Consider the following 119,730-nt stretch of genomic DNA (forward strand, 5'->3'; position numbering starts at 1 on the left):
AAATATGAATTCAAAACTTCACTTGTTTAAAAAGATTTATCCTTTTTCTTTTTCTTTTTTAACATAGTCTAAAACCTTTTCTCTAGTGCTACTGAAGTACAAATTTTTAAAAAGTGTAGCTGCCCGTAATCCCTTACTGCGATTTAAAATGTTACGAAATTTGAGGTAATCGTTTTGGGATACCTTGGATAAGTCTCCCCCTCCCTACTTTGTAAAACTGTGTTATTAATTTTATCAAAGAGATAGTGTCGCCAAATACTGAGAATTCTAGTGACCATGAAATGATGCTATCCGAAATGTTTCCAAAATAAGTAGTCAAGTCTGGCAATTGTGTTTGAAATTGTGCGCAAACTTGTGCTGTTTATGGATTTGATGAATTTAGTTGGCGAATAATTTTACATGTTTACAAATGATATAAAGAAAGAAATATTAAAGAAATGGCGATATTTTGGTTTCATGGGGAAAACCGAGAAACAGTATTTGCGTAGTTTTTAGCCTCAAAAACAGCGACAATTGAAAAAATTGCCACATGCCTTAGCTATTGAAATGATTCCGTAAAAAAGTTTGGCGAGATTCTTGCTGTTCGATCAAGCACCCAGTCAACAAAAATAAATTAAAAAACACAATAACCCATTAATTGCCTCAAAGTTGCGTAAAACTGGAAAATAATCAGCCAAATCCATGTATTATTGGTCTATCTTGTGCAAAAAATCTTACTTTAAAATTTAACTTGAGAAAAGCCTTGAACAGTCAGACGAAAAGCAAAAATAGTCAACAATGAAACAATTGTCGCTATCGACAGGGAGTTGAGATGATACCCTAAATACTATATTGTGTTGAGGAAAGCCTTCGAACATGAAACTAAAAAGCTCATAACTCGTTTTTTATTCTACTTAGAAATATGGAACAGGTGCCAGCTTCAGCAGAAAAATCAGAGCTTTCGATAGACATATAATGTTAATATGTGCAAGTATTTTTTTTTCCTCATTTTAGAGAATTTATACGAAAACTGGGTTTTATCGCCCCTAGGGGGTTTTGCTCCCCATAACGGGGTGAAAACTACCCTATGTGTTATTCTGATGCATAAACTATATTATTGTAAAGTTTCATTAAAATCCATTCAGTAGTTTTTGCGTGAAAGAGTAACAAACATCCATACATCCATACAGACAAACTTCCGCATATATAATAGTAGTAAGATGACATAAACATTTTGACTACTTATTTGTTGAAAAAAATTTACAGTGTTTTCCTTCCTTTTACAAAAAAGGAAGTATTGTATTCGCGAAAAAAATTTCACTCAAAAATCGACCTTCATTTCCATTTTGCTCGCCCCGAATAAATATTGAGTTTTTTTTTTCAACCCAACCACACGTGGCGATATATCGTCAAGCTTTTTGCGGCCAAGTTCTGTCGCCAACTTTGCAAACAATTTGGCTATTTTGTTTTCTTTTAAATTTTCAAATCTGGTTTTATTTTGACCAATATTGGTGATATTTAAAGAGTTAACCACTGAATCACATTAAAATTGCTAATAATGGGGAAATAAATCTGCGTAAAACGTATTTTTGTTTCGGTTCGCAAGAAACTAGGGGTGAAACTATTTAGTGTTTCCTTGGCACTATCCAAGGCACTGTTATCATTAAATTGGCGTCAAAGGAAGTCATGTGATGCACGCATCAGCTCGTTTTTTAATTAAAAAAAGTTTTATTTTTAGCAATAAACTACCGTTTCCTCAACACTTCTAATGTATTCACTTTTTTATAATTTCCGAAAGTTTTTGTTTACGTCTCTTCGGCTAGGTATTCGAGAGTGATATGACCCTCCAACTCTGAACTCATTAAATTTAAACAGGTTTTATAGGTAAACTAGCTGCGTCGCCCGGCTTTGCACGGTCCACCTCGAAAATAAAAGTTATGTCAAGTGACGCGAGTTCAACACTCAGGCCTGAACCAAAACGAATAAAAAAGTCAGTGAATTTTTGACACAGATTGCGGAAAACCCCCCAAAAAGTAAACTTTTAAATCCCCTGATTACAGGAAAAGCCTCAAAACAAAAACAAGAATTTTACCTGTTCATATTCGAGAAAAAAAAATGGCCACAGATCTTTGATCTTAATTATTTTCTTCACCGCTATACGCTCCTTTTAATAAAAGCGTTGTTGCGGAAAGTGGAGATGAAGCACTGAATAATCATTTGAATGGAGGAAAGCCTTCGAAAAATAGGGATTTTAATGTCGAAATCTAAGTGTCATGATGAATAGTTTTTAACGGATATCTCCGCTACTGATTATCGGAGGATTATGTTAAATAGCCAAACATGAAGACGGGAAGATGACGAATCCATCGATACTCGGTTCGATGGTCAGTTCACTGTCGTTCGGGAGATGAAGCTTGGACATACATAGATACGCTCAGTTTTTAATTATATAAGAGATGTTTGAATAATTCCCCCAAAAAAACGTGCTTTTTGTCCCCTAAGTTGAATTGATCACTATTTCAAAACCGCGTATTGCATGTTCCTTTGACTTAAGCCCCTCCCAGAGATCAGATGCAATTCAGAAATGGCCATAACCCTCTCGACCAAACCAAAGAGAAGGCCTAAAATTGGGTTTTTCGGTCTTTAAGGGGTTACTGTACCTCAAAAATGATGAAAGGATCAAAAAAATTTTTATTGCTTATTTCAAAACTAAAAACTATTCTGAACACAGGGGAAACGTCTCATTGCTTTAGTTCAAATATTTAAAAAGTTATGCGTGGTTTTAGGCCATGCTCCCTATGTGTTCTTACGCAAAAGAAAAACTTGAAACTGCTTTTTCTCGATGATGGTATTTTTGTGTTTTCATGTCATTACAATCCCTAAGGATTTTTTTCTACTAAAGATACAGCTTTAAAGTAATACCTTTTGCAATTGGGAAACATACTTGACAAAATTGTGCATTGGATAAGCATTTTATAAATGACTCAATTGTTTAAAGCATGTTAAACCTTTAAAAACCAAAAATTTTTTTTTTACTTTTATTTTTTACATAATTAATCATAGAAATTTTTTTAATAACTCATAAGCAAATGAATGCACAGATTTTTAGAGATTATTATAGTGATCGTTTAGCAAAAATTTTTAGTGCAAAATTAAAGAAGCCTTAGGGATTTCAAAAAATTGAAATTTTCTTCAATTTTTTGTATTTTTAAAAAAAGTAGTTAATATTTTTAAATTTTGGAAATAAATTATTGATTATGAAACAAGTATGCATGTTATGGTTTCAAAGAAATATAAAATCTACATAAATTCAAAAAAAAATTGCTTGAAAGGTACTGTGACCCCTTAAAACTGTCAGATTTTAATGACTCCAATCTGTAATGAATTCGGTTTCCATGGGGAAAATATCGTGCTAAACCATGGCGAAAATATCTGAGCCCCCCCCCCCCTTAAAACGTCCTCTATTAGGGATTCTAATGACACGAAAACACACACAAAAAAAAAAAACATCATCGAGAAAAATCAATTTAAAGTTTTTCTTTTGCATAAGAATACATTGCGATCATGACCTAAAACCACTCATAACGTTTTAAATATTTGAACTAAAGCAATGAAACTTCTTCCGTGTGTTTGAACTGGTTTTTGGTTGTGAAATAAGCAATAAAATTTTTTTTGATCGTTTGATCATTTTTGACCGCCCTTTCAGAAGAATGACAGGTCGTAAAAGTAAGAAAAAGAAGGTACTTATATTTTTCATTGTTATTTTGTCTACACAAGACAAACCGAATAATTTGAAAAACCACACTCGACGCACAAGTATAATTTTATAAAAACATGCAATCTGCTATATTTTCCCCCAAAAGGCGTTATTGACGGCGAGTGAAAAGTGGTGTAGGTCACAGAACTTTGCGTTTCATATCTCGGTGAATATTGGTCGCAAAAATGTCAGTTTCCGGGAGGACGAAAAATTGCAATCTCATTTTTTGCATGGTCCCTTAAAACTTTGAACTCGAATATCTCCCTGAGTTTTGGTCGCACAAATATCAAGTTTTTTGTGTTGGAATTGTTTTTGAATGAAGATTATTTCCCAAAATATAAGTTAGGGGACATGGGGCCCGTATAAAAAGTTAAATGTTGTATGATTTGACTTATTTTTATTTTTATTTCAAATTTTCAATACTTTGCATTTGATTTTGAACACTTTTGCAATTGGAAGTATAGATCTAGGTCTAACGGTTGCGAAAATGAAGGTATTGCAGGTTAAAACTTAACACCCTGTATATACACACATATTTTCTGTTTTATTTAAAAAAATTAAAAAAAATTAATTAATTTGAATTTTGTCATCTTGAATTCAAATTATGTTTTTCGCAATCACGAGTGTGTGTGTGTATGTAGGCGTGTGTGTTTGTGTGTGTGGGGTTAAGTATGTGTGTTTGTGTGTAGGGGGTATGTGTTTTTGTGTGTAGGGGTATGTGTATGTGTGTGTAGACGTGTGTTTGTGTCTGTGTGCAGGCATGAGTGTTGGTAGTTGTGTGTATGAGTGTTTGTGTGCGTGGGGGCGGGGTATGTGTATGTGTGTGTAGGCATGTGTGTGTGTATGTAGGCGTGTGTGGGGGGAAGTATGTGTGTTTGTGTGTAGGGAGTATGTGTATGTCAACGTGTGTTTGTGTCTGTGTGCAGGCATGAGTGTAGGTAGTTGTGTGTATGAGTGTTTGTGTGCGTGGGGGCGGGGTATGTGTATGTGTGTAGGTATGTATGTGTGTGTATGTAGGCGTGTGTGTTTGTGTGTGGGGGGAGGTATGTGTGTTTGTGTGTAGGGGTATGTGTATGTGTGTGTAGGCATGAGTGTTTGTGTCTGTGTGCAGGCATGAGTGTTGGTAGTTGTGTGTATGAGTGTTTGTGTGCGTGGGGGCGGGGTATGTGTATGTGTCTGTAGGCATATATGTTTGTGTCTGTGTGCAAGCATGAATGTGTGGGTAGTTATGTGTGTATGTGTGTAGGTGTCTGTATGTATGCGTATGTGTATGTGTTTGTGTGTGTGTGTGTGTAGTTGTGTAAGTATGCGTGTAAGTGTAGGATATGGATGCAACCTGGAGACGATTTTGCTAGAGGAGCAGCATCGTGAGGAGCCGGTCGACTGACGGTGATGCTGCAGAGGGTGCTGGCGGGAAAATAAAATGATAGCACATCAAAACTGTCAAATGAAAGCAATAAGCTTCATTTGAATGAAAGCATGATTTTAATAATGAAAGCAAGTGATTGCTCAATAAATGAACGATCGTTGGTGTTGTGTCGGGATTCAGAAAACCACGCAAGAGCACTTCAAACATTCAAAAAATATATTTAATTCATTTACACGCAAATTACAACAGCAGAGATACAATCTGCATGTGATACAAAAATGGTGGAATAGCCTCTTTGGCACCGACTTAAGCGATTAATAGTCATGAAATACACTCGTAAATTTCTACGTAATTCGTTTAGTGCTTTACTAGTCTTCTTTATGCTAAGCCTCCGACCTCCGCCATTTTGGAACCCTGCCCCACAGTCAAACTGTGTATGTTAGCATACATATTTATCAAACAAAAATAACCATCTATTCATTCTCATATATCTCTATAGCTCATGTATCTAATCATTAAGTGTAGACATAAATAATATGCAACATAATCATCTATTCATTTTCATATATCTTTATAGCTCATATATCTAATCATTAAGTGTAGACATAAATAATATGCAACATAATCATCTATTCATTCTCATATATCTCTATAGCTCATATATCTAATCATTAAGTGTTGAGATAAATATTATGCAACATAATCATCTATTCATTCTCATATATCTCTATAGCTCATATATCTAATGATTAAGTGTAGGCATAAATATTATGCAACATAATCATCTATTCATTTTCATATATCTCTATAGCTCATATATCTAATCATTAAGTGTTGAGATAAATATTATGCAACATAATCATCTGTTCATTCTCATATATCTCTGTACAGTCAAACCTCGTTAACACGAACTCGACGAGCGCGCCAAAATATTTCGTGTTAACCGAATTTCGCGCTGATTTCCACGTTTACCGGATTTTATGCAAGCAGACAATTTTTTTGTTTTTGTGTCTCAGAAAGTATAGGAACCAAAGTACCTTTGTACAAATATGTACACCCAAGCATTTATGTTTATAATTTAAGCAAGAAACACAAGTAATTCAAAACAGAGGCAATGGCTATTCAGACCAATTCTCATCGATAGTGCATTTTCAAATATCTCATTTTCCCTTGATCTCAAGACTGGATTTTCGCTGCAGTGTTGACGGGTAAAAAAAAAAAAAAACACTTCATCGCTTTTAGACCTTAAGGGGGTCCGGGACACATTTTGAAATTTTTTTTATTATGTACTTTAGAGTTTTGAAATTTTTTGAACTGATTCATCATTTATTTAATAAGCAAAATCATAACATAAATATGAAAAAAAATTGTTTTTTTATTTAAATTTAATTTTTTTTTTCAAAAAAATGGGGTTGTTTTAAATTGCTATAACTCAAAATATTGCTGGTCAATTTTCAATTTTTTTTCAAAAAAGTATGCACAAATATCTAAGCTTTAATTTTTATTCGGCGATTTTAAAAATATTGATTCAATAAAAAATAAAAAATATTTGAAGAAAAATTTCGAAAAATTCGAAGATACTTTTTTTTTAAAAATCATAATTTTTGCAGTAAACGTTTTTTTCAAATTCACCGAATAAAAATTAAAGTAAATTGCTTGAAAAAGATATGCTCCAAGTTTCATTACTTTATCTCTATCGGTTCCTGACTTATAAGAGTTTGAATGCAAGAAATCGGGAAAAATTGCATCATGGAGAAAAACGCGATTAAAGTTAAGTACACATTAGTTAGGTGCATGAAACAAAAATAATTATATCTTTCGTTCTATTTAAGATAGAAACAAGATTCAAACGTCCTCTTAAGCAGAAAAAAAACGGAGCAATTTTTCAAATTATAAAAAAAAAATTGCAAAATTTGAAGATTTTTGTTTCCCGGACCCCCTTAACCACTACATGTGCAGAAAAAGTGTCCAGAATTAAACATTTTTTTTTCACGATGAAATTTTACATTTAGGTTTGTCAGCCACTTGTCAAAGATTTCACTGATCATCAAGCTTTTTTACTGTAAGCATAGTCTACAGCTTAAGTTCGTACTTTTTTTTAAAACAACGTGGTTTTCCCGATTTTCCATCCATGTCGCTGCCATCCATGTCGCTTGCATTCAAGTGCAGATCTTTCGACTTTCGAAAGTAATTTCATGTAAAATCATTGGGATTTTCTTTTTTCTTTTCCCTTTTTTCTTCAAGACCTTAAAAGTTTCTTCGTCTTATGCGGGATTTCGTCTAAATCCTCTTCGTGTTAAGCGATTGATTTAACACTAATTTGAAGCTTTATTTGACGGGGAATGGCATTTATTTCGCTCTAAGCGAAAATTCGCATTAAGCGAGTTCGCGTTAACGGGGTTTGACTGTTTAACACTAATTTGAAGCTTTATCTGACGGGGAATGGCATTTATTTCGCTCTAAGCGAAAATTCGCATTAAGCGAGTTCGCGCTAACGGGGTTTGACTGTAGCTCATATATCTAATCATTAAGTGTAGACATAAATATTATGCAACATATTTCTGTCTACACTTTATGAAAAGATGCCGCAACCAACTGTAATGAAAATTTTCGGTGGAAATGTTTACTTTATTAAAAAAATTAATTAATTAATAAAATTCAGCGAACAAAACTTTTGGCTCGAAGTCAGAAACAAAAATATGTCTTACGTCGCCACCATTTTTATCCGTCATGCTTCAATTTTACATTTAAATGTTGTTTAGCATCTTGCTTTGAATATATGACGGTTTTGGAACTTATAAAGGTTTTTGCTATCTTATAATCTGGAAGAATATTTTACATCCTAATGAAACTTTAATTTTATTCAATGAATTTTTGTATTATATTAATCACATTTTTTTATGTATTTGAATTTTTTCTTTATTAATTTTTATTCCATATTTCATTAATTCGATTAATCGGATTGCTCAGGCCCGAGGAACCTTAATGGCATTTTAATCGAGCTGATTGTAACCGAAAAACCTTAATGGAACATTAATCTTATTTAATGGATTTTTATATATTATTGGTTCGACCAATCGAGTTGATCGGGCTCAAAAAGTTCTACTGGTTCGACTAATGGAACAGATCTGGCGCGAGAAAAAATTGTTGGTTCAATTAATCGGATCGATTGGGTCCGAAATAATTGCATTGATTCGATTAATCGAATTGACCGAACTCCAAAAAATTTTATTGGTTCGATTCATCACATTGATCGGGCCCGAAAATCTTTCGTTGATTCGATTCATCGGATTGGGTCCGAAAATTTTTTGTTTATTCCATTAATCGAATGGATCAAACTGGGAAAAATTATATTGGTTTGATTCATCGCGCTGATCGGGCCGAAAAATTTTTTGTTGATTCGATTAGTTAAATTGATCGAACTCGAAAAAATTTTATTGGTTCGATTCATCGTATTGATCGGGCCCGAAAATTTTTTGTTGATTCCATCAATCGAACTGATCGGGCCCCAAAAATTTTTTCTTCATTCGATTAATCGAATTGATCGCACTCGAAAAAAATATGTTGGTTCGATTCATCGCGTTGATCGGGCCGGAAAATTTTTTAATGATTCGATTAATCGAATTGATCGGGCCTGAAGATTTTATGTTGATTCCATCAATCGAACTGATCGGGACCCAAAAATTTTTTGTTGATTCGATTAATCGAATTGATCGCACTCGAAAAAAATTTATTGGTTCGATTCATCGCGTTGATCGGGCCGGAAAATTTTTTGTTGATTCGATTAATCGAATTGATCGGGTCTGAAAATTCCGAGCAAAAGCGGGTACTTAAAAAACTGGCCGTTGGAAAACCGTGGAAACATTAACTCTGGGTTTAAGCATGTGAACAATTACAAAACTATTACTATAACTATAATACAATAGATTTGTTTAATAAGACTCACAAGTAAGAAAATGCAATGCAAATTTAGTCAGACATAATTCAGCTAACTTTTATCTGTATTGCACTGTTGTTGATGCAGTTAACTTTGATTTGTTCTTTAAGATTTAAACTGAAATCTATATATATATAAAAATGAATGTTTGTCTGTATGTCATCCATGAACTCAAAAACTACCCGGCAGATTTGGCTGAAACTTTCACCGTTTGTTATTTTTGGTACTAGGAATGTTTATAGACCAGTTCGAAAAAAATCCGATCTTTTTTATTCCAATTTAAGTCACAATCCATTGGATAAATACGAATAAAATGCAGAAATTAATTCGCGTGAAAGATCTCATTGATAAGAAGTTAGCTGTTGCCATTTTTCTTGAGTTTGAACAAATAAATTCTTTCTTTATTGTTTTATGGCTTTTCATGCAACGGGGGGATTTAAAACTTTTTCTATTTGATATTTTTAGCGATGGATTGATCTTGCAAACTGCGTGAGTACAAAATTTGAGTAGAGTCACTGGATACCTGGACCGATTATTATGAAAAATGCTATATATATGTATTTTTCCACGGAGAAGGTGCATCATATGCTCATTGAAGCCACTCGCCACCAGGTGGCACTGCAGAGTAGCAACTTCTGCCCCGTTCAACCGATTGTCATGAAAATCAGTATAATGATGTATTTTTTTGTTGGCGTAGCAACGCGCGTCGGGTACAGCTAGTACGTTATAAAAGTCAATAATTTTTAGATTCGATTAGCTGTAGAGTTTAATAGCATTAAAAAAAATAGAATAGCTAACACAATGTTACTTTTTTTTTTCTTTTTAATCGGGTTGCGTTGGAGGCTTTACCTTTCGCAGACCTAAGAGCGATCCCACGGTATAACATCCATTTTTCTTATCATGTGGCTCCACAATCGGCGGATACCACTACCACGAGAATGATCACACACAGTTTCTCCGCTAGACGGAGGCACCTGGGCTCTCATCGTTGCGAAACTGAACTAGGAATTTAACCAAAATGGCGGATTGTTCGCACGTTGCGTACGTGGAGCTCAGGACGTAGAGTCGCTTTATTGCTTCGTAAAACCGGGAGCTTGCCAAATCCGTGCTCTTCGTAAAAGAGTTTGATTGCATTCGGCGCTGAGAATGATCACGGGGCTCGAACGTATTCGCAGTCCCTGGGAACCAAAATGGCGGAGAGCTCGGATGTTGCGTAGTTGCTCGGGACGACGCTAGGGAGCACAAAAGCTCAGCATATGTAGGTGTCCTTCATCTCGCTCTGCTCGGCGAACTCCTCCAGGTCCAGTTGGCACGCCTTGCCGAACGTTTTGGCGTTCACTTTGGCGTTCGAATCGGCTGTCTTGGCGGCGTCTGGCGCTTCTTTGGCCTCCTTTTCGGAATGCTCGACAGCCTTCGAAGACCTGAAAGCAAATAGAGGGAGCTGTCATCGCACGGCGCTAAAAACATTTCAAAATCATTGGAGGAAAGTTTTTGGCTCCGAAGATTTTTACGAACATTGTAGTATTTACATAACCATAGACATAGCCCACTTAATGTTTGTGGGAGCCTGCATTCTACGGGAAACCTTCAAACAGAACCTACTGCGTGCCGTAATTCTCGACTATAGATGGCGCTGCGAGCACTTTACGGGCGAAAAATTTGTCAGCTTCCCCAATAGCGTCAAAACTCGCTTGTGCACTACATCTACAATTTACTATCTACACATCTCTACATCCACAAATCACATCATTTCTATGTCTATGAACAAATATAAATACAAAAGCGACGACCAGCAACAGGCTCTGGGCCCAGCTAGACTGGTCCTAGTCCATTTACAATCCCCAGTGAAGATCAATGGCCCTCTTAAAACTATCTACTCCCTTGCTCATATCCACCTCTTCCGGTAAGCTGTTCCGAGGTTCCACTACCCTGCTATAATAATAATTTTTCCTAATATCCATGTTAGCTCGAGATTTAAATAGCTTAAAACAATGACCCCTTGTCCTGTTTTCAGTGCTAAACTTCAGCCCCGTAACATCTTTTATTTTGATAAGTTTAAACAACTGAATCATACATGAAATACACCGCCAGATCAGTCATTTCCCGCCGAGGACTGCAGTTTCGTGCTTATTAGCACTCATCAGCCCGGTATAGAAAAGTGACTGAGCTGGAGATGGAAAACCTCTTAAGGAAGCCAAGAGGGCCAAACAAACTGGTATCTAATATAGAATTAGCACAGACCAGACAAGTGACCGAAGCAATGGTTTGGTTCAACTCGAAAATCTCTTCTTTGCTCAAGACTGTACATTTTTAGCCTTCTAAGCCTGGAATCATTGTCTAAATGAGAAAGTCCGTTTATTAGTCTTGTAGCCCGCCTTTGAACCCTTTCCAATACATTGTCTTTCTTACGGTAAGGAGACCAAAGCTGAACAGCATACTCCAAATGAGGTCTTACCAAACTTCTATATAAGGGCAGAAGAACTTCTTTAGATTAAGATATATTTCTATTAAGATATAGAAAAATCTTATATAGATGAGAGTCAACACGGAAGCTGTGGCATTCCAAGATATATTTACCACAGAAAAAAAAGGGGAGGTCCTCGAATGGGGAGCGTTCTGACTTTGTCCCCAATTGTTGGCAGCATTAGGCATCATTCAGAAGGGAAGGGAAAGTCTCCAGCGGCTCCTGTACCCACGATGACTGCTAGCGACCGACTGCGGGACTTTCGGATCAATGGTACGAGATCCTTCTACGCAATTACTCGAACGATATTGTAACGGATCCGGTGCGACTTTCACTTTCTTGAAAGAACGACTCAGTTCTTGAGAAAAACACCGGAGCTTTATTTACACTATGTACAGGAAAGATCGTCGACAACTGCTAAATGAATCATCAGCAATGAAGCAAATATCAATCGACACCGTAAACTCAACGGTTACACACGTATTTACATCCAAATACGAAAAACAACACAGCGAAGTGCCTCGCAATAAACAGAGCTAATACACTCTCAGTACAAATTCTCAATCGAAACTGACTTTTTATCATGCAGGACCGCTATTTTATAGACATCGAAAGAGAACTCTTAAACATTCCACAAGATTCCCGAAAACCGTAGACCGTTATTTTATTTCTTTCCATTCACTAATTTTATCATTCAGAAATGAGGGGATCGTATACTTCAGCCGAATGTACGGGGGCTGTATATTCATGACAAGAAACTATTTACAAGTCACGTTGCTACAATAATTTTAGATGAAAAATAATTTACAAAAACGCCAAATTTAGCTAGATTACGACATTATAAAAATAATTACTATTTACAAAATTTGTAACAATATTTTACAATCGCTTCAGGTCAATACTTTTAGCAAAAATGACAATCGTTCTCTTCATTTGTCTTTGCACTAAGTTCTTAAGCATTATAGAATACGACTTATTTATAGGATACGACTTATTATAATTTATATCCTATAATATTATTATATTATAGGATACGACTTATACTTTATTATTATATTTATACGACTTATACGACTTTTGTTTTACGACTTATTTATTTTAAGTATTATAGGATACGACTTTTATAAGGCACATTTTCTCAGAGTTCAATGAAGAAATGCAGTCATAAACAGGGTTGCAGCGTGGGGGGAGTTATTCCCTCCCCCCCCGGAGCCCTTGGTTTTAAGTTACATTGGGCCAGGGGGAGTACAAGTGGTGTAACCGGTTATAGAAAATCATATTTTCGAAACTACGGCACATACAGTTGGCTCTTTGTTAACGACGCTCTATTTAACGACATTCTCTTTTTAACGACGGCTTTTCAAGGTCCCACATGGTCCACTACTGTGCTAAAAGCATTCTATTTAAGGACGATTTTTTGTGGTCCCTTGAAAGTCGTTAAACAGAGAGCCAATTGTGTGTATATATATGCAGTTGGCTCTCTGTTTAACAACGTTCTATTTAACGACATTCTCTTTTTAACGACGGCTTTTCACGGTCCCACATGGTCCACTACAGTGTTAAAAGCATTCTATTTAAAGACTCTTTCTATTTAAGGACGATTTTTTGTGGTCCCTTGAAAGTCGTTAAACAGAGAGCCAATTGTGTATATATATATATGCAGTTGGCTCTCTGTTTAACAACGTTCTATTTAACGACATTCTCTTTTTAACGACGGCTTTTCACGGTCCCACATGGTCCACTACAGTGTTAAAAGCATTCTATTTAAAGACTCTTTCTATTTAAGGACGATTTTTTGTGGTCCCCTGAAAGTCGTTAAACAGAGAGCCAATTGTGTATATATATATGCAGTTGGCTCTCTGTTTAACAACGTTCTATTTAACGACATTCTCTTTTTAACGACGGCTTTTCACGGTCCCACATGGTCCACTACAGTGTTAAAAGCATTCTATTTAAAGACTCTTTCTATTTAAGGACGATTTTTTGTGGTCCCCTGAAAGTCGTCAAACAGAGAGCCAATTGTGTATATATATATGCAGTTGGCTCTCTGTTTAACAACGTTCTATTTAACGACATTCTCTTTTTAACGACGGCTTTTCACGGTCCCACATGGTCCACTACAGTGTTAAAAGCATTCTATTTAAAGACTCTTTCTATTTAAGGACGATTTTTTGTGGTCCCTTGAAAGTCGTTAAATAGAGAGCCAATTGTGTATATATATATGCAGTTGGCTCTCTGTTTAACAACGTTCTATTTAACGACATTCTCTTTTTAACGACGGCTTTTCACGGTCCCACATGGTCCACTACAGTGTTAAAAGCATTCTATTTAAAGACTCTTTCTATTTAAGGACGATTTTTTGTGGTCCCCTGAAAGTCGTTAAACAGAGAGCCAATTGTGTATATATATATGCAGTTGGCTCTCTGTTTAACAACGTTCTATTTAACGACATTCTCTTTTTAACGACGGCTTTTCACGGTCCCACATGGTCCACTACAGTGTTAAAAGCATTCTATTTAAAGACTCTTTCTATTTAAGGACGATTTTTTGTGGTCCCTTGAAAGTCGTTAAACAGAGAGCCAATTGTGTATATATATATGCAGTTGGCTCTCTGTTTAACAACGTTCTATTTAACGACATTCTCTTTTTAACGACGGCTTTTCACGGTCCCACATGGTCCACTACAGTGTTAAAAGCATTCTATTTAAAGACTCTTTCTATTTAAGGACGATTTTTTGTGGTCCCTTGAAAGTCGTTAAACAGAGAGCCAATTGTGTATATATATATGCAGTTGGCTCTCTGTTTAACAACGTTCTATTTAACGACATTCTCTTTTTAACGACGGCTTTTCACGGTCCCACATGGTCCACTACAGTGTTAAAAGCATTCTATTTAAAGACTCTTTCTATTTAAGGACGATTTTTTGTGGTCCCTTGAAAGTCGTTAAACAGAGAGCCAATTGTGTATATATATATGCAGTTGGCTCTCTGTTTAACAACGTTCTATTTAACGACATTCTCTTTTTAACGACGGCTTTTCACGGTCCCACATGGTCCACTACAGTGTTAAAAGCAGTCTATTTAAAGACTCTTTCTATTTAAGGACGATTTTTTGTGGTCCCTTGAAAGTCGTTAAACAGAGAGCCAATTGTGTATATATATATGCAGTTGGCTCTCTGTTTAACAACGTTCTATTTAACGACATTCTCTTTTTAACGACGGCTTTTCACGGTCCCACATGGTCCACTACAGTGTTAAAAGCATTCTATTTAAAGACTCTTTCTATTTAAGGACGATTTTTTGTGGTCCCCTGAAAGTCGTTAAACAGAGAGCCAATTGTGTATATATATATGCAGTTGGCTCTCTGTTTAACAACGTTCTATTTAACGACATTCTCTTTTTAACGACGGCTTTTCACGGTCCCACATGGTCCACTACAGTGTTAAAAGCATTCTATTTAAAGACTCTTTCTATTTAAGGACGATTTTTTGTGGTCCCCTGAAAGTCGTTAAACAGAGAGCCAATTGTGTATATATATATGCAGTTGGCTCTCTGTTTAACAACGTTCTATTTAACGACATTCTCTTTTTAACGACGGCTTTTCACGGTCCCACATGGTCCACTACAGTGTTAAAAGCATTCTATTTAAAGACTCTTTCTATTTAAGGACGATTTTTTGTGGTCCCCTGAAAGTCGTTAAACAGAGAGCCAATTGTGTATATATATATGCAGTTGGCTCTCTGTTTAACAACGTTCTATTTAACGACATTCTCTTTTTAACGACGGCTTTCCACGGTCCCACATGGTCCACTACAGTGTTAAAAGCATTCTATTTAAAGACTCTTTCTATTTAAGGACGATTTTTTGTGGTCCCTTGAAAGTCGTTAAACAGAGAGCCAATTGTGTATATATATATGCAGTTGGCTCTCTGTTTAACAACGTTCTATTTAACGACATTCTCTTTTTAACGACGGCTTTCCACGGTCCCACATGGTCCACTACAGTGTTAAAAGCATTCTATTTAAAGACTCTTTCTATTTAAGGACGATTTTTTGTGGTCCCTTGAAAGTCGTTAAACAGAGAGCCAATTGTGTATATATATATGCAGTTGGCTCTCTGTTTAACAACGTTCTATTTAACGACATTCTCTTTTTAACGACGGCTTTTCACGGTCCCACATGGTCCACTACAGTGTTAAAAGCATTCTATTTAAAGACTCTTTCTATTTAAGGACGATTTTTTGTGGTCCCTTGAAAGTCGTTAAACAGAGAGCCAATTGTGTATATATATATGCAGTTGGCTCTCTGTTTAACAACGTTCTATTTAACGACATTCTCTTTTTAACGACGGCTTTTCACGATCCCACATGGTCCACTACAGTGTTAAAAGCATTCTATTTAAAGACTCTTTCTATTTAAGGACGATTTTTTGTGGTCCCCTGAAAGTCGTTAAACAGAGAGCCAATTGTGTATACATATATGCAGTTGGCTCTCTGTTTAACAACGTTCTATTTAACGACATTCTCTTTTTAACGACGGCTTTTCACGGTCCCACATGGTGCACTACAGTGTTAAAAGCATTCTATTTAAAGACTCTTTCTATTTAAGGACGATTTTTTGTGGTCCCTTGAAAGTCGTTAAACAGAGAGCCAATTGTGTATATATATATGCAGTTGGCTCTCTGTTTAACAACGTTCTATTTAACGACATTCTCTTTTTAACGACGGCTTTTCACGGTCCCAGATGGCCCACTACAGTGTTAAAAGCATTCTATTTAAAGACTCTTTCTATTTAAGGACGATTTTTTGTGGTCCCTTGAAAGTCGTTAAACAGAGAGCCAATTGTGTATATATATATGCAGTTGGCTCTCTGTTTAACAACGTTCTATTTAACGACATTCTCTTTTTAACGACGGCTTTTCACGGTCCCACATGGTCCACTACAGTGTTAAAAGCATTCTATTTAAAGACGCTTTCTATTTAAGGACGATTTTTTGTGGTCCCCTGAAAGTCGTTAAACAGAGAGAAAACTGTATTACCTTTTAGGGGGCTTCGTCTCTTGCTCCATTCGCTCGCCAACCCCTGATCGCCAACTGCGGTGGCTCAATGCCGATAGCGGCGGACATTTTTTTGCTTTTATCCAGTCCCTCAAGGTTTAGAGGGGTGAGACAGGGTAGTGACTTTAGAGATAATTTGGAGATAACCAGTACAAATAATAGGGGAACACCCTGTCTGTCATGTTTCAGGAGATACTACTAGTAGCCCTGGTAGGTGATGCTGTACAGCATGATTTAGAATTTTAATGTGATTTAATAGTTTACTCTCGAAATATCACCAACAGTGGCCGAATTGAAATCAGATGTAAAAAAAATCTCCAAATTTGTCGCCAAGTTGGCGACCAAAGGACTGGCGATATATCGCCAAGTGTCCACCAAATTATAACACCACTTGAGTTTGTATCGAAATTAACATTGATTTCCCCCCAAAAAGGGGCAAAAGACCCCCTTTGAAGCATCCAAATGCAACCAAAAAAGAAGGTTTACAACTAGAGCCCACTAAAAGTCTACGTACCGAATTTCAACTCTCTAGGACATACCGTTCTTGAGTTATGCGACATACATACGCGCATCCGCACAAACATACATACGTACATACGGACGTCACGAGAAAACTCGTTGTAATTATTTCGGGAATCGTGTAAATGGATGTTTCGCGTGTCTGCACGTTCTTAGGCACATATCCACGTGTGGTCGAGTCGAAAAAAAAAACTCAACATTCATTCGAGGGTGAGAAAAATGGAAATTAAGGGCGATTTTTGAGTGAAAATTTTTTCGCGAATACAATACTTCTTTTTACTTCTTTTTACGAAAACGGAAGTATTGTATTCGCGAAAAAAATTTTCACTCAAAAATCGGCCTTAATTTCCATTTTTCTCACCCTCGAATGAATGTTGAGTTTTTTTTCGACCGAATCACACGTGGATATGTGCCTAAGAACGTGCAGACACCCGAAATATCCATTTTGACGATCCCCGAGTTAATGACAACGAGTTTTCTCATGACGTCTGTATGTACATGTGCGTATGTGTGTATGTATGTCGCATAACTCACGAACGGAATGTCCAAGAGAGTTGAAATTTGGTACGTAGACTCCCGGTGGAGTCTAGTTGTGCACCTTCTCTTTTGGTTGCATTCGGATGTTCCTAAGGGGGTCTTTTGCCCCTTTTTGCGGGGAAATCATTGTTCATTTCGATGTAAACTCAAGTGGTGTTATCATTTGTCGGGCACTTGGCGATATATCGCCAGTCTTTAGGTCGCCAAGTTTTTTCGCCAACTTGGCGAAAAATTTGGCGATTTTTTTAATTTTAAATTTGGTTTCAATTTGGCCACTGTTGGTGATATTTAGAGAGTAAACTATTGAATCACATTAAAATTGCCCATGATGGGGAAATGACATTTTATTGGAGTAAAAGGAAGTCATGTGATGCACACATCAGCTCGCCATATTTCAGAGGATTGACTGAGTTATTGCTCTTTCGAGATTTTTGCTCATTTTTAAAAGAAAAATATATTCAAAGTTAACGACAACGTGTCCAGCCTGTTTACCTAAAGAAGTATGATATTACTGAAAATTTAAGGCAACTCAGAAAAACCTCGTTAAGTCGTCACTCAAGGGACCAAAAATTTTCGACCACTTATGCGGAGTTACTTATGTGGAGTGGGAAATTAAGGAAGAAAAAAAAAGCCTTACATATATTCATGAATAGCAGTAGAATTCTATAAGAAAAACAATAGCTTATGTAATCAATTATGTACCCAAAATGGGTATTTACCCGGGTATTTATTTTTAGGGGTAAATACCCAGGGTATATATTCTGCAAATACCCAAAATGGGTATTTACCCGGGTATTTATTTCAAAAATGTATATTCAACTAGAATACTTTTCTGTATGTATTCCACTGTGTATAACCAACCACATACAAAACAATAAATTTTTGCTCAAAATTTGTATTTTGATCACATATTTAAAGAATTATTGTGCGAAACAACTTAGCAATCTAATATGATATTCACATTAAATGTATAAATTAGGGGATATTTTAAAAAGGGAAAATACTAATTATAGTTACTTTGTTTTATTTTCTCTTACTTATACATTATGTAATAACAATAACTTTTTTTAATGTAGTTACGGTACATTAAAACAATCTTTCAATGTTGACTGATGAAGTTGTTGCTTACGGAGAAGAATGATCTCTTCTAACGTACATCAATCTTTAAATTTTGTGCTTTTTGTTTCTTGTGAACGGATGTTAAATACTGACAAACTTTCTCCAGGTATTAGATTTCGTATGTCTCGCTGGAAGGAGTCAGATTCATATTCTCGGCACTTGGCAGAGTCACAGCAATGCTTTGAACGACCAGAACCGAGGATCGAGATTTCAAGGAAAATAAATATCAAACAGCCTTTTAACTAAGTCCGATACTATTTTCTAAGATCCGATAAGGAAAAGGAATTTTAGAAAACAACTTTTGAGTGACTAGTTAAGCGGGTGAAATTAAATTTGGTGACCAGTAAAGGAGGATCATTTTACATTACTGTCAATGAGACCTTGTCGGACCAAAGAAAAACGACGACTTAAGCAGAGTGACCACTTAACCGGTCGACTACTTATTGAGTTTTCACTGTATATGTTAAGGCAACTTGCTCATTTGCGGGGCTCTTGCTTTGGGGGGGGGGGTGTCTTCGCTATATTTAGGGGGTGTGCCCTTGCTGTTAGGGGAGGGGGCACCCTTGATTTCACCTATTGTAATATTTGCAGTAGTTTGGAAAATATGATTTTTTTAAAAAAAATTCGCGTCCATCATTTGTGCTTAGTGATGTAAAATACCCGGGTATTTATTTTTAGGGGTAAATACCCAGGGTATATACCCTGGTAAATACCCAAAATGGGTATTTACCCGGGTATTTATTTCAAAATGTATATTCAACTAGAATACTTTTCTGTATGTATTCCACTGTGTATAACCAACCACATACAAAACAATAAATTTTTGCTCAAAAATTGTATTTTGATCACATATTTAAAGAATTATTGTGCGAAACAACTTAGCAATCTAATACGATATTCACATTAAATGTGTTGGATATGCCTATGTTCAATGTTGACAGCCAAGTTTCAGGTATAAAAAGCCATTCTACAAAAAGCAAAAAGCTTAACTGGTTACAAAAAAAGCAAACATCAATTTTTTAAGGTCCTAGTCTTTTATAACCCAGTAATATATCCCTGCATGACATCAAAATGTAACGAAATGTCAATAAAAATAGTTTGAATAAATTTTCACCATGAAGTACCGGGGAGCAAATGCAAATGAGCAAGGCAACAGAAAACAATATTTTGATTTTGATATTTTTTTTGCTTATTAATGTGAAAACTGTTTCTATATTTGCCACGTTATCACTTAAACAGCAATAATATAAATAACATCTCATAGTGTGTCTTAATAACTTCTCAGTTTATTCTTCCAAACATCTCTCATGCTTCCCCCTTTTTTTTTTTTTCGTTTTGGATATGAATAACCTAGATTGTGATTTTGAAATCCTGAAGTTCATGATTGAATTGCTTACACTTCTAAAATTATGACATTGAAAAGAAAGATTCTTTGGTTCAAGATATGTTTCTTTCATAATTTTATCAAGTCTTTCAATAAAAAATATAAACTATGTAGTACATATGTATGTATCAGTTTTACCAATTATTACATATTTAGATTTAAAAAAAAAATCCCATTCACTTTTTGCATTTTTTTGTAAAATACCCAGTTTTTGGGTATTTACCCAGGCCTTGGGTAAATACCCAAAATTATTTACCCACCCGCTGGGTATTTACCCGATCCACATCACTATTTGTGCTCTCTTACATGGTTTGCCTTGAAATCAAGGGGAAGTTTTATGGAACAAGCCCAGGAGAAAATTCTGACTGTGGTTGTGTCAGATACAAGAAAGGAGAACGGGAGAGAGTTTTAAAAAATTCCGAGAGTAGCAAACGTTTGGAGACTCTGCATCAGCAATGGTGTGGGGGGGAAGGGGGGTGTGAGGGTTCCGTAAAAAGCAACTCACTTTCTCTTGTCGTTGGGGCGGTAGAGTCCCTCCTTCAGAACTTGCAGGAACTGCACCCAGAGGTCGTCCATGTGGAGGCCCGCCTTGTTCTGCACTTTCTGGAGGATCCTGGGAAAAGAGCACAGAATTGGTAACTGTCGGACGTCCTTTTTAACCTCTAAAAAACATCTGCGCTTTTTTTACGATCATTTATGAGTTTCGTTCAAGTGAAAAATTTCCATTATATTTATTTAACAATAAAAATGAAAAAAAAGGTCAAATTCTTCTCTAAACTATCTTTAATTTACAACGATTTGATTTTCTATTTTAATTTATTCCTGCATTTATGAATAGAATTTTATCAATGAATTAATATTAAAAAAAAAAACTACATTAATATCAAATGTCATCCCTTACAAGTTTGAAATATGCATTTGAACTGGAGTGGTTGAATAAAAAGTCTTTTATGATCATTTATGAGTCTCGTTCAAGTGAAAAATTTCCATTGTATTTATTTAACAATAACAATGAAAAAAAAGGTCAAATCCTTCTCTAAACTATCTTTAATTTACAACGATTTGATTTTCTACTTTAATTTATTCCTGCATTTATAAATTGAATTTTATCAATGAATTAATATTTGAAAAAAAAAAAACTACATTGACATCAAATGTCATCCCCTACAAGCTTAAAATATGTATTTGAACTTTAGTGGGTGAATAAAAAGTTTTTTATTAACAATTGAAAATTTGAACAACAAACGACAAAGAAAAAAGTTAGACAACAAATCGAAGGAATTAAAAAAAAACATGTATATATACTAGCTGCGTCGCCCGGCTTTGCACGGTCAACCTCGAAAATAAAAGTTATGTCAAGTGGCGCGTGCTCAACAATCAGGCTTGAAAAAAAAAAAAAAAAAAACAGTAAAATTTTACCGCAGCTTGCGGAAAAATAACCAAAAAGGAAATATTTTAAATTTCTCCATTACAGGAAAAGCCTCAAAACAAAAACCAGAATTTTATTTATTCATATTTGAGCAAAAAATGGCAACAGATCTTTATTTTCAATGATTTTCTTCATGCTACAAATTTTTAATAAAAACATTGTTACGGAAAGTTCGGATGAAGTACTGAATAATCATTTGAATGGAGGAAAGGATTCGAAAATTAGGGATTTTCTGTCGAAATACAAGTATTATAATTAAATAGTTTTTAATTGATGTCTCCGCTTATGATTATCGGAGGATGATGTTAAATAGCCAAACATGAAGACGAGAACATTACGAATCTATCGATACCTGGTTCGATGGTCAGTTCACTGCCGTTCGGGAGAAGTGACTCGGACATACATACATAGATACATACGCTCAGTTTTTAATAGTATAATACTACAGTTGGGGAAAAGCTAACCATTATGAAGGCAACGCTGACCCTAATCGCGGCTTTACGACGCTGCCAGCCCCCGCTATAGATAAATACAAAGCTCTCCAGGGAGAGTAAAGCAACATCGTTTCATATGTCTAACCGAAATCTGCAAAATGCCTTTTTTTTTTAAATTTATTTTGACAGCGCATTTTCCATGATTTTACAATGTGTATTCCTTATTTAGTTGCGCGTTTACGTATGACATTTTCTACAACCGCAAAAATTATTATCTTTTTTTTTTTTTTTTGAGCAATCACGATTGCTTATTGTTCTCGCTCGACTGTTTTGATGTGCTATCATTTTATTTTCCCGCCAGCACCCCCGTCGGCCTGCTCTTCACGATGCTGCTCCTCTAGCGAAAACCGTCTCCAGGTTGCATCCATGTGCTACACACACGCGCATACATACACACACCTACACACACATATATATACATACATACACCTACACACATACACAAACACATACACACACGCAGACATACAGATATCTACACAAACACACACACACCTACCCACAAGTACCCACACACTCATGCCTGCACACAGACACAAACACATATGCCTACGCAGAAACACTCATACCCCCCCCCCCCCCCACACAACACACACACGCCTACATACATACACACACATACATAAACACATACACACACGCATACATACAGATATCTACACAAACACACACACCTACCCACAACTACCCACACACTCATGCCTGCACACAGACACAAACATATATGCCTACACAGAAACACTCATACCCCCCCCCCACACAACACACACCCGCCTACATACATACACACACATACATAAACACATACACACACGCATACATACAGATATCTACACAAACACACACACACCTACCCACAACTACCCACACACACACTCATGCCTGCACACAGACACAAACACATATGCCTACGCAGAAACACTCATACCCCCCCCACACAACACACACACGCCTACATACATACACACACATACACAAACACATACACACACGCATACATACAGATATCTACACAAACACACACACACCTACCCACAACTACCCACGCACTCATGCCTGCACACAGACACAAACACATATGCCTACACAGAAACACTCATACCCCCCCACACAACAAACACACGCCTACATACATACACACACATACACAAACACATACACAAACACATACACACACGCATACATACAGACATCTACACAAACACACACACACCTACCCACAACTACCCACACACTCATGCCTGCACACAGACACAAACACATATCCCTACACAGAAACACTCAACCCCCCCCCCACACAACACACACACGCCTACATACATACATACATACACACATACACAAACACATACACACACAAACACATACACACACGCCTACATACATACATACATACTCACACACACACGCCTACATACATACATACATACTCACACACACACGCCTACATACATACATACATACTCACACACACATACACAAACACACACACACCTACCCATAACTACCCACGCACTCATGCCTGCACACAGACACAAACACATATGCCTACGCAGAAACACTCATACCCCCCCCACACAACACACACACGCCTACATACATACACACACATACACAAACACATACACACACGCATACATACAGATATCTACACAAACACACACACACCTACCCACAACTACCCACGCACTCATGCCTGCACACAGACACAAACACATATGCCTACACAGAAACACTCATACCCCCCCACACAACAAACACACGCCTACATACATACACACACATACACAAACACATACACAAACACATACACACACGCATACATACAGATATCTACACAAACACACACACACCTACCCACAACTACCCACACACTCATGCCTGCACACAGACACAAACACATATCCCTACACAGAAACACTCAACCCCCCCCCCCACCACACAACACACACACGCCTACATACATACATACATACACACATACACAAACACATACACACACAAACACATACACACACGCCTACATACATACATACATACTCACACACACACGCCTACATACATACATACATACTCACACACACACGCCTACATACATACATACATACTCACACACACATACACAAACACACACACACCTACCCATAACTACCCACGCACTCATGCCTGCACACAGACACAAACACATATGCCTACACAGAAACACTCATACCCCCCCCCCCCCCACACAACACACACACGCCTACATACATATACACACACACACACACACACACCCACACACTCGTCATTGCGAAAAACATAATTTGAATTCAAGATGACAAAATTCAATTTTTTTTTTTTTTAAATTTTTTTTTTTTTTGAGATGTGGAAGGGCGGATTCTTAATTTCCCGGACGAAACACAGAGTTTTGTAACGAACGATAAAATACGAGTACGATGCCTACCAACCTACATCTGATAAGGGGCCGTCTACAAATGATGTCATGCTGTGAGGGGAGAGGGACCTCGAGAAATTGTGACAGTCCGACAAGACAGAGGCAGCAATAAGTTTGACATCACACACTTTTTTCAGAAAAGTAATATGCTTATGAAAAACCATGCAAAGGAATTCACCAACTAAATCTTTCCACGCTGCTAAAAAAATAAAATCGCGATCACTCGTTAATTTCAAACTTTGGAAAGGTTTAAAATTAACGAGGACTTGACTTTTGGAAGTGCCCCCCCCCCTTCCTCCCATCTTAGCCGCTTATAATATGCGCGTAATTCCTGTCAATTTTCGATTTGTAAAACGACGGGGATCAATACACCCCCCCTCCCCCTCCTTATTAAATTTTCGCCTCCCAAATGACGGACATGTTCTTAAACAAATTTTAGTACAGGGGTGACTGTGAGTTCATCAAAAAATGCCTGAAAGTTTCAAAGCGAGACCGGGGGGGGGGGGGGGTAATCTTTGGCCCCTATTACTTAAGTGCACCTTTGCCATAGTATTAAATAGTTCTGAGTCAAAATATTGTGTGTACATGTGATTAAGTTTTTAATGGATTACAAAGTTTACTTTTGAGCTGGTGTTATACAAATTATCTTGACATTTGACCTTCTTAAGGGATAGTTGTCCATCTTAAGGCTCTTTAAGGTATATTTGATGAGTATCATATAATTTACAAAAATTGCGGAGGTAGGGAGACAAAAGCATAACAAAAAAAAACATAATTCCGGTATTTTCGGACATAAAAATACCGGAAATACGTCCGAAAATACCGAAAATTCGGTAAAATACCGGAAACCACAATTACCCCCTGATTTTAGTGCTCATTCGGCTTGAAGTAAAATTGCTTATTGTGTTTAATATGATCTCCTAGATGGCAGCACTAATGATAAAGGCTAAGTTTTTCGTGCGCACTCATTTTTTAAAAACTTTTGCATTTTTTACATTTTTTCTCCGTAGCAAACAAATCAATTTAATTTCTTTGCTTTCAAATTATTGATATGAATTTGTTTTGCTACTAATAATGATAAAAATTACGCGTGTAAGCAAATGATCGAATGCGCAATTATTGTTCAAGAGGAAGAAGCAAATAGTGTAGCATACTGTCAATAGATGGCAGCACCACTAGAATGAAAAAAGTCTCTCTTTCTTAAGAATATTGCACAGTGAAAATTTTAAGAAAATAAAATATCCATTCTCTACACGAATATCGATCTTCGTCACAATTAATAAACAGAATAAAATAAATTAAGGGGTTACAGTATTTCAAAAATGATGAAACAATCAAAAAAATTTTAATTGCTTATTTCAAAACTAAAAACTATTCTGGACACAGGGGAAAAGTTTCAATGCTTTAGTTCAAATATTTTAAAAGTTATGAGTGGTTTTAGGACATGCTCTCTATGTGTTCTTACGCAAAAGAAAAACTTTTAACTGCTTTTTCTCGATGATGGTATTTTTGTGTTTTCATGTCATTACAATCCCTAAGGATTTTTTTCTATTAGAGATACAGCTTTAAAGTAATACTTTTTGCAATTGGGATAACATATTTGACAAAACTGTGCATTGGATAAGCATTTTATAAATGACTCAAATGTTTAGTGCATGTTAAACCTTTAAAAACCAAATTTTTTTTAAAAAAAACTTTGATTTTTTACATAATTAATCACAGAAAAGTTTCTAATAAACTCATAAGCAAATGAATGCACAGATTTTTAGAGATGATTATAGTGATCGTTTAGCAAAAAACTTTTTTTTAATGAGTGCAAAAATAAAAAAGCCTTAGGAATTTTTAAAAAATTGAAATTTTCCTCAATTTTTTGAATTCAAAAAAAAGTAGGCAATATTTTTTAATTTTGAAAATAAATTATTGATAACGAAACAATTATGCATGTCATGGTTTCAAAGAAATATAAAATATACTTAAATTTAAAAAAAACTGCTGTATATTAAAATTGCTGTATTAAAACTGCCCTTAATTACGAATGAAAATCATACAACAGAAATCAGATTTGCGTTTGGTTTCAACATTAAAATGTTCACATCACGTTTCCGTTTCTTCGCGAATGTTTCGAATAAATAAATGATACGATCGATACGGTGCGACAAATGACTATAGGTGCTTTTCTCACTAAAACTATTATGTGATTACAGGACAGAATTAGTACGTCAATATTAGCAATGAGTGGACAAGTCCAAGTAAAAGTTTATTTATATCTAATACGTATGTACAGTAGGCGCCGCTTAATGTGATCACTTTGGGACAAATATAATTTGATAACAATAACCGACTGATAACAATAACCGAAAAGAATCCAGGAGACACAAAATAATGATTTTTTTCCAATTAAGGTGCATTTATTTTGGCAACCTCAAATTAAAATCACAATGACTCAACTAAACGCAGTTTTAAATTATAAATTATTTAAATTAACAGAATGGAAATATCTGAGTTATAAAACGTTAAAGCTAAGTTATGCAATATTTAATCACATAGTAATAGATGTAATAAAATATGACCGTTTTCCCTGACATTCGTAAACCAGTTTCAAAGCAACGTTCAGCTTTTCTATCTTTTCCAGCATGGTTTTGCTTGTTGTTTAAATTTTAATTTAACTTCGCTTTGTTTTCAATCTCGACGCAATTCTTTAATAGTTTACAAAGCAAGGGCAACAATGGAGGTCCTACATCAATGGCTGCAACATGTCCAGTGACTGAATTTTTTTAGATGCAAAAGAAATTTTTCTTAGGGGGAGTCTGTGGTCACTGGGGGCGAACTTTCTGTAGCTTCATTCCTAGAAAAATTTTGAGTTGCTATTGAAAACCACAAAACGCTGCACAGAAAGTTTGTCTCGTCAGGGTGTGTCTATGTATTTCTGTTAATTGAGGAATTAAAACGGGGAAAAATGGAAAGTTTATGAAAAAGTGATAACAATAAACGAAGACGCTGACTACAATATCCGACTTTTTTAATGTGTATTAACATACAAGTGTTCCGGGACTTCGAGATTCTGATAAGATTAAGTGAATGATAACATTAACCGTGATCACATTGAACGGCGCCTACTGTATAACTATTATGTTATTACAGGACAAAATTAGTACATCAATATTAGCAATGAGTGGACAAGTCCAAGTAAAAGTTTATTTATATCTAATATGTATGTATATATATACACATAAAATTTCATAAATCAACTTTCTGTTTATAATTTCGTAAGTTACAAAAAAGGGGGGGGGGGGCGATTTGAGGTCAAAATATTTTATTGAACTATTAAAAATATTAATATTTTATTGAATTATTAAAATATTAATATTTTATTGAACTAAAAATATTTTATTGAACTAAAAAGGGTGGGGGGCGATTTCCGTCAAAATATTTATTGAACATACCCAGTGTTGCCTGGGTCAGTAATGATATTGAGAAACAATTTATACTTTCCCTTATTTACTTTTAGCTGCGCCCAGAGCCTGATTACCGCAGGGGCCAGCGGGGCACAGGCCCCTCCTCCTAGGTTTCAGGGAGGTCCAAAATCCCTTTAATTTATCATGCTAATTAAAAAAAATAATGATTTCTGTGACATATTGAAGTTGTAAATGGCAACAGTTGGAGTTGTCAAATCTTAAGAATAAAGATGCTCGTGATGATTATTCAGTTGTATTTTTACTTGCTTATAAAACTGAACTTTTACTGTATTTAAAAAAATAAAAAACTGTTTTATTCAAGATGAAATACTAAGATGTACAAAATGAATGATTAATGGAAGGGAAAGACATAAAATAAAACAACAGGGTATGCACAGTATGTAGCAATAATAAAATGTTAAACTATAATAGTATGGTCTGCTAATTCTATATTGGCTACCAGTTTGTTTGGCACTCTTGGCTTCCTTAAGAGGTTTTCTATCTCCAGCTCGGTCACTTTCCTATGCCGGGCTGATGAGTGCTAATAAGCACGAAACTGCAGTTCTCGGCTGGAAATGACTGAGCTGGCGGTGTATTTCACGTATAATAGTACTGTGCATTATACAGTAACATATTTATTAGTACGCATGGAAGATTCACTCATATTTATTGTAGCGCTACCGTCGACGTTTTGTAGTTGTTCAAGCATCTCGAGAATGTTAGCTCAATCCCCCCCCCCCCTTTTTTTTAATCAGAAGCTTTCTTTTTCTTTCCATTTTCACAAAGTTTAGGTGAAGGTGCCACTAAGGTACCATTACATTTCATCAACTTAAATATTTCAAATGAAAAAACTTAAATAAATGAATGATGCTGAGTGACTAACAACGCGATGCGTAGACTAGTATGATGTGGAAACTTTCGCTGTAAGTGATGCCTAAAGGGATGTAATAGTATTCACGAATTAGTGCCTAATACCAGAGCCGATACTTCCTTCTAAAAAATTCGTATTATAGACCAAAAATTCGAGTTAGCTATAAAATTCGTAACTCGTGAAAAAATCGCGTTATACCGATTTCGCATGAGTCGTATCGCGTTGTAGCGGGAGTCGACTGTATATCATCATATATATTGGCGAATCCTGCTTTTAGTTAGTCGTGCCTTGGTCCCATTCGGACTTTTGATTACTAAGTTTGTATCAAGTTTTTTTTTTTTTTGCAACACACAATTTGAGCCCCTTACAAGTTGGGGGCCCTGAGCTCCACAACACTACTGTCTGGCCATCGATTACATGGAAACGCTAATATCCGGTTTATAGACGGACATGGACGTATCTATTACTTTATAGGGGTGTTAGTTGGTTTCTTTCATGCACTTTTGCCTCTCTATTATTTAGCCTAAGTTTTGTAAAAATGAAAATTTGCTCACAGCAACATTTTTTAAATCTAACGTACATTCGATCCATATTCTCGCGGCAAAAATGAACTGATTTATTTATTCACAACAAAGTTTTGAGCTTTTTGAGCAGTTTGCTGTTACGTTCCTGAACGAAATGAAAATAGTTTCTTTTCTTTTTGTTGTTTCCATGGTAACTATTTTTGTCTCCCCTCATTTTATTTTAGAGAATGCAATAAATGAACAAGGCACTAGTGACATCATAAAACGCGTGTATCAAAACCCCATCGTTATTTTCCCTTCTCCCCTGCTAGATTCATTCAGATGGAATCGTCTTTACTTGGCAGATTGCCAAACTGCATACAATCCATGGTCAAACAGTATGTTCAAGAAACCAACTTTCAGGATGTCAAGGTCTTCAGGAATAGTGGAGGAGCCGACGCATCCGCCATTTTGGAGCAAACATTGATCCAGTGCTTTCTATAGCGATAGCATTGCTGCTGATGTTTGCATCTCTTTAGCACGTGTTAATTGGAGTCAAATGGGTGGTTGTTCGACTGTTCATTGTGCAAACAGCTCAAAAAAAAAATAATTTGAATTTTGACCTCTTGAATTCAAATTATGTTTTTCGCTATCACGAGTGTGTGTGTGTGTGTGTGTTTGTGTGTAGGGGGTATGTGTATGTGTGTAGGGGTATGTGTATGTGTGTGTAGGCATGTGTGTTTGTGTCAGTGTGCAGGTATGAGTGTGTGGGAAGTTGTATGTATAAGAGTTTGTGTGTGGTGGGGAATGTGTATGTGTGTGTAGGCATATGTGTTTGTGTCTGTGTGCAGGCATGAGTGTGATGAGTGTGTGGGTAGTTGTGTGTAGGTGTATGTGTAGGTGTCTGTATGTATGCATGTGTGTATGTATGTGTTTGAGTGTGCGTTTTTGTGTGTATGTGTTTGTGTATGTGTGTAGGTGTATGTATTTGTGTGTGCGCGCGCGCGTGTGTGTGTGTAGCTGTGTATGTATGCGCGTGTGTGTAGAATATTGACGCAACCTGGAGACGGTTTTCGCTAGAGGAGCAGCATCGTGAGGAGCCGTTCGACGGTGATGCTGCAGAGGGTGCTGGCGGGAAAATAAAATGATAGCACGCCAAAAACAGTCAAGTGAGAACAATAAGCAATCGTGATTGCTCAAAAAAAAGAGAGGATTTTAGCTTTTCAGATTTCCAGCAGATGATGGATAAATAATAGCCCGCGAAGTGACTGGCAGCCTGGAAACGACGCCAACTGTTTCCGAAATGTTCGGTGAATGATCGCCAATAAAGGTAGCTTTCCCTGTTGAGCGCTTGCTCCAAAATGGCGGACGCGTCGGTTCCTCCACTACAGGGGCCTTAAGCATTGGTTTCCTAGGCGCGAATCGCCGACCTTCGAGCGACGCCGAGAGGAAAAGTTGATTCTTCTGCGCATGCGCGCCCGAGCTAAATCGACGTCGTGAGTGGCCACCCCGGAATCACTTGACTTTGATTTCAGCGTTACGCCGAGTAGCGACGCCAAAGCTCGGTGATTTCGCTCCTAGGAAACCAGGACTCTAGGAAAAGTATACTCACGCCGAGATGAAGACGTAGGCCACCTTGGCCGTCACGATGCTGGGCATGTTGACGTAGTAGAGCACCTTCATGGAGCGGTACTGGAACAGGCGGTAGCCCAGGCGCTGCCGGAAGTCGCCGATGGCCGACTCGATCTCTGCGGGAAACAGTTTCACTTCTGATTATTTTTCTCCAAAATAGGGTTACATTTTTTTAAAAACGAGCTTATGTGTGCATCACATGACTTCCTTTTACTCCAATTTAATGTCATTTCCTCATTATTGGCAGTTTTAATGTGATTCAATAGTTCACTCTCTAAATATCACCAACAGTGGCCAAATTGAAACCAGATTTCAATTAAAAAAAAAAAAATCGCCAAATGTTTCGCCAAGTTGGCAACAAAACTTGGCGACCAAAAACACTGGCTATATATCGCCAAGTGTTCGCCAAATTATAACACCACTTGAGTTTACATCGAAATTAACAATGATTTCCCCTCAAAAAGGGGGCAAAAGACCCCCTTTGGAGCATCCAAATGCAACCAAAAAAGAAGGTTCACAACTAGAGTCCACTAGGAGTCTACGTACCAAATTTCAACTTTCTAGGACATTCCGTTCTTGAGTTATGCGACATAAATACACGCACACGCACATACTCACATACATACGTACATACAGACGTCACGAGAAATCTCGCTGTAATCAACTCGGGGATCGTCAAAAAGGATATTTCGGGTGTCTGTACGTTCCTAGGCACATATCCACGTGTGGTCGAGTTGAAAAAAAAAACTCAACATTCATTCGGGGGTGAGCAAAATTTAAATTAAGGCGGATTTTTGAGTGAAATTTTTTTCGCGAATACAGTACTTCCTTTTTTGTAAAAGGAAGTAAAAATGACACACTATTAGCCTTGAAACGGAATTTACACGTTTTTGTTCGAAATGTCGGCAACCTTGGCGACATTTCGAACAAAAAGTGTAAATTCCGTTTCACATTTAGCAGTTTATAGTTTAGCAGTTACCGTCAACATTTAGCAGTTTATTGCAAAATTTGGCACCAAAAAATGACACCAACTTGGCAATATCTCTTAAATGTCTCGCCAATTCCATCAGCGCAATGTTAAATGGTGAATAGCAAGCAAAGTCAACATACGTGTTTTTGTTCGAAATGTCGCCAGCCTTGGCGACATTTCGAACAAAGGCGAGTAAATTCCGTTTCACATTTAGCAGTTACCGTCAACATTTAGCAGTTTATTGCAAAATTTGGCACCAAAAATGACAACTTGGCGATATCTCTGAAATGTCTCGCCAAGTCCATCCGCGCAATGTTAAATGGTGCATAGCAAGCAATGTCAACATACAGGTAAACCTACGGTAATTTTGAGCGAAAATGAATGGAATCAACGTCAAATTAAAGCAGATTAAAACAAATATAAACATAAAAATAATTACTATTTACAAAATTGGTAACGATATAGTTAATCTATGAGAGGTTGTGTATTTTATTGTTCATAATAATTTCACATAATGTATCCATAATTCATAGTTGTCTTTTAATGAAAAATGAAGTTTCTGAAAGGTTTATGAATTTCGTGTTTTTTATGCAACACTACACTACACCACTACACGTGGTTTAATAACCGTTTGGATGGGGCCCTAAAGAGAGCTCTGTTTTTTTTTTTTTTTTTTGAGCAATCAGGATTGCTTATTGCTTTTATTTGACTGTTTTTGGCGTCCTATCATTTTATTTTTGTATTATTACATAAATACACATACACACACATACACAAAGACATACTCAAACACATAAACACACGCATACACACAGACACCAACACATACGCACAGACACCAACACATACACACACAACTACCCACATACTCATGCCTGCACACAGACACAAACACATATGCCCCCACACACATACACATTCCCCCCCCCACACACACCTACACACATACACACAACTACCCACACACTCATACCTGCACACAAACACACATGCCTACACACATACCCCCCACACACATACACACACACACTCGTGATTGCGAAAAACATAATTTGAATTCAAGATGTCAAAATTCAAATTAATTTTTCTTTTTTATTTATTTATTTATTTATTTATTTTTTTTGAACCGGTCCGGAAGTCGAGCAACCCTTGATCCGGCGCCCCCAGAGGTATTGACTTGGAAGGGGATCGGGGAGGATTCCGTGACTATAAGCATATTTAAAGTGTCCCAGTCACCATTAGTGAACACGAACAATCTTCAATCGGCTAATCATTATAAAAATACTAGAAAGTCGCCCGTCAAGGTATGACGGGTGAAAATTGCTTCTACATTTGAACGAAGCCATTGCCTGTTTGGGGATAGTTTGACAGTTGAAATTGTAACCCTAACTCCAGTGGATGACTTCTAAACTCCGGTAGGTGGCGTTCATTGCTTTCGTTTCTTCATTCCCCTCAAATGAATCTTACCTGTAAAACAGACTTGTGGCACCAGCTAGTGAAGAGTCGGAATCGATCATTTTGCCCGCAAACCGAGTCGGAGTCTGTAATTTTGGGAGTCAAATTGAACGGAGTGGAATTGTTTTGGAAATAGAGAGAAATCATTCAAGAGTCGGAGTCTCATTTTGTTCGCAATTCCAGTGAGGTAATCGGGGTTGGAATCGCGGAGTTAAAGTTGAACCCTTCCAAAATCCAGGAGTCGGATTCGGAGTCAAAGTCTCAGTCATTTTTCCTCCGATTCTCAACTCTGAATGTTGATCCGTATAGCCTTACGCTTGATCAATAGTCGGATATTCGAATAATAAAACTTATCCTATTTTAACAGTTGGGAGATTTCCAAAAATTTTAGATTGGAAAATTTTTATCGGAAAATTTAAACGACCTACTTTTTTTCCGATGAAATGTAGCTCGGTAAATTTTCATCGGAAAATTTGATCGGTACGATCTCTTTTTCCGATGAAATGCAGCTCGGCAAATTTTCATCGGAAAACTTGATCGATACGATCTCTTTTTCCGATGAAATGTAGCTCGGTAAATTTTCATCGGAAAACTTGATCGATACGATCTCTTTTTCCGATGAAATGTAGCTCGGTAAATTTTCATCGGAAAACTTGATCGTTACGATCTCTTTTTCCGATGAAATGCTGCTCGGCAAATTTTCATCGGAAAATTTGATCGTTACGATCTCTTTTTCCGATGAAATGCAGCTCGGTAAATTTTCATCGTAAAATTTGATCGTTACGATCTTTTTTTGTGATGAAATGCAGCTCGGCAAATTTTCATCGGAAAATTTGATCGTACGGATATAGTTTTCCAATAAAAAACAGCTCATCGAAAACCGTTCTCGGATTCTGATCGCGACGATATCAGCGTGCATTACGCGATGAGTTTAGGAGGAGTCGATGATCGGCCGAGCAAAATCCGATGAGTTGATGCGACTTGGGAGTTAAGTGAGCGGATCGAGTTCAGCCTTGTCACGATAAAGCCTTTCCCTGCATGTCAAACATCACCAAAACATATTATCGAATGATCATGCCGTGGCGAGAGTTTTATTGTTGAAACTGGCGGGTTACTCGGTCATCAGCTATTGTGTATAAGAGGATATTTATACGTGCCCAAAATAAAACAAAATAAGTGGCAAATTTTGAAAATGGCTCGTTTTATCATACACCTTGATCGTTTAAGTGCTTAAATTTTTTGATCAGAATCGACTGCATGTTGAAAACAAACCCAGTTGAAAATTTGTCCGACTGTGGCGCTGCAAACTAAAATATTTAGTACCTCACTTTGCTTTATATTCTTCAACACGTATTTTATTATTTAAACAACGACTCCCTAATGCTAAATGCCTATCATCTGCCGGTACGCTATCAACGCCACCTGGCGGCAATACAGGCGTAGCGTTGATATGGCGATGAATTCAAACAATTCAAATCAGATTGCTCATTGGGTCATTTCAAAGTTTAAATTTAGAAATTAACCAATTGTGTTCTCCGCTATCTATTTATAATATTGTTAAAGGTTCCGATGCGATTTCCAACTTTCTTGAAAAGACGACCCAGTTCTTGAGAGAAACACAGGAGCTTTATTTACACTATGTACAGGAAAGATTGTTGACAACTGCTAAATGAATCATCAGCAATCAAGCAAATAACAATCAACACCGTAAACTCAACGGTTACACACGTATTTACAACCAAATACTCAAAACAACACAGCGAAATGCCTCGCAATAAACAGAACTAATACACTCTCAGTACAAATTCTCAATCGAGACTGACTCTTTATCATGCGTAACGGCTTTTTATAACATCGAAAGAGAACTCTCAAATATTCCAGAAAATCGTAGACTGTTCTACCTCTACCTTATTTCTTTCCATTCACAAATTTTATCATTCAGAAATGAGGGGCCCGTATTCTTCAGCCGAATGTATAGGGGCTGTGTATTCATTACAGGAAACTATTTACAGGTTACGTTACTAGAATAATTTTAGATGAAAGATAATTTAATAAACGCTAAATTTAACTAGATTACGACAAATTAATCACAAAAATAATTACTACTTACAGAATTTGTAATAATATCTTTTACTCCGATAGATGGCAGTAGCAAGTGCACCGACATTTACTGTGTCTCTGGCTGTCTGGATCTGTGTGACGCGCATAGCGCCTAGACCGCTCGGCCGATTTACATGAAATTCGCATAGTTAGTTCGTAGCATAGAGTTGAGCACCTCGAAGCGATTTTTCGAAAATTCGATTTTGTTCTTGTTCCATTCCAATTTTAAGAACATTTTCCCGAGCAAAATTATCATAAGATGGACGAGTAAATTACCAAGTTATCATAACGTGGAACCGTAACATATGCGAGCAAATAAACATAGCAAATTGTCGAGAAATTCATCATCCATTATTTGTAAACATACAGGCGAGCCAAATGATCTTTTAATATTTTACTACCGGCAAAGCCGTGCGGGTACCGCTAGTATTTAAATAAAAGGAGTTTTTATAGCACTACCAACACTGCGTAGCTGGTCAAAATATCCGCAGACCGACAGCTGATGGGACCGTTGCCAAACCGTGAATTGAGCCCATTACACTGCCGAAGGTGAGTTTTGGCGAACGGAACGAGCAGGGATCGGATCCCTTTCGTATACATAAAATCTATATATATAAAAATGAATGTTTGTCCGTATGTCATCCATGAACTCAAAAACTACCCGGCAGATTGGGCTGAAAATTTCACCGTTTGTTATTTTTGGTACTGGGAATGTTTATAGACCCGTTGGAAAAAAATCCGATCGATCGTTCCTTTTTTATTCCAATTTAAGTCACAATCCATTGGATAAATACGAATAAAATGCAGAAATTAATTCGCGTGAAAGATCTCATTGATAAGAAGTTAGCATTTTTCTTGAGTTTGAACAAATAAATTCTTTCTTATTGTTTTATGGCTTTTCATGCAACGGGGGGATTTAAAACTTTTTCTATTTGATATTTTTAGCGATGAATTGATCTTGCAAACTGCGTGAGTACAAAATTTGAGTAGAGTCACGGCTTCACTTAATACCTGGACCGATTATTATGAAAATTGCTATATATATGTATTTTTCCACGGAGAAGGTGCATAATAGGCTCATTGAAGCCACCAGGTGGCACTGCAGAGTAGCCACTTCTGCCCCGTTCAACCGATTGTCATGAAAATCAGTACAATGATGTATTTTTTTGTTGGCGTAGCAACGCGCGTCGGGTACAGCTAGTAAATGTATAAAGTGTGAAATGTATGAAAGACTTTAAGAGAAGAATTCGAGTGATTTCGACGTACCTTGGTCCATTTCCGGGGGCAGGAGCACATTCGGAGGGGCACACGTAGAGTGATTCGTGCTACCTCCGCATTCGGAACAAGGGTAGAGGCCTGTAAGGACAGAAACAGTTACGTCACATAGCAGACATTAAGAGAAAGAAAACATATAGAGTGTCCTGAAAAAGACTAAGTGTTTTCAAAAATTTACAACAGGACAACAGTAAATGATAAAAAAATAAATTCTTGCAGAAAATTTATGTGGTGGGCCGTAAATGTTTTCCCGTAGAGTTCCAAATTTTAGTTCAAAAATTTTTCAATAGATGGCGCTGCAGGTAGTAAACCTGTAAGTCAAAAGCAAAGACTTGAAATTCGCCGATTTTTCCTTTGATTACTTCATGTGATTGCAGCCGACGTCATTGCTGTCACGTGATCAGCCGACCGGTCGCTACTGGTCGTGCTCGTCGAACGTAAGCTAAGTGGATGGGGCCACCAAATAAATTTCGTCCCCAGCGCCTTCTAAAATCATAGTCGGGCCCTAGACTTGAGACTCGATATCAAAATATCTTTGCTATAGAATAAGTGGATGGGGCATCAAATAAATTTCGGCTTAGTGCCTTCTAAAATCATAGTCGGGCCCTGGACTTGAGACTCGATATCAAATTATCTTCACTATATAGAATAAGTGGATGGGGCACCAAATAAATTTCGTGCCCAGCGCCTTCTAAAGTCTTAGTCCAGCCCTGGACTTGAGACTCGATATGAAAATATCTTCGATATAGAATAAGTGGATGGGGCACCAAATAAATTTCGTGCCCAGTGCCTTCTAAAATCATAGTCGGGCCCTGGACTTGAGACTAGATAAGAAAATATCTTCGCTATAGAATAAGTGGATGGGGCACCAAATAAATTTCGCGCCCAGTGCCTTCTAAAATCATAGTCGGGCAGTGGACTTGAGACTCGATATCAAATTATCTTCACTATATAGAATAAGTGGATGGGGCACCAAATAAATTTCGCGCCCAGTGCCTTCTAAAATCATAGTCGGGCCCTGGACTTGAGACTCGATATGAAAATATCTTCGCTATAGAATAAGTGGATGGGGCACCAAATAAATTTCGTGCCCAGTGCCTTCTAAAATCATAGTCGGGCCCTGGACTTGAGACTCGATATCAAATTATCTTCACTATATAGAATAAGTGGATGGGGCACCAAATAAATTTCGTGCCCAGCGCCTTCTAAAGTCTTAGTCGGGCCCTGGACTTGAGACTCGATATAAAAATATCTTCGCTATAGAATAAGTGGATGGGGCACCAAATAAATTTCGCGCCCAGTGCCTTCTAAAATCATAGTCGGGCCCTGGACTTGAGACTCGATATCAAATTATCTTCACTATATAGAATAAGTGGATGGGGCACCAAATAAATTTCGCGCCCAGTGCCTTCTAAAATCATAGTCGGGCAGTGGACTTGAGACTCGATATCAAATTATCTTCACTATATAGAATAAGTGGATGGGGCACCAAATAAATTTCGCGCCCAGTGCCTTCTAAAATCATAGTCGGGCCCTGGACTTGAGACTCGATATCAAATTATCTTCACTATATAGAATAAGTGGATGGGGCACCAAATAAATTTCGCGCCCAGTGCCTTCTAAAATCATAGTCGGGCAGTGGACTTGAGACTCGATATCAAATTATCTTCACTATATAGAATAAGTGGATGGGGCACCAAATAAATTTCGCGCCCAGTGCCTTCTAAAATCATAGTCGGGCCCTGGACTTGAGACTCGATATGAAAATATCTTCGCTATAGAATAAGTGGATGGGGCACCAAATAAATTTCGTGCCCAGTGCCTTCTAAAATCATAGTCGGGCCCTGGACTTGAGACTCGATATGAAAATATCTTCGCTATAGAATAAGTGGATGGGGCACCAAATAAATTTCGCGCCCAGTGCCTTCTAAAATCATAGTCGGGCCCTGGACTTGAGACTCGATATCAAATTATCTTCACTATATAGAATAAGTGGATGGGGCACCAAATAAATTTCGCGCCCAGTGCCTTCTAAAATCATAGTCGGGCAGTGGACTTGAGACTCGATATCAAATTATCTTCACTATATAGAATAAGTGGATGGGGCACCAAATAAATTTCGCGCCCAGTGCCTTCTAAAATCATAGTCGGGCCCTGGACTTGAGACTCGATATCAAATTATCTTCACTATATAGAATAAGTGGATGGGGCACCAAATAAATTTCGCGCCCAGTGCCTTCTAAAATCATAGTCGGGCCCTGGACTTGAGACTCGATATCAAATTATCTTCACTATATAGAATAAGTGGATGGGGCACCAAATAAATTTCGCGCCCAGTGCCTTCTAAAATCATAGTCGGGCAGTGGACTTGAGACTCGATATCAAATTATCTTCACTATATAGAATAAGTGGATGGGGCACCAAATAAATTTCGCGCCCAGTGCCTTCTAAAATCATAGTCGGGCCCTGGACTTGAGACTCGATATCAAATTATCTTCACTATATAGAATAAGTGGATGGGGCACCAAATAAATTTCGCGCCCAGTGCCTTCTAAAATCATAGTCGGGCCCTGGACTTGAGACTCGATATCAAATTATCTTCACTATATAGAATAAGTGGATGGGGCACCAAATAAATTTCGCGCCCAGTGCCTTCTAAAATCATAGTCGGGCAGTGGACTTGAGACTCGATATCAAATTATCTTCACTATATAGAATAAGTGGATGGGGCACCAAATAAATTTCGCGCCCAGTGCCTTCTAAAATCATAGTCGGGCCCTGGACTTGAGACTCGATATGAAAATATCTTCGCTATAGAATAAGTGGATGGGGCACCAAATAAATTTCGTGCCCAGTGCCTTCTAAAATCATAGTCGGGCCCTGGACTTGAGACTCGATATCAAATTATCTTCCCTATATAGAATAAGTGGATGGGGCACCAAATAAATTTCGTGCCCAGCGCCTTCTAAAGTCTTAGTCGGGCCCTGGACTTGAAACTCGATATGAAAATATCTTCGCTATAGAATAAGTGGATGGGGCACCAAATAAATTTCGTGCCCAGTGCCTTCTAAAATCATAGTCCGGCCCTGGACTTGAGTCTCGATATGAAAATATCTTCGCTATAGAATAAGTGGATGGGGCACCAAATAAATTTCGCGCCCAGTGCCTTCTAAAATCATAGTCGGGCAGTGGACTTGAGACTCGATATCAAACTATCTTCACTATATAGAATAAGTGGATGGGGCACCAAATAAATTTCGCGCCCAGTGCCTTCTAAAATCATAGTCGGGAGAAGTGTTGAAGAGTAACTTCTCTACTTCTTTTTATTCATATTTTCCATAAATCAACTTAATTTTTGGAGAGAATTGAACTGGCCACATCCGCAACATACAAATATTTTATTTTCTACTCACTGATACATACAGGATGGGCAGCCCACTTGCCCTTTCTCCCGATAGCGGTCAAAAATGATGCCATAACTGCTATCCCGCTATTCGGTCAGGAATTTTTCAGGTCATCCCTTGACAACAGTCTATAGCCATATGACCGCAGGCGCTCTCTTGCATCTGCGCTAGAGCCGCTATATAGATAGACCGGCGCATCAGCTAAAGTTTAGCCATTTTGGATCGGATTTTTCATTGTTGCACTGCTTGGGTTACCACAGCAAAGTTTCGGATTTCGCGAAATCAGCTAAAAATAATATTTTATTTAACAAACAATTCACGTGCCGCAAATAATTGCTCACAGTGAACAATCGCCAAACGTGATACCTCGCCAGAAAGACAACCACTCAAACACGCGCTCCGATCCAAAATCGCTAATCTTAAGCTGATGCGTCGGCTCGTATATAGAGGGGCCTTAATCTGCGCAGTAGGCAATCGCGGGAAGCCCCATCACGCAATTATCCCAGTTATTAATCATTAGACCTAAAGCGGCTATATATACTGACCGACGCATCAGCTTAAGTTTAGCCCCATTTTGGATCAGATCTTTCATTGCAGAGCTAGGGTTACCACAGTAAAGTTTCGGGTTATGCCCATTGAGAAGGAATAGATGGAGAGAGTGCAACCCTACTATCCCGATACGGCAACAGTACCATGTGACTTGGGGAGCAATTTCGAGTTGACCCTAACCGCTGAAGAAGTTTTCATTAGCTGAAGCCATGCATGATAACAACCTTTAACTGTAGAAGGGAAAAAATTAGATTTATAGTAAGAGTGCAGTATTCTAGCATTGTAAACGGTGAGGAAAAAGCCACACCAAGAGGTCCAGTAACTTTTCCCTAGCGTGTACGAATGTTTTTTACTTCTAAATAAAGAAAAAATAACATTTATATGCATTTAACGAGTACATATTCCACAATTGCCTATAATTTTTAAATTTTTGTACTTATTTTATCTATAAATTTATAAAACATTGTATATCTTGAGTGCAAATAACATTTTAGTTCCACAAAAACACTTTTTACTAAACTAGTCATTATTTTAACGGCTCTTAAGCATTTTGTGTAGATTTGCTTTGTTGGCGAGTATCTTCTCGCCAAGCTCCCGTGAGCAGCAGATGCGCAAGAATAAAGATTTGCTATTTTTATGCTTCAATTTAAATATTAGTATGCCTGCGTATGAAATCATTTCAAAACATTGATTACAATACATATGAATCTATAAGTTTTCAGTCAATAACAGAACACTTTAAACTATGTGTACATGCCCGTCATTTCAGGGAATAAACATCAAAATATATGAAAAATGCAATTACATTATATTTTAAAATCCGGAAAGAAGTGGGGAGAGGGAGTTTGAATGATATGCCTGTATTTGTATCCGTTATTTATTTATTTATTTATTATTATGCGGTAAAGGAGTTGGAGCCAGAGTTGCTCTGATTTGTAGCCCCGACTTCAGAATAAGCGTCGTCGCGTCGTCTGAAAAATATTTAATGCCAAAAAAACCATTGCGTGCCAAAACGCGACAACTTCCCTGCCAAACAAGTCACCTGACCTGGGAAACATTGGTTCCCAAGTTTATTTCACTGAGACATTTGCTATGGCTCCCTCCATTTGTATTCCTTCTCGATTGTTGTGCCAAATTGGCCAAAAATAATATTTTACTTAATAAACAATTCACGTGCCGTTAATAATTGCTCGCAGTGAAAAATTACCAAACGCAACGCGATAACTCGCCAGAAAAGACAACCACGCAAACACGCGCTCCAATCCAAAATGGCTGATCTTAAGCTGATACGTCGGCTCGTATATATATAGGGCCTTTAATGGGATCCCTCTCAAGTGTTACGCTCCGCGTGAAACAAATAATTTCTTACAAGAATGAAGAGGAAGAAGCGGCTTACCTCTGTCCCTGAGAAAGCGCAGTCCGTCGTTGTATCCCCGGTGGCAGAACCCCTTCTGCAGGTCGGGAGTACCCGGGAACAGTACCCGAAACATCATGTACGCATTCTGTGCCGTCAGCTGTAACATGAATAGGGGAGAAGATTTTTGAATTCGCTTTTGAAAAACGTTTTGCAATCAAATATGGCTCACTGCAGAATGGTGCAGCCAGAACTGTTACCTTTACCCCTAGTCTCTGGGGGGGGGATGAAAAAGTTTGCATCTACCCCTAGTCTCTACGAGGAAATAAAACTGTTTGCATTAAACCCTAATCTCTGAGGGAGGGGGCGGGGGTTGGATTGTTTGCATTTACTATTAGTCTTGGCTGAAAGTAAAACATGATTTCATTTATTCCTAGTTTCTAGGGGAAAATGAAACTGTTTAGATTTACCCCCTAGTCTCTGGACTGTTTACATTTACCCTTGGTCTTGGGGTAAAGTGAAATATGATATTATTTACCCCTAGTCTCTGGGGGAAAAGGAAATCTGATTTCATCTACCCGTAGTCTTGGGGTAAAGTGAAATATGATATTATTTACCCCTAGTCTCTGGGTGGGAGAAGGAAACATGATTTCCTTTACCCCTGTTCTTGGAGAAAAGTGAAATATATAATTTACCTCTAGTCTCTGGGGGAAAAGAAAACATGATTTCATTTTTCCTAGTTTGGGGGAAAAGGAAACTGTTTACATCTACCCCCTAGTCTCTGGAAGCAGGGAATGAAACTGTTTACATTTACCCCCTAGTCTCTGGAAGAATGAATGAAACTGTTTTGGTTTATCAATGAAGTGTCAAAAGGTTACCTAAGAATAAGATGGACTGGTTCCTGTCATTTTCGGCTGTACAAGAGTAGAAAATGCTGCGTTTGTCCCGTGGTTAGATGTTACGGGGTTGCCCCCTCCCAAATGAACCCGAACCATAGCCATGAAAGTTCCAGTTTGGTTATCAATATCTATAAGATCAATTGAACAAATGAAATAGAATTTAAATGGTTCTTGCTCTTTCTTTCTGACAGAAAAGAAAGGAAAAGAATAAAAAAATTTATTTGAATTTTGACATCTTGAATTCAAATTATACAGTTGGCTCTCTGTTTAACGACTTTCAAGGGACCACAAAAAATCGTCCTTAAGGGTGCTCTTCACTGAGAGTCTGAAAGGTTCGGATCTAATGTTAACCTACGGGGAAAGTTGGAGCTTGTTTTATAAATTCCTGTAAAGTTTTCGGATCCGTTTTTTTTTCTGAGTATTTTTCAAGACCATGTCTGTTTCTTTTAGTTTTTACTTTTTTGATGTGTCCATTCTCCGATTTTTTAAAATTCGAGAAAAAATGAATTTCTTCGAAAACGAGGTACTGTTGGACATTTCGCTCTGTAAAACATCTGCAACTCGTGCTATCGAAATTTTGAGAACGCCCTGACACGCAAAATATTTCCAGCTCTCTTTTGAGATCTTGTTTGAAATAATGCGACCATTTTTTAAACAAATATCATGTTCTAACTATTGAAAAAAATTTCAAAATACGTTCACTTTTTGCATTTGCCACGCCCTAGAATAGTTACCTCCCCTTTTTGAGGGGTAAAAGCTAATGGGGTGTAAGATTTATTACCCTCTCATTAGTTCCCCTCAATGACCTCCGCTGGACGTCCTTTCTTCTTTCCTCTTTTCCTAAGGCTTTCGTGAAGAATCAAGTGCTTTTGAAAGTGAATCCATGTAGATGCGTGCTATTAGCTGTTAAATTCGCAACATCTGCTTTTTTTCAAATTTGTGGTTTGAAAAGAAATAGATTTGAAAGGAATATTTCTGAGTCAAATTGTTTATTTACAATATAATGAACATTGTTACAATGCTGTCGAATGCGAAAAGTTGACATTTTTCCCTTCCAGTAGAAAAATATTTTTATATATAGATCAAATCGTATTCCAGATACTGGGTATTTTGCATCGTTTTACATGTGTTTTATGTTACTACAAATGGTACACACATAAAGTGCTTTCCACAGCTCAACAAACATTTTTGAAAATTATTTGTGTCTTTAAGAGCCAGACTCGTCAAATTTCTTTAGAAGGTTTGGGAGGTGGAAAATTCAATAGCGGAAAATATTCCGTACACCAACATACTCATTAAATACATAGAAAATCATGAAAAATATATTAGCAATTTAATATGATTCAGTTAATGTAAAAAACACACCGTGGTAGAATTACTAAGCATTGTATGTATTAGTTTTAATGACGTTTTCAGCCTTATGTTGCCGACAAAGCTAACTAAAATGTGAACAATATAGAATGGGGGTTACAAGTTTTCACTGTTTTCTATTTTCATTCTCAGAAGCTAGATCAACATTTTAATACAATGTAGAAAAAATTAATTACAGGCATAAAGGTTTTCAGGTCACATAAGCACCCCCCCCCCTTAAAAAAACATCATTAAAGATCGTCTTAAATTTCGTTTTTATGGCTTTAATTTCAAAAAATTTCGGGAAGGGAGTTTGTGAAAAGTCCTTCTTTGACCATAAAAAAAAAAAAAAAAAAAGTCGTCTAAAATTGCATTTTTGGATTTCAAAAACCTGCATGTCCCCAACGTTAATAAAGATGGCCTACAATCATGTTTATAACACTTTAAAAATTTTGCCTCCCCCCCCCCCCCAACTATTTCGAAAAATTCCGGGGAAAGCTTCCGAACTCCCCGTTTCCTAACAGAATTGAAGAACCTGAAATTGTGTTTTTGGCGTTTCAAGTTCAAAAATTTGCTGGTGGAAGATCACAGGACCTCTTACTTACTTCCAAATACTACCAGAGATCGTCTAAAAGTGCATTTTGAAAATTTTTATTTTCGAGAAAATTAAAAGGCATAGCCCCCAAACAGAGTGCTTGGGAAAATAGGGAGTATTTCTGAGTAAATAGTATGCTTACGATAAAGATCATGTTAATTAAATACAGAAATGGTTCCCTCTTCTAAACAAGAAGCTAAATCCTTTCTCTCGCTGTATTTACATATTACTAGGAGTCAATAGAATAGAAAATGTGGGATCTCAAAAAAGATTTTTGTTCTATACGAATGAAAATTACTTGATAATCATTGGATTAGAACATTCATTTTATTCTGTGACTGAAGACAGGATACGATAATTTTTCGGCACAGAAGTGCGTAACACAGAACTTAAAAGAAAAAGTTTGTCTTGTTTGTTTTTTTTTTTAATTGTGAACCCTTACTTGTACCTATAATTGCTTTCCTAAATGTAAGCTGTTCATTTTCATTTTTGTTTCAACTTTATGTATTTCCTGCAAATCTGTTTCTTGCCCTTTTTTTTATTTTTTATTATTGATTCATTAAATGCAAGATGCATGAAAACGAGGCAGAGCGATAAAAACTTTAAAATCTGGCAGAGCGAGGCGTTGAGATTTTTTTCATCTAAGTATTTCGAGATTGTTTTTTTCAGGCAGATATACATGTAGGTAATATTTTCGTGCCTTCTGAGAAAAAGGACAACCCTTAATATTTATTATGACAACTAACGAGGATCAGACACCAACAAGACTCATTAGAAAATTTTAATAAAAACTCAATGTGTTGAAGTAGAAGCACTATATACACTATATGACCAAAAGCATTGGGACACTTTCAAAAATTCACATGTTTAGGGATTTCTCGAGAAATAATAGACCAATTGCTCTATAATTTGTTTCGCATAAAATGTATACTCTAGTTGTCATTTTCCAATAAAAATTAAGTCTGCTATTCATTTAGGGGACCGATAACAAATTGAGTAAAAAAGTTTTTTGATAATTTTTCATTGCAAATTGCTGGGAATAAGCTATAATTTTCAGAAATGAGTTAAAAATCTATCAAAAACTTATTTTTATATTTTTGTGAAAGTATCTCTTATACCCATGGAAATATAAGCATTTCTTTGAAAAATGCAAAATTTTTTTGAAGGTTTTCGCCTTATATTACGCAGAGTATTTCGTCAAACGTTACTAAACTTTTAAAATATTTGACAGCATTTTAGAGAAACATAATAATAAAATTTGAAGTTAAAATATTGAAAATTTGTTGAAATATGAACAGTTAAAGCTATTAATTTTTCACTGCGCAGACACGAAAGATAGCAATTTATAACGTTCATAATTCAAAGCTCAGATACATCCTACAATCCATGAAAAAAATTCCACCGCAATTTCTTTAAATTTTAAAAAGTTATCAGCAATCTAATGAGCCGAATTTCTATAATTCTAGGATAGGCGACGAATGGTAAGGAATTGTTAGCAAACTGTCAACACTTTCCTGCCATCGTTATAGAGTGATTCATGATAAGAACAGATTATTTGTTGCTGGTCCCCTAAATGAATATCAGACTTAATTGTTATTGGATTTGACGTCTGGAGTATACTTTTCATGAGAAAAAAATTACAGAGCAGAGAGCAATTGGTCTTTTATTTTTTGAGAAATCAGTAAAATTGTGAATTTTTGAAAGTGTCCCAATACTTTTGGTCATATAATGCATGTAATATCTCATGTATTTTGCCGAATTTACTAACTGGGAATCTGAGACTCTAAAAGTGCTAGGTTTAGTTTTATTGCAAAATTTCAACGCAAGATAGTTTACAAACATTGAGAGTGGGGGAAGGAGTGATTTTTGCCTTTGAGCTTGGAGCAGGGTGAGCACCCTTGCATACAAAGATCAGAGAAAAATCTTTAATTTTTCAAATTCAGGAAATCCTTATCCGTAGCCGTCCGCGACTTTGCCGTTGTTATGCTCAATTTGAAAGAACTTTCACCATAACAACCCCTTGAGAAATGCTATCGTAGCCTTCTCATCTGCATATAGTACTTAGATAAATAAATAAATATTTTTTCAAAAAGAAAAGGATTCAAAGATAAAGATTAGGGGAATTTTCTGGTCACCAGTGGTGAGAAAAGGCATTTATAGTAGCCACATTTTTTTTCTAGTCGCCACTACATTTGTAAAACAGGTAACTAACCAACAAAGTAGTATTTAATTTAGCACTAAAATATAAATATTATCAGTTCAAATAAAGGTTAATGTAAGTAATTAGTGGCATTAATGTTTATTGTACAATCAAGTATTAACTATGCAAAGAGGATCTAGTTTCATTTTTAAGAATGTTTTCTGCTAACTCGGATGGGGTTGGGGAAAGTGGCAAACAGGCAGAGGAAGTGAAGGAATTTCGCCAACCGATAACTAGTTAGTCCCCACTTTTATTCGGCACTCGATTTTTCAGATTTATTAAGTAGGATCATCCATTTTTAAAGAATATTTTTTTGTTAGAATTTGGAGTTCATTTCGTTAAAATTCAGTGTGGTCATGTAGGCTATCTTTTTTTCCCTTCCTTTTTTGATATTATCAATTTTCAATAACGAACATTTTTCTAAGAATAAAACGAATTTATAAATTTATTTATTGCAAATATTCATTCATTCGTTAATTTTTCCTAGATGAGATCAGGAACCGTATTAATGGGGAAAAAAATCTTCGTTTCAAAAATTAATTTTAGTGCGAATGCAAATAAATTAATATCACAAGCGGGATTGCAAAATGCCGCGCCTTTTACACTGAGTAATTTTTCTTTTACCTATGTAGTCAAGACTCAAGAGGGAAAGAACTAGAATTTCCTTGGAAGGGTCTGTAAAAAGCTGCGGTTTCATTTCGCCGTCAGCTATTACCTCCTTCGACTACTCTGCACAGCAGGGGAGCGTCCGGTCTGTCCCCCTGCAAAATGTGACAGGTCACATGATCCACACTTTCATCGGCCACCGCTCGTTCTATTGGTTGTTGAAGTGTCAATCACTTCACTGATGAACATTGCTTTCGTTTAAAGAAAAAGCCCATTTTCAAGCGAGATCGTTTTTCTTCCCCACTGAAGAGCAGCCTTAAGGCTCTTCTATACCGTCCATCTTGGTTTTCGACGCTAATGCTTTCTCTACGGGAAAATCTGCTACCTATACAAAGCATAACACGAGAAATTACTGGAATATTTTCATGCGGTTTGTTTTAAACGATGGCTATGACTTAGAACTAGAGATGCTCTTTTTTATTTTTTCTGTAGTTATTTTGAAATTTTTTTAATAACATTTTAAAACTTTAAACGACTATTTTCCCACGTTTGAAAAATGATATGGAAAAACGGAAAAAGGAGCGCAAGAGATTGAACATTTCTCTTTAAAAACATATTTTGAGTTTGTTTCTGAGACATTTTGTTCTATTGATATTCTCCACGGAGTAAAGCCTTATTTTCGAAAAATTGAGAAAAACTGCGAAAAACACGCCTTCCACCAGACCACACCCATTTCCCCCCCCCCCACACCCCACTTTGAGGGACCACTTTCTCTTCTCCCCCAGGGTCTTTGGCTGCTTCTCCGCTTTTCCCCTCTGCCTCGCCACAGGCCTCGCCAGGCAATAAACTGGATCCCTACTAATGACCATTCATTCTTTGTCGTTTTTTGTATCTATGTGACTCGACGGTGACATCCGTTCTAAAAAGAAAACGCATTTTTTTTTTCTTTTTTCGAGTTCCTCGATAAGTTTTTGAAATTATTTAGGTGATATATTTTTCAATGCTGTTTTAATATAAGTACACCGTTTGAGTGTAGAAGTTATTTTGTTTAAAGAATCTGTGTAAATTACTGCATCTTATAATGGGAAAAAATGTGAGTCTTCTCGTTTGAAGATTCATATACATATTTCAAGAATTGTCATTGCTTGAACTTTTGTCTTAATCATTTGCGCATAACCAAGATCAAAGAGCTCTACTCAGGTCCGCGCCAAGCCTGATCAACGCCGTTGTGCAAATGTCTTTTGAGCGCCTTTATGCAGTGGCGTTCGGCGAAAATATGGTTAACAGCTGGATTGACGTTTTGTAGACCAATATGACGTAGAAAAAAATACGTTTGTCATTTAATTGATTTTGAAAAAAATGTGTATTTAATTTTGGATTACAGTGCACGTGTGTGATTAAAGTTTCACTTCATATCTCGAACTTATTTCGAGTTCAGTAGCTCCTCTGATATGCTAATGCGTTTAGGAAAAAGAAAATATTTTAAATATTAACAATTCTAAAATACGGAAGGCATTGAATATGATATCTAAAACAAATACATTGTCCAAAGCTCTTTTTCTGACACACAAATAGTTTTAAAAAAAAGGAGGGGGAGAGGAATCGAGTAATTATGGTCAAGTCGTTACTTTTTGGAACTAAAAAGTTAGCCAAAATTGTAGTCTACAATATACAAATATTACGCACAAGTAAAATATATGCAAATACACTTACCATAATTTTTATGTATGATAAAATGAAATAGTCGAATTTCCGCGAGCAATAATTTAAAATCAAAAAGAGACATATTGCACAAATTATAGTACAACATATTCTCCTCAAGATCCAAAATGAAGAATAGAAAATTTCTCGCGCCTCATATGTTCAGCTTCGTGTACTATTAACCCTAAACAGCATTCACGCCTCCACACGAAGAAGAAAAATGCTGATGTATGCATTGACTAGCATCACGTGATTTCAGTGTAAAAGATTGCACTCTTGAAAAGCATGTTTAGACACACAACATGGCATTAATTTTTCATTTTAGATAGGCAGCGAGAGGATTGCTTGTTTCAGTGAGCAGTGTAATTTCTCCGCCACCATAGGATATATAATCAGGGCCTGATGAACTCACGGTCTGGTAGGTCCATGGACCTGGGCACCACAATTTTAGGAGCACCAAAATGGGGGTAAATTTCTTTATTTCTTCCCGTTTTTGAAAACTTCCACACAAAAAAATTGCAGATATTCCTGTGAGAGGGGGCACCAAATTTTGCCAGGGCCTGGGCATCACTTTGGGCTGAGCGGGCCCTGTTGGATACTGGATATAATGAAAAGTTCTTTTTTTTCCTTCTTTGGTTGGAGAGATTCCCCCCATTTGGAACATTTTTGATTGGCAGTGAAAGGCGCCGTTTTGACTCTGGCGCCGTAGTGCGCCTCACGACCTCGCACATAAGGACGGCGCGACCATGGATCTACTCTCTTAATTCACAATGGTTTTTTCGAACTCTTTAATGTTTCATTTTAGATAAAGGTTTTTCTTTTTATTATTTTTTTTATTTACAATATCAATTTATCAGTCATTATTATTGTGTGAAAAAAAAGGAAAGAAGGAGACTGCGAACAAGAAAGTTCACTATGGTAATACTCTCATCAGCCAGTATCTATCTTTTTTCCAGATAATTGTTTTTTTAAATTTTCATATTATTTTGTGTTCCTCCTATACTCAAAATGGAAAGGGATCACATTTGATTAATCCAATATATATATATATATATATATATATATATATATATATATATATATATATATATATATATATATATATATATATATATATATATATATATATATATATATATATATATATACATACACAATTTCATGCATTTTTTCCTCCCCTGTGACTTTAGAGCCACAGGTGAAAGTATTTTTTCGAAGAATCAGCAAAGTCAGCACCTCGTATCAAAATGCTTCTCCTTTAAAGATTGTACATATTTCAATAATTATCATTACTTTTATTTTCGTCTTGATCATTTGCGCATGCTCACAATCAAAGAACTCTATTCACAATTTACAATGCATTTTCCAAACTCTTTTCAGGTTACATAAAGTTTATTTTTGCAATGCGAATTTGTCAATCATCGTGACTGCATGAAAAAGAAATGAGACTGCGAACATGAAAGCTCAGTACGGTGATACTGTCATCAGCAAGTATGATTTAGTACATCAACAGGGGCGGATCAAGAAATTTTTGTAAGGGGGGGTCAAGTTTCAATGGATATCGTTATTATTCCTACGTAAAAAAGTAGCAGTTAATCAGGGTTGCCCATCATTCCATGCAGGAGAGCGTACTGCCTCATATGCTACGAAGCACTCCCCTCCCCCCCATGTCAAAACCCATTCAAATTACCTCCCCTCCCCCTAAATTTTCAATGCCACAGCCTGAGCCATGGATCATATTCCCTCAAACTTTCATCAAAAGTCACATTTCTTTCGGCAGATATGCTGGTCATGTCACCGTAAGCTTTGGTTATATGAGATAACATCTGTAAATAGTAATAAAAAGCACCCATAACACGCACAACATGTGGTTTGAGGGGGAGGAGAACTGGGGAAAAAGTTAAGCTCATTAGAGAAATTTGCGCTTTTGAAAATGAACAAAGAAATCAAAATAGCAATGCCTCAGTAAACAAATCCAGTCAATTCTTTGAATTATGACGCGCTAAAAAGAAGTACCTTACAGAACCGAGCAAAAAAAAAAAAAAAAATGTTGATATTGATTCCATGTACTATTTTTTCGGATGTAAAGAATTGAAGTTTAATAATAATCATAATGACATTCTTCTCACAGGGGGTCGGCTGACCCTTTGACCCTCCCCTGAATCCGCCCTTGTACCTCACAACCTTTTTTCTCCGATCATTTTTTTTTTTTTTAATTTTCATATTATTTTGTTTGCCTCCAACACTCAACATGGAACAGAATCATATTCGGTTCCTTCAATTTTATGAATAAATTGGTGCTTTTTTTTCCGCCCAAATGGCTCTTTAAAACCCCAGTTGAAAGTATATTTTTTCTAAGAATCAAGAAAGCAATACGAATTTTGCAGGGCGAATTTGTCAATTATCGTGACTGCATGAAAAAGAAATGAAACTACGAACAAGAAAGGTCAGTGTGGTGATACTATCACAGTAATTTAGGGCTACAGTACTTTTTCCTCGCTCTTTTTTTTTTTTTTTTTTTGAATTTTTATATTATTTTGTTTGCCTCCAATACTCAAGATGGAACAAGATCATATTTGCTTCATTCAATTTCATGTATAAAGTGATGCTTTTTTCCGCCCAAATGGCTCTTTAAAACACTAATTGAAAGTATTTTTTTCAAAGAATCCAGAAAGCAATGACGCCAGCAGCACTTCATATCAAAAACATTCTCCATATTTCAAGAAGTATCATTAGTTGAACTTTCGTCTTGATCATTTGCGCATGCTCACAATCAAAGAACTCTATTCACAATTTACAATGCATTTTCCGAAATCTTTTCATGTTACATAAAGTTGATTTTTGCAATCCGAATTTGTCAATCATCGTGACTGCATGAAAAGAAATGAGGCTGCGAACAAGAAAGTTTAGTATGGTGATACTGTCACAGTAATTTAGGGCCACAGTACTATTTTTCCTTGCTCATTTTTTTTTTTTTTTTGAATTTTCATATTATTTTGTTTGCCTCCAATACTGAAGATGGAACGATATCAATTCATTTGATTTCATGTATAATTTTTTCTCACCTTTTGCACTTTGTTTCCCCACTTTGGATAAACAAGTCTTCTCTTTTGCGTACAGCGAATGAGACTGGGAACAAAAAAGTTCCTCATAGTGATAATTAATTCGGCACATAAATTGAGTGCCTCACTGTCTCTCCTTTCGAATAATGCTTATTTAATTTTGTGTCTTTTGCAATCTATTTTTTCCTATAATTCTCGATATTGAACATGATCATACATTTGATTCATTGAATCGATGCATTTTTTTTTCTTTTTGTCATATGACAGTTTTCAACTCTAAACGAAAATATTTTTCGAAAATATTAACAAAACCATGTTCCTTCCTTTTTTTAGGATTTTTTTTTCTCGTTTCATGATTGATGGCAATCTTTTTACAACAGCGTAGTTGTTGGTACACGTAAATATTTTTCGAGACGCTTTCATGATAGATAACGTTTTTCATTTGTATACTGTGCTACTCATATTGTTTAACGCCACTCTATTTTCATAAGGAATTTTATTTATTTCCTACTATGTGAACAAAATGTTTAAATAACAGAGAGTGTCAAACTGAAAGAAAAAAACATTCTTTGCCTCAAGTTTCAAGAAATCAAATTTTTATGATACGGAAATTCCTAAATACCACTTGCTGACTATTTTGAACCACTGTACGCTTTCTTACACTTCATTCATCCTTTCGAAGTATATTTAAACCATTAGAGTTCAATTACTTACGTTTTATTATATGCATTGGTAAAATTTGTGAACATATAATTTTTATTCTTTTAACAATACGCTCAATGAATTGAAATTATCTTAAAATGTTGATGAATAGGCACATCGACGAAAGTTTGAATTGAAGTAGGCTTTTATCCAAGAAAAACAACAGTAAAATTCCCAATTTACATTCAGAGCGTGATAAAGGGCTTTTGTACGCAGTAACATGGCTTTTCTCAGATTTAAATCAAGCGTTGATTCTGCATGCAACTGTCAAAAATACTAAGCTCTGCAATAATTTGCTTTTAGCATTACTGAGAGGTGTCATTTCATTCTAATTATTTAGTACACGTGTATAAATAATGAAAACCTTAGTGGGTATTTATCAGTGGCGCACACTAGGGACCAGGGGGTCAGGACCCCTCCCATAGGTCTTGCTTTTTTCCCCGATCGATTACGATTCGATATTTTGTGCGTGAAATAATTTCAAACAAAGGTTACAATAACTTCTGTTTTAATAAGTGAAAAAATAAAACCCGCATGTTAAGAGATTTTTTAAAATATTGTGCACTTAGCCTATGAGAAGAAGAATGGGGATTATAAATGAATACACAGTAATAAGCATGTTTTTAGTTTTGTGATTACAAATTGAAATGAGATCCTTTGAACTTGAATTCATTTTTTATTATGAGAAAAATAAAAGCGTAAATTATTTAATTTCTGGTTATTTCTTTACTTAATGCTAATTATTTATTCATTAGCTTATTTTTTACTGTTTTTTGTTCTCGGGAATCGATAAAATCAAGTCAATATGTTTGACGGCGTAATAATGGAATGAGACTTTCGACCTTGGACCCTCCCTTTAAAAAATTCATGTGCGCCACTGGTAATATGGTATCCTTCTGATTACTAACAAGACAACAGCATTTTTTTTCTTTTCCTGTTTTCTATCGTGCCAACATGCAGATTCGTCAGTTTCTTTATTTCCTCTTTTAATGCGCAGAAAATTCATAGACAAAACAAAAGCATAATTTTCTAATTAAAAACTGCACAGAAAATCCTTGTACAGGGCGCGATTGTTTTCGAAAGATTTACTATTTATGCCTTTTTATTAATTGTAACATTCATCAAACTAGCTATCAGCAAAACTAACTACACAACTACCAAATGTTTTTATTTTATGCTCACACCGACATCCGCAGAAATTCTTCGACATTTTTCTATGATTAATTTGCTTTTCTTTTCAAGAATAGTTTCAGAAATTTCTGTAAAAAGCAAAGCAATCTTTTATCGATAAAGTTATAAAGATCATCAATGTTCCGCTCGCCCTCTCCCCCTCAATTATATATTGAAAAATACATAAATGAATGAACTGAACGAATAAATATAAAACAAATAAAAAAAACGAAGATTATGCCGTCCATGAATTGCAAAACAAATACAGAATTCGATTCGAAGAGTAAATGTGTAGAATTGCCCCGCGGTTCCAAAGTTTTCAAGTAAAAGTGAGAAGGGTGGTAGAATAGAATAGGAGAATTGGATTCTTTTTTCTTCATCCTCATACTACACCCTTCTACCCGATCTGTTGTCGTGGTGGGAAACAGGCCGGAGGGGTGGGGGACATGTTTTGGAACGAAATCCTTCTTAGCTCGCTCTCTGCTCTCGTCCGACCGTAAAGGAGTACCTATGGGGACAGCTTAGATTTACGACTGTCCTTTCAACAACTCAATGATTGACGTTGTCCATCATGAAATCTGACCAATTAGCAGTGCAAAAAAATCGAGTTAGCCCCTCCCAGATACACCCCCTGTGTTGCCACAGATTTCGTGTTTTCGTCGAATCTGATTTTACGGAGAGGTTTAGAAGAGCCTTAAGGGGAAAGACTACACTTTACCCCAAGATTAGGGATGAATGTAAAAAGTTTCCTTTTCCCTCAGAGACTAGGGGCAGATGAAATCAGGTTTCCTTTCTCCCCAGAGACTATGGGTAAGTTATATCATATTTCACTTTGCTCCAAGACTAGGGGTAAATGAAATTATGTTTCACATTACCCCCAGACCAAGGGTAAATGTAAACAGTCCACCCCCCAGAGACTAGGGCTAAATAGAAACAGTTTCATTTCCCACTAGAGACTAGGGAATGGAGGGAATTCGGGGGGGGGGGGGGTAGGGACTTCGGGGGAAATGCAAATAGTTTCATTTCCCCCGAAGACTAGGGTGTAAATGTAAACAGTTTCTTTTTCCCTCAGAAACTAGGAATAAATGAAATTATGTTTCCATTCCCCCCCCCCCCAGGACTAGGGGTAAATTATATCATACTTCACTTTACTCCAAGACTAGGGGTAAATGAATTCATGTTTTACTTTACCCCAAGACTAATAGTAAATGCAAACAATAAAACCCCCAGAGACTAGGGCTAAATGCAAATAGTTTCATCTCCCCCCTAGAGACTAGGGGGTAAATGTAAACAGTTTCCTTTTCCCTCAGAAACTAGAAGTAAATGAAATCATGTTTCTCTTTCCCTCAGAGACTAGGGGTGGAGAAAATCTTTCTTCACTTTACCCCCAAGACCAGGGCTAAATGCAAGCAGTTTCATCCCCCCTAGAGACTAGCTGTAAATGTAAAGTTACTTCCCCCCCTGCAGAATTTTGGGCCCCCTGCAACAAATTCTGTTGGGCTCCAAAACTGAAGTCAGCAGTGTATATTTGCAATGTTATACGTCTTAGTGCTAGCTTTTTTAATCGATTCCTTGAGTCATTGGACCCCTTAAGGTAGTGGGCCCCCTGCACTGTGGGTACGCAGATCCGGCCCTGGGTAGATGAAATGTTTCATCTACCCAGTTTCCTATTCCCCCAAAGACTAGTGTAAAAGGAAACATTTCACTATAACCACAAGACTAGGGGTAAATAAAATCATTTTTCTTTTTACCCCAGACACTAGGGGTAAATCGGAACACTATTTTATTATCTCCTCTAAAATTTATTTAGTTTTACCTCCAGACATTCTAAAAGGACGCTGTGTGCCTTTTTTTTTTTTTGAGCAATCACGATTGCTTATTGTTCTCACTTGACTGTTTTTGGCGTTACGCTGATTTTATTTTCCCCCCGCCTCCCTCTGAAGCACCACCGTCGACCGACCTCTCGATGCTACTCCTCTAGCGAAAACCGTCTCCAGGTTGCGTCCATAGCCTACACACACACGCATACACACACACGCCTACATATTCATGCCTGCGCACAGACACAAACACACACTCCTACACACACACACAAACATACACACAATCATGCCAGCACACAGACACAAACACATATGCCTACATACACACACACGAACGCCTACGCACACACGCGCTCGGACACACACAGCACTGCATACACAACACGCACACACATGCAGACATACACACACACAGCACCCACATACATGCGCCTACACAAACACACACGCGCTCGTGATTGCGAAAAACATAATTTGAATTCAAGATGCCAAAAATTTAAATGAATATTTTTTTTTTTTTTTTTTGAGCAATCATTGTTATTGTTCTCACTTGACTGTTCTTGGTGTTACGCTTATTTTATTTTCCCACCGCCACCCTCTGCAGCACCACCGTCGACCAGCTCCTACCGATGCTGCTTCTCTAGCGAAAACCGTCTGGTTGCGTCCATATCCTACACACACAAGCGCATACATACGCACACGCACACATACATACACACATGCACGCACACACATCCATATTCATGCCTGCGCACAGACACAAACACACATGCCCACACACACACGCACACACACACACACACACCCATACACACACATACACATTCATGCCTGCGCACAGACACAAACACACATGCCTACACACACACACGCACACACACACGCGCCCACACATACACACACACACATACACACACGCACAAGTATTCACATACTCATGCCTGCACACAGACACAAACACACACCACTACACACACACACACACACACACACACACACACTCGTGATTGAGAAAAACATAATTTGAATACAAGATGTCAAAATTCAAATTAATTTTTATTATTATTTTTATTCATTTATTTGTTGTTGTTTTGTTTCTCAATGTACCTTCCTTCCCCCTTAGAAAATTCTAGCAAATTTTCATCGCAAAAATAATAATAATAATAATAATAATAATAATAAATAAAAACAATACCAATAATAAATAAAAATAAACTAACCTAACGTAAACCTATCGCTTCTTTTACCCACTGGAATTTAATTTGAATTAAAAATCTGAATTCTCTCTGTTTTCAGCACTTTTTTTAAACCAAACACCAAAAAGCATTTTCTTACAGTCGGACCTCGTTAAAACAAACTCAAAGGGACGTTTAAAATCAACTCGTATTAACCGCAATTCGCCTTAAGTGAAGCAGTAATTCGTGCGTAATAGAATTAACGTGATATAATTAACGTGATACAATTAACAAAGTTTGACTGTATTCGAAATAAATTTTGAAAAATGCTAGCGTTTTTTATTATATTATTTATATTGCTCAAAAAGTTAAAAAAAAAAATCTACAAAATTTTTATTAATGAGTGCCCTTTTAATTTATTGAAGTGCCATTTTGTTTGGAGGTACCCTACCCCTTTTCTGACCGGGGGAACACTGACCAGTGTTGCCAGATGGTCAAATCCAGATTTCTCCAATTCCCTTTCAACTTTTCCCCAAAAAGGGATGTTTTCTATCAAAACTCCCCAAATTCAAAAGACCGTTCGGCCGATTTTCGTGAAATTTGGCACGGAATTAGTTTGTAGCATGGGGGTGTACACCTCCGTCGGTACAGCAGCTTCGACTACACTAGTAATATGCATATACATTGCAAAAAATAATTATTTACAAAAAAAAAAACAGCTGGGGAATTTAATTGTTTCTGAATTTGTGGAATTTTCTATGCTATGGCTAATGCTAAATGGCATTGAGCACCATAGAGTAAAGAAATAACATAGAGAGGACCCGCTATGATAAGAAATTGAAGCCGGAAGTTGCACCGCTGTATCCCAACATCCTTAGCTTCTTGTTAAATATCTTGAGATACATTTTGATTCAAAACATTCCATTACTGAATCTCAATTGGTTGTTAATTTAAACTTAGATATAGTTGCAAGACCGTTTTCGAAATTGAATTAAAACGTGAATTAAAATGTAAACCAATCCGCCAGCTGCTTTATTCGGTCCCTTTGCGAGATTGGTGAAAACGGTTCTCGCGAAGCGATCATGTTATCATAACTCCGCTCATCATTGCACCGCTGTATCCCATAATTCAAGCTTTAGTTTGATCTCTTTTTTTACCATGGCATCTCTATGTAAATTTCTTTACTCGATGTTGAGCAAACACCCTCTTAAAATTTGAGTAAGAAGCTAAAATTTTTACAGCATTACATAATTGGTACTGTCGGACCATCGATTACATGGAAAGGCTAATATCCGGTTTATAGGTGGAAATGGACGTATCTATATTAGTTTATAGGGGTGTTAGTTGATTTAATACAGATGCGCGCTTTTGCCTCTCTATTATTTAGCCTTAGTTTTGCAAAAATGAAAATTTGCTCACAGCAACATTTTTTTAAATCTAAAGTATATTCGATCTATATTCCCACGGCAAAAATGAATTGATTTATATTTATTCACAACATAGTTTTGAGCTTACCATTTTGCTTTTACGTTCCTGAACGAAATGAAAACATTTTCTTTTCTTTTTGTTGTTTCCATGGTAACTATTATTGTTCTCCCTTATTTTATTTTAGAGAATGCAATAAATGAATAAGGCACTAGTGACATCATAAAACGCGTGCATAAAAAAATCCCATCATTATTTTCCCTTCTCCCCTGCTAGATTCATTCAGATGGAATAGTCTTTACTTGGCAGATTGCCAAATTACGCACAATCCGCGGTCAAACAGTAAGTCGAAAAAATTAGGGAGTGTCCTGGACTGTAGCTGAAAAAAGTTTATTTGAACCACCGCACTGAATGTATTAGAATATAGGGAAGAATATAGGGCTCCCCTTTTTGCTGGGGTGATTGTGAGTTCATCAAAAAATACCTGAAAGTTTCAAAGCGAGAACGGGGGGGGGGGAGGGGTAATCTTTGGCCCCTATTACTTAAGTGCACATTTGCCATAGTATTAAATAGCTCTGAGTCAAAGTATTGTGTGTACATTTGATTAAATTTTTAATGGGTTACAAAGTTACGTTTGAGCTGGTGTTATACAAATTATCTTGACATTTGTACATCTTAAGGGATAGGTGTCCATCTTAAGGCTCTTGCAGGTATATTTGATGAGTATTATATAATTTAAAATAAATTGCGGAGGTACGGAGATAAAAGCATAACAAAAAAAAAACATAATTCCGGTATTTTCGGACATAAAAATACCGGAAATACGTCCGAAAATACCGGAAGTTCGGTAAAATACCGAAACACAATCACCCCTGAATTTTTGGTAGAAATGAACCCCTGTGTGTCATGCAGAAAAATCCACCGAAAATCTCACCCCGATGCTCGTCCTGGAGAGGGTGAAAGCCTTAGGCGTGTGGTGGCCATCGTTGTCGGGGCAGATGTCCGAGTTCCCCGAGAAGGGCGCCACCGTCACCGTCCACTCGTCCAAGCAGGGAGAGTTGTTGCTCAGGGCGGCGTCCACGTAAGCCTTAAAAACAGTAATAGAAGAGTCAGAAAGCGTAACACACAGAGCGCGTAAACATTTTATTGTCAGGGGATCCCTGACATTGAGTCATCACATTAAAAAGGGATTCTTAGTATTACAACAGGCAGGGCGCGACTAACTAAAAGTGAGGCCGTAGGCCCACAATAATTTGGAGGCCCCCTGAACGCTCTATAGCCGAATGCAGGGGTTGATTTACAGGTTTGGGGGCCCCTTTGTCTATCTCAGAATTATGTAAATCATTTATCATGTGTATTTATGAATATTCTTCAGGGCCACGCTCAATCGTGACATGGTAAAATGAATGAAAATTCTCCTTTAAAAAAGTTTATTTTCTAAGAAACAAATCATTGATTTTGTAACTTAATTTAAAAATGTGTGTGTTTTTTGTACAGTTGTAATGCATAATTATTTAGGTAATGTGGGGCATTTTAGAAAGAGGGGGGCCCAGGCCCAGACCTAGTAGGCCTGTCCGGTAATCAGGCCCTGACAACAGGTGTTCCCAATTTGAGATGGCGGCCTCAATAGGGGTCAGGAAGTAGTTTAATGGTTTTCGCGACGCTGTTCCCGAACTTGAAACATAAAATTGCTCCTATTTTTAAAATATGTAAGTTATATTGCCAGGGTTGGCCGGATTGGACCCAATTGGGTTGGACCCAATGGGTTTTTTTGAAAAAACCCATTTAAAAAAACCCTATATCTAGCCCACTTTTGGGTTTTTTTAAATTTTTTTAGAAGGTTTTAAAAAAATTGATTAATTAAAATACTTTCACAATTTAAACTTCTTTTTTATTTGTTCTTTACCACAGACAATGGGCATAAAAAATGAATTTTGAACTTTAATAGCATTTCTTAACTCTTGATGGCATTAAAAAAATACTTCAAAGATTTTAAGTAAATATTTTAAACTTTTTTCTTTAACTGGTCAATAAATAACTCAAATTATCTTGACTGAGTCCTGTCACGTCTGTTTTTCTCAATATTTGTAGATTGCACAGAGGAAACTACTCTAGCTAAAAGGCTTTTATGTCAATTATTTTCTGCAAACCAACACGTCACAAATCTCAAATAAACAAGGTATATTTTTTAGAAATCAACAGGTTTCTCAAACGGTCAGACAGAAAACAGAATAGGATGTACAGTATTTTCATTATCTTACGAAAAAGTTTAATATTTCTTACTCTGTACACAGAAATAGAAAATCAGGCAACATAAAGTTCAAAGAAATATCTTGATTAAGCTGGAATTCAGTAAAACAGGATTTTTAAACTACTTGAGGTTTTACAGTAGTTTTGCATAACAAAATGAAATACAATAAAGTAAAGTGCAAAAAAAAAAAAAATCGTAGTAATTACAAACAAACAACAGATTTTATCACTTGAGAAGTAACTTTGCCTTAACTGTTGGTAATCGTGGAAACTAAAAAATCTGAAACTTCACCATTCTTGGGTTTTGTCGTCTTTTATACTTTTCTTCAGAAAACGCTGAATTTTCCAGCTTTTTTTACCCCAAGACAATTTTTGTGCTTTGTCCATATACTTACGCTACAATATGCTACAAGTACCCCACATTGTCCCTAAAAAAAGACCAAAAAACCCACATTTCTTTTAAAAAACCCAGCTTTAGTTGGGTTTTTTTTAAAAAAAAACCAAAAAACCCTGGGTCCATGGGCTTTTTAAAATAACCCGGGTTTTTGCCAACCCTGTATATTGCAGTAATAAAACTAATACGCAAAAAAAAAAGGAAAAGAAAAGAAAAGAAAAGAAAAAAAAAACTTTCTTGATCTGACTAGTTTGACTGCAACATTGTGGACCACAAAGTGAGTACCCGTGGTCATTTTTTTTCTCTCTTTTTTTTTGGGCAATTATAAAAAACACTATACCGGCAAATGGGGTGAAAATAAATGTTCGACCTTGAACAAGAACTCAGCGTTTGCAGGAGGGAAACAGGATGGAGGCGAATTAATGGTGAGGAAGGTTAGATCCAAGTATTCCTCTTTTTTCGCCTTTTTGAAGATCGTGCTTGCTGTCTTCTATTTCTCAGTTGTCTAGAGATCTAAATAAGTGTTTCAAGACTAAAAACCATTTAATCGGGGGGGGGGGGGTACTATGGGAAGGTATAACTATGTCGTAAGTGTCACGCCAGTGTTCGTAAAAAGTAAATGCAACATAAAAACAGGAGAGAACATCCACAACCACGAAACTTTCCTTTATACTTCCTTTTACAAAAAAAGGAAGTATTGTATTCGCGAAACAATTTTCACTCAAAAATCGGCCTTCATTTCCATTTTTCTCACCCCGGAATGAATGTTGAGTTTTTTTTTCGACCCGACCACACGTGGATATATGCCTAGGAACCTACAGACAGACACCCGAAATATCCATTTTGACGACCCCCGAGTTAATTACAACGATTTTTCTCGTGACGTCTGTATGTACGTATGTACGTGTGTATGTATGTCGCATAACTCAAGAACGGAATGTCCTAGAAAGTTGAAATTTGGTACGTGGACTCCTAGTGGGGTCTAGTTGTGCACCTTCCGTTTTGGTTGCATTCGGATGTTTCTAAGGGTTTTTTTTGCCCCTTTTGGGGGGGGGGGGAAATCATTGTTCATTTCGATTTAAACTCAAGTGGTGTTATAAAATGTCGGACACTTGGCGATATATCGAAAGTCTTTTGGTCGTCAAGCTTTGTCGCCAACTTGGCGACAAATTTGGCGATGTTTTTCTTTTTAATTCTAAATTTGGTTTCAATTTGGCTACTGTTGTTGATATTTAGAGAGTAAACAATTGAATCACATTAAAATTGCCAATAATGGGGAAATGACATTAAATAGGAGTAAAAGGAAGTCATGTGATGCACACATTAGCAAGAGAACTTTTTTTGTTCCTTTGTAGTACTTTACTTTTTAGGGGAAAATATTCGAAAAAACCTCGTTAGAAAAAAAGCATAGTCCCCCCCCCCTTTTCAATTTTGAAACATCATTTTTTTAAGATGTGGGAAGACCATCTTCTCTTATCTCCTAACATCATCGAAAATCTCCTAAAACTGGAGCTTCAGTTTCAAAAAATTACAGGAAAAACATCTCTGATCCCTTAACAGTACAAAAGATGGCCAACAATCCCGTTTTTAAGAACTCTATTTCGAAACATTTCCGGGGGAAGGCCACTGAGACTCGCCTCACCCTTGCCTCAGGAAAAATCGTCTAGGCTTGTGTTTAAGGATGTTCAGTACCGACACGTTTCAAGGGGGGAGTTCGGAACCTCATCCCTTCTCCTAACGTCATGAAAGATTGCCTGAAACTGCACGTTTAGGGCTTCAATTCCGAAAAATTTCTAGGGGAGAGTCCCAGATCCCCCCTTCCTATATAACGTTATTGAAGATCGTTTAAATTTGCGTTTTTTACCCATGAACTCCTTCCTTTGAGCAAAGGGGCACACTTAGGGGATAACATGGCGCAAACTGCGCCATTGCAATTTTAATGGGGGGGGGAGGATGTTATGACGGGTATTTTTCCCATTTGGGAGGGCTCTTGCTTTTGGGGAGGGGACTTTGCGATATTTAGGAGGGTGCGCCCTGCTCTTAGGGAGGGGAGTACCCCTGCTTTGAGGCTACTGAAGATGGACAACAATCACCGTTTTCAGGACTTCAAATTCAAAACATTTTCAGCGAAAAGCCTCCAAGCCTTCCTTCCTTATATGACAAAAGACCGTCACCAATTGCATTTTTAGAACTTCAATTTCACAACATTTTCGGAGGAGAACCCCTGCTTAAGCGCTTGTAGCAAGCAACTTAATCAACTGACGAATACACAACTACTTCAAAATTATGTTTTCTATTCACGACACCAATATTTTTGTAATAATCACTCTCTCTGCCTGTTTTAATACGCTCTGTACAAAAACTTGAACAGCGACGTGACATATGGGTACTTCATACTTTTTATGAGGGTAAAAAGTATTATTGAGGAACTAAATCACTCTTAGAACACTTTCCTAGTCCTGAAACGAATTAAAAATTTGAGGTACATAATAAATTGAAAGTGCTGCTAAAAGTTTTTTTTTTTTTTTTTTCATTCTTTATATTAGAAAAACGTCGCACTTAAGGGCCCGTGCCTTGGTAGTGCCCGGCGACACTGAAGCCAAAAAAGAAAGAAAGAAAAGAAGGAATGAAAAAAGAACGAAAAAAAAGAAGAAAGAAAAAGAGTGGAAAAAACTCCAAAAAGAGAGAAAACGAAAAGATTAAGCTTAATTTACTCTTTGGATATTTACTCTTACGGCATTTAAAATAGAGTTGATTCTTTTCTAGTAAGCAGTTTTGATTTTTTTTTTCTTTTTTCCCTTTTTTTTACTTTTTTTCCCCTCCTCCCCTTTTTCTTCTTTTCCCCTTTTCTTTCTCTTTTTTTTGGGAGGGAGGGGGCGGGAGGTGCCCGGTGGCTTGTAAACAACCTTTACTCAGCCAGGGACTTTGTATTTGTTTTGGGACTCCTTATTGGGGCCAGCCGACGTAATTGAATCCACCGGCCATGTTTTTTTTTTTTTTTTCAACCAACGCATATGAACGAAATTCGCTCCTTATAAATTAACTAGCTGCGTTACCCGGTTTTGCATGGTCTACCTCAAAAATAAATGCAATGTCAAGTGAAGCGTGTTCAACAATCACGCTTTTACAGAAAAAAAAAAACAGTAAAATTTTGCGGCAGATTCCGGGAAAATAACCAAAAAGGAAACATTTTAAATCTCCCGATGCCTTTAAAACAAAACAAAGCCTTTAAAAAAAATTTAATCATATTCGAGAAACAAAAATGGCAACAGATCTTTCGTCTCAATGGTTTTTTTCACGCTATACATTTTAATAAAAGCATTGTTACGGAAAGTTGAGATGAAGCACTGAATAATCATTTGAATGGAGGAAAGGCTTCGAAAAATGGGGATTTTATGTCGAAATCTAAGTATCATAATGAATAGTTTTTAATGGATAACTCCGGTAATTATTATCGGAGGGTTATGTTAAATAGCCAAACATGAAGACGGGAAGATGACGAATCCATCGATACCTGGTTCGATGGTTAGTTCACTATCGTTCGGGAGAAGAAGCTTGGACATACATAGATACATACGCTCAGTTTTTAATTATACAAGATTATGAAAAGAGTGAGTGTTCGGAGATCTTCTCCGAAACTTTTTTGAAATCGAAGTCTATAATATTATACCTCTTGGACGATGCTAGAAGACGCGTTGGGATTCGGGGGCTGTCTTCTGAAATGTTTTGAAATTGAAGTTCTGAAAACACAATTTTAATTTACATTTTGATGAAATGGGTTGTCTCCAAGGGAAATGTTTCAAGCTCGAAGGCCTAAAAATCGAAGGCCATCGATACCTGGTTCGATGGTCAGTTCAATGTCATTCGGGAGAAGAAACTCGGACATAGATGACAACATACATAGATACATAAGCTCAGTTTTTAATTATGTAAGATTATGAGCAAGAAGATAAACGATTGGGGAGTTTCTTACCACTCCGTTGAATACGGGAGGTTCGTAGCCGCAGTACACTGGAATGAAGCAGCTGCACATCAACGCCTGAAAAGAGAAGGGAGCAGTTTAGAGACCAAATGTTCATCGAAAAAATGTAACGATCTAAGCTCTGCTCTTCACACATTTACAGTACCAAAATAGCTACAGACGGTTAAGAAGAATCATATCTACGCTTCAAAAAATCAATCTTCACCGATGAATAACCATGACTCGAGTTCCACTAGAGTTGCCGAGGGTAGCCAACGTTACATGTAACAAGAATGCGTGCGTTAAAACAGCTACCAGCTTAGAATGGAAGAAATTTCATCCCGCGTGATTATATATATATATATATATATATATATATATATATATATATATATATATATATATATATATATATATATATATATATATATATATAAAATATCCGGCATGCTGGCTAATGCGGGGTAATACGGTATCTGTTCCAGAGAGATGGTTCTCTAATAAGGACGAAACTGCAGTCTCTGGATACTTTACTCTGGCTGTCGGTATATTGGATGCACTTTCAGTATGTTGCAATCAAACTATTCTACTTTAGAAAAACCAGGGATTCCGTGGAAAAAAAGTGGACATTAAAAAGGGTTCCAATTATGAATCAAACTAAAGAAAGTCGGTAACCTTTATGCATGGAATGATAAATTGCTAAACTGCGCGTACTTTTGTCTCGAAAAGTTTTACCGTTAAGATTCTTAAAATGTTCAGTATTTTCCTGATACATTTAAGTGTCTATCGAAGTGAAATTTTAAGACAATTCTGTTCATTTCATAATTTATTAAATGTTAACAAATAACCACTTTTAAATTAAAAAAAAGGCCGTTTTTGGCCATAAGAACAGCTGTTTCGGAAAAAGATTTCCCCAAGAAAAAAATTTCACCTCAGTATAATTATGAACGTAACACTCTCAAAGTAATTTATGAAGAATTTTAAAACAGGGAACATGAGTTTTTAAAATTGACTTTTGAAAAAATCGAGTCCGAAAGTTAAATTGTATGTATGTTTTAATACATTTTTGTCTTCTGACGGTGAAACCTCGTCACGATGACCTTCAAGGACCACAAATTGTGTTCGCTGTAACGGGCATTTCGTGGTGATGTATTTCAGGCACTGTAACAGCAATTACATAGGGACTAAGAAATCATTTCGTTAAAACGGAAATTTCGTTGTAATGGAATTCAAGCACTCTAACGACAATTACATAGGGACTAAGAAATCATTTCGTTGAAACGGAAATTTCGTTGTAATGGAATTCAAGCACTGTAACGGCCATTACATAGGGACTAAGAAATGATTTCGCTGAAACGGAAATTTCGTTGTAATGGAATTCAAGCACTCTAACGGCAATTACATAGGGACTAAGAAATGATTTCGTTGAAACGGAAATTTCCTTGTAATGGAATTCAAGCACTCTAACGGCAATTACATAGGGACTAAGAAATGATTTCGCTGAAACGGAAATTTCGTTGTAATGGAATTCAAGCACTGTAACGGCAATTACATGGGGACTAAGAAATCATTTCGTTGAAACGGAAATTTCGTTGTAATGGAATTCAAGCACTGTAACGGCAATTCAATAGGGACTAAGAAATCATTTCGTTGAAACGGAAATTTCGTTGTAATGGAATTCAAGCACTGCAACGGCAATTACATAGGGACTAAGAAATCATTGCGTTGAAGCGGAAATTTCGCTGTATTGGTATTTGTTGTAACGGGGTTTCACTTGTAATATGTATTTTAATTGAGTCTACGTGGAAATTGCATTTGGTGTCGCTCAAAACGTCTTGATTTGAATACACAAAAACTAAATAATGTTTTCCAGGTTTTATACGACTCCCCTCAAGATACGTATGTATCTCGTAGAGATGGGCATCATCGAGAACTTTTGATAATCGAGATCTCGGGAATTGAGCACGTCTGATAGTCGAGTGATTGATAATCGAGATCTTTCTAAATCGAGAACTCGAGCGATGGATAATGGAGATCTTTCTAAATCGAGAACTCGCGCGATGGATAATGGAGATCTTTCTAAATCGAGAACTCGCGCGATGGATAATGGAGATCTTTCTAAATCGAGAACTCGAGCGGTGGATAATCGAGATCTTTCTAAATCGAGAACTAGAGCGGTGGATAATCGAGATCTTTCGAAGTCGAGAACTCGAGCGATGGATAATCGAGATCTTTCTAAATCGAGAACTCAAGCGATGGATGATCGAGATCTTTCGAAATCGAGAACTCGAGCGATGGATAATCGAGATCTTTCTAAATCGAGAATCGAACAATGGATAATCGAGATCTTTCTAAATCGAGAACTCGAGCGATGGAAAATCGAGATCTTTTGCAATCGAGAACTCGAGCGATGGATAATCGAGATCTTTTGCAATCGAGAACTCGAGCGATGGATAATCGAGATCTTTCTAAATCGAGAACTCGCGCGATGGATAATGGAGATCTTTCTAAATCGAGAACTCGAGCGGTGGATAATCGAGATCTTTTGCAATCGAGAACTCGAGCGATGTGTAATCGAGATCTTTCTAAATCGAGAACTCGAGCGATGGATAACCGAGATCTTTCTAAATCGAGAACTCGAGCGGTGGATAACCGAGATCATTCTAAATCGAGAACTCGACCGATGTGTAATCGAGATCTTTCTAAATCGAGAACTCGAGCGATGGATAACCGAGATCATTCTAAATCGAGAACTCGAGCGATGGATAACCGAGATCATTCTAAATCGATAACTCGAGCGATTGATAATCGAGATCTTTTTAAATCGAGAACACGAGCTGTGATAGTCGAGAACTCGAACTGCGTCAGTCGAGCACCCGAATTACGATAATCGAGAACTCGAGTTGCGTTAGCTCGAGAACTCGGGACCTAATAATCTAAGACCCCTATAGTAGAGGAGCCGACGCCATTTTGGAGCAAACTTGATCCAGTGCTTCCTATAGCGACAGCATTGCTGCTGTTGTTTGCATCTCTTTAGCATGTGTTAAAGGGAGTCAAATGGGTGGTTGTTCGACCGTTCATTGTGTAAACGGCTCTAAGAGAGGATTTCAGCTCTTCAGATCTCCAGCATATGCAGAAAGAAATGGACAATCAATAGCCGACTAAGTGACTGGCAGCCTGGAAATGGAACTCGATAGTGTGAGATTAATGTCTATTCATTTCCCATGATTTTACTGTCATCTTCATCTTCATCCCTATCTTCTTTACTAATAATAAAGCTGAAAGTCTCTCTGTCCGGAGGATGTCTGTAGGATGTCTGTGACGCGCATAGTGCCTAGACCGTTCGGCCGATTTTCATGAAATTTAGCAAAGTTAGTTTGTAGCATGGGGGTGTGCACCTCGAAGCGATGTTTCTAAAATTCGATGTGGTTCTTTTTCTATTCCAATTTTAAGAACAAAAATATCATAAGATGGACGAGTAAATTACCAAATTATCATAACGTGGAACCGTAACATGGGCACAAGCCAATTGGCGAGAAAATTCACCATGCATTATTTGTAAATATACAGGCGAACCAAAAGACCTTTTAATTTTTCTATTACGGGCAAAGCCGTGCGGGTATCACTAGTAAAGTTATAAATGCTCTGTAATCTTCGCTAACATGTTGCAGTGTTCTACGAAATGTTTTATGTTCTGTACTAGTGGTACCCGCACGGCTTCGAACGTAATAGAGAATTAAAAGGTTTTTTGGTTCACCTATATATTTACAAATAATGTATGGTGAATTTTCTCGCTGGTGCCCATGTTACGGTTCCACGTTATGATAATTTCGTAATTTACTCGTCCATCTTATGATAATTTTGCTCGGGAAAATGTTCTTAAAGTTGGAATAGAAAAAGAACCACATGGAATTTTCGAAAAATCGCTTCGAGGGTCACACCCAAATGCTACAAACTAAGTTTGTGCCAAATTTCATGAAAATGGGACGAACGGTCAAGGCACTATGCGCGTCAGAGATCCTGACAGAGAGACAGAGATCCGGACAGAGAGATTTTCAGCTTCGTTATTAGTAAAGATTTCCCTGTTGTGCTCCAACCTGGCGGATGCGTCGGCCTCTCCAGTTATAGGGGTCCTATGATAATCGAGACCTCGTGCTAATCGAGGGCCCGAGTGATCTCGAGCAATCGAGTGATTCGATTTCGAGGACCAGTACCTGCAGGAGCTCCTGCCTGTTCCGGAACCTGTCCAGCAGGACGTTCTTCCCGTCCTCGAACCTGGTGACGGAGACGTGCAGCCGTCCGTCGCACATCCGGGCCGCCCCGTCCGGCAGCATCTTGTCCATGTAGTCGTGCAGCAGGCGCATCACGTCCAGGTCCGGGCTCATGGGGCCCAGGATGCCGCCCCGCACCCGCGCCGACACGTCCAGCACGTACCGGGTGCAGATCTCTGCGGGGAGAAAGGCGATAAGTGAGATGAGGGGAGAATTTCACAAAAGCGCAGATTAGTGCGAAATAATAGGGAAAAAACAACGCCGTGCTGTCGGTATATTGCATGCCATAAAACCATAATTCAAAGGAAAGGAATGACAGTGGAGCATCGTTTTTCATTTTTGTAAGTTTTTATCAATTGAACGTTTTTTGATCGATCCCATTAGAGTCCAATTCGCATTAACGTATACTATTTATTATATTGTTTTCGCTGATACGTTTTTTTCTTTTCTTTTCATTGAAGATTTATTTTTACCAACTTCTAATGCCCTGGTTTCCTAGAAGCGAAATCACCGAGCTTTGGCGTCGCTGAAATCAAAGTCAAGTGATTTCGGCGTGGCCACTCACGACGTCGATTTCGCTCGGGCGCGCATGCGCAGAAGAATCAACTTTTCCTCTCGGCGATAGGCGACGCCGAAGGTCGGCGATTCCCTCCTAGGAAACCAATGATTAAGCCGGAAGTCTATCCGGAGTCCTAGCACCATTCGTATAAACAGGGGTGCCCTCCCCCCTAAGAGCAATTGTGAACCCCCTCAATATCGCGAAGACCCTCCCCCCAAAGCAACCCCCCCCAAATTGAAAAATACCCCTCAAAACAACCCCCTCTCCCCTAAAAACTTCAATGGCGCAGTCTGCACCTTGACGAAGGCTCATGGTGCAGCGTTAGGACTGCAGGGTTAGGTGGGGCACCCCTGGTACAAGTGTACGAAATGATAAATTTCTCTTGATACACAGTAGTGGCATCTACTGAAAATACTGTTACAAATTCTGTAGATAGTAATCATTTTTGTGATTATTTTGTCTAAATTTGGCGTTTATTAAATTATCTTTCATCTAAAATTATTGTAGTAACGTAACCTGTAAATAGTTTCTTGTAATGAATAGACAGCCCCCGTACATTCGGCCGAAGTATACGGTCCCCCATTTCTGAATGATAAAATTGGTGAATGAAAAGAAATAAAATAACGGTCTACGATTTTCGGGAATCTTATGGAATATTTGAGAGTTCTCTTTCGGTGTGTATAAATAGCGGTTGCATGATTAAAAAGTCAGTCTCGAGTTAGTTTTTGCTTGTGAATCGTTGCAGCGGTACGCTGGAGAGCATTTATTGCTCTGTTTTGTGAAGCTTTTTGAGCTGTATTTTTGCTTTTTTGGACGTAAATACGTGTGTAACTGTTGAGTTTACGGTGTGGTGTGATATTTGCTTAATTGCTGATGATTAATTTAGCAGTTGTCAACGATCTCTCCTGTACATAGTGTAAATAAATTTCCTGTATTCTTAATCAAGAACTGTGTCGTCCTTTCAAGAAAGTTGGAAGTCGCACCGGATCCGTTACAATACCATGCCATGGACATTGTGCTGTGATTCAAAAGTGATTGATGATTAAAAAAATATTTTTCCCGTTATCGAAAAGTTTCACCGCTATCGTGTTTCTTTATTACGACCTGTGTTTGCCAGATTGGGGGAAATTTCCCCATTTTGGGGAAATCTGGTGCTCTCTGGGGAAATTTTGAGCAAATGGGTTTTGAGGGGAATTCTTTGGGGAAAAAAAATTTTCTTGGGGAAAACCTGGAGAAACCAAAAACCTGGGGGGGGAAAAAAAATTGTAATTAAATTTGCGTCTTGACATCTGGTAGTTACATTGTTTGTATCAAACAGCGTTGGTTTAGCTTTGTTCAACTTTATGGAATTCGCATTTCGTATTATGTGGAATTTAATGCTACGGAATTTGCATTAATAGTTTTGCGTGAGTTACTAGTTGATACGTGAAACAGGCAAAAATAAGTGTGATGAAGAATGTTCTTGGATAAATATATACAAAAACCATAGTTTAAATGCACATACAGAAACAGAGTAGTAAATGCGAGTAGAAAAAAATATATATATTTGGCTATTTCTTATCTCTCGGATAGGCGCTTGTATTTATGACTCGTGGCACCCGCACGGCTCTGCCCGAAGTAGAAAATTGAAAGGTATTTTGGTTTCCCTGTATATTTACAAATAATGCACGATGAATTTCTCCCCAATTGACTTGCCCAACGTTACAGTTCCACATTATGATAACTTGGTAATTTAGTCGTCCATCTTATAATAATTTTGCTCGGGAAAATGTTCTTAAAATTGCAATAGAAAAGGAACAAAATCGAATTTTCAAAAAATCGCTTAAAGGTGCACACCCCCATGCTACAAACTGATTCTTCGCCAAATTTCATGAAAATCAGTCGAACGGTCTAGGTGCTATGTGCGTCACAGAGATCCTGACAGAGAGACAGAGAGAGGTCCGGAGAGAAAAAGCTTTCAGCTTTATTATTAGTAAAGATAAAAAAAAAAGATAAAGATTTAAAAAAATATATACAGCAAAAATGGGAAGAAAAAAAAGTTGGGAAATTTTATAAGAAAATTTGGCTATTTGGGGAAAAATAATTTTTTCAAGAGACAAAAATATCAGAGGAAGTCGATTCATTTTATAAAAATATTAGTGGAAAAATAATTTTTGAATTTGGGGGATTTTGATACAAAACATCGCTTTTTGGGGAAAAGTTGGAAGGGAATTGGGGAAATCTGGATTTGACCATATGGCAACACTGATTACGACGCATCCTGTTTTCATTATTCAATATTTGCACAACATTTTCAAAAATTCTCGATAAAAATAACTGCTCGCAACTATTCTATTCGCGCTATCTTTAAAACAACAAAGTGTAACCACTATTTAGTCGGATGATAAGTATCTGTTCATATTAAGCAACTGCCTGTTTTTTTTTTTTCCCCCCTGTCCGATAAATTCTTTTCCACCGACAGTGAAACTCGTGGATCATTGCCCTCTCAAGTTTCGTTATCTTAGTCGGTCGTTGCCATTCTATCGATGGAAATGATGTAACAGATGGCGATGTGCTATCGGTCGAGCCCCTTTCTTTTTGACGAGTTTGTTCCGGAAAAAAAAAATTAATGAGATAATCGAGAAAATTTTCTGCGTTGAAATTTGATACGAAAGACACGAGAACTGCAAAAGTTTTTACGTTTGAAATTGCATTTTACTAAGCAAACTATATAGCTGGAGCATGGGCGTAGCCAGGGAGCGGGAGGGGGGTAGAGAGGGGCAATTGCCCATTCCTAGAACAGAACCTTGGACTCCAACGCTCTTTCTAAATGTCACCAGAGATGCTTTAAAATTGAAATTTTAGGAGTTCAATTTCGAAATATTTCCGGAGGAAGAGCCACATAACCGCTTTTCCTGCCCCCATCTGACCCAAAACAGCAAACGAATTTTTAGCGAGAGAGGAGGACTACAATTTCAGTTAGTTTCCGAGGTCCGTACTGGGGTGCGCAATGGTGGATTTACTAGGGGGGGGGGACGGCGACGCCCCCTCCGTGACTGTCATTTTCTAAAACCAATAATATAGAATTGAAGGAATACTAGCAATCGCTACAGATTTCAATCAAGTACATTCCACAAATTTGCCTTAAACTAAGTTTAGACAGTTTGTGTAGTCGAGGATGGACAGCGTTACCTACTTTTACTTCCTTTTACAAAAAAGGAAGTATTGTATTCGCGAAAAAAATTTCACCCAAAAATCGGCCTTCATTTCCATTTCGCTCACCCCGAATGAATATTAATTTTTTTTTTCGACCCGACCACACGTGGATATGTGCCTAGGAACGTACAGATACCCGAAATATCCATTTTGACGATCCCCGAGTTAATTACAACGCGTTTTCTCGTGACGTCTGTATGTACGTATGTATGTGAGTCTGTACGTATGTGTGTATGTATGTCGCATAACTAAAGAACGGAATGTCCTAGAACGTTGAAATTTGGTACGTAGACTCCTAGTGGGGTCTAGTCGTGCACCTTCCCCTTTGGTTGCATTCGGATGCTCCAAAGGGGGTCTTTTGCCCCTTTTTGGGGGGGGAATCATTAATTTCGATGTAAACTCAAGTTGTGTTATAATTTGGCGGACACTTGACGATATATCGCCAGTATTTTGGTCGCCAAGTTTTGTCGCCAACGTGGCGACAAATTTGGCGATATAAAAATATTTCTTTTTTTAAAATCTAGTTTGAATTTGGCCACTGTTGGTGATATTTAGAGAGTAAAATATTGAATCAAAATAAAACTGCCAATAATTAGAAAATGACATTCAATTGGAGCAAAAGGAAGTCACGTGATACACACATCAGCTCGTTTAATTGGAACCTAAGCTCGCCCCTCCCCCCTTTTTTGAACTTTAATAATTTTTATATTTCTATACGTGTCTTCCAACCTGTTTCTTCCATGGACTATACTATGCTGGTATGATAATACATTGCCATGGCTTAGAACAGCGGTTCCAACCGTGGGGGTGATAGCCCCCAAAGGAGAGATTTAACACTTCAAGGGGGCGATGAGCATTTGAAATGCAGGATAAAGGGGGGGGGGGCAATGGACTCGATGCCCTGTATATGAGGGGTTTGGGGGGGAGGAATGACTTTTACGGTTTTCAACCGCCATCCCCTGGAATAGACTGTAAATCCGCCCCTGGGGGTTCAGCTGGAGAGGGGGGGGCTACTAAAAACATTATCTCTCTAACTGGAGTCCTCCCTATTCCCATGCGTTGGAGCAGACCTAACCTGGCAGCATTATGAAGGCTACACAGACCCTAATCACACTTCCGTACAATTATCGTACGTGCATGGTACATGGCTTGGTTTCAAACCCCGGCCCCAGTCCGTAGATTTTAAAAATGCAGAAAATTGTCAGCATCCATGTTGTGTGATTAAGTCTATGTTTATGCGTCATGTAACAAAAATGTAAGAGCGAATCGCCGACCTTCGGCGTCGCTTGTGAAAAAGAGTAAAGTTTCAAGGAAAATCCCCTTTCCCTGTCAAATATTTGCATCTTGCTTTCAAAAAAACCTTTGACCGCAGACCTGGGGCCCCGGGCCAGTGCCCCACGTCGTAATCTGGTCTCGTGTATTGTACATTGCCACCAGTGGCGTAGCCAGGATTTCATTTCGGAAGGGGGCCAATCAGTGGCATAGCGAGGATTTCATTTCGGGGGGGGGGGGGGATCTAAAAGGAAATTTGACGAATTAATATGCTGATCTTCTTAAAAATAAGCAAAATTGATTTTAGAAATGAAAACTTTATATTATTTAACTGTTATTAATGAAAAGTAAAAATTTTGAATGCATTTGAATTAAAACAAGCAGCAAAAAATATATGTCACACTAGCTTTTACCCGTGGCTTCGCTCACGTTGATGTAGTTTTTTTTCAATTGATTCAAGTTAATGATCAACACAGGGAGAGGTCAAATAGTTACCAAAAAATGGTTTCTCCCCAGTTTCGCCGACATTTAAAATGGCCTCCCCCCTTTAATATATCAAAAGATATGATGAACACTGAAAATCATGGGAGGGGGATGGGGGGTAAATGAAATGTCGGCGAAACTGGGAAGATAACCAAAAAAATCACACAACATAAATCAGGAAAACATTCTGGAAAATAATCAGCCGAATCCATGTTTTATTTGCCTATTTTGTGAAAAAAATTTTACTTTAAAATTTAACTTTGGGCCGTGGTAGCCCGATCGGTAGAGTGTCGGATTCGGGGCCGGAGGGTCCTGGGTTCGAACCTCGATGGTCGAAGACCCACCGTCGTCATTAAAGGGTACTGGGCGACGTTAAATATGCTCGTGGTCTCAATGTCCTCCAAGTGAAACGATACCTCTGGGGGTGCTAGTACCAGGTAGCTATTAGCTCCTGGACTAGTTCTAAATTCTCACTAACTGTTCGATCCGGTGATGGTGCTGCCATCTATCGGTATATAAAATAATGGAGGCAAGGCACTTAGTATGCAGTCCTCGACATAAATACAGTTGTAGTCAGTTGTGACTCTGAATAGGAATAGGAAAATTTAACTTAAGAAAAGCCTTAAACAGTCAGACAAAAAGCAAAAATAGTGAACAATACAACAGTTTTCGCTATCGTAAGGGAGTTGAGATGATACCCTAAATACTATTTTGTGTTGAGGGAAGCCTTCGAACATGGAACTATAAAGCTCATAACTCGTTTTTTATTCTACTTAAAAATTTGGAACAGGTGCCATCTTCAGCGGAAAAATCAGAGCTTTCGATGGACATATAATGTTAATATGTGCAAGTATTTTTTCATCCTCATATAACAGAATTTATACGAAAATTGGGTTTTATCGTCCCCTAGGGGGGTTTTGCCCCCCATAACGGGGTGAAAACTACCCTATGTGTTATTCTGATGCATAAACTGTATTATTTTAAAGTTTCATCAAAATCAATTCTGTAGTTTTTGCGTGAAAGAGTAACTAACATCCATACATCCATACAGACAAACTTCCGCATATATAATAGTAGTAAGATATTGCACAGGAGAAATATAAACAAAAACTTTTTTTTCTTATTCAATTTTTTTTTTTTTTCTTGAGCATAATGCTTGTTTTCAACACAAGGCATTTTTTCTATAATCATACACTTAGTCATTTCGGAGGGAGTCCGGACCCCCCCCCCCCCCCCCTCCTTGGCTCCGCCACTGAATGCCACCACGATAATCGCCCACCGAGCAGATGAAGCGTTTTCGCGCCATTTGCGTAATAATTCGCTCTGTTCATCTTGTTCGGGGTCGAGCAGAACGGGTTTGCGCGATCGTCCTCCCAGCACTTCCGCTTTCGTCGTCTGCTCTTGACATCCCCGAACTGGGGCACGGAGCCACCCTTCCGAAAGGGAATCTCAGAACTAAGACCCCAATGGGGGAGGAGCCGACGCGTCCGCCATTTTGGAGCACACTTGATCCAGTGCTTCCTATAGCAATGCTGCTGATGTTTACATTTCTTTAGCATGTGTCAAATGGAGTCAAATGGGTGGTTGTTCGACTGTTCATTGTGCAAACAGCTCAAAAAAAAAATAATAATAATAATAATTTTAATTTTGACCTCTTGAGTTCAAATTATGGTTTCGCAATCACGAGTGTGTGTGTGTATGTAGGCGTGTGTGTTTATGTGTGTGTGGGGGTACGTGTGTTTGTGTGTAGAAGGTATGTGTGTTTGTGTGTAGGGGGTAGGTGTATTTGTGTGTAGGCATATGTGTTTGTGTCTGTGTGTAGGCATGAGTGTGTGGGTAGTTGTGTGTGTATGTGTAGGTGTCTGCATGTATGCGTGTGTGTATGTGTTTGAGTGTGTGTGTATGTGTTTGAGTGTGTTTGTGCATGTGTGTAGGTGTATGTGTTTGAGTGTGTTTGTGCATGGGGGGTGTGTAGGTGTATGTGTATGAGTGTGTTTGTGCATGTGTGTAGGTGTATGTGTTTGAGTGTGTGTGTATGTGTTTGAGTGTGTTTGTGCATGTGTGTAGGTGTATGTGTTTGAGTGTGTTTGTGCATGGTGTGTAGGTGTATGTGTTTGAGTGTGTGTGTATGTGTTTAGTGTGTTTGTGCATGTGTGTAGGTGTATGTGTTTGAGTGTGTGTGTATGTGTTTGAGTGTGTTTGTGCATGTGTGTAGGTGTATGTGTATGAGTGTGTTTGTGCATGTGTGTAGGTGTATGTGTTTGAGTGTGTGTGTATGTGTTTGAGTGTGTTTGTGCATGTGTGTAGGTGTATGTGTTTGAGTGTGTTTGTGCATGGTGTGTAGGTGTATGTGTTTGAGTGTGTGTGTATGTGTTTGAGTGTGTTTGTGCATGTGTGTAGGTGTATGTGTTTGAGTGGGTGTGTATGTGTTTGAGTGTGTTTGTGCATGTGTGTAGGTGTATGTATGTGTGTGTGTGTGAAGGTGTGTATGTATGCGTGTGTGTAGAATATTGACGCAACCTGGAGACGGCTAAAACTTTAAGGGGTTACCGTACCTCAAAAATGACGAAACGATCAAAAAAAAAAATTATTGCTTATTTCGAAACTAAACACTATGCCAAACACAGGGGAAAAGTCTCATTGCTTTAGTTCAAATATTCAAAAAGTTATGAGAGGTTTTAGGCCATTCTCGCTATGTGTTCTTATGCAAACGAAAAACTTTAGATTGCTTTTCCTCGATGATGGTTTTTTCGTGTTTTCGTGTCATAAGAATCCCTAAGGATTTTTTTCTATTAAAGATACAGCTTTAAAGTAATACTTTTTGCAATTGGGATAACCTATTTGACAAAACTGTGCATTAGATAACCTTTTTATAAATGACTCAATTCTTTAGAGCATGCTATACCTTTAAAAACCAAATTTTTTTGAAAAAAATTACGGTTTTTTCCGTAATTGATCACAGAATAGTATAAAAAATGAGTTATAGATAAATAAATGAAAATATATATATATATATATTTTAAAAAGTAAGTAAAATATAAAAGAGAACTGAGAAATAAAATAAAAAATAACTAATATTTGAAAAAAGTAAATAGTATAAAAAATGAGTTATGAATAAATGAATGAATATATATATATATATATATATATATATATATATATATATATATATATATATATATATATATATATATATATATATATATATATTTAAAAAAGTAAGTAAAATAAAAAGAAGAACTAAGCAATAAAAAAATAAATCACTAATATTTGAAAAAAGTAAATAGTATAAAAAATGAGTTATGAATAAATAAATGAAAAAAAAAATTTTTAAAAAGTAAGTAAAATAAAAAAAAGAACTAAAAATAAAAAAAATAAGTAACTAATATTTAAAAAAGTAAATAGAATAAAAAATGAGTAAAAAAAATTAAAAAGGAAAAAGTGTTGAGAAAAGGGGGGGACTGCGGCCAGTTCCGCTTCTCAGACAAAATCCCGGTGTCCCGGCCGGTTTACTTCACGTCCCGATAAAAGATAAATCTGATTACAGATGAAGAAAAAAAAACAAATGAGATGATTAATCAAACAGCTCAAAAATTAAAAGCTATATGGACGCTTAACGTTTTCTAATATAAGCAGCGAAAAGGTAAAAGTTAAACATATACAACACATTTTTAATTATTGCTAGTTAGTAAATGACCGTGAAACCCAAACAACTTGATTAGACAAGTCAATTGCAGCTCAATCTGGTTTTGTTTTCCTATTTACCAGAAGCTAGCAGACAAAGTGAAAAATGTTTAGTCCAGCGAACTTGCGTTAGCTTATTTCTTTCTCAGACTAAACAAACTGATTATTTATTTTGCTGATTTTTTTATATTGCTCCATATTGACAATCGACAAGTTTTACGGTGGGTTTATTTTATTTTAATTTTTATCCTTGATACCTTCCCTAATAACTCCTCTCCTATCAGACGCGCAGGGATGCCCATAAACTCCCTCCCCCCCCCCAAGTTCGATGGCGCAAATTCCCCCGCCCTCCTCCCCATTTTTCTTATCCCTTTTGCCCCTTTTTTATTTTTTTATTTTTAGCACTTTTTTAGTTTATTAATTTTCACGAAAATATTTTACTATTCTTTATTTATTTTAAACTAGCTGCGTAGCCCTGCTTTGCCCGCTCGAATGAGAATAAAATTTGCGTCAAGTGACATATATGCAACAATCAGGATTAAATAAAAAAAAAAACCACTGTAAAATTTACCTTCCAAACAATGACGACAGATATTAAAATACTTTTAAGAAATTAAAATGCGAAAGACGGATTTTAAAAGCGTAACCATGGGAACAGGAAATAAAATAAGTTTAAGAAATTAAATACAAAATAAGGAAAGATGGATTCAAAAATCGTAACCGTGGAAACGCGAAAATAAAATGGTTAAAAACTTGAACTTCATTCAATTCGCTTGTAACTTTTTTCCTAATGGAGATAGAGGGTTAAACTATCGACAATAGGTCGATTAGATCTGGAGTAAACAAAGCAGCTCTTTTCAATGGTGTCAAAAAGTAAACTGTGGAACAATTCCTTCACTTTTTATTGATAAATTTAATGAAGAAAGTAGTGTCTAACTTTCAGCCAAGCCTAAACAAATCCGAACTAAAAACGTAAATAACTCCAGCCGTAATTAAGTTAGATCATTGAAACAAATTGCGTAGAACGCGGAAAAATCTGCCCTTTCCAACGATGTATGATATTAATATGTGCAAGTCATTTTTCACCCCCCATATTTTGGAATTTATATGAAAATTGGGCCTAAATTCAACAAAAAAAGAAATATTCATCGATTTTTTTTTCGAACCAGTCTGCAAACCTTTTCAGGACTTAAAGGTACAAACTGTGAAAATTTCAGCGAAAATGGCCGGGTAGTTCTCGAGTTTTGCGAGTTCAAACACAGACGCTTTTTGGAGACTTCATTTTATTCTATGTAGAGATTGTTATTATTATTATTGTTTGTTAGAAAAGTTCCGTGCTGCACCAATAACATACACACACACACACGCACGCACACACACACATACACAAAATAAATAAATAAACAAATGAAATTAAAATAAAGTAAATATACTTAATATACACCACCAGCTCAGTTATTCCATCCGAGGACTGCGGTTTCGTGCTTTTTAGCACTCATCAGCCCGGAATAGGAATCACATAAGCTGGTGGCGAAAATCCTCTTAAGGGGGCCCAGCACGTGCAGTCCTCGGATGGAATAACTGAGCTGGTGGTGTATTTTAAGTATTTCTGCCTTAGCCCTGGCTTGGGGCGGTAACTTACTACAAAGTAAATATAGTTTAAACTAAAAATAAATCAACATGTAAATTTAAATAATAAAATTAAGAAATTAACTTCCCCCCCTCTTCAAAAAAAAAAACTTTGATGGCGCAAATCGCGCCATTATCCTCTCCCCACCCTACGGGCACCCGTGCAGAGCCATCCCGATGGGAGGTCGCAGGAAGTCACCGTGACCCTCCATTTGCCTTATTCGGCAAGTTTTGCCTGACGGTTTGGCGAAATGATCATCATTCGGCGAAATTTGGGACTCCATTCGGCAAAATATGGAGTTCCGTTCGGTAAGATTATCATCGTCTGGCGAAATTTGGAGTTCTATTTGGCGTTCCATTCGGCAAATTGGGAATTTCCGCCCACCCTCCCAATTTCCCCTCCCAGGGGGATCCCCCCTGAATCCTATTTATTTCGTTACCGAGTGAAGGACAACCAGTAGATGTTGAAAAAGTAAGTTATGAGTTTATGAAAAATAAAAATGTGGGGGCCCAAGACCAGGGCCTAGTTAGCCTGTTCAGTAATCAGGCCATGTGTCGACGCATACATAAATATTGTAACGGATCCGGTGCGGCTTCCAACTTTCTTGAAAGGACGACACAGTTCTTGATTAAGAATACAGGAAATTTATTTACACTATGTACAGGAAAGAGCGTCAACAACTGCTAAATGAATCATCAGCAATTAAGCAAATATCACACAACACCGTAAACTCAACGGTTTCACACGTATTTACATCCAAATACGAGAAACAACACAGCGAAATGAATCGCAATAAACAGAGCTAATACACTCTCAGTACGAATTCTCAATCGAAACTAACTTTTCATCACGCGGGACGCTTTTATGAACATCGAAAGAAATCTCTCAAATGTTCCACAACATTCCAAACGCTTCTCGAAAATAGTAGACCGTTATCAAATTTTATCAAAGAACAAAAAGAGAAATAGGAGGTTCGTATACTTCAGCCGAATGTATAGGGACTGTATATTCATTACGGGAAACTATTTACAGGTTACGTTGCTACAATAATTACTATTTACAGAATTTCTAACAATAATAAAAAGAACAGAAAGCGCGCTTGCCAAGAGGGGCAAATGCTACAATGGGGCTGCAAATTACTATTGGAAAAAATAATGGGAAAAAGCTTGTACCAGGGATAAAATAAATAAAAAGATAAAAGGCATTTCAAAAAAAAGGGGGGGGGGGGGCAGCAATAGCTGGAATACTCGAAATGCTCTATGGGGGCTGCGAATTACTAAGTGAACATGTTAGGAGGGGGATATGGGACAAAGTGAAAAGGTGAAATGTTTACTTTGCGTTTAGCGCCACCTATCTGCTAATGTTTTACCAATGTAGTTGCATTTATTCCAGTCAGGCAAAAAAACAAAAAAAAAAAAAAAAAAAATACCGTCGAAGATGAAAGCTTATCATATTACAGGCAATTTTTAAAAATGGATACTCCTTTTGTAATATTTGTTGTAAGTAAAAAATTATTTTTGATATTATAAAATAAAAAAAGTTCTTGATATTAACATTTTAAATATGAATTGAGACATGCTAAACAAGCGGTGAAATAAATTTAGATAATATTAAGCTTTTTTTTATTTCAAATACTTGGCTCAAGGAGTCTAGTACAGTGGTTGGAAGTAGCGCGCTACAAGTAGCGACGCTACTGTAGTAGCTACATTTTTTAGTAGTTTGTAGTGTAGCGCACTAATTTAAGTGCGTAGTTCGATGCGAAAAATAGTAGTTTGTAACGATTTATGGAAAATACTTTTAAATAAAGTTTTAAAAAAAATAATTAATTTGAATTTTAGCTTTTTGAATTCAAATTATGTTTTTCGCAATCACGAGTGTGTGTGTGTGTGTGTGTGTGTGTGTGTGTAGGAATTTCTATGTATGCGTGTGTGTTTGTGTCTGTATGCAGGCATGAGTGTGTGTGCATGTGTGTGTAGGTGTGTGTGTGTGTATTTATGCGTGTGTGTGTATGTAGGAGTGTGTGTTTGTGGCCAGGCATGAGTGTGTGTGTGTGTGTAGGAATTTGTATGTATGCGTGTGTGTTTGTGTCTGTATGCAGGCATGAGTGTGTGTGTGCATGTGTGTGTAGGTGTGTGTATGTATTTATGCGTATGTGTTTGTGTCTGTGTGCAGGCATGAGTGTATGTGTGTGTATGTAGGTGTTTGTATGTGTGCGTGTATGTAGGTGTGTGTGTGTGTGTATTTATGCGTGTGTGTTTGTGTCTCTGTGCAGGCATGAGTGTGTGTGTGTGTGTGTATGTAGGGGTGTGTATGTGTGCGTGTATGTAAGTGTGTGTGTGTGTGTGTATTTATGCGGGTGTGTTTGTGTCTGTGTGCAGGCATGAGTGTGTGTATGTGTGTGTAGGTAGGGGTGTGTATGTGTGCGTGTATGTAGGTGTGTGTGTGTGTGTGTATTTATGCGTGTGTGTTTGTGTCTCTGTGCAGGCATGAGTGTGTGTTTGTGTCTGTGTGCAGGCATGAGTGTGTGTGTGTGTGTATGTAGGGGTGTGTATGTGTGCGTATATATAGGTGTGTGTGTCTGTGTGCAAGCATGAGTGTGTGTGTGTGTGATGGTGTGTGTATGTGAAAGCAATAAGCAATCGTAATTGCTCAAAAAGCGAACAAGGTTCAAACGATTCTGACAGGTACAAGTTACGCTTTTACGCAAATACATCATCGACTCGGAGAAGAAAATGACAGATTCCGACTCTCACAGTTTTAAATCCTCGGACTCCCGACTCGTTTACCCAAAAAATCAGTCCATAAGGTTCGGGAAGAGATCTCGACTAAAAGCGTGTTCGTTATAAGTGGAGTTCGCTCTACTTCTATTTCTGGATCTCCTGACCGCGAGCACCAGAGGTCCTTGAAATCGCGTCACGGCAGTTTGGTTTCGAGAGCAACAGAAACTACTAGACCGCGAAATGGCTTACCCCGATAATTATACATCTTCTGTAGTACGGAAAAATACCGAGGAGTGCTCGCCAAAATATAGAACTCCTTGCACAAAGCGACAAATATGGCCGCTACAAACCTGTTCTATGCACAGGAGTGACACACAATAATAGTCATACATTACGGGTTACTCGATCATTGGCTATTATTTATATGAGGATGCTTATAAAGCAGGCGTCCGTGTGCTTCGGAATCGAATTGTTTATAAACGACCTTCTCGACTTGACCCATTTTTACGCGAAAACAGTATCCAGCACACAACTTCCATCACATCAGGGGTGCCCCCCCCCCCCGAGTTCGATGGCGCAAATCCCACCTCCCCCCCCCCCCCCAAAAAAATCTCATCCCACTTTCCAATTTTATTATTTTAAAGCAATCTTGTTTTATTTTATTTATTTTAGAAATTTTTTTTTACTTATTTATTGAGCAATCACGAGTGCTTATTGTTCTCACTTTACTGTTTTTAAGGTCCTATCATTTTATTTTCCCGCCAGCACCCTCTGCAGCACCACCGTCAACCGGCCCCTCACGACGCTGCTCCTCTAGCGAAAACCGTGTCCAGATTGCGTCCATATCCTACACGCATACATACACACACGCATGCCTACACACACACACACGCATGCCTACACACACACACATACCCACACACACATATATATCCACATACACACACACGCATGCCTACACACACACACACACACAAACCCACACACACATATATATCCACATACACACACACGCATGCCTACACACAAACACACATACCCACACACACATATATATCCACATACACACATATACACACACACACACATGCATGCCTACACACACACACACACATACCCACACACACATATATATCCACATACACACATTTACACGCACACCCACATGCATGCCTACGCACACATACACATACCCACACACACATGCCTGCACACAAGCAAAAAAAAACACGTGATTGCGAAAAACAAAATTTGAATTCAAGATGTCAAAATTCAAATTAATTTTTTTATTGAATTGTTTTTAATTATTATTTTATTAGAAAAATTATGTGCTACGCCAATGACATACACACAAACTAAATAAATAAAAGAAATAAAATATAAACAGAGTAAAATAAAATGAAATAAAATAAATAATTTTAGTTAATAATAAATCAATAAAAAATTTATCACCCCCCCCCCTAAAAAAAATTTCGATAGCGCAACTTGCGCCATAATTCCCCCCCCCCTTCCGTCCCTGTCAAATGCCAAAATAAAATTTTATGTCATTACTGCCATCTGTTACTGAAAAATTGCATTTAATGTTTGGGTAATGGAGGTGAGAATTTTTTGTGTGACAGACCTAATTATCCTACTATAACGAATTAAATCTAAACGAATATAAAAAACGAATATCCAAACGAATTAAATCTAAAACGAAATAAATTGTGAGCACCCTTGCAGCACACAACATTCAGCATCAAGCCTGTGGCATTCTTTTGAATTCTGACGTCTTGAATTCAAGTCATGGCGGCGGTAAAAGCTATTCGTAGAAACAAGAAAACCAACGAGTAGGGTCCTATCGCAACTCGTTGATCGCGAGAAACAAATTTGAATTCAAGATCTCAAAATTCAAACTACTTTTTATCCCGTTGTTTTGAATTCGATTTTTAATCTGTCCCCAAAGTTTCGAATACTTGCGATCGTCTGCCTTTCCCAAACAACTTTTCGCATTTACAGTCGAGTCCCGACTTACGCGAGGGATGCGTTCCAAGACACCTCGCGTAAGTCGGAATTTCGCGTTGTGGAACAACGTATGTTTAGTAATTTTTTATAAGTTTACCCAATTGTTTCAGACGTTTGTAATAACCCCTCATATTGTTTCAAACCATTTATTAACTATATATTGCAGTATCTTTTACAAAGAACCGACTTTTTCTGTATTTTAGAAAAAGCGTTATTATTTCGCACAAAATTCTGTATTTTAGCACAAAATCAATGATTAATGGGGGAGAGAAACTTAAAATAAAGCAGTATGGTACTTACAGTATGTACACTACAGCATTATTATAGCACTTAACAGTATATAGTAAATATATTTATAATTTAAAAAATGAAGATGGTTTATGCAGCGCGATCAGAATGTTACCAGAATGTATTTTATCAACGTTCATATGTAAAATGAAAAAAAAAAAGTTACGAATCGGAGCGGTTATTCGTATAAACTAAAGCAAAGCGTTGTTTAGACTTAATACAGTTGGGTGAACTTCCGCTTTCAGTGATGTTTATGGGGTGAAAGTCCATTCACAAAACCAATATTTAGTGTCAACGAAGCCCATTCTAACTCTCCGCCGCTCTTTTCCGAAAAATTTCATGTTGCAGGCGAGCAATTTGTGTCCGCACTGAAAAATTCATTACTCACAAAAAAAAACTCGCGTTATAGCCATTTCGCGTAAGTCGGATCGCGTTGCAGCGGGATCCGACTGTATTATTTTTTCGCCTGCTATTCCAGATACACTTCAACTCTCTTAGAAGCATTAAGACTGGATGGATGTTTTTAGCATTCTAAACCCACGCTCCAATGCGTAAACAGTGCTTAGTAATGATTAATCACTCATTTTTTTTTCAAAAAGATATAAATATTTACCAGCATTTCGAAACTGATTTCAATTTGGCGACAGAAGAACGAGAACTTATTTCACTGAATGTAACGAGGTGTGTTGAGTCGCTTAGGTCCTGCTCTTGTAAGACAAAAAAGGCTTCCCTCAAAGTCATTTACGGCTGAAATCGATGGATTCATCGGGCGGGGGGAAGGTTGAAAATATACATTGAACTGAAAAACAATGCTACATAACACACATGTGTTGGATGGGAACTTCCGTAAAAACTAGTGATGTTCCGGATATCCGTATCCGCGGATATCCGAGGAAAAATAAAGATCTGTGTCCGTATCCGTTACTTTTTTGACAGATCTTAAACGGATCTTTTCTATTCTAAAAATTTTTAAATATTTGAAGGAAAGACTCTTAAATTCCGTTTAAATTAGGTTTTACTCCCTATTTAAATTATAAGATATCATTTCAGACGCCAACAGCCCTCTGAGACATGTTTTTTTCCTTCTTTTTTAATTTTTAGTTTAATATTAGTTCTTGATATTAATTTGGGGTTTCTGTTATTCTTCATTTTGGTTTTTCTCGGCATCCTTCAAAAAACTGAGACAAATTCTCTGTTTGTAAAGGTGTTCCTGGTTCTGTTATTCCTTCGGTCGGAGTCATCTGGGTGGAATGGGTCAGCGTTGCATTAATGCTGAAATAAAATGCGACAAATTATTTCTAGTCTATCCAGTAGCAGCTTTACACTCTTGCTCCTGTATCCTACATCTACGGAGCAAGCTAGAAATAATTTTTCACATTCTATTTGAGCATTAATGCAGCGCTGACCCGTTCCTTCCAACTCTCCCTCGATTTCGACGGAGATTTCTTCAAAGAGTAAATCATTGTCCTTATTATATTTTCGCGGTAGATGACATTTTTTGAAGAAACAGTGTTATTATTATGACGGGAATACCTTCCGTAATAAATTTTACACTTGAATAGTGGAATCGGGCAAAAACATTTTGAGATCCGTATCCGTATCCACGGATCTTGACACTAATGATCCGGATCCGCAGATCTACTTTATTAACGACTAGCTGCGTTGCCCGACTTTGCCCGGTCTATTTTGAAAACAAAAATTGTGTCAAGTGACGTATATTCAACAATCAGGCATAAATAAAAGAAAAAAAAATCATCATGCAAAATTTCAACTAAAAAAAAAACGACTGATATTAAAATACTTTTAAGAAATTAAAATAAAATGAGAAAGATGGATTTAAAAAGCGTAACTCTGGAAACACAAAATAAAATAAGTTTCAGAATTGAAAATGAGAAACATGGAAATAAGCAATGGATTCAAAAAGCGTTACCGTGGAAACGCAAAATAAAATGGTTAAAAACATGAATAGAGAACAGATTTTTGAACTTTATTTAATTCGCTTGTAACTTTTTTTCTAATGGAGATAGAGAATTAAACTTCCGACCATAGGTCGAGTTAGATCTAAAGTAAAAAAGGTAGCTCTTTTCAATGGTGTCAAAACGAAAACTGTGGGACAATTCCTTCACATTTTATTGATGGATTTAATGAAGAAAGTATTGCCTAAGTTTCTGCTAAGACTAAAGAAATTCGAGCTAAAAACGTAAATAACTCCCGCCGCAACTAAGTTAGAGCGTTGGAACAAATTGCGTAGAAAGCGGAAAATTCTACCCTTTCCAACGATATGTAATATTACTAATTGCGAGTCATTTTTTACCCCCATATTCGGGAATTTATGTGAAAATTGGGCCTAAATTGGAATAAAAAAAGAACCATTCATCGAATTTTTTTCGAACTGGTCTGCAAACCTTCTCAGGACTTAAAGGAATAAATTGTGAAAATTTCAGCGAAATCGGCCGGGTAGTTCTCGTGTTTTGCGAGTTCAAACACACAGACGCTTTTTGGACACTTCATTTTATACTATGTAGAGATCCGGCACATTGCTACTACATAACACGTGAACTGGATGGGGACTTCCGTAAAAACCTCGTTCGTTGCAAAAGGTTGCGACAACTGTCCAGGAACGAGATTTGTGGTCGGAGATTCCATCGCAGACGAGAAAGTGCTTTGGCGGAAGTGGAAAAAGTTCAACAGGCATCTTTGTTTCCCTTCTCTTTGTTTGTTGTATTTATTTTTCTTTTTTCGCGAGAGAGAAAAAGGGGCAAACAAGGAAGGTATCTGGGGCAGGCGTGAAAAAGAACATCGCATCGGGGTCAGCTGGTTGCGCACACGGTCCTTTTCCTGACCGCGGAACGAGTAACGACGAATTGCCGACAACCGTATAGCGACAATAATCATCTACAGCAGCGTTTCTTAATTTCTTAGATCAGTGGAACCCTTTTAAATGCTCACTTTTTTTTGTGGAACCCTTAGTTTTTTCTCGATAGTTTGCAGTGGCGTCAGTGGCGCACCCACGGAGGGGGCTAAGAGGCTTAAGCCCCTCCCAGAAGCCAGAAGAAATTTATAGATCAGGGCTGTCCAACTGCAAAAAGGCCGCGGGCCAGAATTCCGATCACTGACCACCTGGCGGGCCGCAGTTTGAAAAAGTTGAACAATAACCTCCTACCTCTTATACAATAACATTTAATACTAGTTAATTTTTAATTATCAAACAATGAAACAGAAGAATTATAAAACAGTTTGCTTACATTTAAATGGGAAAAGTGAGGCCGATCCGCCTTCTTCACAAAGGCAGGACTGTCAACATCGATGCAGGCCGTATACGGCCCGCGGGCCGCCAGTTGGACAGCCCTGTTATAGATGGTCAACAACACCTTGGACCAGACCAAAGAGAATGCACAAAATATCTTTTTTTTGGCTTTTAATTTTCGAAAATTTCTCAAAATATGCCCCTTATTTCACGAATGAAAGGTCCTTACGAAACTTATAGCCCTTCCCAGGAAAAAATCCTTGGTGCGCCACTGAGTGGCGTAGCCAAGGTTCTGTATGAGAGGGAGCCCAGGCTCTTATATCAAAGATACTATCACATTACCTAGTTGTCGTTTAATTGATAATTAAGTAGACTTCATAATAGACCATGGTAATTAATGCTAATTGCTAATTATTATTTGTTATTATAAAACACCAAAACACTCCTATTTGCATTGGCGGCTGGTGCTCCAAAAAAGTTGGGGGTCAAAGGAGGTGCGGGGAGGGGGGCAGGTGTGGTGGGCGTCACACCCTTAAAACTAATTTTTTTCTTCAAAAATTGGGCAATTGAATTTTTATGTCATTACTAACTGTACCCGACGCGCGTTGCTACGCCAACAAAAAAATACATCATTATACTGATTTTCATGACAATCGGTTGAACGGGGCAGAAGTTGCTACTCTGCAGTGCCACCTGGTGGCGAGTGGCTTCAATGAGCATACTATGCACCTTCTCCGTGGTTCATTGGTTCGCCTGTATATTAACAAATAATGGAGGATGAATTTCTCGCAAATTGGTTACGTTAAATGGCTCGCCCATGGCTCATAACGGTTCCACGTTATGATGATTTCGAAATTTACTATTCCACGTTGTGATCATTTGCTCGGAAAAAGTTTCTTAAAATTAGAATATAAAAAGAATAAAATCGAATTTTCAAAAAATCGCTTCGAGGTGCACACCCCCATGCTACATACTAATATTGTGCCAAATTTCATGAAAATCGGCCGAGCGGTCTAGACGCTATGCGCGTCACAGAGATTCGGACATCCAGATATCCTCCGGACAGAGAGACTTTCAGCTTTATTATTAGTAAAGAATATTTGAGAAAAAAATGGCAACATCTTTTCTTCTAAATGATTTTCTTCACCGCTATAAATTAAAAAAAAAAAAGCATCGTTGCGGAAAGTGGAGATGAAGCACTGAATAATCATTTGAATGGAGGAAAGCCTTCGAAAAATAGGGATTTGATGTCGAAGTCCAAGTATCCTAATTAATAGTTTTTAATGGATACTTCCGATAAATTTTTATCAGAGGGATATGTAAAATAGCCAACCATAAAGACGGGAAGATGACGAATCCATCGATACCTGGTTCGATGGTCAGTTCACTGTCGTTCGGGAGAGGAAGCTATACATAGATACGCTCAGTTTTTAATTATATAAGAGATGTTTGAATAATTTTTGGGGTTTTTTGTCGTTTCATAGAAGCCAACGATATATATATATGTACAGTGGCTCCCAAAAGTGCTCGTACACTTTGAAATTTTTTAGTAAAACCAAAATAACGCGAAACTGGATTTGAATATGAAGTCCAATATTTTTTCACATTATGCCTATGTTATTCTAAATACAACCCAGCAGTTTTTTCAAAATATTGACGTATCTTCTTTTTCAAATGGGTCAAAAAACGAAGAGACAGAGAAATAACGCGCCACAAAAGTCATCGTACACTCAAATATTTTCGAATAAATTCATAATTTAAATTATCATATGTTGTTTTTTTATTATTTTTGCATTGTGGTGACCCTTAAAAGTCATTTGGCTTTAATTTTTTGTTTATTTAATCCTTAATATTGTGTTTATTTCTTTAAAATGGTTAGTATTCGTAAAAAAACAAAAAACACCACTCGAAATTTGAATTTTTTCTTTACAGTAGCGGTAAATTGGCTTGAAATGTCTCTAAATTAGTTAATTTATTCCATTCTATTGTAAAGTGCTTGATAAAATGTTTTAAAGAAAGGAATCGGACCGAAAACGAGGCAAGAAAAGGTCAACCGGCAAAGTTGACAAAACTTGATCGGAGATTTAAAATTAAAAAATGTACGAAAAATACACATTTGAGTACTGTAAACGTTTCTACAGAGTTAAATGAAACATTTTACATTTAATTTTCACCTAAAATTGTTCGCCAAGTTCTCTGATTAGCTGGATTAAATGGGACTTCTTCCCGCAGAAATTTTCTTGATCGTTCGAAAAACAGAAAGCTTACGCTTTTCGTCACAAAATCAATAATAAATAAGCTCAAAACGTTTTCGAATTACATCTTACTTACACACGAAAATAAATGTAACATTTTTGGTTCAATTGTTGTATAATTGTAAATAGAAGAAAAAATGAGGAACCTAATCTTAAGAACTTAGAGATAAGAAGCACATGGTTTTCAACGTTTGCGTCTAGTGCCTCGAAAATAGTCCTAAAGTTTAGAAAATACCCCCTCAATCTCCAGATTTAAACTTAATCTAACATATTTAGAGATATCTGGAGGCTAGATTACGAAAATACGGCTTTGAAACGAAAACAGAGCTAGAAACAGTAAGACCCAAAGTGTGGTTGAACACTTACTCAGAAATTACTCAAGAAAAAGAAAGAAAAAACAATGAAATACAGTCGGACCTCCATATATCGAAGTAGCAAATTGCCGGAAAAAAATTCGATATATAGAATCGATCTTATTTTATCATAAAAATCTGCTAAAACATTAAAATTAAAGCTAATTTTCGTGCATGAAACCCAATTTTTAATTTATACGAGCATCGGATTAAATGAAAGTTAATAATTAAAAATTTAACAGAAATTACATTTTTGCTCCTTCATACACCTTCATTCTTCGGAAATTCAACTTGAACCGCCACATTAGGGGATTTTCGTGTTAACAATGTAATCGAGAGAAAAGTAAAAAATCAATCTACTTAACTTGAATGGTTTTTACTGAGGCTAAAAATACTAGGAATGATAACAGACAAAAGGGATAAATTGAAACTGATTTTAGTGTTACTGGTTGCAACTAAGATTTGAAATAACCTTGAGGGAATATAAGAACTCCAGAACGGAACAACGACCCTATCTACACACCCTTGAACCCCCTATTCCTTATGAATTTCGTAGCAAACTTTAGTGATCATAATTTTCTCCGCTAACCTTCATTTTTCATGAGACATACAGTCTAAAAAGGAAAAAAACCTACGAATGTCTCGAAAAAACTTTCAATATATAGAGACTTTTTCGATATATAGAAACAATTTTTCTATGTAATGAACATAGAAATTTGTTGGGATTTCGATATATAGAAAATTTCGATATGTGGAAGTTCGATATATGGAAGTCCGACTGTATATTCCCAGACGTTTAAAAAGTGTTGTTGATACTGCATGATATTCTACTAATTAATAACTTAATAAAAAGTTAGATTATTCAATAATAAATAGACATTTTTTAAAGTGTACGAAAACTTTTGTGAGATAAAATTTTATCGGCACTTTTTGGTTTTTGATTTTTAAAAAATTGAGTTTTAATATTTTTAAAAATGATTTTATGTAGTTTTGTTGAAAATTGATCATAGACCTTGTAATTAAATACCTGTTCCGAAATATTAATTCTAACCAATGGATTGGGGTTTATTTCGTTGAAAGTCGCAGGTGTACGAACACTTTTGGGAGCCACTGTAGGTGACCACATACATAGGTACATAGATACATAGGTACATACATAGATACATACGCTCAGTTTTTAATTATATAAGATTGCAGATGAATAGGCTTACAAGGAAAGTAGTGTCCAGATCAGATTGTGTATCATTTTCCTCCGAACCTGAAGTAATTTCGCCGAGGGGAAGAAATGAGACTTTTGCAATTGTGTAAAAAGGAAAAAGTGGTGTGGGAAAGCGTCATTAGAGGAGGATGCATTACGGGGAGGAACGAATGCTGAGCACTCTTATATAGTTGTTGCTCGGTTTAATGGCGCGAAAATGGCAAAAATTGACAGTGAGACCAGCGCGCAAAACTGCATTCACGTTTTGCGTTGCGTGTGCGATGTTTTGCAGTTGGTGTGCGTTCTTTTCCCACACTCGGCTTCCTAAAACTTCTGGGGGAGGGGGGAAATTCGTAATCTGCCCAATTAAATTCCAATTTTACCGAATGATAAAGTACACCCAAACCTGTTTTTATACGGTGGATAGGGCCTTTTTTTTGAGCAATCACGATTGCTTATTGCTTTTATTTGACTGCTTTTGGTGCTCTCAAGTCGTTTCAAACTAAACTTTCTCGTTAAGAAAAATATGCATGTTTCAACACTCAAAGTTATGATTGAAAGCTAGATAATGATAAAACATTCTCTACATGACTTGAGCCCAGTGGCGTAGCTACAGTTTTTGCCGCTCGGGGCGGTTTTTCAATTTGCCGCACTTTTGTTGTGAATAGCTAACACTTTCAACTGTCAAGAGTGTTGAAATTAAAACTAGAAATTTAATTAAAGAAAAAAAAGGCGCAAATATTTTCTACGTACTTACAAAAGAAAAAAAAAAAGAAAGGGGACACACTTGGAGAAAATTGCCAAATTTACGTAAAAATTTTCGAATATTGAGGCAGTTTTTGGGAAAGTGAAGGAAAAGGGCGATTTGGGTTTGCTTTCGATTTTTTTCAAAACTGAAGTCTAGTGTTTCTTTGTTGACGTTAGGGGATCGGTGGGCACCGCAAAGAAATGTTCCAAAATCAATGTTTTAATATGCAGTTTAGGCTACTTTGTGGAGAGGTTAAGAAAATCGGGAATGGTCGGAAACTCAATTCGAAAACTTTCAGCTCTGAAATATGCAATTTTACGCTTTTTTTTGGCAACGCAGTTGCATGTGTGTTCTATTTCTAAGACAGGTGTAAGCGTTAGGGGAGGGAGAGGCGCTGAGGCTCCTTACTGAGTAAATTTTTCTAAATTGAAATCAATTTTAACGGCATCTTTGGTGATTTACTGGATTGGGTTCTTCCAGTCGGCTTCTTTCTTTGAAATTCGTTCAGCACCAAAGTCTCAAAAACGCAATTCTAGGCTATCTTTCGTGACGTTAAAGGGTTCCCTATTAATTAATTGATGGCATCAAAAATGTTGTGAAGCCAGGCTGCTCTCTAATGGAAACTTTCCGTAACTGACGCCCGACTTTAGGCTTTGTATGATATTGATAATGTTAGAAGCAAAAAGAGATAGAGAGAGGTTTCCCTCCCAAAAACTTTCTTTGGGCTGAAGTTCGTTTTAGGCTATCTTTGAAAAAGGAAGAATTAGCGAGCACTCCCACCCACGCACATTTTTATGAGCGAAATTTTAAGTTATCTATGGGGACGTTAGGAAAAGTTCTGAGGAGTTCGGCTTTCCTTCCTCGGAAAAATTTCAAAATTGAAGTTTCCAAAACGCAGTTTTAATCTTTGAGACGTTAGATAAAAGGGGGGGGGTAATTAAAGTATCTTCCTCGGAAAAATTCCTAAACTGAAGCTGAAGTCCTAAAAACGTATTTTAAGCTATTTTTGATCACTTTAGGAGATAAAGCATAGTTAAGGTTCAAATGCTATTTTCAAAAATTGATATTGAAGAATCAAAGTTTTAAAAACGTAATTTTAGGCTATATGTTGAGCCCTTGGAAGAGAGAGAGGAGTTTTCTCCAGGAAAATGTTCAGAATTTAAGTCCTAAACATGCACTTTTTAGCTGTGTTTGCTACGTTAGAGGATAAGGCAGGATTCGGGGTTCTATCCAGAAATGTTTAAACATTGAGGTCCAAAACCGTATTTCTAAGCTATCTTTGGTGACATCCGGAAAAGAGATGAAAGATTAGAGAGCTCTCCTTCCTAAAAACATTTTGAAGCTATCTTTCAAACAGTTAGACTACAGAGTGGAGCTGGTAGAGGTTCCCAACCGGAATTATTTGAAACTGAATACGCTAAAAAACAATTTTAGACTATGCTTGGCCAAGTTGAGGGACCAAACCAAATGTTAAAAAATGAAATTCGCTCACCTTCCATAAGGAATAGAATAATATGTGATCCAAAGTTGTCGTATAGATTTTCTACTCTCAAAAGCGAAAAACAGAAATCCCTTTTACTTCTTTCGAAATAGAGAACTCTTGTAATGAATACGAAATCTAAGTAAACCCTGCAACATATAAAGCCACCCGTGTGATGAGCAATAGATTGTTTCGTGTACCATTTTTCGCCCCCCCCCCTCCCTTTCTTACTCTTGTCGCCATTTTCCTAAAGTTAAAAAAAAAAAGGTTATGTTCCACTAGGAGGTTTTAAAGAATCTCTCTTAAAATTCAGTGTTAACTCTTTCTTACAGTGAAAAGTGGAAAACTTCATTGTTTTCTTCCTCCTGGAGTTAACTTCTACAGTCTAAAAAAACATTGGTCCCATGACTGTCCACTGCAGCACCCTCAGAAGCAAAACAAGGAATTGTACTGATATGCTATCAAGGAAGACTTTTGAAAGTTTTTTAATGAAATCAGAAAGTATTGTATGTAAGTAATTTTAATCTGGTAGTGACACAAAAGACTTACAATTCGAAGATTTTATTTTTGCCTGCAGTAACAGATTAAAACCATAATTTATTTATTCGAAAAATACTTCTTTTTTTTTGCACATCAAAAGGGTTAATTTGCCGCCCCTCGAAATGTGCCGCCCGGGGTGGATCGCCCCCTCCGCCCCTCCTTAGCTACGCCACTGCTTGAGCCGCACTTTTCTTCGTTTGAGAAGTCTTTTTCTTGGAATAATTGAAAACTACAGGAATGCTTAAATTGTCCTTTCTGACCCAGAAAAGTTATTTTGTCCTTTTGAGTGCATTATGAAAAGTGTTTAGTATTTTTTTTTTAAATTCTGTTATTTAGAAGGGTTTTTTTTTCCTTTACACTAAGTTCAAGACTGGCAAATTAACCATGACCTTTAATCTAGGCCAGCTAATTTCATCCATACAATGACAACATGACCTAACTTTTTGCTCTGATGTATGCTTCTTTTTTAACGTTCAAAACAAACAAGCCACATTTGATTGTTGATGCAACGAATGTCCATGGTTGTCATGGCGACCAGGATCTCCTTGACTCTTGCACGTGACGGCAGAATTCGCTTCTATTTTGAAATCTTTTTTTTTTTTTTTAAACCGGTCACTAAATCGGTTAGCATCTCTGGTCAAGGTTATCGGTCACCGGTTTTGGAATCCACGGAATGACCTTGGGGCGGTCAAGAACTTTTACTCGAAAGGTTTCTGTCTTGAGTTCTCTCAAATTTATGCCGCCCCTTCCTTTCAGTCAGTCGCTCGGATTAGCTTGATTAGCCTGCGTAATGAACTTGCGATTAATCGGACTTGAATTTCTGGGTGGGCGGAAGTTCTCAATTTGCCGAATGGAACTAAACATCTTTCCGAAGGAAATACGGGTGTGCATACACACGCTAGCGCAGCCACAAACACCTTCCGGACGGGAGTTTTGATCAAAAATACCTTCGGGTAGGGATTTTTTGATCAAAATAAAAAATACCTTCTGAACTGGTTTTTTTTTTGACCAAAAAACCTTTGGAAGGAGCTTTTTGATCAAAAATATCTTCAGAAGGGGGAATTTCTCGATCAAAAATACCTTCTGATGGGGGGGGTTTTTTTGGATCAAGGGCCCCCTTGGCTTTCTGTGGCCCTGTACATACAGGGCCCGCTTAATGTAACAAGTTCTCAATGTACCTGACCATTGTAATATCCTGATCCTCGATAATGGAATATCCCGCTTACTGGAATATTTTTTTCGTGGCAAATTGGCCATTCAATTTTTAAACGGACTCGACTGTATATATATATTTCAAGGATGAATAAAGTTTGAATTTATGTTGACATGTGAGTAGTGAAAAACTTTACGTGCCTACAATACTTCCCTTTCCCCGAGCAACGAACCGAAAATATGCGTCATAACTCCATCTATACATATGTATGGGTATTTTTATTTATGTAGAGAGCCTTATCAAAAATCAGTTCCAAAAAATGAGAAAGTGGCGTCTCGCGTGAATTTCGAATGTTTGCGAAGTCAACCGCGCGAAACCTACCGTTGATTGAATAATTCAAGACCCACATGCTTGGCTTCCATACAGTCCAGAGCTTGGATGCGAAATTCTGCAATGAATTTTAAACAAGCGACGCGTCCTACGAAAACTCGCGTATCGGTCGCTTTTATCAGTTAATCTGAAGACAATGGAAAAACGCGACACAAGCTTCGGAAGTTTTACTTATTATAGCTACTTTGTAGCACTCTTACAGTATACAGTCGAGTCCCGACTTACGCGAGGGATGCGTTCCAAGACCCTTCGCGTAAGTTGAAATTTCGCGTTGTGGAAAAGGGTATGTGTAAAAACTTTTATAAACACACCCACACGATTAAAGACACTTGTAAACACCACCTCAAGCTGTTAAAAACCATTTCTTAACTATACATTACTGTTTCTTAAACAAAAAATTTGGGGGCACGGCAGTGCCCCCGCCAAGTCGAGCGCAAAGCAAACACTGCCGTACCATCCTTTACTGGAACCATTTCGCCGCATTTTCAGGCCCCTATTTGAGAACCTTCTGATGAGACTAGAACGCAGAAATTTTCGTCATCCAGTAAGCTATAATCACATACTTAAAATCCGAAATTTCAAGTCTGTTGGTCATTTAGTTCCGAAGTTAAGCGAAAGCAAATTTTCGCATTTATGACACACACTCACTCACTCATGATCATCAAAATAGAACTAGTACTTCCCATAAACTCAGAGAGGTGAAATTCGGTACAGAGTTAGGGTTTGATGGCCACATAAAGGGAAAACTATAAAAACTAGGCTAACTGAAGATCTGGAGTGACCCTGATTAGAAAACACAAGAGCCCAACCAAACTATTAGAGATCGACATACAACCTTTACAAAAAATATTCAACTTGGCGGGCCGCTTCATTTGATGTCAAAAATCGAAAGATGAAGTATCTAATGAAGAACCCTCATGTGTATTAGCAATATGGTAATGCCCCCTTCTACTATTGGTACATAAAAAAATCGACTGTCATTGCAAAAGTCCAGCGTAGTGGGACACATCTTCTAATTTAATCTAGCCTAACTTTAGTCTACTCGAACATTACACAAATTAAATGTTTCTACAAAAAGAAGTGAAATCCCACCAAAAACATTCTGTAAAAAACTAGCCAAGTCTCGATGGAGCTGCTTGTTTATCTCTAAAAAGTAGTGAAATCTAGACAAAGTCATGACAAGTCTAAGGTTCGTTACTGCGATTTCTTTATTATTATAGTTAATGTTGTGTGACTTGGCCGTTAAAGGGTACACAAGGGTACAAAACCAGATGCTCCATGACACCAGTGCATCAATCTTTCGCCAGAACCGCTACCCATTGACGATGGAAAATTGCCACTTGGAAAACGTGTAAACAAAATTGACCTGTACCCACTAAGGTATAAAGAATGTCTAACGGCCAAGTCACACAACATTAACTATAATAATAAAGAAATCGCAGTAACGAACCTTAGACTTGTCATGACTTTGTCTAGATTTCACTACTTTTTAGAGATAAACAAGCAGCTCCATCGAGACTTGGCTAGTTTTTTACAGAATGTTTTTGGTGGGATTGAATTTTCATTTATTGTATTTAAAAAAAAACCGTTTTAGTTAACGAAAAAACTGCTACGATGCACAAAATCAATGATCAATTGGGAAAGAAAGACGTAAAATAAACCACTACGGTAAGTATATTATGTAGTAAGAAAAACAAATGCACTATAGTTGTACCAAAAAAACATATACTATACAGTAGATCCAGTAATGATATTTGTAACTTAAAAAAATACAGATGGTGATGATTTATGCTGCGTGATCAAACCTTTATTCTTATATTTTTGTAAATACACAATACAGTTGCTTCACTAGTTCTTTTATTACGTTTCCATCTATGGCAACACCCCTCTTCCTGATTTCTTGAATTCACAATGCAAGAGCAGCTTCCATTTTCACAATTTTTGCATTTTGCTAAGAAACTACTCTGTGAATTTTTACGGATTTCCTTGCTTTTTAATTGTAGATATGGAAAATTCACTCATACCTAATTGTCGTGCTACCTTTCACGCATTTTGTAGTCGTTCAAGCACATAATCTTCAGCTTTTCTTTAATTGTCAGAAACTTTCTCTTTTTCCTTCTATCTTCACAAAATTCAAATGAAACAGCGCCCTTAGGCGTCATTATATTTCATCAACTTTCCCATATAGAATGAAAAAAATAAATGGAAAATGAGGAGTAGTTATTTGTATAAGCGATGTTCAAACTAGTACGGTGTGGGAACTTCCGCTCTCAGTGATGCCAAAGGGATGAAGGTCCATTCACGAAAAAACCGCGATTCCCTTCGGAAAATTTTCGTGTTGCGGATGAAGAATTCGCGTTAGAAATAAAATTCTTTACCGGGGGAAAAAATCGCGTTATAGCCATTTCGCGTAAGTCGGATCGCGTTGTAGCGAGAATCGACTGTATTTTGTTCCAGTATCGGCCTTTGGCTTCGAGATATTTAATTTTGAAATTAGGGAGTTCTTTCTTAAACACCCTATAGAAACCTGCGTAGCTAAGTTTCACTAAAAGATAAATAAAAATTCAGGTTGAAGTCAAGGGTCAACTTAAATTTTTGGGAGGGTGGAAATTCTCCATTTGCCGAATAGAATTCCAACTTTCGCCTAATGATGATAATTTTGCCGAATAGAACTCCAAGTGTTGACGAATGGAACTCCAAATTTCGCCGAACATTCGGAATAATGATAATTTTTCCGAATAGAACTCCAAGTGTTGCCGAATGGAACTCCAAATTTCGCCGAACATTCGGAATAATGATAATTTTTCCGAATAGAACTCCAAGTGTTGCCGAATGGAACTCCAAACTTCGCCGAACATTCGGAATAATGATAATTTTTCCGAATAGAACTCCAAGTGTTGCCGAACGGAACTCCAAATTTCGCCGAATGATAATTTTGCCGATTAAAACTCCAGATTTTGTAGAATCATCAGAAAAAATTTGGCGAATAAAAAAATTTTCGGGGAGGTCACGGCGACCTCCCTCAATGACGGGTATGACCACCGACTTGGGGCCAAAATGCCTTTCGTCTCCTGCTTTCAGTTTTTGTGCCCTTCCCCGCCAATCCGGGATGAGGTTCTCAACCCCACCCCTCCCTCCAGTTCACCGGCTCCGAGATAACTCAACTCGCTCTCATCTTTGACAGGGTGATTCGAAAGGGCTGGCTTAGAAAGATTTACAAAAAAAAAAAAAAAAAAGTTGCTTATACAAACGCCCACTGCCACTCGAAGACGCGAAATCTTTTATGAACCGGTTTTCTTATTTGGAGAAGAAGAGTTTAAAAAAATAAAATATCAACCGAAACGAAGCTTTTTTTTTTTTTGAGCAATCACGATTACTTATAGTTCTCATTTGACTGTTTTTGGCGTGCTATCATTTTATTCCCCCCCCCCCCCCCCCGCCTCCCTCTGCCAGCACCACCCGTCGACCGGCTCCTCACGATGCTGCTCCTCTAGCGAAAGCCGTCTCCAGGTTGCATCCATATCCTACACACACACGCATACATACAGAATTACACACACACGCACATACACACAAACACATGCACACACCTACACACATACACACACGCATACATACGGACTCCTACACATACACACACACAAACACATACACACAAGCACATACACACACACGCATACATACACAATTACACACACACACGCACATACACACATACACAAACACATACACACACGCATAGATACAGACACCTACACATACACACACACAAACACATACACACAAGCATATACACACAAACACATACACACACGCATACATACAAACACATACACACACACAAACACAACTATCCACACATTCATGCCTGCACACAGACACAAGCACATGCCTACACACACATACACATACCCCGCCCCCACGCACACAAATACTCACTCATACACACAACTAGCAACACTCATGCCTGCACACAGACACACATGCCTATACACATACACACAAGCACATACACACACACGCATACATACACAATTACACACACACACGCACATACACACATACACAAACACATACACACACGCATACATACAGACACCTACACATACACACACACAAACACAAGCATATACACACAAACACATACACACACGCATACATACAAACACATCTATCCACACATTCATGCCTGCACACAGACACAAGCACATGCCGACACACACATACACATACCCCGCCCCCACGCACACAAATACTCACTCATACACACAACTAGCAACACTCATGCCTGCACACAGACACAAACACACATGCCTATACACACACACACACACACCCTACACACAAATACACATTCCACCCCCCCCCCACACACAAACACACACGCCTACATACACACACACACACTCGTGATTGCGAAAAACATAATTTGAATTCAAGATGTCCAAATTAATTCAAATTAATTTCTTTATTTTTTTTCTTTTCTTTTCTTTTTGAAATTCTTCTAGCGATGTTTGATGAATGATCTATTTGCATTGATCCTAATCTTCTTTACTAATAATAAAGCAGAAAGTCTCTCTGTCCGGAGGATGTCTGTAGGATCTCTGTGACGCGCATAGCGCCTAGACCGTTCGGCCGATTTTCATGAAATTTGGCACAAAGTTAGTTTGTAGCATGGGGGTGTGCCCCTCGAAGCGATTTTTCGAAAATTCGACGTGGTTCTTTTTCTATTCCAATTTTAAGAACAAAAATATCATAAGATGGTCGAGTCAATGACGAAATTATCATAACGTGGAACCGTAACATGGGCACAAGCCAATGGGCGAGATACGAAATGATCATAACGTGGAACCGTATCATGGGTACAAGCCAACTGGCGAGAAAATTCACCATACATTATTTGTAAATATACAGACGAACCAAAAGACCTTTTCATTTTTCTATTACGGGCAAAGCCGTGCGGGTACCACTAGTAAGTTAATAAGTGGGATGGGCGTGATTCGAATGTCAGAGTCGCTCTTTATTAGTGGTGAGTAAATTTTTAGTGTCCCCGATAAAAATCGGCAACCTTTTTTTAATGTTCCCCATTGGACGGACACCCACTCTTATTGTATTATGTTGATATCTATTGGCTAACTAGTAAGTTCGGCCTTTCCCAGATTTCTGCAACTGTAATTTATTACGAGCAAGGGTTGCACGGTTAAAAAGAGAAAAAGACAGAGATCCATTCGTGATTTTGCATTTCTTTTAAAGCGAATTCGCTTCCCCCTTTTTCGCCAACGCCATCGACTTGCCGCGTAACGGATGACAACAGAGGGCGATTTCCAAAGCTGCCACAACATCGGTTTTGAAAGCGATGTTTCCCTTTTGCCGCAAAAATAATAAACGTGACGCAACGTGGAGACGGGATATTACAACACCTGTCTCCCATTAAGCTCATTTCTACACAAATGGTCGTGGAGGTAGAGAGCTTGCTTCTAAAAACAATTCTTCCTTTCGCCAAATGTGGCAGTTGATTCGTAGTAAAAAATTTTCGGACATAAATTTACAGTCGACTCCCGCTACAACGCGATCCGACTTACGCGAAATGGTTATAACGCGAGTTTTTCCGGAGCAACAAATTTTAGAGCTAAAGCGAATTTTTCGCTCTCAACTCGAAAATATTTGCAAAGGAATTGTGATGCAAAGTTTCGGTTTTGTTATTGACTACTAAAAACTAATTCGTGAAGGTACTTTCATCCTTTCAGCATCACTGACTGCGCAAGTTTCCACATACCGTACTATAAACATAGCAATGTTAGTGCGTATGTATCACCACTCCTCATATTTTTTATTTATTTATTCTAAATATGAAAGGTGATGAAATAGTGTGACACCTAGGCACGCTGTCTCATGTAAAGTTTGAAGACTGAAAAAAAACCCAAAAGTTTGCGACAATTTAAGAAAAGGTAAAGATTCTTGATAAGCTTGAACAACTAGAAAGTGGGTCGAATGTAGCACGACAATTAGGTAGAATGGGTGAATCTTTCACACGTATAATTAAAAGTCAAGAGAAGGCAATCTGTATAACTCCAGGGGGTCCCAGAGGGGTATTACCATAGATGTAAATAATATAAAAGCGATTGCGAAGCTATTGTATTTAAAAATATATTAGAATGACGATCAGATTACGCAGGATAAATTATCGTCTTCAATTTTTAAGTTATGAATGTAACTTATTGTATCTACTGTATAGTACTATTGCAGTGCAGTGCTTTATTATTACTACATATTGTACGTTCCGTACTGTTTTGTTTTTATATATCTCTTTCCCATTGATCATTGATTTTGTGCATCGTAACAGTATTTTATGTTGAATAATGCAACCTTAAAAAAATACGGTAAAAATTCACCTCTTTATGTAAGAAACTGTAATATGTAGTTAATAAATGGTCAAAAACAGTTTAAAATGTGTTTGAATGTCTAAAATGATTGGGTATGTTAATTAAAAACAAGTCGGGATTCGACTGTATTGCTAATTTATTAAAAAGCGGTTTCATTTTGACAGCAACATGTATTTTATGGGTCTTTTTACTGAAATTAATGGCTTAACGGTTTTCTCTGGGAGGGAATCATGCAATAAATCTTGACTTTGAGTTCCGTTTTGTCTTATTTTGCTTTTGTTATTGCTTATTTTGATATTTAAACTGTCTGTTGCCCATTTTCATTGCTTTCACTGGGTGTCTTTACATCTAGAAGCTCACACCTTTGAATTGAAAAAGGGATTCCTTGAAACCTCGAAACATGTGTATTCTGAAGTTTGTTTATTTGTGCTAAACAACGTTGGACATTTCCTGTTATTCCTCGGCGCAAAGGTATTTATTTATTGCTTAAAATGATAGCGTTTCGACTTTCGCGAATTTCCACACAGAAGCACCAAACTTTGTGTTGAAGTTTTAAAACTTCCACAAAACTCGAAAACACACTACTGATGTGCCGGATCTATAAAAAAGTAGATCCGCGGATACGGATACGGATCATTAGTGTCAAGATCCGCGGATACGGATCACTAGTGTCAAGATCCGCGGATGCGGATCATTAGTGTCAAGATCCGCGGATACGGTTACGGATCATTAGTGTCAAGATCCGCGGATACGGATCACTAGTGTCAAGATCCGCGGATGCGGATCATTAGTGTCAAGATCCGCGGATACGGATACGGATCATTAGTGTCAAGATCCGCAGATACGGTTACGGATCATTAGTGTCAAGATCCGCGGATACAAATACGGATATTTTTTTGCCCAATTCAACTATCCAAGTTTAAAATTTATTACGAAAGGTATTCCCGTCATAATAATAACGCTGCTTCTTCAAAAAATGTCATCTACCGCGAAAATATAATAAGGACAATGATTTACTCTTTGAAGAAATCTCCGTCGAAATCGAGGGAGAGTTGGAAGGAACGGGTCAGCGCTGCATTAATGCTTAAATAGAATGTGAAAAAGTATTTCTAGCTTGCTCCGTAGATGTAGGATACAGGAGCAAGAGTGGAAAGCTGCTACTGGATAGACTAGAAATAATTTTTCGCGTTTTATTTCAGCATTAATGCAACGCTGACCCATTCCACCCAGATGACTCCGACCGACGGAATAACAGAACCAGGAACACCTTTACAAACAGTTAATAGAGAATTTGTCTCAGTTTTTTGAAGGATGCCGAGAAAAACCAAAATGAAGAATAACAGAAACCCCAAATTAATATCAAGAACTAATATTAAACTAAAAATTAAAAAAGAAGGAAAAAAACATGTCTCAGAGGGCTGTTGGCGTCTGAAATGATACATTATAATTTAAATAGGGAGTAAAACCTAATTTAAACGGAATTTAAGAGTCTTTTATTCAAATATGTAAGCATTTTTAGAATAGAAATGATCCGTTTAAGATCCGTCAAAAAAGTAACGGATACGGATACAGATCTTTATTTTTCCTCGGATATCCGCGGATACGGATACCCGGAACATCACTAAAACACACAACGGGTGTCTGGGGGAGGGGGGGGGGGAGTCCGCTCCAATGACACCCAAAATATGTTTCAGAGTTTATGAAAAATAAAAATGTGGGGGCCTTAGACCAGGGCCTAGTTGGCCTATTTAGTAATGAGGCCATGGGTCGACGCATACATAAATATTGTAACGGATCCGGTGCGGCTTCCAACTTTCTTGAAAGGACGACACGGTTCTTGATTAAAAATACAGGAAATTTATTTACACTATGTACAGGAAAGAGCGTCAACAACTGCTAAATGAATCATCAGCAATTAAGCAAATATCACTCAACACCGTAAACTCAACGGTTACACACGTATTTACTTCCAAATACGAAAACAACACAGCGAAATGCCTCGCAATAAACAGAGCAAATACGCTCTCAGTACAAATTCTCAATCGGAACTCACTTTTTATCACGCGGGACGCTTTTATAAACATCGAAAGAAATCTCTCAAATATTCCACAAGATTCCAAACGCTACCCGAAATTAGTAGACCGTTATTTTATTTCTTCTTTTTATTCATTCACGAATCTTGTCAATGAAAAATAGGGGGACCATATACTTAACCGAATGTATAGGGGCTGTATATTCATTACGGGAAACTATTTACAGGTTACGTTACTACAATAATTACTATTTGCAGAATTTGTAACAATATGCTTTACTACTTCAAAAAGAAGGTTTTCGATCTCTGCCGCACTGTAATAAGCCTTTTTCCACGGGCGCCCATGAGCAAAAATTTTAAGGGGGGGGGGCTCTAATATTTTCCTCATGGAAACCTGATTTCAGTACAGATTGGAGTTATTAAAATTTGATACTTTTAATAACTTATTCATTAACGGCTGGAGAAGAACCGTTTTTACATTTTTGCAAGGAAAAAAGTGCTGAAAGCAAGGAAGTTCTAATTTCTAAGGCGGGGGTTAACCCCCCATTTGCCCCCCCCCCCTTATATGGGTGCCTATGCCATCTTCGCGAGCCAATGAATGCTATCAGCCAATAACAAAGCAGCAGAAAAAAGGGGAAAGACTTACCCAGCGGTACTTCGCACATGAAGGCGCAGGCGACCAGGGCGCCTACGGATCCTCCGGATATCTTGTGCCGCAGGATCTCGGGCCTGTGTTTCCGGATGGCGCCGCACACCCCCACGTGGTAGATGCCCAGGTAGCCGCACCCGTTCAGCGACAAGTTCAACTTTTCCACCTCGTCCATGGTCAGCCCACCTCGTCCTCGCTCAGGACGAACTGGAGATCATAGGACGCAAAGTCGGAAAGTCACACTAAAATCGCCCGTTGGGATGATTCAGCAGACCTCTCTTCAGTCAATGCAGTTCAACTCTTCCTTGGACACAATTTGTTGAAGAAAAGCTATTAGTAACAAACAACAACAACGAAGCTATCTTCGGCCGATGTAACAATTATTTCTTGTTGAAGTAAAGCAACAAGTGACAAACAACAACAACGAAGCGATCTTCAGTCGATGCAGTTTAATTCTTCCTTAGACACAGTTTGTTGAAGAAAAGCTATTAGTAACAAACAACAACAACGAAGCTATCTTCGGCCGATGTAACACAATTATTTCTTGGACGCAGCTTGTTGAAGTAAAGCAAAAGTGACGAACAACAACAACGAAGCTATCTTCGGCCAATGCAACACAATTATTTCTTGGACGCAGCTTGTTGAAGTAAAGCAACAAGTGACAAACAACAACAACGAAGTGATCTTCAGTTGATGCAGCTCAACTATTTCTCCGAGAGTATAAATGAATAATTCCTTACTGCAACTTCTTGGACAAACACAATTCAATAACTTTTCAGTAAATTCGGCGCAGAAACAAGAAAATAAGAATGAAACAAAGTCCTCGACTATTTCTTGAACAGACAAAAGCAACTGGTCCTGCTTTCTATGAATTCTTGAACAGGCACAAGTTAATCGATTTCCTTTCAACAACTTTTACTAAAATTAGCTTGCTAGTTGTTATTCAATAACTTCTTGGTCTGAAACCAATCCAGTAGCTTACCTGTTAACTTAGATACGAATCAATAGCTTTCTGTAACAAATAATAAAAAAGAACTATTCCGTTTTTAGTACAAAGTAGCTTTTTTTTTTTTCAAACTAGTTAAACTCTTTTCATTAATTAGTTCTTGTTTTACCTACTAGGCAACTATTGTCTTGGTTCTGGAAAAACAGTTTTTCGCGCACAACCGATTTTTTGAGAACACTAGCCAAATAATTTAGAGCACACACTTTTTTTTTCAGTTCGTTAGTTAAATAACACCTGAGCACAACAGATTTCTTGAGAACAAACACTAGTCAAATAATATCTCGAGCACAACCGATTTTTTGAGAACACTAGCCAAATAATTTTGAGCACAAGCTTTTTTTTTCAGTTCGTTAGTCAAATAACACCTGAGCACAACAGATTTCTTGAGAACAAACACTAGTCAAATAATATCTCGAGCACAACCGATTTTTTGAGAACACTAGCCAAATAATTTTGAGCACAAGCTTTTTTTTTATTTCAGTTCGTTAGTTAAATAACACCTGAGCACAACCGACTTCTTGAATGCACTAGTCAAACAATATCTCGAGCACAACCGATTTTTTGAGAACACTAGCCAAATAATTTTGAGCACAAGCTTTTTTTTTATTTCAGTTCGTTAGTCAAATAACACTCGAACACAACCGACTTCTTGAACGCACTAGTCAAATAATATCTCGAGCGCAAGAATTTATCCTTTTTTTCTTTTTTCAAAAGGAAGAAAATTTTGAGAAGTTAAATCTGCGAATGCCACGTCTCAAAAAATATCAACTACTGTCAAATACAGACATGCCATCATAAATACAGTGGCATCGTTATTCCAAAATTGAACACGCCTTTGAAATAAATATTTTTCTGCTTTAAAGAAAAAAAAACCAAATTTACATCCCAGAAAGTGAGATATTGGAGCCTATTAAATAGTGTACAATATTTTTTTTTTTTTTTGAAGCAGTTGACAGTTATTAAATTTTGGAATGTTCACAAAAATTGATTTTTCAAAATTTACTAACTCTTTTGAACAAGTCAACAGCTAATTTAAGCATTTGGAATGTAAAACATTTTTACAGGCAAAAATTAATCATTTTAAATGTATCGAATCTTTTATGAAAATATTTGGCAAAAATTCTTTGAAGATAGAACGTCCACAGAATCAATTTCGCACGACTTTCATTGACAACGACCAACAACGTATCGAATATTTTATAAAGTAGAAGTTCTTAGATTGTGAACCGTTCACAAGAATCAATTTTGCAAAATTTCTAAATCCTTCATAAAAGTAACTCGAGTATTTGGAACACGGAACGATCTTTACCGACAAAAGAAAATCAATTCTAAATGAATCGAATCTTTCTGAAGAAGGCCGCACAAAGCGATCAATGCTTTCGTTTTCTGACAAAAATCAATCTCTCACCATTCGAGTGGGGATCATGAGCAGCCGGTGGGTCCAATCCTTCTGTCCACCCGCTGACGATATTCCACAGACGACATTTTCTAATCACTCCTCTCCCAGCGCCGAGTAAAAAGTCCACTGAACTCGTCGAATCGAACGACGGGCGCTTTTCGAACGGAATGAGGCCAGCTCTTGGATGTGAGCCAACGGGGCATGAGGACGGGGGAGGGGAGGGGGTGACGTCACGGGTGACGTAGCGACGGGATGCGAGAGATCGGCACTCAACTCCTTCTTTCACTTTCCCTCGTTTGTTCGCCGCGCATCCTTCGAGTGTTCTGAAGAGAGCACCTTGAAAAGGGCAGGCTGACTTGTCCGACATTTTGGTTCCAAGACAAAATTGGATCCAATCTCGTTTCTAGTACAGTCGGACCTCCATATATCGAAGTAGCAAATTGCCGGAAAAAAACTCGTTATATAGAAATTTCGATATATAGAAACGGTCTTATTTTATCATCAAAATACCCTAAAACATTAAAATTAAAGCTAATTTTCGTGTATGAAACCTAATTTCTAATTGATACGAGCTCGGATTAAATGAAAACTGAAAAATTAATCTACCTAACTTGAATGATTTTTACTGCAGCTAAAACGACTAGGAACGATAATCAACAGACAAAAGGGATGACTTGAAACTGATTTTACAGTGTTACTGGTTACAACTAAGATATTTGAAATAAACTTGAGGGAAACTCCAGAACAAAACAACGACCTATCTACACACCCCTCAACCCCACATTCCTTGAGAGTTTCGTAGCAACCTTTAGTGAACATCATTTTCTCCCCTAACCTTCATTTTTCATGAGACAAACAGTCTAAAGAGGAAAAAAAAATCTCCGAATGTCTCGAAAAAACATTCGATATATAGAGATTTTTTTCGATATATAGAAACAATTTTTCTATGTAATAAACATAGAAATTTGCTGGGATTTCGATATATAGAAAATTTTGATATGTGGAAGTTCGATATATGGAGGTTCGACTGTATTTATAAATACGGCGGTAATTCACTGGTTGCTATGTCGTAAAACAGTGGATGATAAGTTGAGTAAAATGCAACTTTAGGGGGTTCGGGACACATTTTGAAATTTTTTTTATTATATACTTTAGAGTTTTGAATTTTTTTACACTGATTCACCATCTAATTAATAAGCAAAATCACAAAATAAATATGAAAGAAAAAAATTTTTTATTTAAATTTAATTTGTTTTTTTTTTATTTTATTCTTAAAAATGGGATTGCTTTAAATTGCTATAACTCAAAATATTGTTGGTCAATTTTCAATTTTTTTTTCTTTTCAAAAAAGTATGCACAAGTATCTAAGCTTTAATTTTTATTCGGCGATTTTTAAAATATTGATTCAATAAAAAATGTTTGAAGAAAAATTTCGAAAAATTTGAAGATACTTTTAAAAAAAAATCATATTTTTTGCAGTAAGCGTTTTCTTTTTTTTTTTTCAAAATCGCCGAATAAAAATTAAAGTAAACTGTTTGAAAAAGACATGCTCCAAATTTCATTAATTTATCTTCATTGGTTCCTGACTTATAAGAGTTTGAATGCAAGAAATCGGGAAACATTGCATCATGGAGAAAAATGCGTTTAAAGTTTTAAAGTTAAATACACATTAGTTAGGTGCGGGCAACAAAAAGAATTATATCTTTTGTTCTAATAAAGACGGAAACACGATTCAAACGTTCTTTTAAGCAGAAAAAATGGAGTAATTTTTTTAAATTTTATATAGGGGCCGTAGCTCTGAACGCTGAGATACAATAGGGAAGTTGCAGCCTATTACATATTCCTATTTTGACTATTAGATATTAACAGACCCAGGCCCTCAAAACTCAGGAAAAAGCTTACGGTCCACCACATGAATTTTCTGCAAGAGTTTGTTTTCTTATCATTAACCGTTTTCCTGCTGTACATTTTTGGAAACAGTCAATTTCAGGACGTAGCTGCGCGATCTACCTCGAAAGTAAAAGTTGGCGCATGTTTTACAATCAGGCTGAAACAATAACAATAGCGTAAAATCTCCCATCAAAGCGCAGAAAAGAGCAATCCCGGGACCTAAAATTTCAGTTTAGAGAACGCTTTGGATTTTTAAAAAATATCAAAAGTTTAGTTATTGTTGTTGATAAGAGTAAATATTCCGTTTCACGGATTTTACGGCAAAAACTAATCTTAGGGGGTTTCCGCACCCTATTTATCCCCCCCCCCGTCCGTATGTATGTGCGTATGTGTGTATGTATCTCGCATAACTCAAAAACGGTATGTCCTAGAAAGTTGAAATTTGGTACGTGGACTCCTAGTGGGGTCTAGTCGTGCACCTTCCCTTTTGATTGCATTCGGATATTCCTAAGGGGGTCTTTTGCCCCTTTTGGAGGGAAATCATTGTTAATTTCGATGTAAACTCAAGTGGTGGTATAATTTGGTGGGCACTTGGCAATATATGTATCGCCAGTCTTTTAGTCGCCAAGTTTTGTTACCAATTTGGTGACAAATTTGGCAATTTTTTTTTCTTTTTTTTAAAATCTGTTTTAATTTGGCTACTGTTGGTGATATTTAGAGAGTAAACAATTGAATCCCATTAAAACTGCCAATAATGGGGAAATGACATTAAATTGGAGTAAAAGGAAGTCATGTGATGCACACATCAGCTCGTTTTAATTTTCTTTTCATAGCCCCGATATTACCAATAACCCCGATTTAACATAGGAAAATTTCGGTCCCGATGAATGCGTTAAATCGGAATCCGACTGTATTGTTACAAATCCTGTAAATAGTAATTATTGTAGTAACGTAACCTGTAAATAGATTCCCGTAATGAATATACAACCCCTTTTCATATGGCTAAAGTATACGACCCCCCTATTTCCTTTTTGTTCATTGATAAAATTTGATAACGGTCTACTATTTTCCAGAAGCAGTAAGAATGTTGTGGAAACTTTTCGATGTTTATAAAAGCGTCCCGCGTGATAAAAAGTTCAGTTTCGATTGAGAATTCGAACTGAGAGCGTATTTGCTCTGTTTATTGCGAGGCATTTCGCTGTGTTGTTTTTCGTATTTGGAAGTAAATACGTGTGTAACCGTCGAGTTTACGGTGTTGTGTGATATTCGCTTAACTGCTGATGATTCATTTAGCAGTTGTTGACGATTTCTCCTGTACATAGTGTAAATAAAGCTCCTGTGTTTTTATCAAGAACTGTGTCTTCATTTCAAGAAAGTGGAAGTCGCACCGAATCCGTTACAGTATGATTTAAAGAAACCCAATTGAGTGTCGTCTACAACGTTAACTTCTAATTCAAAGCACCTGGCGACGAATATACCTCCGCCACGTATTTTTTAGTTTATCAATTAGAGCTGAAACGGGAGTGGGAACTTTTCCAGTCACACTTCGTTACCTGAACAACAAAGCGATTCATTTCGGAAGATAATGTTCTTTTTTATCTTCCGCCCTCGCTTATTCCATTCTCTCCACGTGACGCGGCTGCTGATTCTTCTTTCTTTTTTTTCCAGATCAGCGACCTCGAAAATAAACATGTTTATCGTCAGCCCAGTTGCGACACAGGCGAGCATTTGTGACTTCTGTAGCGGACAGGAAAACCTTCCATCGTGCTGAAAGATTGAGCGAAGCCTTGCAGGCGTTGCGTTGCAAGAAGAAAAATAATAACTTTAACTTTCAATCAAGGGCGGATCCAGAAATTGTTCAAGGAGGGGGCGATTGTTTTTCACTCTTTACTCTGGGGGGGTAGAGCTTCAATTTCTAAAAGATTTCGAAGGATTGTACCGAACCCCATTGCTTACCCTTATGTAATCAAAGGTGTCCTACAGTTGTGTTTTTTCAAAAAATATCCAGGGTAAGCTTTTGAACCTATCCCTAATATCATCTAAGGTCGTCTAAAATTGAAATTGAAACTTCACTTTCGGGAAAAATCCCGTTGAAAGTTCTGGTCCATATCCGCAGAGTAATAAGAGATGTGCTACAATTGTGTTTTCAAGACTTCAGTTCCGGAAATATTCCGGGGAAGAGCTCCCTTTGTTCTAATACCATCGACTATTAGGTAAAATTGCTTTTTAATACGTATCGGAAAATATACACAAATAAAGTTCCAGTCTCTCGGCTCAAGGAGGGGGCGATCGCCCCTATCGCCCCTCCCTTGTATCCGTCCTTGCTTTCAATTTAGAATTCCATAAATAAGAATTTTAACAAAGATAGCGGAATAAGTTTGGAGTAAAAAAGGTGCTCGATATTTTGGTGATTGATTGTAAATAAATGTATATATTTATGTTTTTTAATTCTCCGGCTTAATATTTTTATTTATTCAACCTTCTGGTTAATTGTTTGATGTTCGATGATAATAATATTCAAGGCATCAACAACTTCTCATATTTCCCTCTAGGGGCTGTCCCTAAATGATGTCACGCTTTTTTTCCCCTTCAACATTTTTGACCTCCCCCCCCCCTACGTCACAAAGCGTCATACTTCACCATACCCCCACCGTAGTTTCGCCCCTCCCCCTCGGTCACACCTAACGTTATTTTCCATAAGCATGTTCTTTAGGGTGGTTCAGTTTTTTCAGTAAGAGTCCAGCAGGACACCCCCTATTTTTACTTCCTTTTACAAAAAAGGAAGTCGCGAAAAAATTTTCACCCAAAAATCGGCCTTCATTTCCATTTTGCTCACCCCCGAATGAATATTGAGTTTTTTTTTCAACCCGACCACACGTGGATATGTGCCTAGGAACCTACAGACACCCGAAATATCCATTTTGACGATCCCCGAGTTAATTACAACGAATTTTCTCGTGACGTCTGTATGTACGTATGTACGTGTGTATGTATGTCGCATAATTCAAGAACGGAATGTCCTAGAAAGTTGAAATTTGGTACGTAGACTCCTAGTGGGGTCTAGTGGTGCACCTTCCTTTGTGGTTGCATTCGGATGTCCCGAAGGGGACCTTTTGCCCCTTTTTGGGGGGAAATCATTGTTCATTTCGATGTAAACTCAAGTGGTGTTAGAATTTGGCGGACACTTGGCGATCAGTCTCTCACTTGGCGATCTTTATCGCCAGTCTTTTGGTCGCCAAGTTTTGTCGCCAACTTGGCGACAAATTTGGCGTTTATTTTTTTATTATTTTTTTTTTTTAATCTGGTTTCAATTTTGGCCACTGTTGGTGCCAATAATGAGAAAATGACATTAAATTGGAGCTTTTGACTCAAATTTTAAGAGGGTGCTCAATGACTCCATCATTTAATATTAGCTGTAGCACAGAAAATGCCCCGAATTTAGAAACATTTGTTTTCCCCCAGCTGAGGTTTTTTTTTTTTTTTTTGAGCAGTCACATTGCTTGTTGTTCTCACTTGACTGTTTTTGGCGTCCTATGATTTTATTTTCCCCCCGCCTCCCTCTGCAGCGCCGCTGTCAACCGGCCCCTCCTAATGCTGCTCCTCTAGCAAAAACCATCTCCAGGTTGCGTCCATATCCTACACACACACGCATACATACACACATCTACACATAGACACCTACACACACACACACACACAGACACCTACACACACACACGCACACACACGCATACATACACACAGACACACCTACACACACACACACTTATTTCTGCACACAGACACAAACACACACGCCTACACACAAACACATACCCACACGCCTACATACACACATCTACACACAGACACCTACACACACACCTACACACACGCATACATACACACAGACACACCTACTCACACACATACACACACACACACACATACCCACACGCCTACATACACACATCTACACACAGACACCTACACACACACCTACACACACGCATACATACACACAGACACACCTACTCACACACATACACACACACACACACATACCCACACGCTTACATTCACATACACCCGTGATTGCGAAAAACATAATTTGAATTCAAAATGTCAAAATTCAAATTAATCTTTTTTTTTTGTAAATAATTATTTTTATGCAATGTATATGCATATTACTAGTATATATTATAATATGCAGCCTTGTTTTTTGAGTTCAATGTATCTTTTAACCCCACCCCCTTTCCATACCAATGAAGTTTGGGGGGAGGGGGTTGAGCGCCCTCTTTCAGTTGAAATAGGAACTAAAATTCTTCAGTATATGACTATCCACAAGTCTGAAAATTTTGAGGGGTGTCCCGTGTTAGCTAGGAGAAAAAATTTTTTTTCACTTGTATTTTTGAACCACCCTATTGTTCTTGATTGTTCTAAAAAATTCGTGGTCTCACACTTCTTGTTACCCCCTCCCTTCCCCTTGTCACAATTTCCCGAACCCCCTAACCACCTTCAAAGCGTGACATCCACATTTGTGGATAGCCCCTTACTGCAAAACTTATGAGCGTAAAAGAATAAGTATTTAGTCAATTATTTGGATTTTTTAAAAATCTTTTTGTTTTTTGAAGATTTACAGCGTTTTGAAGATTAGCACTAGGCCGCAGTTTTGAACTCGCGATCGAAGCAGGGGCGGACTGGCCCGCGGGTCGGTGCGCCCTCCCGCCTATGCACCTTTACGCACTCGAGCCTCAACACCTTTTTTATTCATTTTAAGTTTTTTTTGAGCAATCACGATTGCTTATTGTTCTCACTTGACTGTTTTGATGTGCTATCATTTTATTTTCCCGCCTCACGATACTGCTCCTCTAGCGAAAGACGTCTCCAGGTTGCGTCACTTACTTGCCTACACTTACACCTACACACACATACATCTACACACACACATACACCTAACACACAAAGACATACACACACACGCATACATACGGACACACAAACACATACACACACCTACACATACACACAACTACCCACACACACACACACATGCCTACACACATACTCAAACCGCCCACACTAACAAACATACCCCCCCCCCCACACACACAAACACACACGCCTACATACACACACTCGTGATTGCGAAAAACATAATTTGAATTCAAGATGTCAAAGTTAAAATTAATTTTTAATTATTTAATTATTTTTTTTAATTTATCTTATTTTTATTTTTTTTAGTACAATTTCCTTATTATTTTTATTTTGTTATTGCGATCACAAACTTGTGTGACTTCACTTCGCTTCTTTTCTTTTCTTTTCTTTAAAATTCGTAAACGTGTGTAACAACGTTTTTTTTTACTTGTTGCACTTACGCATGCCTACACACACACACTCACACACACATACCCACACTCTCATTCCTACACACACACACTCACACACACATACCCACACACTCATGCCTGCACACAGACCCAAACACACGCTTACACACACATACACACACACTCCTGCACACAAACACACACACATACACATGTATACACACACATACCCACATACACACACATGCCTGCACACAGACACACACACGCCTACATGCACACATACCCACACACACAGATGCCTGTACACACGCAAAAAAAAAACACGTGATTGCGAAAAACATAATTTGAACTCAAAATGTCAAAATTCAAATTAATTTTTTTTTCTCCGCCCGTTTTTAGGCCAAGGTTGGCGTCCTCTTGCGGAACCTAGTCCGCCCCTGGATCGAAAGCGCAAGAGGCCGACGGCCTAACCACTACGCCACCCATCAGACATGAATAAAACTTGTCAGCTAAATGAATATTTTGTGATTCAATAAGACGAATAATGACTGATTCAATAGATGAAAAAGAAGTGACTCAACAGAAGAATAAAAATATTGTACTCCACGTTGCATAGTTACGAGGAAAAATTGACCAACCTCATAACTCGACGCCGAAAACAAAATTCCGCGCAATCGCTTTTCTATTGACTCATTTTCTGTCTCTATGACGAACATTCATGCAACTGTCATTCAGCTTTTCCTCGTCGAGCTGCCGAATCTCGTGACAGTTCGGAAAAGCGGGAAAGACACGAAAGGTCGTCATAACTCATGACACCCATTGCCTGCATAACGTTTTGAAAATCTTTAGCTTTTCCTTCTGATTCTATAGAACCTTAGAAAAACTCTCTATCGGATCTTTGTCTTCGAAATCGCCGATTTAGAAGAAGGATGGTGACATGCTTGTCGATAGGATAGAATTAGAAGTCTTTTGATAGTATTATCTTCGCTTTCCTTCGGCCTTTTTTTTCCAAGTTCGGTTTCTTTTCCTCGTTTTAGTGCGTGTCAAAAAAGGCGGACAATGGAATGGTCAGAGGTTAAAGATGGAGATAAGGTGTCATTACGCTAAGATTTATTTATTTATGTATTTATTAAAAGTATTGACACTACAGAAAGAACAGTGACAACAATAATATAAAAAAATTTGAATTTTGACATCTTGAATTCAAATTATGTTTTTCGCAATCACGAGTGTGTGTGTATGTAAGCGTGTGTGTTTGTGTGTGGGGAGTATGTGTGTTCTGTGTAGGCGTATGTGTTTGTGTATGTGTGTGTAGGTGTATGTGTAAATGAAAAATTATCATATAAGCTTTGTGCTACAATATGATTAAGGTGAAAAATGCTGCATTTTCTCGAATATTTGTGCTTTATTTACGTTGTTTTTTCACCTTAATCATAGGTGTATGTGTGTTCTGTGTAGGCGTATGTGTTTGTGTATGTGTGTGTAGGTGTATGTGTGTGCAGGCATAAGTGCGTGAGTAGTTGTGTGTGTATGTGGGGGGGGGGGGTATTTGTATGAGTGTGTAGTCATATGTGTTTGTGTCTGTGTGCAGGCATGAATGTGTGGGTAGTTGTTTGTATGTGTAGGTGTCTGTATGTGTGTGTATGTGTTTGTGTGTGTAGGTGTATGCGTGTGTATGTGTGAGTGTGTGTGTGTAGGTGTATGTGTGTGCATGTGCGCGCGTGTGTGTATGTGTGCGTGCGTGTGTGTGTGTGTAGTTGTGTGTGTATGCGCGTGTGTGTAGGACATGGATGCAACCTGGAGACGGCTTTCCCTAGAGGAGCAGCATCGTGAGGAGCCGGTCGACGGCGATGGTGCGGAGGGTGGCGGTGGGAAAATAAATGATAGGACGCCAAAAACAGTCAAATGAGAACAATAAGCAATCGTGATTGCTCAAAAATAGCAATTAGACAAATTATACATTCAAAGTATTAAAACATAAACTCTTAAAATTGTAAAATGACAAGTTAAAAATATCTAAATCACGGCAGTAAATGTTTAAAAGATTGTAAAATTTAAAAAGACAAAAATTGTCAACATGCAGTCGGACCTCCATATATCGAAGTAGCAAATTGCCGGAAAAAGAAACTTCGATATATAGAAACGATCTTAGTTTCTCATAAAAATCTCCTGAAACATTAAAATTAAAACTAATTTTCGCCAACTGTAATGCCGTTTCATATTTTTGAGTGCGTTTCTGTAAGTTTCAGTTCTTTTATTACGGCTTTCCGATTTCTCATAATAGCATGGACTGCTTGCAAAAATACTAATTTACCAGAAATGGCATTTTTGCGCCTTCATACTTCTTTATTCTTCGGCAATAGGGAAGTTGCAACCTATCTCAATATATAGAGAAACTCAATATATAGAAACGATCTTACTACGAAACGGCACGAACTTGAGGGTCACGGATTTGGACAAAATTCTAGAAATAGGTCAAATTACACTAGGTATGACCCGAGGTAACGCGGTTTGACTGCATAAGCCCTAGTTTGGCTGCAACGGGGGTCCGAAGGTGGTGATTTGGCCTAGAAATACAATGGAGCTTCCTTCAAAATTACCGTATTTACCACTTTGTCTGCCATTGTACTGCAGTATGAGCTATTTGTATGCCTTTACATTTGAATTAATTACTTTGAGAACCACTTATTGAAAATTAGCATTCAAATTTAAATTGGATATTATATTTAACTTCAATATTTTAAATGCCGAAATAACATAGTCACGGGATATTTATTGTTTGCAAAGGAAACTAATTATTTTCGTTTTATATTAATCGTTTGCTAGTAAAAAGTACTTATCGTTTGCTGATAAAAACATTTACTCGGTATTTATCGTCTGCTATCATACATGTTCCACAACGATAAGCAAAAAATGGGAGGGGGGAGCTCTAATTTATCGCACATGACACATAAAAAAAAATACAATATCATTTCGGCTTTTTAAGTAATAGGTGAAAAGAATTTTGCGATACGATAAGTAGTTTTTTTTAAATTCATTTTTAAAGTTCAAGCGTTGTGACGTCAAATGGCACAGGAAGTGACGTCATGCGCTCTTCCTCCGCGGAAGAAGCCAATGACGTGCAGTTGGGTTCGAAGACGAAACGTAAGACTTACCTCCTCGCATTTAACTCCTCGCGTTTCTGGAACATTAAACCTCTCGGAAATATTCGAATACCATCATTGATGTTACTTGAGGAAGATTATTAGATGCTTCAACGAATCCTGCCTCCATAGTGTGTTCAAAAGGATGATTGAATTTCTAAAAAATAAAAATATCAGCGCGCTCAAAATGTCCGTGGTCATGTCTAGACTGTGAACAAAATTCATCAAAATCTTAAAAGCGTGAGTTAAGTTGCTAGATTTACATCAATTACTACTCATCTGCTCGCAAAACCAGCCTTAGAAAAATTTTGTACTCTCTCTTTCTCTCTCTTTCATTTTTTCGCTGCTGCTAAAAGTCCTATGGCTTTTAGCAGTGGCGTCACTAAGCGGGGGGGGCGGTCCGCCCCGGGTTTCACCCGTCTGGGGGGCGACACCCGAAGTGAAATTGCAAGTTTTTGAAAAATATGAAGCTAAAATTCATTTTTAAGACTACAAATTCGAAACTTTTTCGGGAGGAAACCCCCCCCCCCGAACCCCTCTCTGTTCCACCCCACATCATGGAGTGAATACCATACTCAGGATTAGGTTCCTTTTGTCAGTACTTAGAATGAAAATTGTATGAATTTCATGGTTACATAGAGTAATTAAATTTTTTTTTTGGGGGGGGGAGACCACAAGTTACCGCCCAAGGTGTCCTCTATGCTAGGTACGGCACTGCTTTTAGCCGTCGGTTTTTTTTTTTTTTTTTTGAGCAATCACGATTGCTTATTGCTTTCATTTGACTGTTTTGATGTGCTATCATTTTATTTTCCCGCCAGCACCCTCTGCAGCACCACCGTCGACCGGCCGCCTCGAGATGCCGCTCCTCTAGCGAAAACCGTCTCCAGGTTACATGCATATCCTACACAAATACACACGCATACACTCACACACCTACACACACATACACACACTCATGACTGAGCACGGACACAAACACACACTCCTACACACACACACACACATACACACAATCATGCCAGCACACAGACACAAACACATATGCCTACATACACACACACACACGAACGCCTACACACACTCGCA

At 37.5% G+C, this 119,730-nt stretch overlaps 1 protein-coding gene across 1 annotated transcript; it reads right to left on the minus strand.

Moving 5' to 3' along the window:
- Window positions 1-9,845: 9,845 nt before the first annotated feature.
- LOC129222160 (patanin-like phospholipase domain-containing protein atgl-1) lies at window positions 9,846-108,443 on the minus strand. Its single transcript, XM_054856617.1, has 9 exons — window positions 105,892-108,443; window positions 69,575-69,807; window positions 65,373-65,438; window positions 59,690-59,842; window positions 42,090-42,207; window positions 36,732-36,821; window positions 30,921-31,056; window positions 20,625-20,732; window positions 9,846-10,463 (listed from the first exon to the last, which is right to left on the minus strand). Exons 1-9 carry the CDS (start codon window positions 106,067-106,069, stop codon window positions 10,292-10,294), a joined length of 1,254 nt encoding a protein of 417 aa, XP_054712592.1. The 5' UTR covers window positions 106,070-108,443; the 3' UTR covers window positions 9,846-10,291.
- Window positions 108,444-119,730: the final 11,287 nt, after the last annotated feature.

Source organism: Uloborus diversus, chromosome 5 (genome assembly GCF_026930045.1).
Source record: "Uloborus diversus isolate 005 chromosome 5, Udiv.v.3.1, whole genome shotgun sequence".
Classification (NCBI taxonomy): domain Eukaryota; kingdom Metazoa; phylum Arthropoda; class Arachnida; order Araneae; family Uloboridae; genus Uloborus; species Uloborus diversus.

What these genes read in the sequence shown, in the direction of transcription:
- LOC129222160 (XM_054856617.1), bottom strand. Translation starts at nt 106,069, where the DNA reads ATGGACGAGGTGGAAAAGTTGAACTTGTCGCTGAACGGGTGCGGCTAC. An exon ending in TCTCCAGGACGAGCATCGGG is followed by an intron (nt 42,208 to 59,689) that starts GTGAGATTTTCG and finishes TTCATGTTACAG; the next exon opens with CTGACGGCACAGAATGCGTA. An exon ending in GCCTACGTCTTCATCTCGGC is followed by an intron (nt 20,733 to 30,920) that starts GTGAGTATACTT and finishes CTCTTTTCCCAG; the next exon opens with GATCCTCCAGAAAGTGCAGA.